Source organism: Numida meleagris, chromosome 21, assembly GCF_002078875.1.
Source record: "Numida meleagris isolate 19003 breed g44 Domestic line chromosome 21, NumMel1.0, whole genome shotgun sequence".
NCBI classification, from domain to species: Eukaryota; Metazoa; Chordata; class Aves; order Galliformes; family Numididae; genus Numida; species Numida meleagris.
The window spans coordinates 2,772,012-2,910,393 of NC_034429.1; the positions used below are offsets into that span (position 1 = coordinate 2,772,012).

General features: G+C 47.7%; 9 protein-coding genes across 17 annotated transcripts in view; 5 read left to right on the forward strand and 4 right to left on the reverse strand.

Moving 5' to 3' along the window:
• Window positions 2,679–6,457, forward strand: GOLGA7 (golgin A7). 2 transcript variants are annotated; one of them, XM_021374891.1, is made up of 5 exons: window positions 2,679–2,934; window positions 3,357–3,509; window positions 3,888–3,989; window positions 4,464–4,527; window positions 5,194–6,457. In XM_021374891.1, the coding sequence occupies exons 1-4, from the start codon at window positions 2,824–2,826 to the stop codon at window positions 4,509–4,511; spliced, it is 414 nt and encodes a 137-aa protein (XP_021230566.1). In that variant the 5' UTR covers window positions 2,679–2,823; the 3' UTR covers window positions 4,512–4,527; window positions 5,194–6,457. The 2 variants fall into 2 exon arrangements, with proteins under 2 accessions (XP_021230566.1, XP_021230565.1); XM_021374890.1 differs by having other exon boundaries at window positions 2,680–2,934; window positions 5,197–6,457.
• Window positions 6,520–14,669, forward strand: GINS4 (GINS complex subunit 4). 2 transcript variants are annotated; one of them, XM_021374889.1, is made up of 8 exons: window positions 6,520–6,791; window positions 7,004–7,090; window positions 7,306–7,419; window positions 7,854–7,951; window positions 8,281–8,369; window positions 8,629–8,719; window positions 8,804–8,907; window positions 14,530–14,669. In XM_021374889.1, exons 1-7 carry the CDS (start codon window positions 6,699–6,701, stop codon window positions 8,898–8,900), a joined length of 669 nt encoding a protein of 222 aa, XP_021230564.1. In that variant the 5' UTR covers window positions 6,520–6,698; the 3' UTR covers window positions 8,901–8,907; window positions 14,530–14,669. The 2 variants fall into 2 exon arrangements, with proteins under 2 accessions (XP_021230564.1, XP_021230562.1); XM_021374887.1 differs by having other exon boundaries at window positions 6,630–6,791; window positions 8,804–8,919; window positions 14,530–14,666.
• On the forward strand, window positions 14,543–15,943 carry LOC110387098 (protein phosphatase 1 regulatory subunit 3C-B-like). The gene has a single exon (XM_021374886.1). The coding sequence runs from the start codon at window positions 14,573–14,575 to the stop codon at window positions 15,437–15,439; it is 867 nt and encodes a 288-aa protein (XP_021230561.1). The 5' UTR covers window positions 14,543–14,572; the 3' UTR covers window positions 15,440–15,943.
• On the forward strand, window positions 16,044–25,115 carry GPAT4 (glycerol-3-phosphate acyltransferase 4). 2 transcript variants are annotated; one of them, XM_021374884.1, is made up of 13 exons: window positions 16,044–16,137; window positions 17,633–18,527; window positions 21,080–21,149; window positions 21,446–21,743; window positions 21,901–21,975; window positions 22,402–22,491; window positions 22,608–22,701; window positions 22,929–23,044; window positions 23,158–23,213; window positions 23,531–23,616; window positions 23,863–23,991; window positions 24,073–24,152; window positions 24,737–25,115. In XM_021374884.1, the coding sequence occupies exons 2-13, from the start codon at window positions 18,363–18,365 to the stop codon at window positions 24,843–24,845; spliced, it is 1,368 nt and encodes a 455-aa protein (XP_021230559.1). In that variant the 5' UTR covers window positions 16,044–16,137; window positions 17,633–18,362; the 3' UTR covers window positions 24,846–25,115. The 2 variants fall into 2 exon arrangements, with proteins under 2 accessions (XP_021230559.1, XP_021230560.1); XM_021374885.1 differs by lacking the exon at window positions 16,044–16,137 and adding an exon at window positions 16,408–16,638.
• On the reverse strand, window positions 27,614–29,900 carry NKX6-3 (NK6 homeobox 3). The gene is made up of 3 exons (XM_021375095.1): window positions 29,168–29,900; window positions 28,236–28,405; window positions 27,614–28,167 (listed from the first exon to the last, which is right to left on the reverse strand). The coding sequence occupies exons 1-3, from the start codon at window positions 29,544–29,546 to the stop codon at window positions 27,937–27,939; spliced, it is 780 nt and encodes a 259-aa protein (XP_021230770.1). The 5' UTR covers window positions 29,547–29,900; the 3' UTR covers window positions 27,614–27,936.
• LOC110387117 (ankyrin-1-like) lies at window positions 30,214–64,677 on the reverse strand. The gene is given in 48 exon segments (XM_021374931.1): window positions 30,214–32,419; window positions 33,131–33,254; window positions 33,551–33,715; window positions 34,007–34,090; window positions 35,179–35,437; window positions 36,025–36,453; window positions 36,455–36,488; window positions 36,491–36,535; window positions 37,929–38,075; window positions 38,266–38,397; window positions 38,546–38,620; window positions 38,851–38,935; window positions 39,050–39,169; window positions 39,251–39,376; window positions 39,460–39,688; window positions 39,841–39,937; window positions 40,093–40,297; window positions 40,412–40,623; window positions 40,810–40,964; window positions 41,192–41,416; window positions 41,496–41,593; window positions 41,800–41,947; window positions 42,208–42,310; window positions 42,599–42,658; window positions 43,112–43,135; window positions 43,468–43,540; window positions 43,766–43,858; window positions 43,948–44,046; window positions 44,341–44,439; window positions 44,605–44,703; window positions 44,892–45,089; window positions 46,074–46,172; window positions 46,257–46,355; window positions 46,509–46,706; window positions 46,866–46,964; window positions 47,111–47,209; window positions 47,504–47,602; window positions 47,715–47,912; window positions 48,126–48,224; window positions 48,572–48,670; window positions 48,876–48,974; window positions 49,112–49,297; window positions 49,410–49,508; window positions 51,317–51,415; window positions 52,059–52,157; window positions 55,902–56,003; window positions 64,434–64,526; window positions 64,636–64,677. Coding segments are annotated over 47 exon segments (5,910 nt in total). The 5' UTR covers window positions 64,663–64,677; the 3' UTR covers window positions 30,214–32,419; window positions 33,131–33,155.
• Window positions 86,609–118,156, reverse strand: KAT6A (lysine acetyltransferase 6A). The gene is made up of 18 exons (XM_021375056.1): window positions 118,025–118,156; window positions 116,181–116,228; window positions 115,297–116,067; window positions 104,315–104,423; window positions 103,729–103,844; window positions 103,404–103,485; window positions 102,505–102,640; window positions 101,569–101,882; window positions 100,489–100,607; window positions 100,185–100,300; window positions 98,715–98,856; window positions 98,135–98,296; window positions 97,881–97,974; window positions 96,920–97,151; window positions 95,693–95,897; window positions 94,806–95,495; window positions 93,973–94,291; window positions 86,609–91,769 (listed from the first exon to the last, which is right to left on the reverse strand). The coding sequence occupies exons 3-18, from the start codon at window positions 115,897–115,899 to the stop codon at window positions 89,182–89,184; spliced, it is 6,027 nt and encodes a 2,008-aa protein (XP_021230731.1). The 5' UTR covers window positions 115,900–116,067; window positions 116,181–116,228; window positions 118,025–118,156; the 3' UTR covers window positions 86,609–89,181.
• AP3M2 (adaptor related protein complex 3 mu 2 subunit) lies at window positions 118,476–128,837 on the forward strand. Of its 2 annotated transcripts, XM_021375064.1 has the most exons (9): window positions 120,623–120,750; window positions 121,585–121,643; window positions 122,275–122,446; window positions 122,767–122,904; window positions 123,437–123,522; window positions 124,186–124,319; window positions 125,187–125,394; window positions 126,583–126,727; window positions 127,169–128,837. In XM_021375064.1, the coding sequence occupies exons 2-9, from the start codon at window positions 121,620–121,622 to the stop codon at window positions 127,267–127,269; spliced, it is 1,008 nt and encodes a 335-aa protein (XP_021230739.1). In that variant the 5' UTR covers window positions 120,623–120,750; window positions 121,585–121,619; the 3' UTR covers window positions 127,270–128,837. The 2 variants fall into 2 exon arrangements, with proteins under 2 accessions (XP_021230738.1, XP_021230739.1); XM_021375063.1 differs by lacking the exon at window positions 121,585–121,643 and having other exon boundaries at window positions 118,476–120,750.
• Window positions 129,240–138,382, reverse strand: part of PLAT (plasminogen activator, tissue type) — a 14,203-nt gene continuing 5,060 nt past the window's right edge. For 4 of the 5 annotated variants that reach the window (XM_021375061.1, XM_021375059.1, XM_021375060.1 and 1 more), the window contains 12 exons: window positions 138,150–138,281; window positions 137,680–137,793; window positions 136,609–136,783; window positions 135,982–136,073; window positions 135,189–135,363; window positions 134,761–134,846; window positions 134,186–134,381; window positions 133,548–133,684; window positions 133,321–133,461; window positions 131,573–131,721; window positions 130,639–130,805; window positions 129,240–130,284 (listed from right to left, as the gene is read on the reverse strand). In XM_021375061.1, the coding sequence (XP_021230736.1) occupies window positions 130,647–130,805; window positions 131,573–131,721; window positions 133,321–133,461; window positions 133,548–133,684; window positions 134,186–134,381; window positions 134,761–134,846; window positions 135,189–135,363; window positions 135,982–136,073; window positions 136,609–136,783; window positions 137,680–137,793; window positions 138,150–138,281 (1,556 nt within the window). In that variant the 3' untranslated portion in view covers window positions 129,240–130,284; window positions 130,639–130,646. The remainder of the gene's footprint in view (window positions 130,285–130,638; window positions 130,806–131,572; window positions 131,722–133,320; window positions 133,462–133,547; window positions 133,685–134,185; window positions 134,382–134,760; window positions 134,847–135,188; window positions 135,364–135,981; window positions 136,074–136,608; window positions 136,784–137,679; window positions 137,794–138,149; window positions 138,282–138,382) is intronic. The other variant, XM_021375062.1, reaches the window with a different exon arrangement.

A 138,382-nucleotide genomic window follows, 5' to 3' on the forward strand; every position in this document is an offset into this window, starting at 1 on the left:
TGCAGGAACCACACCTTTATCCCCAACGGAAATCAAAAGACATCAGTGCAGAGATGTTACAGACTTGTTCTTGACTGACTCTGTGCTGTACGTCTTCAGGAGGTGACCAGGTATGGAACTGAAGCACATTTACCCAACCATAAAAATTCCACAGGCCATCTCCTCTGAGGTAGCAATTCCACTGCAAGGGCTTCAGAGTTTACTGCAAAGGCCAGCAGAACCTCAGACACCCTGAAAACATATATTTTATGTTTCTATAAACTCCAGTAAAATCATAGTTGGATCAAACTTTGCATCCAAAAGCACATTCTTCTAGAATATTTTATATGCGCATAAAACATCTGAGAAAATTTTAACATCACGATCTTAACTGTTTGCACATTGCAACCAGCTAAAGGTTAGGGAAACGCAGTCCATCTGGTGCAGCATTTTAAGCAGATAATTTCTGAGAGCACTTCAGGCAGGCGAGTCCTGCAGGAATGGGGCTCAGCCCATGCCACACTTGTCCCCACGCTGCTCCAACTGACCAGGCACTTCCTGCAGAAGACTCAGGGGTTGTTTGTTCAAACAAACCCATTAGGTGTTTATTAGTCTTCATTATGGAGTGCTAGAGGGTTAATTAGTTCAGGCTGTTCCTGTGGGGGGGAGAGATCACAGCAGCTGATACCCGGGTTCCTGGGACACTCACCACTCAGACAGATCTATCTTTTTATTTTTATTTTTTTTTTCCTTTTTATCTCCTCCCTGAGCAAATTAAGGGTGTCATTATCACATTTGCAAACTGCTTAGCACAAAGAAGAGCCATCTTCTGGGCCAGAGGGGTGCCTCTTCTCCGGCTGCCACCCCTGGGCTGTGTGCTGGGGACAGTGACAGTGCTGTTTACTGTCTTTCATCGTCGCAAAATTGTTGGTTTTGTCTGGAGCATGACATGGAGGTTCCTTATTATGCTCTGTTAAAACTAAACAAAATAAATCATTCTTGTGTTTGTTTCCTCCGTGTTGAATTGTGGTGTGGTTGGCAGGGGACAACAGATGTTCCATAAATCTCAGCAAGGCACTGAACCCTACAGATCAGAGCCCATGCAGCACTCCTGCACAGCCCAGTACTTGGGGCTTTGGAGACGAGGGGTGAGGAGAATGCTTCTGACCACCAGCACGCTGCCTCAGTCATTAATTGCCCTTCCATTAAGGCCTGAGTTAATCTAGCTTCAGCTTCCAGTTGACCTCAGTATATACACATTTTGCCTGCTTTGATCAGAACCCTGCACCCTTTGTAAATACTTCCAGACTGTGGGAGAGGGGTAACTTGTAGCCTCACAAGCCTCAGCCACCCATGCTACCTGACACCCACAAGCCCTTGTACCAAGCTCCAAGCCAGGCATAACAGCTACAACCCACCTCCCCACGGAGAGCTGAAGTCACCTTGCATCAGTCAAGAGAAATCCAAATCCAAAACTGCTTTGCTAGAAAAGCAAGGCTGTGTTTTCCCTGCTTATGAGGCAGGGTCCATCCAGTTCCAGCTGTAGCTGATGTGCAGTGCTGGCGTCCCACTGTGCACAAGGCATGGCAACGGGCAGTCCCAGTGTCCCGATGGGCTCCACTACTCCCAGCTGAGGACTAAGGGTTAATGTTGCTTGCTGCTTGGTGCTGAATACATCATGGTCATCAAGAGTCCTCTTGCAGAGAAAGGACAGCACTGCACCACATTCTGACGTGATGCGAAGGAAGCAGCCTGTTTAGGCCAACGTGCAAATGAAAAACTGCAAATGCTAAAAACAGGATTGGAGGAAGGCTTGAAGGTGCTGGGGTGGCCCCAGCTTCCTCTGGCCGTGCCCATCATGCAACTCAGGTTCATCCGTACCCGCAGCTCTCCCAGAGCCTCCTGAACAAAGGCAAAATGCAAGTACAAAAAAAATCTTTAAAATTGTGTGCTGTAGGATGCAGACAGTAGCTCAAGGCTATTTACAGCACAGTGGAATGCAGTAAGAAAGCTGGGCACACACTTTGAATTGCAACACCTTCTCTCATTGCTGTATTACTTTTTCAAACAATGAATGTAAGCACGGTGGCAGGATGCCACTGTCCTGCAGGCAAAACGTCACTGCATGCCCCATGGTGACACCCAGAGCCCAACCGGGCCACGTCCCTCAGCCGGGGGCATTGTCTGTCTCTGAAACCAGGAGCTGGAGCCCCATCCTATGACCCACACCTGGAATTACAAATGCCCTTGCCATAGATAACATTTGAATTGAATTTGCCTTCTATTTTTTTACAGGGCATTTTTATTTAGTAAAAAATAGTCGTTTATTACTGCAGAGTAAAATTCCATAAGCATTTCCTCCTGCCTCGCGCCCCTCAGCTCAGCGCGCACGTGCGAGTATGCGGGGCGGGGGGGGGCGGGGCGGGAAAAGGGGGCGGGGCCGGGGGTGGGCGGAGTCGGACTGTGCCATGTGTGTTCGAGGCAGGGGGAGCGGGGCTGTACCATGCCAACCTACGTTAGGGGGTGTGCGCCAGGGCGGCGCCATCCGTTCTGGGCCGTGGCAGCGGTCACGAGGGCTGTGCCTCAGCTGTGATTGGAGGGGGAATCGCCACGCAGCCAATAGGAAGCAGGCAGAGAGTGCTCATGCGTAGAGCCTGCCTCTCGGTTTCGTAGTGGCGCGAGCGCTTGCGCACTGCCGCTCCCTAGGCCTGATGAGGCGGCGGCGCATGCGCAGAGCGTCGCTTCCGCCTTTTCCCGGCCCGGAGCCCACCGGACGCCTTTGCGCCTGAAGTGAGTGGCGGCGCCCGCTGGAACGGAGCGAGGCGGCCGCAGTGCGGCGGTGCGATGAGGCCGCAGCAAGCGCCCGTTTCGGGCAAAGTGTTCATCCAGCGTGACTATAGTGGTGGGACACGCTGCCAGTTCCAGAGCAAGTTCCCGGCCGAACTGGAGAACCGGGTAAGGCGGATACTGTGCTTTATCTTTTATTCCCCTACCTTTGTTGTTTGAATTGTTTTATAGAGCTTGTCTGAGCATCGCTGCAGAAGCAGCAAGAAGTTACTGATCTCTGGAGTTACCTCAGTCTGCTTTTTCATGCACTTATTAATCTAGTAGCCCTTTGTGTATTAAGTAAGCTTCGTTTTTCTACTTGGTGGAGTTGCACCACTGATATTCAACAAAGAGTTACAGGCCTGTAACTCACAGTGTCCTCTAGACTCTTGTCCAAAAAACAGTGGCTGTTTAAAATGACAGTGGGTGATATTTCTGGGAGGAAAAAAGTCTGAAAGTGGAAACTGCAATAAGTGAAGGCTGTTATCAGAAGATATTGATGAGTTCTGAAATGTGAAGGATGTGATGGCTAAATCTGATTTGTCTTTCAGATTGATAGGCAGCAGTTTGAAGAGACTGTCCGAACACTGAATAACCTTTATGCTGAAGCTGAGAAACTTGGGGGCCAGTCGTACCTTGAAGGGTGTCTGGCCTGTCTGACTGCCTATACTATCTTCTTGTGCATGGAAACACATTATGAAAAGGTAGGTTTCTTTTGTATTCCTACTTTCTTAGAAGGCAGTAAATCCTACAAACTTCAGATCATTCATTTCCTGGTAGGTTTTCTGTGATTTGCACCATCATTGTACAAATTCCATATAGACTCAGGATCTTACTATGGGGTGACTTAACATATATATCAGACAAACTTGTCTGTACTGGTTGCCTGAGCTGTGTAATGTTTTCTCTGCATTGAGGAATAATGCAGTTTCTGTCTCTAGTGGATATTGGCGCTCTCATGCTGGGCTCTTCTAATATTGTTGTATTTGTGGTATTGCTGGACTATGGCTCTAAGGTATGGAAATTTTTAATTAAGAAACCTGATTTAATAAACTGTGACTTCTGTGCTGTTCTATTATCAGGTTCTAAAGAAAATCGCCAAGTTCATTCAGGAACAGAATGAGAAGATCTATGCTCCTCAGGGCCTCCTTTTGACCGACCCCATCGAAAGAGGACTAAGAGTTGTATCCTTGTGTGGTTTCTAAGATTATTTCCTAATTTGTCCATCTGCGATATGCTACCTGTTTCTCTGTTACTATGCCGTTCTCTAGTCGTGCTTGATCTGTGATACTGAATAATACAGGATCAGTCTTGTCGCTCTCAGTTGTGTGCTGTTTTTTGGTCAGATATTTGTACTTTTGTCTGGTGTATAGCTTTTCCCAAGATCTAGGAGAAGATGGCAATGTTCACAAGCTCATTGTATGCAGCATCTTGTGTTCTTGTTGTCAAAACAGTCCTGGGCTGCATAGGTGACTGGTCTGATCTGAAAAGGCATCTCTTAGGTGTGCTGTTCCATCTGCTTTGTAGCTCTGAAGTTAATCTTGAAACAGCAGCTATGAAGCAGAAAGATCAAAAGTTGTTCTAATATCGTAACGATTTTCTACTTCTGTTTTTGTAAACTTCTTATAGTATATTTTCCTAACAGCCTTTCTATGCAGATTGAAATTACCATTTATGAAGACAGAGGTATGAGCAGTGGAAGATAAAACTGTGGAGTCTCAGGTACATATGAATGTTACAGTAGATGCCAATCTCACCTTTCTTTTTTGTGCTCAGAGAGGTAGACTCTCTCCTACTGAAACACAATATTTGTCAAACTACTGCGTGTAATCAGTGGCTTTTTACTTAAGTCCTGTGTGGTGTAGGTTTTCTGAATGTGTAGCAATATATATGTTTAATTTTATGCCACTGAATGTTAAGCCAGTTCAAACAATAGCAATTTAACTTAAACAATCAAGACTTGAATTTGGTAAAATATGCATAAACTTAACTTGCACTGTATTAAACCCAAAATGGTTTTCTGTATTTAAAGAATCTTTTGAATTTCACAAGGTTTTTTGGGATAAATTTCTGAACTGATCTCTACTTTAAAACAGAGCGCTACTTAAATGCTTAGTTTGGCTTTCTAAACAATTTTCAGACAGATAGTGTAAGAGATGAGGAAACACTTAAGAAAAATTGTTGATGGTGCTGTACTAGCAACTGTTTTTCCTGTACTGCTGTGAAAGATACAACTTTTCCTTTTGAATGTTTTTAGAGGTACCTTGTAGCAGGCTCTATTTTAAAAGCTTTTGTGTTTCAAGCATCTGTGAAATCAAGGTCATAACCCTCAAGAATCCCCTTGTATTTTGCCTGGAAATCAGTTCTAATATGAAACTTCTTTTCTAGCAGACAGCTCAACAGTGGACTTGCTGTATCAGTTCCCCTACCTCCTACTTTAGAGCATCATTCCTCTTTCTGCTGCCAGATCCACAGTGCCATTTTCTACAGGGACCGACTTCCTAAAACTACTCCACATGGTGTGACCCAGCTGGTCAGCATCCATTTTGTGGCAAATTATTGAGCAGTGAGATCGCTTTTTAGTTATTCAAGAAAAAGCAGAAGTGATGAAGCTGTGTACTCTTCTGACAGAACCGCTTTAGCCCAACAGAAGTCTAGTCATGTAAATATGGTGCTGTTCCTCCCTACTTCTTAAACTTTTCTGTACATCGATTGGGCTTTGGAAACCTACAAGTCAGAGTGGAATTTTCCAGAAGAAAGGCTTTCCCTCGAGTTCAGTATTGCAGTGAGGGGATACGTGGTGCCTCTTCCTGGTGAGAAGTGACTCAAGGCAATGAGCATTTTAAGCATCCTGTACTGATTCTTACGGAAAACTAGAAGGCAGAGTGTTTCTTGTTTAAATGTTTTGGTTATTCCTAGAAGAGAGGGAGGAATAGCTGGACTTTATTCCTGGTGTTTTTTCTACTGCTGTGTATGTGCTGTTATTGCATCTGTCAATGCTCATCAGAAGAGAGAGCAAGTACAATAAAATGGATGCTGAACCAATAAAGATAACTCTTACCCTACTCTGATTAATATGTGAAGTGTAAAACTGTTTCTTTATGAATTTATTATAACTTATAGGAAAATGCTGATTTGACAAACTTAGTTGTTGTGTAAGATGGTTTCTTAACTCTTGTCTGCTGGCGCACTATTGAGAAGTAGATCTGTGCATTTTTTCGTATGTTTGTGCATTAACATTCCTCAGCAATACCTAAAAGCACGGTTCCTACAAGCCGGGTTGGTTTCATACTTTTCTCTTGTAACCTTTAACCCTAATCAAAGAAAGCATGTTCAGATTTGAGTTCTGAGCATCATTATCTGATTGTGGAAGGAATTCAAGAACTTAGAAACTGAAGAATTCTACAGAACTGATGAAGTGTTATGGCTTTTGGTGGTGCTGTAGGTGCTAATACTGGGTCTGAAATTCCAGGCTTGTTAATTAGTCACTGGTTTCTGTTTGTTTTTTTTTGTTGTTGTTTTTCTTTTTTTGAGATTTGTTTAATATTCTAACTGTATAAAACTTGTTTTTTCTAAACTGTAACAGTGGTTGCCTTTCATGTCTGTTGCAAAATTGGCAAAAGTATTAATGGATCAGTAAATTTTTTCTTAATCTGCGTCTGTGTCATATTTAGTAGCGCTGTTTTGCAGCGCTTTGTCTTTGTATCGCGTGAGAGGGTAAAAGCACATCCACAAGGCCGGCTGCTGCTGTCACGGACTACTCCGTGCGACGGCCATTTTGTCACAGTTCGCGCCTGCGCATTGGGGAACATCCGGGTCGCGCGGAGCGCCTGCGCATTGGGGAACATCCGGGTCGCGCGGAGCGCCTGCGCACTGGAGGTGCGAATGTTGGGATGGCGGCCGCGGGCGGTGAGGAGGCGGACTCGGACGACGGCAGCGAGGAGCTGGTACTCACCCCCCTACAGCTCATCCGCAGCCTGGAGCAGGTAGTTCGGCCCAGGACTGGGCCCCTAAGATTCCTGGGCACCTCTGGGGCGGTCCGCAGCTTGGGCTGTCTGAGGAAAGCGCGGGGAGGCTCACGGCTGGGCCTGTGGGCCCGCTGGGCGGGAAGGGGAGACTTAGGGCTGGGGTCCCGCCTCCCGGTGCTAGGTGCACGGTAGGAACTCCTCGCCTTTGCTTACTGCGTGCTTTCTCCTAGGCCTGGCTGAACGAGAAATTTGCCCCCGAGCTGCTGGAGAGCAAACCTGAGATCATTGAGTGCGTGGTGGAGCAGTTGGACCACATGGTGCGTGCTGCGGGTCGGATGGAGAGGGGGGGAGATGGTGTGAGGGGAGGAGCCTCTTCTGAGCCTTTGTAGAGCTCGTTCCTGAGGAGGACACTAGGAAATGTAGTCAGTTTTTATTTTCCCTATGTGCAAAACGATCTTCTTTCTCTCTCTTTTTTTTTTTTTAAATTGTTTGGTGCTTGAACGTTTTCGGTTTTCTTTGCCTTTATTTGCAGGAGGCAAACCTAAAACGAGCAAAGAAAGGAGACCTGAAGGTCAGCGTCCATCGCATGGAGATTGAAAGGATACGTTATGTGCTCAGTAGCTACTTGCGGTGTAGACTGGTGAAGGTAATACTGTAAAGAGAATAGAAAACGTTTACTTCAGGAGTGATTCCTAGCCATAAAATATCTCCTGCTTTAGGCACTTTGTTAAAGGTACCCTATCTCACTATCTACAGTGCAACCCAAGGGATTTCAATCCTTGGGCGCACTTTTCTGTTGTGGAGAATCATAGTATTGCTGTGATGTTCTGTTATAACATCTAAGCCAAGGGACATGATCCTCCTGGGTCCTGTCACGTGCACATATATATCTGTGCAGCTTTGAGACCCCAGCTGACTGTATTGTTACTAAGTCAGAAGTAGGTATTTGGGTAGGCCTGTGTTTACTGCGTATATCGGTTCAGGAGAGGATCAGTTGTTGTAAGGAAACTCTCTGGGGGATTTTAGGCACTGAACTACCGGAAAGTTAATTTTTAATCTTTTTTCTTTTTCCAATATCAGATAGAGAAGTTTTTCCCACATGTGCTGGAGAAGGAGAAATCTCGAGCCAAAGGGGAGCCTTCCATTCTATCACCGGAGGAGTTTGCCTTTGCTAAGGAGTGAGTGGGCTTTCAATGCATCTCCCTCCCTTTGCATGGAGTACAGAACTTGCCCTTGTGTTATACTGAACAGTTTTAAGATTGTTAGCCTTATATATGGTTGCAGTAAGATTCAGGTGTTTTGACAAGGAAAGAGCTAAAATGAAATAATTCTGAGTCTGCGGCATACTCAGCATCTGAGCCAGGTATGTCAGCCGGTTGCTTGTAACTGGGAGACCAGGAGGTGTCACCTGTTGGCACTTTTGAGCCAATGCTCTCCAGGCAAATTTGTATTTGACTTAATCAGTAGATGCTCCAGTGTTGTGGTTTTTTGTTATCTTTTTCTTCAGGTACATGGCAAACACCGAGACTTATCTGAAAAATGTGGCCCTAAAGCACATGCCACCCAACCTGCAGAAAGTGGCCCTCCTAAAATCAGGTGAGTACAGCCAGACTACAGGGTACTCTGGAAAATTACAGCAAATGACGTATGGAGAAAGCTCTGGGCTCATGCTGGCCACCTCCACCTGCTTTTTTCTTAAATTGGGGCAATGCAAACTACTTCTTAACAGAAATGTCTAGCATTCCTTTTGTTGGCGGTGCATTTGTTGCCCCTAACACTCCTTTCTTCACTGAGCATTCTGCACAGGAACATGAGTGAGTGCTGAGTCTGTGCTCTGAATCTGTTGTATCTGCAGTCCCAAAACCCAACCTGGACTCTTTTGTGTTCTTGAGAGTGCTGAAGAGGCAGGAGAACATCCTGGTTGAGCCAGAGACTGATGAGCAGAGGTAGGTGGTCCTTCCACATGCAGTGCATGTGAACAAGACTCGTTTCACAAAAGCAACTTAACACTCCGCACCTGCCTCTTTCAGAGAGTACACCATTGATCTGGAGGAGGGCTCACAGCACCTGATCCGCTACAAGACCATTGCCCCACTGGTGGCCTCAGGAGCAGTGCAGCTCATCTGAGCGGGTGGTGAGCACTGAGGTGGGGTGGTGCTGCCTTCTGGGCATGGCCCAGGCCCAGCCAGCAGGTGGCAGTGAGTGAGGGGGGCTGGGCTGGGCCGGGCTTTGTGCCCCGCAGGATGTGGCTTGGAGAGGGTTGGCTGAGGGTAGCAGCAGAGCTCGGAGGTATATCTTTGAAAGCGTTCAGGTAAACCAGCAAGACATCTTTCCCTCTGTGTTTGCAAGGGGCTCGTTGCCCCCCTCAGATAATCAAGCTCTTGATTGCTTATGACACACTTGGAATACAGCCAGGCTCCTTTCTTCCAGTGTTGCTGAGTGGGAGCAGTCTGTGTGATAGCACTCACTCTTAACAGAGCTTTGTCAGAGCCCTGCCATAGTCCTTCTTGGAGTCCCAAGGGATGGATGAGTGCTGACAGTGTTTCTCCAGATCTCAGACTGGTTTTACAGCAGATGTGTACAGAGCACATCTGTCTTCAGAGGTGAATAATGCCTTTGTAAATGAGAGGGTACACTTTTTTAAACCTTCCATGTATGCGTTCATTCTTGCTCCAGTTTAGTGCAGTTTGTTAAATTAGACTATCGCATGAAAATTGGCTGATTGGACGGTGTGGTAATTTGTTGTGGAAACTCCACCTTTCCCCATCAGCTTTGATCTCGTCACAGCCTGTGCAACCTTGGATGTTGTGCAAGTGCCCAATTGCTCTGAGGTGAATTGGGGGAATACTTCTGCACCACCTTTGCCTCATGATCCATTGAGCAAAAAAACACACATGAAGGTATTTGCTGGCAGAGCAAATTTTGATTATCACACAAGGAGCAGGAAGGAATGGGAGCAAATTAAAGATGTAAACTGCAGCTCAGAGAAGAAAGAGAATGTTGTGAGCAAGCCGGGGAGGGCTCTAGGATCATGTGAGAGATGCTTAGCTCCAGCTTGTTACCAGTGGTAGAAAGGGAGGTTGGAGAGTTTACCAAGTTTGTTATCTTCTGTCTTTCTCAAAGTGTTGCCTGGAAGATGGCCATGAGCTTAGGAATTTGGTTTGTCTGCTTTGAAGTTTAGTTAGGCAGGCCAAACAGCAAGTCTGTCCTTCCTTGGAAAGTCCCAAGGCAGAATTTACCTTGCAGATGGAACAAACTTTTTTCTGTCTGTGCAGCTTCTGTCCCAGTGTGGACACAGTTGTCCGCAACCCCTTCTGACATGACTAGAGAGAAGTTACACTGATTTTTTTATTTTCTGGCGTTCTGGCAATCATAGCACTGTTCTCAGAAAATATCCACCTTTGCTATTTCAAGTATCTCAGGTTTGCTTGTAGTGTAGACCTGGATTTGGAATTGCTTCCTGCCTTTGTGCTGATAGTGGCTTTTCTTGCTCTTGTCGAACGAATGAGTGCCTACAGGAGCCTTGGGCATCTGTGTTTTCTCTGATCAGACTGTGAATCGTACAATTGTGATGGAAACTTTGGAAATGTCTGACAACATTTGTAGGTTTGTCACAAACCTTCTTAACCAGAGCAACTGATTCACACTTAAGAGGTCTTGATAATGCTCATGTAAAATTTGTATTTTGTTCCACTGTTTTGTTACATGCACAAGCTTTGCATAAAACCAATATCAGAGCAGATTCTGCACTGAAGATTTAAATGCTGTCATTTCACCTTTTGAAATTCTGGATGTTGATCAACTCCAGCAAAGGGAACAAAAGGCCTTCCTGCTTTTCTGGCCTTTTCTGACCCCGTTCTTTGGGCTGACAGACTTCAGGGAGATTACAACACAGTTACAGCTAATCCTCAAGCTCAAGGCTGCCTTTGTCAGTAAACTCCAGGGCAAATGGGGCTCTTGATACAGGATGGTCTGCATGATCAGCAGCTGAGGACTAGAAGAGCTCTGAGGAATTCTGTAAGCTTGTGGTGCTTTCATGTTGCTCGGAATGGTAATAGAGTACAAGTTTGGCAGGGCTTTCCCAGAACAGTTTCTTGCTGCAGGATGAGAACAGAAGTCATCTTGATTTTGCCTCACCTTCTGTGCTTTGTATGCTATTCACATTACTTCCTCTAAGGCTAGCACACTGCCTTTGATTTCTACAGCAGAGCTTTCGGCTTTGTGTGCAGGGAGATTTGGACCAATAGCACCAAGTGCAAAGTGCCAAGGCAGAGGGCATATTCTGGAAAGCTTTAGTGTGTAGTTGGTAGGATGCCTTATTTAAGAGTTGTGGTGACCAGTTTCACTAAAATGAGGTAACTGTGATGATGGACTCAGGATGAAGCATCTTTCTGCTATGTGTGCTCTGAAGATCCTCCTTCCAGAGAGTGTGGGGTTCTATTGCAGTTTGTGCTTGTAGTTTTGAGGGTGGAAACTGTCCAGTTACTTTGTGCTGAAACAAATGCTGGAGTAAGGGAGATAAGCAGTTCCTTCATGCTGATTACACAGGGCAAAAGCTCCTCTTACCCTGCTGACCCTCATATGCCTCTCCTAGTCCCCTGCTATTACAGCCTGGTACCTGTCAGGTGTGTGGACGGACTGGCTCGTTTTCCTTCAGGACAGGGCCTTCATTGCACCATGCTCTGTGGGAAACAGGCTGGTGCTCCTCTGGTGCTCCCCTTTCACTGCCAGGCAGGGTGTGATGCAGTGCATTTTGCAGTGCGAGTGGCTTTGCATGTGTGGTTTATTGTGTTCCTAATGAATCCATTTAGGTAAAGTGGATTCTTCTTTAAGTATAGACGTTAAGAGGAAGTTGTGTTTAATCCTTAGGAATCAGTAGCACACACCTCTGCCTGGCCCTGAAGAAAGGGCTTTGGATTGTACCCTGCTCATGCCTATAGCTCAGGGAGCCTCTCAGAGGTGATTGAAGCTCCCAGTCAAAGTCATTCTTAATCTGCTGCTGCAAAAACGTGCTCTGGAAGAGCGGCTTGGAGAACGTCTGTCAGACTTTCTCCTTAGCCCTATTTAGTTTGTCTGAACAATTGTCCAGGCGGCTAGTACTTGCCCTACTACTGCATCTCACGTGGCTGCAGCAACGTGAGGATCAGGAGCCCATTCTCTCGTCTAGAAGCCAAATCTTCACCAGAGCTGATTTTTCCTAGACTGCCTTTAGCACAGCTCCTCTCTGGAGTCTGACAGCCAGCAAAATTATTGCAAGCTGTGCAGGATTTTTCAAAATGACTATTAGGGTGGAATCAGGCTAATAGTGAGATTCTGTTTAAGCCTATCTGAAAATGCTTTTTTGTCCTTCCATGACTGAATACCCGGATACTTCTGGGACTGGATAATGTTTCACTGCTAACTAACGCAGTGCTTCTGTGGCCTCATCTGTGTTGGAGGAAGGGGAAACATCTGCAACTTTGTCAAGGAAGAGATGCTTTTGGCTTGTACTTTCAAATGGAGGGGAAGACTCATTCATTCACCTTAGTCTGTGCCTGTGATGAGAATACAGTGGGAGCAGCTTCTCTAGGGGCTGCTGTAGAGATTGGACTGAAATATATCCCATGTTCTCTGTTACTTCCAAGGTGTTGATAACTTGGGTTTACTGTGTGATTAGCTCTAAATGCAAAGTGGATGGATGGTGAAAGAGGTCACAGGGAGGGCACTGGTTGTGAGCTGTGATTTCTCAGTTTAAGCCGGATCTGCTCTCCTGCAGGAGAAACGTGGAGTAAGTACTTAAATTAGTAGGATCCCTCTTCCATGTCTCTGACTCCCCCAAGTCACTGAAGGCGAATATATGCTGTCAGTGTGAGAGGATGTGATGAAAGAATGGTTCTTGGAAAGCAACTAGTGAGAACTAACAAATTGCCTGCACTATATGTGACTACGCATGCAAACCTCTGCAGTTCCCTAGTATGCAATCCATCACAACAGTGCATGGAGGCCCAGTCATATGAAAATCTGTCTCTGGCATTTTAATGTGGGCTTTCTTTTTCACTGCCCTGGCTCACCCTGGCTGCTGTACTGGTGGGTGACAGTCTTCCATGAGAACTGAGAAATATCTGTATTAGAGATGATATGGGGAACCAGTTGAAAATTCTGCTGGAAAGGTTTTGAGTAGTTGAAGGTCCAGAAGCAGACAAGTTATGAAACCCTGAGGAAGAGCCCTTAGTTCTGGCAAAAAAAAAAAAAGTCAGTTTGCTGTCGTGACTCTGGGAGATGCTGGGCAGGTGCAGCCACAGTTACCTGTTCTGTTGCAGGGGTGAATACGATGTGGTTTGTCCTCCAGCTGACCTCTGTGGAAAGATGTGATGCTGCCTGTGTCCAAAACTGGCTTCAGAAACAAGGAGTCCTGCTTCCAGCAGAGGCCCGAGCATGGTTGCCAGTCAGGGATGCAGTTCCAGGTTTCTGGCTCAGCGTGCCAGGTGCATGTTGGCAGCAGGAGGATTGGCCTAGGCACAGGCTCAGTAGGCACAGGCTCAGTAGGCCCAGCAGATGGATCTGTCATGATGGTGACTGGGTTGAGGAGCTGGTGCTGAGAGGTAATGGGCAAGAACAAACACCACCCCTTCTTGCAGGCCCTGCCATACAAGTGTGTCTGGCTCCTGGTTACCCACAAAGGGCTCTGTCGTGCTCCTCCCCATGCAGGAGTGTCTGACCAGCAGTGACCTGAGTGCCACACATCCACATACTCTCCTAGGGGAGAGTATAGCTTCGGCTCTCTGGCTTTTCTCTGATGTTTTTGCTGACTGAGGCCAGGGCTGAACTATAGACTTCTCCCAGCCATGCACAGAATTCAAGTTTGCTTGTAGCGATCCAGAGTGAGAAGCATCTTGCATTGTGTTGAAAAGATTCAGAGGCAGTGGCAGTGGAAAGCTGTGTATAAATATTGATGGGTTGTGTCGTGAGCTGATCAAGATCTGTGCTGTCAGCAGGAAAAATCAGGTCTGCTTAACCTAAATGGCTAGACAGCTCTGGACAGATTAGCAGGTAGTACAGGGCAGGGGTGATCTGACTTAGGTGACAGTCTCTTCTATCAAGGAGTCACATGTGAGCTGAACAGTGAAGGTGATTTTGAATGTGAATGTCAGGGACATCACAGTGCACTCTTTTTCAGTACAGAGGGACAGGGTTAACAAGCTTCCAAGTTGGGTTTGTTTTGTTGCAGAGTGAGTCTAGAGTCTAGGATTTTCTGTGCTCTTAGATACCCTGGAAATAGTTGTTTCAGAGCAAGCACTTGAAAAGGGATGTATGAAAACAGTTCAAACCTCCCAACGCTAAACGCAGCGTGAGAGGAGCACGCTTTTCTTCCTGTAGCTTCTCGCGGGCAGCGGGAGCGGCCGCGCGGTGTGAGGCGGGGGGACGGCTCGGTTGCAGGACGCCCAGAGTGCGGGGCTGCTGCGGACAGGGGGAGCTGGCGGCGGCGCCGCTGTGCGGGGCGGTGGGGAGGGCAGCCCAGGCCCTTATTGGCCGCTCAGGAGCGCGTTCCTGGCGCCTATTGGCTGCCGCGGCAGCCGTGGAGTGTCCCGTCCGCGGGCGCTTCCACGGCTCCATTGAACCCGCGGCGCCGCCGGTGGAGGAAGCAGACGGGACGGGATGAGCTGCGGCGAGTGAGCACGGGTGGGGCGGGTGGAGGGAAGGGTGCGGGCTGGGGCCGGGGCTGCAGCCCCAGCTGCCCGGCAGCCGGGGCTCACTGCCTGACCCCTCTCTCCTCCAGGCTTTTCCAGGTCTATAGCACGCGAGCTGTCACTCCCCCAGCCATGCCTGTGGACCTGGCCATGCGGCTCTGCCTGGGCCACTCACCCCCGATTCGCAAGCTGCTGAATTCCTATGAGGAGCTCCGGGGCAGCTGGGGACGTAAACCCCTCCGCTCCTGTCTGAACCTGAAGCAGAGCGCAGATCATGAGCCCGAGCGGAGAGAGAGCACCAAGAGCTCCAAGAGTCAGAAGAAGAAGAGGGTGGTATTTGCTGACATGAAGGGACTCTCGCTGACAGCTGTCCGATTCTTCTCAAAGATCGAGGAGGACCTCTCTGATTTGCAGCACGCCCTGTCAGACCTCGCCTGCTTCCGGCCCAGGCTCCGGGACTCTCACCCTGAATTGGGCAGGTATGTGCTGGACTTCCCACAACCCTCTGCAGACTATGCAACCTTCCGCAGCCGCCTGCTCAGCAACCTGGTCTGCCTGGAGAGCTGCCTGATCCAGGACCGTGCCCTGTCTGGTACAGTGAAGGTGAGAAACATTGAGTATGAGAAGAAAGTCCTGGTCCGCATCACCTTTGATGGCTGGAAGAGCTTCCGAGACATTTCTTGCCAGTACATGCATAGCACGTATGGCTCAGCAGACATGGACACCTTCTCCTTTGAGCTCTCCCTGCCCAAGCCCTCCAGCTCCTGCAGGGCCACAGAGTTCTGCATCTCCTTCCGCTGTGGGCAGAAGACCCACTGGGACAACAACCAGGGGAAGAACTACAGGATCTACCACATGGGTGTGATCCGCTCACCCTCCCATGCTGTGAAGAGTGCCAAGGGGGCCCGGGAGCACCTCGGCACCTCCCGGGCTGCTGCCCTCGTCCTTTCTCACCTGCAGAGCTGGCGGCATTCAGAGCCCCAAGCCCCGTACTGGTAGGGAGGCTCTTGGGGGGGTGGGCTGTAGGTCCCTTATGTCTCTGCTTTGGTACAAAGGCCCCTGGTGGGAGATGGGGGGTGGTGGCAGCAGCAGCAAGTGCTGCTCCCAGCTCTGTTAGCTCCTCCACGAATCTGGCTGGCAGTGGTACAAGCAGCTGCTGGGCTTCAAAGCTGGGCCCTGCTGCGTCGTCGGCTGGAAGCCGTTTCAGTGAAATTCGTGCTGGTGCATCCTCAAGGCAGCGCTAGTCTGAGAGTACAGGAGTGACAGCGGGACGAAGCGGGCGGCCCCTGTAGGCCGCTTCCCGTATGAGGCTGCGGCGCGATCAGCAGGGCAAGTGCCTGGCCGACAGGCAGAGGGGGAGTGCTCAGGGCTGTTGCTGTGGAGCTGAGTGGACGTGCAGGCCGCAGGCGGGCGTGGTGGGCGGGACAAGGCCGCTCCGTGCCGCGGTGGGGCGTCTCGGGCCGGCCGCGCTGTCACGAGAGGAAATAAAGTGACGGCACTGTCTGAGTTCGCCTCTGCTTTCGGCGCCGAGGGCGGGGTGGGCGGAGTGCGGCGCCCCCTACCGCCAGGGAGGTGTGCGGCGGTGCTGCGTGCGCGGCCCCGCTGGCGGCGTGCTGACGTCAGCATACGCAGGGCGGAGACGCGGCGTGCACGGCTCGTGGCGGGGGCGGAGCCGGGCCTGGCGGCAGTGGTGGCAGGTGAGTGCGTGAGCGGCGAGGCCCAGCCCGGCGCTCCTCCTCCCCCGCCCTCCTGCTCCGGTCCCGGCCGCGGTCTCCGTCCCTCTGCGGCCGGCGGAGGAGTTGGAGAGGCGGGGCCGGGCCCGAGCCGCCCGCGGACCGTTAACCGGAGCCCGCGTCAGGCAGCGCGGCCTCCTCCGTGGTGCGGGCCGCGCCGTAGCGCCCCCGCGCGTGGTGTAAGCGACCCGGCTCCGGCTCCGGCCCCCGCCGGCAGCCGCTGCCAGCGCGCACAAAGGTCGCCGCCGGCCCCGGCCTTCCCCGGATTCGCTGCTGCCGTGGGCGGTGTCCCGTAGGCCGTAACAAAGCCGCGGGGAGCGCTCCCGGCCACGCCGCACTCGGGTGACCGCGTTGGGTGGAAGGGCACAGCTTCAGTCCCCGAGCGCGGAGCCCGACACGAGGTCGGGGGCTGCCGGACCGTGCCTGCTGCAGTCGGACTGAATTGGGCACCGCACGTGGCTGCCGGTGCGTGGGGCCAGGGCACAGCAGCGACGCAGTACAGGAACGTGGTACTGAGCCCCTCGCGGGGCAGCGTGCAGCCGGGGCCGGTCTAACAGTGACAGCTCTGGCTGATGGACAGTCACACGTGTGGCTGCAGAACTGCTGCTCTCAGGAAATAGTTTGTAAAGGCGTCTGCAATGCCAGCAGCTGCAACATGCTGTACATACGGGGGAGCAAAAGGGTATTCCCACCCTCCCCTGCTCCTCTGAGTTCAAGCACTGTTCCATCCCACCCTTAGGCTGACACCGTGCCCTCTGGCAGCAGGCAGAGATAGTATCCGGAGGGAGTTCTCCCCTGAGCAGACGCTCCAACCAGTGTTGGCCTCGTGCAGACCTGTTCTGCCGGGTCATCCCCTGCGAGGGCTGCAGTGCTGTGCGTTGACCTTTGACTGCTCCCCTTGTCCCTGTGAGTTCCACTGTGGCTAATCATCAGCAGTAATTCTCCCCTTGGGCTAACTTCCTGTCATGCATTGTTTGTAAAGCTGCCCTGTGTAAGTGCAGTAGGTGAGCCACGCCCAAGGAACCTGTGTACAGGGGTAGAGGAAATGATTCCTTCCCAGGAATCTGGCACATAGCTGGCTCCCTGAGCTTGGATTCCTGTGAAATGAGAGGTGGTGAGGGCTCTGTCATTCAGAAGGGCTTTCTGCTACTTCATTGGCTCTCTTCCTGTACTTAGGACCTTTAGAGACACTCTCAGCATCCTGTGCTCCAGAGTGGCTCTGGTTGCAGCCAGTCTGAGGTTTGCCTGGGAGGAAGGTGCAGGACATGTGTCTAATGGTATGAGATGGAAGCTGGAGTACCAGTCTGAGTCTGAAGTGTCTCAGGAGCTGCTCAGAGTGATGTGACCTCAGCCTGAGCATTGCCTTCATGGTTTCAGCGCACACTGTCCTTGGCCTCCTGCCACTGACGTCTCTGAGTTGCGTGACTTGCCTGACTTCAGTTTCTCTTTTCTCCTCTAGTGCTGGTGGCATGTGAGTGCCTGGTCTACCAAGAAGCCAGCGCACTGTTTGGAGAGCTTTCCAGGGACACGGGTTTCATTTGAGTCAGTTATGACCCTTCAGCAGGAGTGGATGCTAGGGATCTCTGGAATTAATTTTGTTATAGGTGTCATGTGAGGATCTGAGCCACTACCTGTGTCCTGGAAGGTACAATAACATCTCCGCATACAGTAGGCTCCTCCAAGTGCCAACTTCCTCAGTTTCCTCCAATGCAGGATCAGAGATGGACTCCATCTTGGCCCCATGAGGAGACACTGCATACCCGCAGCAGCCTGAGAGGAATTCTACTGCCATTGTCTTCAGAAGCTGCTCCACATCAGGATTTGCTCATCAGCGCTTTGGGAGAGCCTGTATTCACACAGTTGTTCCAGGACAGTACCCACTGCAAACCCATGGAGGAACCTGCCTGCGTGCTTCATCTTCTTTGAGCTCCTTAACGTGCACTGTTTGAACTCGCCAGGACTCCTGGCAGTATTTGCTTGTTTTCCCAACCTCTCTCCCAGATACTGTTCGTTCCCTCTCTCACAGAGCCCAAAAAGGATGTGAACTTTGGAATGGGGTCTGTGAGCAACAGTGGACTCAGTGCATGTGTGAGACTATCACTGAATAATAGGACTGTTTAACTGCTGCGGGCAGCCTTCCTGTTTGGCTGCAGGATCGCAGGGCACCAGCCTTGCTTGGGCCCTTCATCATGTTCCTCCTGCTCCCCTTTGACAGCCTGGTTGTTAATCTCTTGGGAATCTCCATAACCGTCCTCTTCACTCTACTCCTGGTTTTCATCATTGTGCCAGCAATTTTTGGAGTCTCCTTTGGCATCCGCAAAGTTTACATGAAAACATTATTGAAGATTTTTCAGGTAAGTCATGTTTTCAGAACTTTCTGTGCTGGGGAGTGTTTACAGGGATCTCATCGAGCATGTTAACGGTAGGAGGAGAAGTTTTTTCCCTTCTGTGGAGCACAGCAGACAACAGGGGAGGGGAGTGTGGTTTGCTGGTAACGTGCTGGTGCCAGAAGACCTGCTGGAGTCATCTCAGCCAAATGCAATTTATTCGACATCTGTTCACAGGTTGTTTTTTTTTTCTCTGTGGTTAAGCCACTAAGTCTTCAAACAAAGTCGTAGGACAGCATGGCCCATAAGCATGCAAATCGTACAGCAGTAACTGGGGATGTGCTGGGAGGAGGTGTGTGCTTGGCCGCGTTAATGTCCCAGGCAAGGCTGAGTGCTGTCACAGTTCGATATGGAGGGAAGCCTAAAGGGGTGTAGAATGTGACAGAGAGGAACTACAGGCAGTGGGCTGCTCATCTCCAGTATGTTTGGATGAAGCAAAAACAGGCAGCAAGGTGGAACTTTATGTGCTGTGAGCCCTGGGCAGTCTGTGGCCAGAATGCAGAGGTCCCAAGTCCCAAAGTGCCGCCTGCTTATCTGCTGAGCCCAGCAGCCACTGCTAGACCTGCAGCCTCTGAGGACAGCAGCAGCGCTTGCTGCCCCTCTTGGCACAAAAAAGCCAAGTGGAATTTTCCAACTTGGGGTCATGCTGTTGCCCTGCTGCCTTCAGCAGACTTATTTCTGGGCCATCTTAGCCAGCGCCTCTCCTTGAATCAAGTCCCTGGTGAGACCAGAATTCTTGCAAAGTTCCCAATAGATAAAACCCAAACCAAGCCAGACCTGGCTGCTCCGGGAAAAGGAAGAAGATGGCACTGTGCTTAGCAGGGAAGTTTCAGGCTATTAAATGTGGTGTCCGAACTGCTACGGTATTCAGTACAGAGCTGATCTCTGGGAGCATCTCTGTCTGGCTGGAGAGGGCAGCCCTGCAGCTTGCGATGTTCAGCGCTTTAAACTCTGAGTCCTCCCAAAAGTCTGTGGTGTGAGTGGGAAGACCCAGTGCTTTGCGACGTGCTTCATTAACACTGGTGTCTGAAGACCTTGCTTTCAATTTAGTGACTGAACTGAGAGAAAAAATTAGTAAGAATTTTGGCTTATCCGAAATTGAACATTTTATTTTACTGTAATTATTTTTCCTTTCTTTCATTCAATGAAGGAACATTTAATCTCAGTACATTTTGGTGTTCAATTTCGCAACTATTTTTCCGAGAAGACTTTGAAATCTATTTCAGCTTTTATCAAAGAATCTTTGTGGTGGGAGAGAGGAGCATTCTGGCAGATTGGCTCATAGATTGATGTAAAGCTCAGTGGCTGGGTCTGGTCATTCAGAATTGTATGGGGAGTATTATTCACAAGAAATATTTTTCAAGTTCTTGAGGCTGGTGTTGCAAACCTAGCCTGGGAGGCAGCACCTGAGTCTGGCAAGCGGGGGGGCTGTGGGGCTCGGAGTGGTAGCCACGCGCCTGTGTTGGTTGAGAGGGAGACCTGCTCACTGCTTCCCATGTGGCAGGCTGAGTTCTCTGCCACTATGGTCTCTATTGTGGGACTGGCGAAGAATGTGCTTTCTGTGCAGGCTGCTCCACTCCTGTTGGGTCAGAGCTTCTCTTTTACCTTCTCCTGGGATGGCAGTGTCTGGACAATCTTCTGCAATCCTGCAGTTCCTTCTACTGGCAGAGGAGGCTGCCAGATGAGCTAAACGCTCCACCCACAATTAGCATTCCCACATCACTTCTTTCTCATCTAATAGTGTCACGGGCTGAGCCTGGGAATCCTGGAGTTCCCAGCAGTTTCTGCTTCTTCACAGATGACTGATGGAGCAGCTGAGGGTGTTTGTCTGAGGGTGCTTGCTGCTGCTGTTTTGGACTGTCTATGAACTGAGAAGCAGTAGCAGCTGTTAGGTGAATTGAATAGGGAGGGATCTCATCTCCTCATGAGACTGGCCTGATGTACTTAGCACCAGCCTGAAAACACAGTCTCTGCTTTGAGTTTGGAGGAATCCAATAGTGGAAAATAGTGCTGGTCCATTATCTACTTGCTGAGCTACATCACGTTCCAGCCCAGCAGGAGGGCATGCAGGATGCAAGGTCCATCTGGAGGCTGTGCAGTGGCATCCACATGCAGTTCTACAGGAGGCTGTAGAAAGTCTTGCTGTACCATCTCACCACTGAATACCATTTCACGTTCTGGCACTCATTCTTCCACTGAGGCTCTGCTGTGCAGAATGGCACACAAGTGTGTGCACGTTATGGCTTTCCTAAGTGCTGGTCACCTTCCCATCACTCCTTTCATTCCATTATAGACAAATCTCTGCTGAGAAAACTTTCTTCCCAGCCTAGTGTCTGCTTCCACTTCAGTACAGCTGCATGTTCACCACTCACACTCAGTTCTGTATGGAAGCATCCTGCTTTCATCTCATTTGATCCCCTTAAGCATGGTCTTCCCTGGAAACCAGCTGTAAATCGGGAATAGTATCAAGTGGAGCTACAGGCTTTGACAGTCTCATTTGCTATGTGTTTCTCTTGCAGTGGGCAACACTGAGAATAGAGCGTGGTGCCAAAGAGAAGAACCATCCATTATACAAGCCCTATGTCAATGGTAAGATCCTGCCCTGCTTGGGTACATTTGAAGTTCAAATTTTTGTATGGTAAATGTAGTGTCTCTGAGAGCTGAAGTGTGATGGGATGCCCTCTCCACATAGGTGGATTGGCAATAGCAATGGGAAGGTCCAGTGCATGAGGCACCCAGGGCATGTTTCATGTCTAGGTAGTTGGGAGGGTGGAGGAAGGAAGGGAGCCTTGTGGAGGGCAGGTCAGTAGGGGCCCCCTGGCCCTCGGCTGCCTTTTCAGCAGGCAAGTCATACTTTGCTCAGAGCTGCCTGTGGCTTGTTGCAGGTATCATTGCAAAGGAGCCAACATCACTGGAAGAGGAGATCAAAGAGATCCGTCGGAGTGGCAGTGGCAAAGCCCTGGACACCCCCGAGTTTGAGCTCTCAGATATCTTCTATTTCTGCCGCAAAGGCATCGAGACCATCATGGACGATGAAGTGACCAAGAGGTTCTCAGCTGAAGAGCTGGAGTCCTGGAACCTGCTCAGCAGGACCAACTACAACTTCCACTACATCAGTCTGCGCCTCACTGTACTCTGGGGACTGGGTGTTCTCATCCGCTACTGCTTCCTTCTGCCCCTCAGGTGGGTGCTGCTGCAGAAACCTGCCCGTAGCCTGTTCCTGGTGCAGCTGGTCCCCCAGTCCACAGACCCCACTTGACATGGTGGGGAGAGACAGGTTATGTGATGAGCAGGGCCTCTGGCCTGGATTTGTTAGCATGCAGCTTCCCTCTTTCTGCAGGATAGCCCTGGCGTTCACTGGCATCAGCTTGTTGGTGACTGGTACTACAGTGGTGGGGTATTTGCCAAATGGAAGGTGAGTTGGCCTTTGAAAGAAGTGATGGGGCGGCACCCTGTGCTGTTTGAGACCTGATAATTAGGAAGTTGTCCTGCAAGGCCTGTCTCATCTGCATGCGGCAGATGAGGCAGGTGGTCCTGTCATCTGTAGCCTGTCAGGAGTGTATTTCCTACTACTTTAAATAAGAGGCCTAGACGTGAACATTAAGCCTGTGGCATTGCTCTCAGCCCAGATCTCTGAAAGGAGTAAAAACAGAAAAGAGCAAAGGCAAAAGTTTGATTCTCAGGAGATAAAGTATCAATAAGCAACCAGCAAAACCCAGAAGGAGATGTGTTTATGTGGGCATGATTTGAAGTCTCAGTGGGATCTCATGACCCTAGACAGCTGGGCTGAGTGGCCCCTTTATGGGCAGCTGGGGCTGATGGTCTCTGTTCTGGGTGGCAGGTGTAAAGAGTTCCTCAGCAAGCACGTTCACCTGATGTGTTACCGGATCTGCGTGCGTGCCCTCACAGCCATCATCACCTACCATGACCGGTAAGGCAGCACTGTCTGCTGCAGTGTCCATCCCCATTGGCTGCATCGTGCTGTGCCTCTTGCAGGCCTCACTCTTCATTCTTCTGCCCTCATCTGTGCCTTTGTTTTGCATTTAGAGAAAACAGACCCCGAAATGGAGGCATTTGCGTGGCCAATCACACATCCCCTATTGATGTGATCATCCTGGCCAGTGATGGCTACTATGCAATGGTAAGGTCTGTGCCCCAGCTCTGCCTGCTGTTGTGTTGCTTTCCAGCAAGCTTGACCTCCCTTGGGGCTTGCTGCATCCTTACATTCAGAGCCTGGAACTTTTCCTCTCAGCCTTACAAGCACAAGGGTAGAAAGATGAACCTCAGCTTAGCAGCGAAGCTGTAGGAGTTGCCTTGTCCTTCATATGTCCCCAGGTCTTGTAACTTATGTTTTCTCACCCTGTTCAGGTGGGTCAAATCCACGGAGGGCTCATGGGTGTGATACAGAGAGCCATGGTGAAAGCTTGCCCCCACGTCTGGTTTGAGCGTTCTGAGGTCAAAGACCGTCACCTCGTTGCCAAAAGGTGTGACAGTTGCTAGCTGCTGGGGGAGGTTTGGAGGCTGGGAAAGGGTTGGGGGCGGCTGTGTCAATTGTCAGGACAGCTCTCTTGATAACTGGTGACTCTCTTCTGTTTAGGCTCACAGAGCATGTCCAGGACAAGAGCAAATTGCCTATTCTTATCTTTCCGGAAGGTGAGTTGTGGAGTTAGACCAGACAAGCACCTGGTGGAGGAGGGCACAACAGAGGGCACAGCACCTTGTCTGTGTTATTTCTTCACACAGCCAAGGGCCTTGAGAGCTTTCAGTGAGGCAAAATGGACATGGCATCTTTAGAGTTAAATGAACCCAGAATGTGGATGTCAGATATATGATGTCTCAGTGATGCTACAAATCTTGTACACAACCAGAGCAGGGTTTGGAGTGAGTGTCAGGGGCAGTTGTCAGATGCGTATAGGTGTATAGCTTAGACTTCTGGACTGACTTACAAAGATTGTGCTTGTCTCTTACAGGAACCTGCATCAACAACACATCTGTGATGATGTTCAAAAAGGGGAGCTTTGAAATTGGAGCCACGGTTTACCCTGTAGCCATCAAGGTATGAGAAAGCAGATATTTTTACAGCAGTTTACATTTATCTGCTTACAAGGTCAGTCTTGATAGCCCAGTCTTGGCACTGCTGGGTTGCAACAGCCTGGTCCTCAGATTGTGGTGTGTGGGGACACTGACGTTAATCCACGTGCACTGGGGAGGGCAAGTCTGTACTTGGATTTGATGTAGAACTTGGAGTCTCAGGGAAGGTGCATCCATTACCTGACTTTCATAAGCTCTCCTGCCTCCACAGTATGATCCACAGTTTGGAGATGCCTTTTGGAACAGCAGCAAGTATGGCATGGTAACCTACCTCCTTAGGATGATGACAAGCTGGGCCATTGTCTGCAGTGTGTGGTACTTGCCCCCAATGACCAGACAGGTAAGTAAGGTGAACCTACTCCGTCTGATCTGCTGCCTCTTTAGCCTTTTGCTCTGTCTGAACAGTGTCATTTTCCCACAGTGCGATGAGGATGCTGTCCAGTTTGCCAATCGAGTGAAGTCAGCTATTGCCAGGCAGGGAGGCCTTGTGGATCTGCTCTGGTGAGTCTTGCCAGACATTTCTCCTCCCAGTTCTAGTGTTCTGTGTTCTTGGATCCTGATAATGTGTTTGTAGGCTGCAGAGCTAAGTTTGTGTCTTGCACTGCCTGGTGTAGACCTCTGTAGAAATGGAGGTGCATGTCCAAAACAGCTCTTCTATAGTCAAGACCAAAGTCTTGGCTTCTGCTCTGTGTGTTGGGCACCAGAATTTCATTCTGTGAATGCAGCTTGCTCAGGAGTTCCCCAGTTCTTACTTGATGTTGCTCAGCAAAGCATGTGAAGCTTGAGAACCTCCCTTGTCAGGCATTGAGATCTTTGGAGCCTGAGAGGTAGAGGGCCTCTGCAAGCAGTGTGCTGCAGTGGTGTTGGACATGCTGAGCACTGTGCAGGGCTATGTGTGCCATTCTTGGCAGAGCGTGGGGTGAAAGGAGCTCCCCCTGTGGACAATCAGCCTGCAGTATGCTGTGTCAACCGAAGGGACAAATGCACTCATCAGGCTGATGTGGGAGCTCCAGCCTGCTCAGAGCAGCCCCAGCTGCAGTGTCAGTGCATTCCTTTAGCTCCAATGTGAATGATTCTTTTTCTAGGGATGGAGGTCTAAAGAGGGAGAAGGTGAAAGATACATTCAAGGAGGAGCAACAGAAACTTTACAGCAAAATGATTGTAGGCAACCATGAAGACCGGAGCCGCTCCTGAGCCCTCTGCCTCCAGCACTGTTACCTGGCCAGAGCCCTCTGCCTCCAGTATGAGCCAGGTCTTGTCTGAAGCAGCAACATTTCTTTGGACTTTGACTGCTCCAGAGCTGTTTGGACTTACTCCTTCATCTCCTGGCTCTTCTTTCCTGGAGGCACTATTACTGCCTAGAGTCTTCAGGCCGTTGGCAACTCTTGGCACAGATGCCTTCTTGTTACTGTTACAGTGAACCCCCTTGCAGGGGCAATATTAAATGAAACACTTCTGGTGTCATTTGCTTCCATATGGTGTTTACAGGCCCAGGTGGAGGGCTGGTGTGTTGATGTGCATGTGTGTCAGTCACAAGTCTCCCACGGCACAGAAACTGGTGAGCTGCGCTCAGATGAGCTGCCTTGACAACCAAGGGAATCTTATGAGCCTGTGCCTCTCATGGCTGCAGCACAGAATGCGTAGGGCTACTCCTGCCTCCGGGCTCACAAAGCTTTTCCCTGCCTCAGGTCCTTCGCACTGAGCCCCCCAGCTGTGCTCTGCTGAGTGGCTCTGGAGAGCCACAGGGTGCCCATGTTGGGCCGTGCCCCCTTGGTGCCCCTGTGCTGAGCTGCAGTCAGACACACTGCACTGGGCTGGGGACATGAGCATTGCTGCTCAGATGGCGCAGGGTCTCTAGGCTCCCTTCGCCTTTCCCCAGCCACTTTGCCTGAGCACGCATCACACCCAGCGCTCTACTTTTCCAGGTCAGAGGGCCAGGGCATTGCGTTTGGCTGTGCAAATAGTTGCACGCAGAGGCAGGGGCTGTGCCATGCTGGGTGCCCATAGCGCCCCTGCACCCAGCACTTAGACCTGGCTGCAGGTGCCTGCCAGTCTGCCTGCAGTGGTCACAGGTGCTGTGGTGACAGCAGTAGTCTGTGGCTCCTGGGTACCTCCATCCTCCTCGCTGTGCTTGGGGCCATCCTCACGGTCCTGCTGCCACTGGGATGCTGCGCAGCAGGCTAGGCAGGTGAGCAGGCACGCATCCGTCTTTCCTCAGCTCCCCCTCCCTGTGCTCCCAGTCAATATGTCTCTCTCCGATGGGAAAGTTAATAAATTTAGCTCTAGATTAAAAGTATTGATCATTTCATTTGTAAGCGATAAATAACCGGGGGGAGTGTGGGGCAGCCCGTGGGGTAGGGGCTGCTGGCCCCGGCAGCAGCAGCCGTGCAGCCCACTGGGGCCAGGGGCCCTCATATGCATTCTGCCCAGATGCTGGCATTGATTTGCTATTAGTCTCTCCGCACCACCCAGTAGCACATCATTCCCGGAGCCGCTATTAATGGCCTTTTGATAAATAATCACTTGTAAGTCAATAAATTTTTATTAAACAGTGTGGCGCTTTGATTTATGAAAATCCGACGGGGTTTGTCTGGGAGAAAAGGGATGTGGAATTGAAGCGGAGCTGCTATCCATCTGCCTGCCAGCCCACCCTGCTCGCACTCGCGCTCCAGAGTAGTGCCTGGTGAGGAGCATGAGGAGGGCCAGGGATGCAGTGCTGGCACTCACCATGGGCCAGACTCTGAGAGCCCCATGAGCTCCAGTGCTGGCTGGGACTGTGCCATGGCAGCCGTCAGCCATGGCACATGGTTGGCACCATCCATCGGAGCTGGCTGCAGGGCAGCAGGACGAGAGGAGCTGGAGGTGGGATTAATCCTGCACTGCAGCCCCATGAGCAGCTCCACAGCTCCGGTACAGCCGTGGGATGCTTAGGGCAGCCGGGCTGCGCCTGCGATTTGTCACTCCTGGGCTGCAGCCGGCCCTTTGCCACCTGCTTTATTTGTCTCCCAGCCCTGACGTGGCATCAGACAGGTGTTAAACTACTTAATCACTTTAAAATTGTTTTAATTTTCTGTTTTCTATTGATCTCCACAGCACCAATTAATCAGCTCACTGGACCAGGCAGTTAGTACATTAAAAATTGTCAGCCACGTCAAGCAGCTTAGAAAATGTCAAAAAAATATCCCAGCAGCAGCCTCACACTCTGGCCAGGAGGAGAACACTCCTGCACTGCAATGCCTAGGGATGGTGCATGGCTCCATGGCCCTGCAGCGGAGCAGCATCAGCTCGGGAAAACCGGGAGCTGCGCGGTCAGGGGTAGCATTACACCTCCCATGCTTGCTGGGTAAGTTCAGGCTTCCCCAAGTCCCCAGGATGTGCTGCAAAGCTGTCAGGGCTCCCTGCAGAGCTCAAAGTACGGCAGAAAGTAAGGATTTGGAGCTGAGTGTGTGCCTTGGGGCTGGGCAGGTAGGGGCCCAGTGTCAGCCCACAGCATCCCAATGCCATTAGGGAGCATTGGAGGCTGCTGTGATGTAAGACCAGCACTGCGCAGGTAGGGACGTATACACCAGTGCTGCCTGAAGCTGGCAGGGGGCCCCCCAACAGCACCTCCACTCTTGTGCCACGCTGCCAGCCACTGCACAATGGCCCAGCAGCACCTTATCATTGCCTATTGATTTCTCCCCAGGACACCGTAGCACTGTTTGCTTGCACTTTGTCAGCTCTCGGTGGCCCCAGCAGCAGTCCCTTGGCACCTCAGGCAGCAGGGACAGGTGGTGGCCCTGTGCCTCCAACAAGCAGAGGCTGAGCCGGCAGGAACCAGGGGGGCATGGCCCCAGGAGTGCATGCAGTCTGCACCGAGCTGGGCGCAGCATTGGGGGGGGCCCCGCAGGTTGGCAGCAAACAAGCCACGGCTATTGCTGCCACATCAATCCTGCAGCTCCGACAGGTGAATGGGCTCTCACTCACACAGTTAAGATAAATGATATTTATTTGCTGCTAATAGGTTCCAACAAGAGGCCCTAATGAGTGACTTTTGGACAGCACTTCTTGCTGCCAGCGCACACCCATTCTGGGGAAACTCTGAGGGTTTTGGGGGACCTTCCTGCCCGGTGCATGGCCCCCCCAGCCTCAGCCCCTTCCCAGCCCAGCCTCTGGGGCACCAGGCATTGCAGACCCATGTAGTAAGTACTGGGGCAGGGGCCTTTATTTCACCGCTGCTGTTCCCAGACCCCGAGCCCAGGGCAGGAGCTGCAGTGGGGGCACAGCAGTGCCCATTCCCAGGTGCTCAGCCGCTGTGCGTGCCCAGCCCCAGCACTGAGAAGGCCGCACGGTGCTTCCTCAGCAGCAGTCGGATCTTCTCATCATCTGAGTCAGGGTCCAGGGGCTTGTTGTACTCATCATCCTCGGTCTCAGAGGCCGCCCGCTCTCCACTGGAGCCCCCCGCCCGCTGCGAGGAGGAGGAGGGCTCCAGGGCACTCTTCTTCCTCCACTTGGTGCGTCGGTTCTGGAACCAAACCTGCAGCCCCACAAGGCTGTTAACAGCCACCTGCCATATGCCCCACACACCGCACACCCCCCACTCACCTTCACCTGGGACTCAGTCATGCCGAGGGAATATGCCAACCGTGCCCGTTCTGGCCCCGCCAGGTATTTGGTCTGCTCAAACGTCTTCTCCAGAGCAAAGATCTGATGCCCTGTGAAGGTCGGACGCGTGTGCTTCTTCTTGTGCAGGCTGTCAGTCAGGTGCGCAGGGGCTTTGGGACAAGGGCAGTGGGTGAGCACCAGGCTCATGGCTCTGGGCAGCCCAATCCCCACGTCCCTTTATGCTGCCACTCCCCACCAAAGTAAAACAATATCCTGTCTCCCCAGCTTTGACCCTGGAGCTGTGTTGCCTCCAAGGCTGGGCTCTGCACCTCCTGCTTGGGAGCAGAAACTATTTGCTGGGCTGAGAAGGGAACGGGCATTAGGAGCAGCATGTGACTGTGGAGCTACTCTGCACTGGGAGAACCATGACCATGCCCCCCACCTCTCTGAGTGCACAATGGGAAGGAAGTAAGATCTGCCTTACCCGTCTGCTCTATGAGAATCACCGGGGAGGGGAACAGGGCTGCAGGCACTGAACCACAGCCCCCAGCCCTGGGTACTCTGTGGGCTCCCTGTGAGGTAGTGGCTGTGCTCACCCAGCACAGCCCCATCATGGCAGCAGTATGCTCCGCAGTGCCCCTGCCAGATGCATGCCAGCCCAGGACCGTCCTTGTCCCTGGCACTGACCAAGGGAGGCTGCCAGGGGTAGGGAGTCTGCCTGGGCTCTCTGCCTGGGCTCTGCCTGAGCTCCCAAGTTGTGCCTCCCCCTGGGGCTAAGCCAAGAGTTACCCTCCACTGTTGCACTGCCCCTGCTCTTGAGCTGACCCCTCCACATCCCAGCACATCCCCAGGTGTCAAGCTGTGACTTGCATAAAGCACCAGAGCAGATGGGGTCCCACCAGCTGCCCACCCACTCCCAGCCCCGTACTTACGGCCACCGCACTGCCGGCTGCCCTGCCAGTCAGGCGCCTCTGCCCAGCAGCTCCGGCCCCGCGGCACATAATCGTTGCTGGCCTTTGGGAGGGCTCCCACCTGTGGCCCATAATAGACGCCTGGGGAGCTCAGTCCATTAAATCCACCTGCGTGGGGGTAGCTGGGCAGGAGGCTGCTGTTTGGCGTCGCTGTGGGCCGGCCAAGGATGTCGGAGATGCCGTGTGGGGTGCCAGCGGCCAGCTGGGCACCCAGCCCGGGGGGACCCAGCTTGTAGAAGGAGCTCTGCACCGAGTACTGGCAGACAGGTGCCTTGGCCTCAGGGAAGGGGCCCAGTGAAGGGCCGCTGAGCAGGAAGGTGCCTGGCAGGTTGGCGTCCATGGCTCCAGGACAGCCCTCAGAGGCTGGCACTCCGAGGGCATGATGGGCAGCCCATCCCCGTCGGCCTTGGGGCTACTGGCCCGTAGTGTCCACACCAGCTGGCACGCTGCCAGCGGGCACCTGGAGTGCTGGGCGAGCTGCCCCAGAGGGCCAGGGCCACGGCAGCAAGTGGCCACTGCCTCGGTGGCAGCTGCCCCCGGCTGACCCCGCACCCGACGTGGCACCAGCACCGGGCACTCAACTTGGGCTTGGGAAGAGGCAACATTTCTCTGATAAAGATGAGGTCTATTAGAATACGGCGCACCCATTGGCCGGGCAGCTGCAAGGGCTGGCTCCCATTGGCCGGATCTCCGCGGCCTCGATTCCCATTGGCTATGCTCACGGGCAGCCCGGGATTGGCTCTGCCCAGACAAATCGTGCTTTGAGAGCCGACGGCGAAGGAGCCGCCGCGGAGCCCGGGCTACGGGGCGCCGCGCTCCAGCACCACGGCCGCTGGACAGCGCCGGGCGGACCGCGGCGCACTCATCGGGCTTGCGGGGGGGGCGCGGTGGGGAGACGGGGCACCAGCCCTGCGTCCTGCGAGGATCGGCTGCTCGCCGGGCTTAACTGCGGCGCCCGGGAGCCTCTGTCTTCCCCTTGCCCTTGGAAAAGCAGAGACGAGACGCGGTCTGTGTTAGTTTCTTTATTAATTCATAGTCTGATAGCTGGTGTACAGGGATATGATCTATACATCAGGGGCTAAGACAGGGAGATCCAAAAGGCTTGTTTCCATAACAATTAAAAAAAGGAAATAAAAGTAATTTTTAAAACTTCTAAAAAGCTTCTAGTGTGCAGACTGCAGCATTCTCTAGGCTCAGTGTTGGGTGCAGCCTCCCCCTACCAGCCCTACGAGCAATCTGAGCGCAAAGCAATGTCACTGCAGGTGCTGGGCACAGCTGCAGCACAGCACATTCCCTAAGGCGTATACTAGGCCAAAGCACAGGACCCACAAACAACTCTACGGTGATGCTACAGGGTCAGCTGTTGCAGTGGGTCTAGGTAGGTAATTGTACACAGCAAGGGTGATGGATGGAGTCTGTGCCTACTTTGAGTTGGGGTGAGAAAGGGGATGCTTTGCTCTCCATGGCTAAGCTGGGCCAGTGGCTTAGCTGCATCTGGGCTTCTTACCCAGGCTGCAGCAGAGCCAGGGACTTTCCTGGCATATGTGCACCCACTGCGACACAGGGCTGCTCTGCCTGAAGCTGGAGGTGGGCTTGTTCTTCACATGGCTACCAAGAGCATCAGGCCCTGCTAAACAAGTCCACAGCCACCTCCAGGGAGAGGGCAAGGGAGTCTCCACACCACCCTGCTACAAAGGCCAGGCCCCCAAATTGGTTAGGTAAAGGACAGAGCTAGGGACACGGATTTACCACTGTCTGCATCCTGTCCTTCTAGGGTCAAGTTTTGTAGCAGATTCAACCTTCTGCACACCTCAGTGCTGCCTGGGCAGCCCTGACCACCGTGATTCTCCTGCCAGAGCAGCTGCCCCAGCACTGCCCTCGCTTTCAGGGTGACTGCTTAGCCCGGTGGCTGCAGAAGGGCTTTCACTTGGCCAAAGTGCAGCCACTCAGGGGAGTAGCTCCCCTCATTTCTGGGGTTGGTCCTGGGTGGGCCAGCATTCACAGGGTCAAGGGTCTGTGCTCATTTGTGCCCTCACAGGGAGGCCAGGAGGCCTTGCAAAGCAGTGCAGGGCCTCTGGTTCCTGCCAGCTCCTGGCTCATCTCCTGAGCAAATATTGTGCTGAGTAGAGCTAGGCACAACCCAGTGTGTGGCACAAGCACATTCCCTGCCCTTTCTCACTACCTATCCTCCCTAGGCCCCAAGCACCTCAGTGCAGGCTGCCAGCCTCACCCCAGCTGAAGCCAGCACAAACTGGGGCTTGCACCATGGACCACCCCATGGGGCTGCCCCCATGGACCTCTCTCTTCAGGCCAAGAAGGGGCCAGGCTCAGATGGAAGGGCATAAGACAAGATAATCCGCTGCCCTTTCACGCCTGTAGGCTCCCAGCTCCATTCACCAGAGCTGCTCACACAGTCCAAAGGCTTTGCCCATCCTGCAGCCTGAAGAGGTATTTGGGGGTGGAGCTGTTAGTGCTTTGTACATACTGCTAGAGTGTCCCTAGGTGTTTGCATAGTATTTACTGGTTCATATACACAAGGCTGATTGCTGTACAGTTTACACTTTCAACATAAGCAACGAGCTCAGTGCTCGGCCCAGAGCTCTGACCTGGCGGGAGACGCTGAACATGCTGGGGAGAGGAAGGGCAGCCCTGCATCCAGCCAAGCGCCCACGGCAGCGTTGCATCCACAGCCCTCCTCCCTCACATCCTCAGCTGCTGCCCTCCCCCTGCCCCTGCACTCACTGAGAAGGATGAGAAGCGAGTCCAGCAGAGGCAGAATGGTGACGGGGGTAGAGCCCCTCTCCTCCTACAGTGAGCAGCCCCAGCCTCCCCCCTGCCGCTGGAGCACGGCACAGGGACGTAGTGACACAGGCGGATGTGCGAAGGTGGATTCTCCTCCCCTCGCGTTTGCTGCCAGTCCAGTTCTGGCTTCCCAGAGGAGCCAAAGGATGCCCTTTGTGCGTGCTGCTGTCTTCAGGCTCCTGGTGGCAGCAAGGCAGGGACAGGGTCCCTCTGTCTGTTGGAAGTACTGTAGCTCATGCGTCTTGCAGTCAGTCAGTCATGCGGATAGGACGGTAAGTATCTCGTACAGAAATCATGCCATTAGCCTATAGAAACACATACAGCCAGCCCTGCTTCCTTCCAATCTCTATTTTCCTCTCCTCTCTTCTCAGGTTGGTGTGGAGATCAGTGGTTTGGTGTTGAGGTGAGATCCTGGAGAGACACAGAATGAGACAGAGATGGGGTCACCCCAGAGATGAGGTGGCATGTAGTCCCAGCCTACACTTGTTCCACATGCACCCATTCTGCCCACCCACAAGACGAGTTTTGCAGGAAGCAGTAGAGAGGCAGCATCATAGTACTGATGAGTGCCCTGGCTGGAACCAGCAGCAACGGCACAGGTGGTACCGGTGGTGTCACCTCAGATGCAGAGAGCAGCAACAAGTAGGAGCGGAGCTGCACCAAAGCCAGTGCAGCACTGGAAGGAGCTGGGAGGGTTGCTGTAGGGCCTGGGACAGATACATTGCACTAAAGGCCAGCCCTCAGTCCCTGCTTCAACAAGAGTGACTGACTGCACCTTGTTCTCACAGCAGCACAGAAGAACCCACAAGTTCTTAATGCACTCCCTTTTCTGCATGCTGCAGAAAATAGCAAGAGCAAAGCAGCAGGAAGACTGCCTCGACTGACGCTAGAGGGACTCTCTAAGGACAGGTGCAGACAACAGACAAGGGGACACTGTCTGCATGAACATATGTCCACAAACACAAGGGTCTTGACTATCATGTACCACAGATATCCCACTAACAAAAAGAAGAAATTGGAGGGAGAGAGGAGACAGACACCATCTTGCACACACATCTCTGCTACCTTTATCCCAGCAGCAAAAGGGAGCTGGCACAAAAGGAAAAGCAAAGGTGGGGTTACCTCCAAAGAGGCCATTTGAGGGGGGTCAATGCTTCCCCCTTTTCAGACTGGCTCGTTTCACTATCTGAGCCCCCATCCTGCTCCTGGAGACCTCCAGTTTTGGGACACGCACTTGCACCTCCTCCTGAGGGAGCCACAGGGACAGAAGGCAGGACATCACCCAGGTGAACGGACAGACACAGAGAGAAGGACAGGAGAGGGAAAGGCTGAGTCAGTCAGCAAAAGACATCAACAAGCAAGAAGACTGGTGCAGGGGCAAGAGAAGCCCCTTGCAGCCTTAGGAAGGAAACAGGTGAGAGAGGTGAGCAGGACAGAAGGAAAGACAGAGGACAGAGGAGCCCTGGAGCTCACAAGTCCTGCAGAGACAGTGCTGGCCCCGAGCAGGGCACTTACAAGGCACAGCCAAGAAGCACACTGTACCTTGGCCCCCAGACCGTCCCGCTGCAGGATGGAGTACATGAAGTGATCAGCCTCTGCCTCCAGGTCTTGGGGCTCCTGCAGGGAGCCTTCCAGGATCAGGTCCTCATGCTCCTGCCTGTCATCTGTGTCATCAGGGCCCAGATGACGCACCACCTTCCGGATGACCTGCGGAGACCCATGCAGCCTTCATCACTGCCAGTCCCGGCACCAGCCCACACAGGGGGACACAGCCAGCCCCGACACCGTGCCTTCCTTTTTGCTGCTCTGGCCCTGAGCCCCGTGCACACCATCCCCTGGCAGAATCTAGCTGGAGAAGTGTCACGAATGTAATTGGAGACAGCAGAATGCAAGCACCCTCTGCAGGGTCCTGGGCTGCAGAGAAGAGTGGGATCACATGGAAAGAGAGGAGGAAGGCTGTGGAGAGCACCCTGCAAACACTCCTCCCCGGTCACTCACCTTCTTGGTGATTATATTGCCTTGTTCATCTGTGAACTGCTCCTCCGTCACATGCTCCCCAGGGAGGTGGAGGACTTCGTTGCCCTGCAGGGACAGGAGGAACAGCATTTCAGGGGGCAGCAGAGCTCTCCAGCACACAGCCCAAGGCTCTGACTCCTGCACAGCCCCAGCCCTGTCTCTGCTCTCTGCTGTGCACACCCAGGCACCGCTCCCTGCCCTTTACCTTCACAAGGACACGCCGGCGGACGACTCTGGTAGAGAGAGACTCCTCGTCGTCCGCCAGCCCCTGGCTCTCCCCGAGCTCCTTGTCCAGCTCACGGTGCGCATGATTGAGCAGGAAGCGCACAGAGCCCCTGACGATGTACAGGACATTCTGGCAGCTGACCAGGAAGAAGGCCAGCAGCACCACGACAATCAGCAGCTGGACCAGGAAAGACCACATCCTGCTTCTGCAGGGTCGTGCGTGTACCCCGCACCCCTGCTCAGAGCCCAGCCATGCTTTCGGCTGTGGCAGGCAGAGCCCTGGGCACAGGAGCTGCCCGCGGGTCCGCACGCGCCCAGTCTCCGCAAGCACTGCTGTAACCCTAGCTGCTGCAGATCAGCTGCCCGGGGCGGGAGAAGGGAGAAGGCAGGTGGGGTGTCCTTTGCACTCACAGCTTCTGTCAAAGTCATGGGATTGGGACTGCAACAGCACCACCCATCCCCTGTCAGGCAGTGACAGGGACAGCCATGACCCCCTTCCCCATCAGCCTGTCAGGGCAGAGAGCAGTCCTCCGTCACAGGACAGATGGACCCGCATGTGGCACAGAGCCAAGCCCTGCCATGGTGCAGCTGCAGCCGTGCTGTGCCTGCTTGGGGGCACACGCCTGCTCTCATCCCATCCCTGTCAGCTCCACGTGGCCGTGGCGGGATGCCCACCGCCCCTCCTGGCCCCCAGACCAGCTCTATTTCTGGCCCAGCAGGCTGTCAGGCCAGCGGCCAGGGCAGATACTCAATAAGGAAGCAAGCAGGGAGCCTGCCTGGGTTATAAATGGAGAGCAAGAGCTCATATATTGGGTGTGCATTCTATTCTGGGCCAAGAGGCCCCCCAGGGGCCAGGGCAGCAGTTCTGCTGGGACTTCTTGACCTGGTGGTGGGCAAAGGGCTGCACCTGCTGCTGCTCTCAACCTCACCTGCCCAAAGCAGTGGCTGTCGGGCTCCTCTGGCCAGCCGCCCATGGGGTGTTGGGGCTGCCAGTCGCTGTCCTCCGTGGAGCTGACCCGCATCAGCTCCACATCCGGCGCCAGGACCTGCTCTTGCTCCTGGCCCTGTGCCCCAGCAGCCGTGGTGTGTGCTGGGCCCAGTCGTCGGGTGACCCCCTCCTGCCAGGAGCCCGCTGTCAGGTCCTGTAGGCAGGAGATAAAGGAGCCTTCTGCATTCCAGTCCCTCAGCCTGGGCACCGGAGAGGGACAGGGAGAGAGAGACAGAGAGAGAGAGGCAGTCAGCTTTGCTGGAGTGCTGCACCCAGAGCACCAGCTGACAGCTGGGCACAGCTGCACCCCGCCAGGCACAGGGCTCCCGGCTCCTTGTGCTACCGCTGCCTGGCACAAGCGGCATACAATGCAGATGCACAAAGGTCACAGGCCTTCTCCCATGCCACCCTCTCTGCCCATCCCACACCCCAGTCTTCAGGCTCTCAGGCCATGCCTCAGAGCATCATCGGGCTCTCATGGGACCAGTGTTGCTGGGAAGGTGGCAGGACACAGGCCTGAGATGGTGCTGGGAGGCACAACCCACATGCAAGGCCTGGCTGTCTGCAGGCATTTCCCCCAGGTGCTTTTTAAGGAGCCCCAGAGCATCTCCAGAGGGTTTACAGGCACATTGCCCAAGCCACATCTGTGCGTGGGGTGTTGGGCTCCAGTGCTGGAGGTTAGCAGGGAAGCAAGCAAGGCTGGGAAGTTGTTGCAGATGGCCCAGCACAAGGCAGTAGCTGGCAAAGCTCCCCTCCCACTGCCCCCTGTCACCTGGGGCCACCATACCTGTCTGCACTCCTCTCCACTGTGTGGCTCACAGTTGGCGATGCCATGCTCCTGGCTTGTACCTTCTGTTGAACTGAAACAAAAGAGACTTCACTCTCTGGGTTCTGCTCTCCAGTCCCCAGCTGGTGGTCCCTGGCCAGCATCTTCCCCTCTGGCCTCTGCCCCTCCTCCTGCTCTAGCAGTTCAATCAGCCCGTTCATGGCATCTGAGTCCACTGTGTCATCCTCAACTAGGTCCATAGAGCCCATGTGGTCTGGGCCATGTGCGTCTGTCAGAAGTTGCCCTGGGAAACGACCTTCGCTTGTGGCATCCGAGTCCTCAGCCTTGCTGCACTCCAGAGAGGAGTCCTCAGCCGTCACCAGTGAAGGGGTGAGCCCTGAGGACCACACCTGCATGTCAGACATCTCCATCAGGGCGTCCTGCTCGGTGGTACTGGTCAGCACGCAGAGGGGATGGCAGCATATATGCAGGGAGGCAGGGGAGAGCAGCTCATCCTGCAGCGAAGCGTAACCTACATGGGCAGACAGAGGCAACGTCTCCAGCAGCCATCTCACGCACACATAAGCACAGCAGGGCAAGAAGGGAAGCAGCCTCTGGGAGGTGCGTGCTCACAGCGGCTGCTGTCTTCGCGTAGTCCCGCCTGTCCCTGCAAGTGCCCCTGTGCCTCACTCTGAGTTGCTGGGGCTGGGCAGCCCCTGTGGCTATCCATTCCCCGGATGAGGACAAGCCTGGGGCCTAGTGATGCCGCATCCCCACTGCAGGACATGGTGTCCTCTCTAGCACCCTGCTCCACCAACTCCCAGTCCCTGTCCACAGCCCCCAAACAGCATCTGAAGGTCAGCCTGGAGCTCAGGTAGCCAGGTGCTGCAGGCACCAACTCCCAAAGCTGACTCATGAGCAAGGAAGGATGTCCCTGGCAAATGTCATGCAGCCATGAGGCCCCGCAGGATGCAGCCAGGGCCCTATAATCCCACTGATGTCTTCAGGTCTATAAGAGATCATCATGTCCTCATCACTGAGGGCCTCATGCACAGCCTGGGCACACCAATAGAGACTACAGCCAAGCCAAGCGGTCTCAGGCATGCAGGCAGCTTTGCTCCTTCTGTACTGAGCCATGGGCCCCTTGTTCAGCTCTGGAGAAAGAAAGAGAAATCCTGCTACCCAGCAGCCAGGGATCGCCAGCAGCAGCTGGAGCACAGTGTATGGCCAGGAGCCCCCAGCCTCCACAGTGTAGTGGGAAAGCAGCGCAAGGCCAGCAAGGGAAGGAGAAAGGGAAGAACATGACACAGCCAAGAGAGGGGCAGTCCTGGGTGACATGCAGCTGCTGGAACAGGACGGTGCTCCCGGAGGGCTCATCTGAGGTGGAAACAGTGGAGACAGGCAGAGGAAGATGAGAGGAGAGGCCAGGATGAACTTCGAGGTGACAAGAAGTGGCCCCCAGGAGTGCCCACATCTGGTGGCAGTAGGTGGTGTGTTTGAGAGAACACAACAAGGGAAGATACGAAGGGGGAAAGCGATGAGCCAGAGCTGCATGAGTGGTGCAGGGCAGCAACAGCCCCATCCCTGCCTGTGGCACTGGCTCTCCTGTGAAACACATAGCAGTGGCCCTGCACCCAGGCACAGCCATGGCCGGGCAGGTGGCTCTGGGAACTACAAGCCAGGGGCATCCCGCACTGGCACCTCTGGAGGAGGAAGCCCCACGTGTCTGTTCTCCATGGAAAGCAGGACTAAGGTTCCCATAGCACCAGCCTCCATGGAGAGGCTGCAGCTGCCTGTGGCACCTGACACCCACCAAGCTCCTAGGGGCAGTGCACCTGACTTGAGACAGACATCAGCCCCACTATGTCTACAGCAACTCTGCTCCTAGTCCCTCTGGGATCCCCTGCACAGGACGTGGGGCTCACCATTCATCTGGGAGGGCGATAGCGAGCAGTCTCTGTCCGTGTAGCGCCAGTTGCCCTTCAGGCTGCGGCTCTGCCGGCCGGAGCCCTCCAGCGTGCTGACGATCTCGCTGCGGTCAATGTTCCTCAGCGCCGTGTACAGGTTCTCGACTGCAGGGGAAGCCGGTGTCAGCAGCAGGCAGGGCAGGCTGGGGGCTGCGGCCATGCCCCAGCTGCCCTCCAGGCAGGCGTGCAGGAACTGGTGGCCTAAACCCAGCCTGGGAGCCCTGAGCACACATATACAGGCTGCATGCCCCGCCCAGCAACTCTCACCCTTGTAGCCCGAACTGTAGATACTCACTCTTGACACCCTTGCCCTCACGGCTGACCCAGAGATTGAGTAACGCTATGCTCTGCTCCAGCAAGGAATTAGGGTTCTCCACACGAATCCTGTTGATGTCATCCACCCCAAACTGCAGCTCACGTGCCAGCTCTGGGAGAGACACGGCATCTCAGCATCACACCCACGGGCAGCTCCCCAGACAGCATAAAGCACATTCATGCAACCCTGCAGCATGTTTCCAGTCTTCTTAAGTGCAGAGCTTCAAGGTGCAATGAGCATCCTTCAGGTGTGCACTCACCTGCCCAGCTGAGGCCCAGCTGCTCTGCAATGTCAATCATCTTCTGGTCTGTCCTGTCAGTGCTGCCCAGAGAGCCTGGAGGAGAAGGAGGAGTCACAGCTCCAGCTGTGGGTTGGGTAGGAGTGAGGTGCAGGCTGCGGGGGCTCAGCACAGCCCCACAGGCAGGATCAAAAAACCCCTTAGGAACAGGAGGATGCCATGCATGCAAGTGCAGCAGGGTCAGCCCAGTCCTTCCTCCTGGCCTGGGCACCCCTACTCTAAGCAAAGGAGGTGGGAGGCTTGAACAGACCCAGGAGGCTGCGTACCGAAACTGCTCTCACTCAGGACACTGTATCGCTCCCGCAGAGACAAAGGTGTCAGTGTCCTCCTCCGCTCCTCAGTGCCGCTTCCCTGCAAAGTGGGGACAAACCAAGGGGTCACCAGCCAGAGGAGAGAGCAGCGGCTCTGTCCCGGTACCTGCACAGCCCCAGCACAGCACAGCCACTTTGAGAAAGGAGAGCTGACCTTGGTACAGGGTGGAATGCTGATGTTGAGGTGGCAGAGCACATGCTGCAAGTCCTCATACTTCATGGCCTTGCGCAAGAAGGACAGGGAGCCACTGGCTTCCCGACTGCTGTCCCGGACCTGCGCAGCAAGCACCCAGGTAGAGGGGGCTGGAACAGGGCACAGGGCCCCACCACAGCCCAACTCTGCACCCACCGTTACCTTGATGGGGATGGCAAGGCGGTTCTCCCGGAAGGACTGGAAGAGGAACGTGCGCGACTGTGTGGCCTTCTTGACTGGCACCAGGTTCCCTGAGAGCTCGACATGCAGAGGCATTCCCTCCACCACCTGCGTGGAGAGGAACTCAAGCTAGGACCCTGCACAGAGCAGCTTCTTCCTTCTGCCCTCCAGGAACACTGCAGGAGACAAACCTCAATGTCTCTGCTGCGGGCCACCTCAGTGAAGTTCTCGTGCTGCTCCAAAGTCTTGTCCACTTTGTCATCAGTCATGCAGTAGCAGCGCAGCCGGCCTTCCCGTCCATCATTCATCTTGGCAAACACCACAAATTTGGCCATGTAGGGCACAGCCGTCAGTTCCTTGTACAGCATGGTGGCAAAGTGCACAGCCTCAGCAGTGCGTGGACAGTCAGCCAGCCAGAACCTGCAGGAGGGGTTGGTCAGGGCACTGCACCAGAGGGGGAAACAGCACCACAAAGGGTGCGCAGGAGCTCCATGTGTGGGAGCCCCATCCAGGGCAGGGAACTTCCCCAGGAACAAGAATCCCATCCAACTACATGCTCTCCCATGGCTCACCTGGCAGACACATTGGTGGTAAAGTTAGCGCACTCCTTTTCATATACCAGCTTCGTGGTGCCTGTGATGTCTTCCCACTGAGCTTGTGCTGTCCCTCCTGCAGCAGAAAGCAGGGGTAAGCACACTGCTTTACCGCTGCAGTGGGTCTGCTCTCCCTGCTGGACTGTGCAACCTGTCCTTGGCTCCAAGGGATGCATCCCACCTCAGCTCATCTCATTACCAGTCAGAATGCACTCACGCACGTGGCCTCACCTATCACAGAGCAGAGCAGGCGCAGGCTGGTGGTGTCACCCTCGCCACTGTCTCGGGGATTGTCCTTCCAGGATGGGGGCAGAGGAATGCGGAGGCCAATGGGGCGGTGGAACTTCCTCCGGCGTGGCTCCACCGTGACGATGGGGCTGAAGGTCGCCTGGTTCCCCAGCAGCTTGGTCACCAGCTCATCAGGCACAGGCTGCGCCTGTGGGCAGCACAGGTGGAGTGATCAGGGCCATCTCCCAGCAGTGCTGGGGCACAGCTGGATAAGCTGCCTGTTCCTGCCTGCTGGTCTCCAGACCAGGCTCTTCAGACTCACCTGCAGAGCCAGCCTCACTTTCTTGGTGACAGCGGTGTCTGGGAAGGTGGCCTGCACCATGGGCACCAGTGTGCTTTTCAAGCACCCTCCTTCAGGGCCAATCATGTCACAGTCCTGGCAAATCCGGGACATGACCACGAAGTAGAGAGGAAAGTCAGTGGTGATGATGCGGCAGACCCTCTTCTTCTCCAGCTCCTCTTGGCTCTCCAGCTCTGCAAGGGCAGCACAGTCATCAGTGCTCCTCCACAAACCGAGCCCATGGCTCTCATCCACCACCTCCTCTGGCTCCTCCAACCATGCCACGCTTGGTCACATCCCACCACCTCCTAGTGCTGGCCACTCCCAGGACAGCTGCAGCTTTTAGCTGGGGTGTCAAGCCCCCAACCCGGCATGCTCACCCTCATCCATGCCATTGAGCAGCTGGTCCATGTAGCTCTCCTCATAGCGGTTGCGGTGCTCCTTCCAGACAGAGCCATTCTCACTGCGCAACACCACCAGCTCACGGTCCCCACGTCCGTAGGAGGCAAAGTGGGGAATCTCCACTATGACGGGGCTGCAGATAAAGGAAGAGACATGCTCACACCAGGTTGCAAAAGCTTACCCCAGCATTGTTCTGCGCTTGGCCAGAATTGGGACAGCTCCTGAAGCAGAATCCCCACAGGCAGCCAGCAACAGCCTAGTCCCCAGCCCCTAGAGGAGCCCAGATCTGTCCCCAGCCTCCAGAGGAGCCCAGATCCATCCCCAGTACCAAGGGATGGCTCCATTCCCTGTCATGCCCACCTGAGGAACTGGGCGCCAGCGGGCCCCAGTGCAATGATGCGGCTGGCCAGGCCCTCCTCCTCAGCCAGTGGTGGGGGTGCAGGCAGCTTCTGAGGCTTCACTAGGCGGCAAGTGATGCGGGTGGGCGCAGCACAGGCACGGGGCGGGATGACCACGCGCAGCCCGTGGTGCCGGCTGCCCCGCATGGAGCCACCACGCGCATCCACCATGAAGCTCACCAGGAACCTGCAGTGGGCAGAGGCATAGGCAAGCAGTGCCCTGCAGCCAGCTCGCACGCACAGTGCTGCCTTGGGCAGCCACTCACCCTGTGTGCACGGGGCTGGCCACCGGGCTGATGTTGTCCGAGGTCTCGGTGGCCGGACTGCTGGGAATCAAGGAGTCCTCATCGAACTCCTTGCAGGGCTGTGCAAAGGCAGGGAAGAGCCCCCATGGGCACAGGGTCCTGTCCGGTGCTGCTGAGCCAGCTCAACCCTCTGCACTCCCGCATCCTGCCTGGGCCGCCCTGTACCATCGACCCATCCCCTCCACCCCCCATGTTTTGGCTCTGGGCTGACAGAGGAGGGGTGTTCCCCCTGGCAGGAAACATACCGGACCTCTGCCACACTCACCTCCTGTGGGGACACTGAGGGTGCAAGCAGTAGACTGCCTTGCTCAGCTTCAGTCTCCACAGGTCCCACCTGCTCAGGCTCCTCTGCTCTGGTCACCACAGTCTCAGGGGGCATGCAGGGGACCTGTGGGACAGCTGGAGACTCCTCCCTGGCAGGAGAGAACTGTGACAGCCACTGCAGCAATGGGCCAGGGCCCCCCAGGCTCCAGCCATCCCCCCAGGGCCACCAGGCACAGCCTAGTGAAGAACCCTGTCAGGGAGCCCAAGGATACACTCCTTGCCCACAGCCATCCTTGACCTGCTGGCACCCAGCGCCTGCAGCTGTCCCTGCCCTGCTGGCATCCCACCCCAGCACCAGGCTGGCCCACGCCCTGTGCCCACTCCCTCCCCACCACCCAGTGCCTCATACGTTTGCTCCAGTGCTGTCACGGTCACAAACTCCAGCATCTCCCTCTTGCCCTCCTGCTCCCTGGGTTCAGGTGTTCTGGGTTTCGGTGCGATCAGCTCCTCCTCTGAAACCGAGAGCTGACTCAGCACGCATAGGCAGCAGGACAAGGGAGCACAGCTGCTCAGCTTTATTCCCATCCCTGCTCCCACCACTGGCCACACACATTCATCCCCGGGGTCTCAGCTGTGGGGAGGCTCCTCCCTCTGCCAGAGGCCTGGGCTGTTAGTGTGGCAGGAGCTGCGACAGCTGTTAGAAGCCAGCCAACCCCAACCTCACAGCACTCAAGCACAGAGCCAAGCCTGCTGGGCCCCCCCCACCACCAGGTGGGGCTGGGGCTACAGGAAGGACTCACCAAGGCCACCAAGATCACCCACACACCTCTCGCTGGGGGCACGAGCCGAGCCATCCCCACCTGCCACCCAATTAACATCTGATAAGGAGTCCACGGAGGCTGAGCTCATGCTAGAGCCCTGCTGGAAGGAGCCCACCACCTCCCAAAGCAGGGAGAGCCACAGTGGCGAGCAGCACAGGGACCCTCCAGTGCTCCGATTCATACCACCAAGGCCAGAGCAGCATGGGCTGGCTGTGGGTGGGCACCGGAGCTTACAGCAAGAGCAGGCTCTTCCTGCTGCTGGGAGCAAGGCTGATGACAGCCTGGGCTCCCTCTGCTTGGGGATAGTCCCCTTCATGCAGTCACACCACAGCAAGCAGCTTGGACACAGATGGGCAGGGCAGGATGGCAGGGCCTGCGCCGGGTAGCACCAGCCCAGCAGCGAGGCTCAGCAGATGGAGGTGGCGTGCGGATGGTTAGTGGCCATGGGGTGAAATGGGCCATCGAGCTGGGGCACAGGGACACATTTCATACCCATTACTGTGACATGAGCAGTGCCTGCAAAGTAAGAAGAGGCAAAAGTGAGGTCTTGGTGAGAAGGAGTAGGAGCAAATCAGCTGCAGCTGCGCTGGGGGCTGGTGCCGCCTGGGGAGCAAGGCATGGTGTGATGCTCAGAGTCCCCAGGGTCCCTCTGCACACCATCCTCAGGTCTGGGCACCACCCTCCTGCACAGCGCAGAAGACCAAGCCAGGAGGTGCCATCTCTGGGGCTGCTGGGCTCCCGCTTCTTTGTTCCAAGACCCTGGTGGGACCAGGCAGCTCCCCACCCTGTGCCCATCCCTGGGGCTGCTTGCAGACCTCTAAGGGTGCGACCCAGCTCCAGCCCCTCACCTTCATCCTCCGACACATCCAGAATCTCATCCACAGTCTCTGGGAAGCTCATGCGGTACTTGTCGTTGACTGGCTGTGGAGCAGAGGGCAGTCAGGGCAGGACAGCACACAACCCACAGCTGCCCACAGCCCCTCTCCACATGCCTGGGTACTCAAGCTGCTCTTTGGCAGCCCCTACCCTGAGCTGCCTAGGGCTCACTGCCTAGCCAAGGCTGGCAGACCCTCACTTGGCTGCTCCCAGCCCCAACCCTTCTCCACAGGATCCTGCACCCAGCCAGTCCCGTGCCCAGGAGCTTACTGGGATGTTGGTCTCCTCTGTGACTATCTTGAGCACATCTGTGACGGAAATGTAACCGAGGCGTTTCGCGATGGCCAGGGGAGTGGTGCCATTCTGTGCAAGGGGAAAGGGTATAAGGGAACCCAGGCATGTGCCCAACCATGTCACACAATGAGGAAGCGCAGGTGGTTTGCCCTACTCACTGTGCTGATCTCGTTGGGAGAGGCCCCATGCTTCAGCAGTAGGGTCACCACGTCCGTGTGGCCCTGCTGTGCCGCCTGGTGTAGGGGCGTGTAGCCCAGCTGTAGGGAAAGCAGAGAGTGCTGCATCAGCTTTGGGGTATGCTGCCCCACAAATGCCCCCCAAGGCTTCACATGGTGCTTCACATTGGCTGCCTCCTACTTTCTGGAGTAAAGGGCTCTGTAGGATCCACAATGTGCAAAGGGGCTGTAACTGGACTACAGCAGCTTCTAGCCATGAAAACAGGAGGGCTTGAAGCAAGGTGTAGGGGTTGTGGTGGGGCAAAGCCTTTCCCGTCAACCTGCACACTGTTCCTCAGGGCAGAAAGGTCCTTTTAGCACACAGCATCATTGTACCTTAGTCTTGGCATTGACATCAGCCTGATGCTGCAGCAGAAACTTCACCAACTTGATGTTCCCATAGTGGCTGGCTACATGCAGTGAGGTGTAGCCCATCTGAAAGACAAGACCAAGTCTCAGACTGCTGTCGGTGCTTCTTCTGGGCCTTCTGGCTTGGGTACGTTGAACTGTATGGGCCAGCCCCTACAGCTGTAGGATGGGGCATGTAGAAGTAGTTCCCATGTGTTTTTCACCCCAATCATGGCCAATGCACTACTTTACCCTCGTTGTTGCATCCACTGTGACTCCGTGTTTCACCAAAACATCGGCAACTGGTACATGTCCCTCTTGGGCCACAAGATGGAGGGGAGTCAGGCCACTCTGCAAGAAGAGCAGGTCACATGCACAAGGGAAGCTCTGCAGCTCGACCAGCAGAGACCAAGTTGGGTTGTAAATATGACAAACTGGCCAACATTACACGATTGGCCAGGAAACCGCTATTTGAATGCAGGGAGGCACTGGGTCTGGTACTGCCTGCCAGCCTGGCAGGAAGCACCAGCACAACATACCTTGTTGCCTAAGTTTCCATTGGCTTTCTTGGAGAAAAGCAGTGCTACCATGTCCGTATGCCCCTCCTGAGAAGCCAGGTGCAGTGGGGTGACTCCCTGAACAGACTCCGCGTTTGCAGAAGCACCGTATTGCAGCAAGCTGCTGGCCACCTCCATCTGGTTCTGCTTGGCAGCAATGTGCAGAGGGGTGTATCCGTTCTGTAGGAGAGGACCATGGCAGCTCTCAGCACCCACCGAGCAGATCTGCCTTGACAGGAGGTGCCACCCCACCTCTCCAGGCCAAGCCTGCCCTCCCAGGCTACTTCCAGGGCTCAGGGACACAAGCTCACACACAAACCATCTCCCTGACAGCAACTAACCCTACCGCTGAAGCCAATCCTGCTTCTCTAGTCAAGACAGTGAGGGGGCTCCAAGACCACCTGCTTTGGTATCAGCTGTCCTGGGGTTTTCTTCACATGAGTTTCTAGCATGCAGCCACTTGGGGCTGCCTGGCAGAGGTGTGGGGCAGAACCCGCAACACACAGGATTAGTATTCAGGCAGAGGCTGCATGGCCCTGAGCACTGCTTGTGCTGACATGTGCCGGCAGAGAAGCAGACGCCCTGTGCCTGTGATGACGCAGGCTGCCGTGACGCAGACCAAGGGGAGATCGGCACCAGCACCAGCTGCTCTGATGCCAGCCCAGCAAGACTGCCAGCAGCTGCATGGGGGAAGAGAGGAGGGCCACATGGTAGCACCAGCAGCCGCTTGTCTGCTGAGAGGATGCAGCTTCTGCGAACAGCGTGAAAACCAATTCTGCTGAGCTGCTCCACGGGGAAAGGCTCCTCGTGCTCAGGCAGAGCCCAGGACGCTCACAAGCTGCTGGATTTTCTGCCTTCACAGCTTCCCAGCTGCATGCAAACATTCATGTGTGGTTTCCCAAACTGCCAGACCGCAGCACTGCTCAGCAGGGCTTGCCATGGAAACACATCCCCAGGCAACAGCCACTAGACTGCCAACAGGGAATATCCCTGAAAGCCACTCTGCTGGAACTGGGTGACTGCTCAAGCACCTCCATGGGCGCAAGGACAGGCCAGCAAAGCAGCAGGTGTTGGAGCTACGGTGGGAATGGCAGGTGTCAGGATTGAGGGGTGATGAAGCATGGGGCACTGTCCCCCCACCCTAGGGATCCCATCCAGCCTTACCCAGGCTGAGCTGTGAGGAGAGCTCCCCTTGGGAAGCAGAAGCTTGACGATCTCCAGGTTGTTGTGGTGCACAGCTACGTGCAGTGGGGTCAGGCCGTTCTAGGGAGGGGAAGAGGGCATGCAGATGTGAGACAGAGTCTCAGCCCATACTCACCTCTCCCACAGCCCCAGAGCAACCCTCACCTTCCCTGCTGCGTTGGGGTGAGCATCATGCACCAGCAGCAGCTCTGCCACATCCACCTTCCCATACTTGGCTGCAACGTGGAGAGGGGTAAATCCTTTCTGAGGAGAAAGGCAGCCCATCACTGGGTGTAAGGGGATGATGTGGAGAGTGCAGATGCACACTACAGCACAGGAGGAGGCTGCCTCTTCTGTGACAGGGACACTGTCCTGCAGCCCTGCCAGCCATCTTCCGCAGCAGCCACAGCAGCCTACCTTGGTCATGCAGGTCTGAGAGGCTCCCTTCTCTAGCAGGGCCAGGGCTGTGTCTACATGCCCCTCTCTGGCAGTGATGTGCAGAGGCATGTGCCCTGCTGTGGTGGCCAGGTTGGGGTTGGCGTTGTTCTCCAGTAGGAGTTGGACCATGCCGGTGTGGCCAATGCGTGCAGCACAGTGCAGAGGAGTCTGGTCATCCTGTGAGGGAGGCAGAGAAGCTGTTGCTGGTGGGCTTGGACTTGCTGCTTCCTTGCAGCAGCAGGAGTCTGCTGCTCCACAATCCCCCCACAGCAGGGGCCTGGACAGGTGAGAGCAAAGGACTCAGCACTGGGCTAGCACATGGGAGCTCCTGCCTACCTTGGCCTTGGCGTTGACTTTGGCTTTGTTCTGCAGCAGATACTTGGCCACATCCATGTGCCCAGCTCTGGCTGCCATGTGCAGGGGAGTCTCCACTTTCTGCACCAAGGTCAGAATAAAGTGGTGAGGCCACAGGAGGGGACACATCACCAAGGGGTTGCCCAGGAACGCAGAAAGCAGGGTGCAGCCCCCCACTACACCACACCACAGTGAGCCCCCACGGCTCCAGCCAGGCCAGGACTCACCACGTTGGACACATTGGGAGATGCTCCACGCTGCAGCAGGGTCTTGACGATAGGCAAGTGCCCCATGAAGGCAGCCACATGCAGGGGAGTCAGGCCAGACTGTGGAGAGAAAGCGGCAAAGAGGCATGCTGAGGGCTGAAGGCCCAACACAGAGGTAATCCCCCCATCCTCTGAGCCCCTGGAGCCCCTAGCTGAGCCAATAGCAATGCAAAGAGCTTCTGCCCTGCAGGAAACAGGCTGCAGGAGATGGTACCCGCACAGTGGGTCCTAAGCTGCACAGTTCTCCCAAGCCACAAGGAAGATGATGCTGGGGGGCAGCAGGGCAGCAGTCACCCAGCCCCGCTGTGTATGGGCAGTAACAGAAGGGCTGAGGCTGGGCTGCAGCCCACCCACCTCCGTGACAGCATCAATGGAGGCTCCTGTCTTCAGAAGCAGCTCCATCACCCGAATGTGGTTCTTCTTGCAGGCAATGTGGAGAGGCGTGAAGCCATTCTGCAGACAGAATGACCGACAGTTAATTGCAAGTACATTCCCTCTTCCTCCACCTTTTTCTTCCTCCACCCCCAGATCATCTATCCTTTTCTTGCCCACCCCCCCGGCTCACCAGGGCTCTAGAGTTGGGCTTGGCTCCCTTCTCCACCAGCAGCTTGGCCACACGGTGGTGGCCACAGTGTGCGGCCACATGCAGTGGTGTCAAGTGGTCCAGGGTGATGTCATCAATCTCGGCACTGTACTGCAGGAGCAGGCGCACACAGTCCAGGTGGTCACCCTGTGCTGCCATGTGGATTGGCGACAGGCCGTTCTGCAAGCAGGGAGCAGGGCCTTAGGGACGAGCAGGGGGCACGGGGCATCCCACCCAGCCCTGCTCCCTGCCACAGCTCTGAGAAGAAGGATCAGGAAGCTCCTTGCCTCTCAGTGGCCACAAGTTCAACCCTAGCCCAGCCATGGAGAGCATCCAGCAAATGCATGCAGTTTGTGACCCCTGCACTGACACTGAGCACAGTCCCATAGGCACCTTGGTTTTGGCTTGAATGGGAGCACCATGGTCCAGCAGGATCTCTGCAATTCGCACATGTCCATTGCGAGCTGCACAGTGGAGAGGTGTCAACTCATCCTGGGGAGAGAGAAGGGTTCAGAGGCTCAGCATGGGCAGGGAAAGGCAAGGCACCCTACAGGCCAGAAAGGAACAGGAACTTCGGACTTGTTTGCAGAATAAGACCAAAACTGAGCCTGCCCTCAGCCCCCAGGGCCCACCAGCCATGCGGCTTCCTGTCAACCTGTGTATGTACCACTGAAAAACCTTGTCCATCCCCTTAGGACACCAGGAACTGTGCTCATGCCCCAGCATGACATTTCCAGGGTATGGACTGAGGAGGACACTGCGTCAGTGCTCCCCAGGCACAGGGAGTATGGAGACAGAGATGGCCCATGCACTTGTCTGTGGTTCAGAAGGGGTCTCACCTTGGTCCTTGTCTCTATCTGGGCCCCACGGTCCAGCAGCAGCCGCACCATGATGATGTTGCCTCGACGGGAGGCTATGTGTAGGGGAGTGATCCCATTCTGGCAGAAGGAAGGACAGCTTATTACAGGAAGCAAACACTCCTCTTTTCCCTGCAGGGCTGCCAGGAAGCATGGGGCAAACAAGGGACAGAGGGCAGTGGATGGCTAAATTCCTGCACAAGGATGGACAGGTGAGAGACGAGCACATGCCCATTCATGGCTGAAACCTGTGGATGTCCTAGCAGCCGCCCCACATAGCACTCACCTGGGGTGTGAAGTTGACGCTGGCTCCACGATTCAGCAATAGTTGGGCCACACTGAGATTCTCATAGTGAGCTGCAATGTGCAAGGGCGTAAATCCAGTCTAGGGGAAAGAAGGAGGGATCAGCCCAGCCAGATATATGTTCCCTGCTGAAAGGATGGATAAATACAGCATACCAAGCTGCTGTTCTCCCTGGGAGGTGGGAAAGCTTGCAGGGACAGGGTGGGAGAGCCACACACCTTGGAGAGGACGTCAGCATTGGGGTCATTCTGCAGCAGCACGGCAGCTGTGCGGGTGTCATCATTGCGAGCTGCAATGTGCAAGGCGGGCAGGCGGACCTTACCCTTTGTCCCATAGTTGATAAGGTGAGCAACCACATTCTCATGACCCTGCTGCAGAGCCACAGCTAGTGGTGTGAAGCCATCCTGCCAAGGAGAGTCAGGTGAGTGGGGAGAGCCAAGAAGCCATGGCAGCATCTGCCATGTCTGACAGCAGCCTCAACAAGTAGAGCTGCAGAGTTCTCTCCAAGGATCTTACCTCTGTGGCTACATTCTGGTTGGCTCCATTTTCCAGCAGGAACTTGACAACTTCCAGGTGGTTTTCCTGTGCTGCCATGTAGAGTGGTGTGAAGCCTTTCTGCAAACAGAGCCATACGCATCAGCACAACCCTTCCTCCAGCTCCTTGAAGAGCTTCACCCCACCAACACACACTCCCATATCAAGAAACATCACTCTCGTATTCAAGAAAGGGAGAAAGGAAGACCCAGGGAACTAGAGGCTGGTGAGCTTCATGTCTGTGCCTGGGAAGATCATGGAGCAGAACCTCCTGGAAGAGACGTTAAGGCACATGCGAGTTGTGAAGGTGATCCAAGACAGCCAGCATGGCTTCACCAAGGGCAGATCATGCCTCACCAATCTGGTGGCCTTCTCTGATGGAGTGAAGATATCAGTGGACAAAGGAAGGGCAACAGCTGTCATCTACCTGGACTTGTGCAATGCCTTTTACATTGTCCTGCACCATATCCTTATCTCTAAATGGGAGAGAGACGAATTTGAAGGCTGCACTGGTAGGTGGATAAAGAACTGGTTGGGTGGTTGTAGCCAGAGGGTTGTTGTCAATGGCTCTATGTCCAGGCAGAGGCCGGTCACGAGTGGTGTCCCCCAGGGGTCCATCTTGGGACCAGTGCTCTTCAACATCTTTATCAATAAGATAGAGGGAATTGAGTGTACCCGCAGCAAGTATGCTGATGACACCGAGCTGAGTGGTGCAGCTGACACAACATAAGGGAGGGATACCATCCAGAGGGATCTGGATATGTTTGAAAAGAGAGAACATAAGAATCGAATGAGGTTTAACAAAGCTAAACGCAAGGTGTTACACTTGGGTCGGGGCACTCCCAGATATGAGTACAGACTGGAAAAAGAACTCATTGAGAGCAGCCCTGTGGAGAAGGAATTAGGGATCCTGATGGACGAAAAACTGGACATGAGGCAGCAGTGTGCTCTTGCACCCTGGAAGGCCAACAGTATTCTAGGCTGCACCAAAAGAGGGTTGGCCAGCAGGGAGAGGGAGGTGATTGTCCCCCTCTACTCTGCCCTTGTGAGGCCCTATCTGGAATTCTGTGTCCAGGTCTGGGGCCCCCAGCACAAGAGGGAGGTGGAGCTGTTGGAGTGAGTCCAGAGGAGGAGCACAAAGATTATCAAAGAGCTGGAGCACCTCCCCTATGAAAAAAGGTTGAGGGAGTTGGGATTGTTTAACTTGTAAAAGAGAAGGCTCTGAGGAGACTTCACTGTGGCCTTCCAGTACTTGAAGGGATCTTACAAGTATGAGGCGGATTGACTTTTTACACAGTCTGATAGTGATAGGACTGGAGGAATGTCTTTAAACTAAAAGAGGGGAAATTTAGGTTAGCTGTTTGGAAGAAATTTTTTGCTCAGAGGATGGTGACGCAATGGAACAGGTTGCCCAGAGACATCATGGATGCCTCATCTCTGGAGGCATTCAAGGTCAGGTTGGATAGGATTCTGAATAATCTGATCTAGTGGTCCACAACCCTGCCCATGGCAGTGGGGGTGGAACTAGGTGAACTTCAAGGTCCCCTGCAACCTAAGCCATTCTATGATTCTCTGAACACCCACACCCCCAGTTCATTGTCAGGGAGCATCTTCCATGAGTTCTGCCAGGAAGAGTTCAGTGTGCTTGCATGTGCTGCCATGGACTCCCACCAGAGACGGTCTACCTCCTCACCTCCCCCAAGCTTCCCTCCCCACTGCTCACACACCTGTGGTCCTTCAGAGATCTGGCAAAGCTGTCCCTGCCCCTGAACAGGACCAAAGAAACACTAAAGGGCTGCTGCAGTGCCCTCGCTGGGCACAGCTCTCGCCACATGGACACCACCACACACATGCTGGGGCTTTGCCCACCCCAGCCCGGATCACTGTACCTGTGACTGAGCATTGACGTTGGCCCCATAGTTCACCAGTTCCCGGACCACGTCCTGCTGTCCAGCTAAGGCAGCGATGTGCAGGGCTGTGTTTCCCTTCTGAAAGACATCATCAGAGGGCAGCACTCAGGGGGAAAGACAGGCCTCCTGTGCGTACTAACATAGGTGTGAAAAGGGCTGCTGCCATCCTGGCCAGGGCAAGCTAGTGGGGCCATGCTCTGCGCTCCATTCCTGCTACAGACTCAGATTCACTGGTCAGGGAAGACAGTGACTTCATATTTCTTATAAGGTCACTGGCAGCCAAAGCTGTGCGTGTTGTCAGGCTCTGCATATCTCCAGCACCAGGAGATGAGTGGGGAAGGGAGAAGGGAGAGCTGAGGTGGCAGGCCGCATAGCCAAGGCCTCCCAGCAGAGCTCAGGGAGAAGGGGACTGGAAAATGCAGACACAGACTCCAGTGTATGCCCTGGGTGGTGGAGGCAGGACATCAGGCTTTGCTCTGCATCCCAAGCCTTGCTAATGCACAGAAGTGGCATGCCAGCCATTGCTGCTTCCACAGCCCTCCAGACAGTGCCAGAGGCTGCTCATTCTCCAGTCCTGCTGGCTCGTGCCTTTGTCACAGAGAGAGAGCCACACCTCTCTGTGGTGATGCAGGGAGACAACTATGCATTATTTATGGAGCACCAGCAATGGCAGGCTGTAGAGCAGTGACTAAGGAACGTGACCAGACTCCTTTATTCTCACCTTGGTCGTGGTCTCCAAAACAATCTCCTTGTGCAGCAGCTCCACCACCATTTTTGCATGGCCCTCCTTGGAGGCCAGGTGCAAGGCGTTCAGCCCATTCTGCAGGGTGCAAAGAGGGGCATTAGTCACAGGATGAGACTGATGATCTCTGGGAACCACCGGCATTGAGCTCCTGTACAGACCTGACTGTGGGTGCTTGGTGCATGCTTGGTGCATGCTTGGTGCGTGCTGGAGGAGGTGCTGGCTGGCAGGAGCAGGAGACACTGCTCTGCCTTTGAGCCCTGCGCAGTTGGCTTCATGCTGCCAGGGCAGCTGCACACAGCTCTGCGCAATGAGCTGCTGACTGTTAGATGTTTCCCCATGACATGCAGCCCCCGCAGACTGGTTCCTATTGATGGGTGTCACCACGGCTCAGTGGGTGCATATGGCTCCACAAGCACTGTTCCAGCCCTCCTTGCTCATGACACATTCCTGATGTCAGCTCCCCTCTCCGCTTCAGTGACTTCCCAGGGGTGCCCATCCCTGAGATCTCCTGCCCACAGCTACGCTTCCCACAGCCAAAGCTCTCTGTACAGCCCAGAGTGAGGATGCACACGCTGTGTAAGCGTGGCTTTGCAGGCTGACACTACCAACTCCATCCCACAGCCCATGCTCAGCACTGGGGCTGCTTTGCTCCTCCAGTACTGAGCTGCAGCAGGGACTCTGGGGAAGTACTGGTTGTGCAGCTGCTCAGGTCTGCCAGCTCCAGGAAGCTCATGAACAGTGCAGATGACTGCTTGGGAACACCGCTACAGGTGCCCCAGTTCAGGACTCCTTTTCTATGCTACACATGAAACCACAGCCCCAGGAGCAAAGGGCTGAAGAGCACCCTTGGAATATCCCTGTGCTGTCAAAAGTGGGGTTTAGGCCTGCCAGCACCCCAGGGGCAGCTGAGAGCTGAGCTGAGCCTGGCAGCTGAGCTTATGTTCCATTATTTCCAACTTCCTAGATGTGAAGAAAAGGGCTGAGATATTTTCTGGCAAAGAGGTTAAATATTTGCAGGCGATTTCAAATGGCACTCTTTTTCCCCATAAGGGAAAGTGCCTCACTTCTCCCAGATGGATGCACTGTGCTTACTCACCCCTGTGCAACTCTCATGTGGCAAAGAGCTGCCAGCTCCCCAGAAGCACACAGCGCTGCCCAAGCACTCCACCTCCCAGCCATCTGCTTTGGTTTCTGGAGGGTGCTGGAAGGTCACTTTGCAGGATTGCTTCATCCCCATCTGAATACAGGTAGGGGAGCAGAACATGCCAGGACAAGCTCCCAGTTCCAGCCTTCAACATTCCAGTTAAACTCACAACAACTTCCAGAGGGGGTTATCATAGCACAAAAAGGTTTTCCACCTCTCTCGTGCTCAATCCACCAGCCCTCCAAGATCGCAAACTCTTTTCTACCTCTCTGGTATGCACAGATAGCAAAAGTCTACAAATCAACAGGCTTCCTCAGCACACCAGCTCCAGCGTCCCCTGGGGCTCCAAGCACAAGGGGATAGCTGCCAAGGGAAAAAGAAGCAGGAATGCTGCAGGTCCTTGACTAGGGCACAGCTGCACAGCTCTGCACCCACATCTTGAGACTTCACCAGCTGGGTAAGAACCACTGACAAAACACACGCTTTTTCCCTGTTATACCCATGCAACAACACATGGCGGACAAGATCACGAACACTCAGCTGCTCTCCTTGCACATATGTCCTCTTACGCAAAGGATTCATAAATAACCTTTTGAAAGCTGAAAGCCAGTGAGGAATCGTTATTCTCCATCCTTACAGCGATAAGCACAATGTTTACTGAAGGCTGTTTCCCAGAGGCCCATCGATATTTCTGCCTCAGGAACAATGCAGGTTGTTTTGCAGGTTTGCTTTGGTTTGACAGCTCGTCTGACCCAAAACCGCCATGGGATGCGCTTGATCTGAGGAGTGCCACACACCCTCACCAACTGCAAACGTTTCCCAGAAGCCTTGGGTGCTGCTGCCAATACAACAAGCTCAGCTCTGCAGAAAAATGCTCCTTGACGTTGCTGTACCCTGAATGAGGACCCTGCCCTGGGCTGTGACCCAGAAGAGATTCCCACCCACACCACCATGATTGCTGGGTTCTGGCAGCCAGCTCTGCTCCGCTCAACTCCAGCTCCTCATGGGTGAGGACAGCATGCATGGATTTGGAACACGATGAGGATACTGATGCAGATGGCAACGATGAAGAAGATGGAATTGGTAGGATGAAGATCAGATGGCATGTCAAGGTCTCTGTACTTGTGTAAGAATACAGGGCCTGTGGGATAGGTCTGACCACATATATCCCTCCTTATTCTATACAGGACATGTGAGGTTGGACCTTTCCCACAGGTCTGATATTCCTCAGAAGGAAACCCCAAAGTGCCATCTAACCTCGGGGAGATGGCAAGAACCAGTGCAAAGGCACCACTGAAAGGAGCACCTCATCCTGCTGCAGCCACATGTTCCCCAGAACGGTGTTAAACCCCCTCATCGGCTGCAGGAATCTGGCTGGAAACAGGACTCCTCCCAACGAACGGGGACTGTCCCCCGTGGGGAAGAAATTGAAAGCTATTCCATCTTCAGAGGACTGAAACACAATGTTTTCTATTTCTTCTCCCTGCAACACCCCTGTGATTTCAATCCTGTCCATGCCCACACGATTCCCCTTGACAAGGGGGAATGGCCTCAAGTTGCGCCAGGGGAGATTTAGGCTGGACATTAGAAGTACTACTTTTCTGAAAGAGTGGTCAGGCACTGGAATGGGCTGCCCAGGGAGGTGGTTGAGTCACCGTCCCTGGAGGTTTTCAAGAAACATTTAGATAATAGTGTTGAGAGACATGGTTTAGTGGGGTTATAGATGGTAGGTGGATGGTTGGACTGGATGATCTTGTAGGTCTTTTCCAACCTAGCTAATTCTATGATTCTATGATCCCAGGACAGGAACACCTGGATGCTGATTATGCATTGATAATAATTGGGAATGAGGAACAAAATGGGCACCTCATGAGCTTTCCCCAAGCCTCCTCTGGTGTCCTAGGTAGGAGAAAGCAAGCTGCAACATGCCCCAGGGGCCAGCAGAAGTCCACCATATCTGCACAGCACTGTCAGTCAGAAAAGAAAAGGAGACAGGAACATGTCCTGGGGGAAGCTGTCTGCAGCAATGCACTGGCCACTGCAGTGCATAGATTGATGGGTCTGAACCACGCTTGGTTTGGGAACTTGATACTGAACCAGAGGAACATCCGCTTGTGCTACCTGCCAAGTCAGCCTCCCCAGCATCACTGATGCTCCGGAAAGCAGCTGACAGTGCCGTCTGCCTGTCTGTCCCCCAGCTCACCCCAAGTCCCCTGTGTCCCTCCCTGCAGCACCTACTCAGGCTGAGTCGATGCATTTGGCAGCTGCACAGGTAACAAAATGTTCTGTCAATTATGTGCAAAGCATTCCTCTGTGCCTGCAGCTCTCCTTTCCTGGGGCAGAGCTGTCCCTGCTCTGTGCTAGAGGGTGCTCTACCTGCACATCACCTCCTGAGTCCCCCACAATGGTGTTCTGCAAACATCTCCTGTTTTTACACGCTCCCCACAGTTTTTAAACTTGCTCTGCTATCCATCGGCATCCACTGCCGACTTACGGTCTGCTCCGTAGCAGGATCAGGGCCAAGCAAGCTCCCTGGGGCACTTCCCAGTCCCTCTCCCATGGAGTACAGTAAGGAAGAGACACAATGACTGTCACCTCAGCCTTGGGGAGCCACAGCACAGCATATTTTCACATGAGCTAGAGGTGATACTAGAAACCCCGTGGGTTTTACCTACCTGGTTACAGGTGTTAATATCTACCCCATTCCTGAGGTGATCCAAGGCTTTGTCCAGATTCCCAGATCTTGCAGCTCTCAGGAAGCTGGTCGCAGCATCAGCCTTGGGGAAAAAAATGAACAGCATGAGGCTTGGCATCATACTTGTACTCTCCCATCAGCAACATGGGACCATCCCAGTGCTCGGCTACAGAGACCTGGGGGGACAGGTAAAGGCCAGGCAGGCAGAGGTGGGCACTGCTGTGGCAGGCAGAGGTGCTCCTCATCAAACAGGACGAGACAGGACTAGGAGTGAGCCTCAGGGGAAGAACAGCCTTTGGCCAGGGCAGGGAGGAGAGATATATGGGCTTGAGCAGTGCTGGTGGGGCAGGAAAGGTGCTCTGAGAGGATTGCTCCAGCCTCCCTAGGCACAGGAAATGCTTTCTGTCCGGGCTGAGAGTATAGCAATGGACAATATTCTGCAGCTTTGGTAAGCCTGCCTCTGCTGTCCTCCAGAAACCAGACAAGAAGCCACAGTGGCACTGGGGACAGCAACCCCGACTGTGCATGCTACAGCCAGTAAAATCATAGCAAGGCAGTGCCGCAACCCCAGGGAAGGCACAGCAATATTTTGTGTAACACTGTTAAGGCAGCATATGAAGACAATGGGATGGCTCACCATAGGCTGGAGATCAAGGTGGAAATGCAGTGAGAGCTCTGTGTGGCTGGGCCCATGAACTGGTGTCTGCCTGGTACATCTGGCCTAAAGGGCTGTCCACAGCACAGAGCCATGAGATATCCACGGCAAAGCAGCAGGACACACTCTTCTGTCCTTGGCTCCACTAGAAAATCAGAGCCCCTTACCACTCATGCTGGGACTGTCCAAAGGACCTCCTGTGCTATGTGAGCATACATCCTGCCAGCCTCAGCCCTCCAGTGCCCACAGCCCCAGGGTCATCAAGCTTGTGGGGCCGGCGCTGGAAGCAGCATAGCCTTGGCAGCAGACCTGGGCCGAACGGTGCAAGAGAAAGGTTCAGAGCACCTCCCTTATCAGCCTCAGTCATTCCAGCTCAGAGAAGGAAGCAGCACTGCCTCCTGCTTTCCTCCATCCTTTCCTCACCCTCCTACCCACAGAAACATAGCCCAGCACAGGACCCACTGCCCTGCTGCCCCTGCAGAAAGAAGTCCTGCAGAAAGAAGGCCCGCAGATGAGTGCCCAGCCCTCAGCAGTGCAATCGCTACGGCCCTACCCAGGTCAGAGGAATGAGTGGTGGAGGGCAGCATTGCTATGCCCCGTGCTGGTGCAGGCTTTGTGCGCAGGGGAACACGTGCTGCTGGCATGCCCTGCTCTGCCAGCTGGCACCACAAGCTGCTGCTTCGCAGCACAACCTGGTCTGTCTGGGAGGAGCCCCCAGATTCGAAGCTATACTGCCAGCTTCACGGAGGGCTGCAGGTGCCGAGGAGAGTCAATGTGATGCCTGCGTGCACTCTGCTCATTCAGGCTGATCTGCTGGGAAAGGCAGAGGGCAGTGCTGGTGCTGCCCTTAGAAGTGCACATTTGCACTCAGAGCCCTGCACGCTGTCTAGGGTCAGCAGGAAACACTGACAGCTCCAAGCAACAGGTTAAGTGCAAAGGGCTTTTCTAACTCCAGTCCCTGCTGGAAGCCTCTGCATCTCAGGTCAGGCCCTCAGCCATGCTGCAGGCACGGCAGCCTCAGCACAGACCTTCGACAGCAACCCCCTTGCAAGTTCAAAGCATAGCTCAGCCAGACCTGAGATTCCACCCATAGGACATGCGCGGAGCTGTGAAGATTAAAATGGTAAAACTCAACACATGCCAGCAGCAAAGCACTTCCAAAGCCGTGGCACACCCAGCAGCAGAGACCACAGGCAGGAAGCAAGCGGAGAAGCAAAGCAGAGGTCTCTTTGGGCATGAAGGAGAAGCACACTGTATACTCACAGCCACGTCTGGACCAGACTTGCCCTTTCGTGCTGCCATAGTCCAGCACTTCAGCTGAAACCTGAGCCCGGTGTCCCCTCTCCCCCTCCTTGGTTATCTACTCCCCAGCTTTGAGAGAGCCAGTAAGTTGCATTGCATTCTCTCTAAAAATACCAACTCCCTCCTCGCTCCAACGCAGACCCTGCAGGGATCGCCAGCCACTAATGGAATTTGTTCATTTTCTCTCCATTACTGTGTCAGACAGGATATTTAATAGCAAGCTGCCTGTGGAAAGCAGATGCTTGCTGCCAAGCACAGGGAGCGGTCAGAGCTGCAGGGAGTACCTCAGGAAGAGCAGCGAGGAGCAGCCCCACAGACATGCCCAGGAGCATCTTGCAGGTAACACCGCCCTGGAGGAGAGGGGTGGAGGGCCCCTCCACATGGCTGAGGCGTGGGTGCTGCAGAGCAACTGCCGTTCTGCTTCCCAGAACCAGAGAACTGACGGGTGCCAGGCACCAGCAGCCATGGGATGGAGACGCAGCTCAGACAGCAAAAACAGACGACAGATATCTGCAGTCATATTGTCCTCCTGAGGTCCCTGTGCACACTGGGACTGCCTACCTGTCACTCAGGGGTACTCTTTCACAACAGCTGATTACTCTGGGGTGTCACAGGCAGCCTGACAGCTTGAGATTAGTCAAGGAACTAAAGCATAGATTGGGTCAATGCCATCTCCTTTTTCAACAAAAGGGAACAGCGACAGCAAGAAATGCAGAGACTCCATGGACATAAGTATGTATGCATATCAAAAAGATGCACACACATTCCAGGCAGCACAATGCAATTGCACCTAAATGCAGACACACAATGCACACTCACCATCCACAGCTAAGTACAAAAGTGCAGCACAGGAACACTGCGTGCACTCACTTGGCATTTGTGCACATACTGCTGCCTGCACCTGCAGTTGCTTGCTGTCCATGTGCCCCAGGATATACAGCACTTGCTTCCAGATGAAAAGAATGCCCCTAGTGGTTTTTTTTTTTTTTTTTTTTTTTTTTGCAGTTTGCAGTTTCTTTCCATTCTCCTTTGCTTTCCCAGCAATTTTTGAGGAAGGAGTTATTCCAAGGGGAGAAGGTAAACATGCTTACTTGTCACTGTGTACCTCTTGCACTCTTACACAACTGCTAAGCCCCTCATACAGGTGTTGTGTTCCATATACTTCTGAATGTTCAAGCTGTGAAGCCGCAGGATGCAGCTTCCAGCATTTCCCAGATCTGGACATTGCAAAATGCTCCAAGACCTTCTAAAGTAAAAAAAAAACAAAACAAAACAAAAAAAAACAGCTCAGTGCAGCTGTGCTTCTCTTCTTCACTTTCTCTTCTTTCAGGCAACAGCTCACCTTGTCACCTGACAATCAAATTATTTTCCCTTTACCAGCCCTGATGGAAGACTCTCAGTCCTTATTCACAGGCGCCTTCCCTGCCCACACAGGGTATCACTACTGCCTGATGATGGTCCCAGCCTCTTCACCCAACAGAAGCCTGGGTCTGACCAAGCTCCTTGCACTGTAGTTGTGGCTAAGGCAATATGCAAAGGGGATGTTTTGCCAAGCCAGAGGTTCAGGCTGGATTTTGGTAATCTTGCTCTATTTGTCTTCTGGCCACAGTCAGAGTCTTCTCTAATCTTTTCTGGCAGTGCCATTGCTCTCACTCCCATCTAGGGAGGAGCTCCTTCTGCACATTATTGATAAAAGGAAGGAAGGGTCTCGACATTGCCTCCTTCTGCGAAAGTGGCCGTGTTTGTCAGGAACACACTCTGTACAGGCTGTTAGATGTTGCATTTTGATGATTCCCAAGTGCAAATGAGCTCAGAGGCTCATGCTGCTCTCATGGCTTCTGGGCCACGAGGAAGCAAGCAAATTGCCCTGCTGTTCCAGATGGGCAAAAGGCACGTGTGCATATTGCTACACTGCTCATGTGCACCATGCCTGGGGCCCTGTCAGTCCTGACACTTTGCTTGGTCAGTTTGCTTTCTTCCAGGCCTTGCTACTGGAAATCATTGCCACAGGCTCAGACAGGAGGCTTTGCTGCAAGAAAAGCTTCCTACATCTGCTCTGTGGCAGAGGGCTTAAAAGCAACTACACCACTGCATAAGTTTCTATCTCATGAGTTTATCACTAAAGATAATTCCGCATTTTCAAACTTTTGCCTCTGTGGTATTCTTTGGAAGCCATGTGCTCCTGCCAGCAACTCCTGCTCTGCACAATCAGTGGCATTTGCAGCTCTACTGCTCTAATGCTCTGTTGAAACCCCACATCTGGAGCAATATGTGCCACTCTTTCCCTGGTATGCATTAGGAGTGAAGCCAGTGGAGGCATCTTGAAAACTGGGATGGGCAAGCAGTTTGTGAACAGCAGAGAAACAATAACAGAAGAGCCAGATGCTGCTGCTAAGAGAAAGGCCATACCTCGGGATCCCCCATGGGGACTTCTGACCCTGCCAAGCAGACATGCTCGCCCCTGCATGGTCAGTCTGCCACCTGCTCATGGAGGTCCAGCAAGGAAACACAAGGCAGGTGGGGCAGCACACAATGCCTCAGCAATGCACAGAGCCCCAGGACCAACAGGGAGTTGCAAGCCTGACTCCTGCACTGAGGCCATGTGTTGCAAAGGGTATCCTATCTAGACAGTATACAAAAGGTCCAGACCACATCCCAGGAGGTCACCCAGTCAGTGTCAGCTGCTAGTGCCAGGGCACTGTCAGCAGTGCCAGCTGGGGAGGTAGTACAACAACCCCTGCAATAGCCTTTAGTTTGCTTTGACATTTCTTTGCTCTTGTGGGCATGTGTCCAGCAGCAGGCATGGTCCTCACCTTTGAGGCATTGTTTCCAGAAGAGAGAACAATGTAGTGCCTTACTTTAAGCAGTTCTCAGCTTAGGGACTTCTTTCAGGCCAGAGCTCCCCATGATCTCCCTGCCCTGCAGACATCAAATGCCCATGTCAGCAGGTGCTAACCGTGATCCTTTCTCCTCAGATGAGACGAATATGTCAGTTCTGGAAATAAACTAAAGCAGTTGCTAAGATTAAGTGCAGCTAGAGGTGGCCCTTAGGGTCTCTCTAAGAAGAGCAGGAAAACTGAATTGGATTCAGCTTGGAATGCCCAGAAACAGAAACCACACTGTCTGCTTGAACTTTCTCTGCACAAACTTTCTCCCCTATCTGCATTCCCAGAAGCTTGACATGGGTGGTCCCTGCAGTGGAAACAAAACCTACCAGCAGGTTTCTGCCTTCTTGGTGGAAGAAAGCATTCAGTAGTGCACAGCATCTCCAGAGAGGCCACAGGAGCAAAGCCTCAGGCAGGCATCCAGAGCAGCACAGAGAAGTGGCTACCAGGCACATACTGCAAACTCAGATGAAAGAGAAAAGCAAGAACACTGGGAAAAGCTCATCAGATGAAAGGATAAATCCATATACCCAAATTCTACCCTCTCACCATCTTCACCCCTGCCCACATGATTTAGGACAGGTCTGCAGATCTTAACAGAACTTACGAGAATGAAGGCATCAAGAGTTCATCTCTGGAAAGCATCTCATTTCTTGCATTACCCTGAGCAAAACCTTTGTCCATGCTCCTTATTGCTGAGTGGAGATTTCACAATACCCCAGGCCTTCCTAAGGCACAGATCACCAGAGGCCAGTGGCTGATAGGTGCAGCAGAGATCCCTAGTCATGAGAATGCAGGGGTGGAAGTGGCACTATGATCTGGCAGCAGGAGAACAGGACAATACAGAAATGAAAGATCTGCTCACGTTCCTGCATCAAGGGGCTGTTAATGCTGGAATAGAATTTGGCTCAAGAGGCACAGCAGAAATCCCAAAGTAAAGGAGAAGGGTCCCTGTCATGTTTCTGAGAAGGGAGGCAACTCGTCAATTAGTTTTTAGCTTTGAAGTTAGTAAAGAGGGGGTACATTTTCCGGTGCAGTCGTCTGGCCCCTCTGTCAGGCACAGTCCTCCATCCTTACAGAATCACAGCTAACTAGCTTTTGGAAAGCCTATTTTTACGCACTCTGAAAAGGAGAGATTGTTCTGGACTGTCACTAGTGGTGTAGTTCGCGGCCAGATTAGCTCTGTCCCTGCTGAGCACATTCAGATGTAGACAGCTGTGCTGGCCTCTTCCCTCCCACCTCACAGATCCCCTTTGCTAGCTGCTGAGGCTGGACGGGGTTCAGGACTGTGAGGAGATGGATATCTCCTTAATCTGCAATGAGCAAGTACTAGGGAGCTGCCCCTACACAGCAAACCGATCCTTCCTGATAAGGATTCCCTAGTGCTATGGTCTCCAGTTCTATGAATTTCTGTCTGCCTGTTGTTCCCCAGATAGTACTAACGGAGTTTCTAAGCAGTAACATCAAGATCTTTTTCTGACATTTGCAAACCACCACTTGTCAATGAAGTACAGTGCTGAGTCCAGCAGCAGGGACTGGACAGAGGAATAGGGAGCTGAAGACCAGAACATTGTTCCTCTTGCACAGAGCCAAAGCAAAGCAAGAATTAGCACAGCAACTGCTCCTGCCAGCTGAGGCAAGGCTCATCCAGGGGAAAGCTGTCACACTCCTTTGATGTTAGCAGGAGCCTCTGCTCTCTGCACATCCTGAAAAAGAAAAGCTATTTTTACCTCATCAGAAAATACATAGACTGTGACTGAAGACAATACACCAGTGCTTGTCACTCAGGAGCTACACCTCTTCTTACAACATAATAGGGTTTACAGCTGTGAGGGAGATGCAGCAGCAATGTGACTGCTTTTTATCTCCTTCTTTCCTAATGCACTGCCTTCCCCAGCCATGCCATGGCTCGGGCAATACGTGCAATGGACAATGTCAGTGCAAGGGGGAAGACAGGGACATGGTTTGAGGGACTAAGGCGCATCCTGGAAACCAGATTCCAGCCTTCCCAGGTTCCTGCAGCACCCTTGCACTCGGCAGAGGCCAGAGCATGCCATCAAGGTCCGACTCAGTGCCTTGTGGAAAAAATTCTCTCTTTGCTAGTGTTGTGTACAAACTGCTCCTAATGTCTGCAGTCTCTTCTGGATCATTCTCTACCTCTGCTTCAGCAGGGCCAGTCCACAGCTGCTTCCATGAGCAAAAGTGCTGAGGATGAGGCTTTCTGCTAGGATGAACAGGCTGTGAAGGACCGCAGCACAGACTCAGCACATGGTTGCAGATTCACTGCTAGCAGTGTGCAGCCAGGCTGGCTGGGCTCAGTGTAGCCTCCGGAAGCCATGCAGGGAAGAAAGCATTGACGGGAAAGTACCCAAAGCACAGCCTGGCAATAGATTGCTGCCAGCTGATCCCCGGTGAGGACATGCAAGCAAAAGCCGTGGCAGCACAGCCACCTGCTCCTCAGCAGAGCTAATACAGCACTATGCCTAGAGAGAAACGTCATCCTGTCCACCTGTCCCAGAGCTTCGTGTGGGTGAAAAAAAGAAAGATGATAGCACAAAAATCAACATGTACCATTAAAATTGAGAAGAAAACAAACAAACAACAAAACCTAACAACCACAACACTCGAGGGCACCCCATTCTCCCAACAAAGCAGCAGTGAGAAGGACAAGGTGAGCAGAGCACCAGGGGGACCTAGGAATTCTGGATTTAATGCGAGGCTCCCCTGCTGAATCCCAGCATGACCTTAGGCAAGCTTCCAGCAACCTAAGAAGGGCAGCAAACCCCTTCTGCCATTCCAGAGCGCATTCAGGCTGCCATACTTTGGAGACAAGGGCCATTTTCTCTGGACCAGACTTAAAACTATTTAACTGGCCTCGATACATCTAAATTCCTGAATGCAAAAAAAAAAAAACAACCAAAAAAAACCCCAACCAACCAAAAAACCAAAACAAATAAAAACACCACTCTTTGAGCTGACCTGATTCCTCTCCCCCTAGTGTGGCTCAGCAAGCCCCCGACCATGGCAAGGACTGCCCAAGTACTCACGCTCAAGTAATACAAGCATGGCATCGCTGCAGGAGAGTCAGCTCACCCTGGGCAGCCAGGGTCTGCAGGTCTGATCAGCTCACCGATGCTGAATGCTGCAGCCAAACAGTGTCAGCAGCCAGACTGGAAGTGTTATCAGAGGAGGCCCAAACCCTATATCCACTTGCACATCTGCTGGAGTGGCAGGAGGCTCCTGCCTGCAGCTGGGAGATTACGGCTGCTCTGCTCCGTGCTGGGCAGAGCTGCAGGGCTGCACGCAAGCACTCAGCCCGTGTTGCACCTGAGGCATGCTTCATAAACATGCCCCTGAACTGTAAACAGGGAGGAGCCCACTTGTGTGAACCCTGTTCTTCAAACAGCACAAGGGAAGATGGAACTTCAGAAATGCAAGGCAAAATGAAATAATCCCGTGGCCTGAACCACGCTGTTCTCTTGGTTTGTGCTGAGCAGAGCCCAGACAGCTCACTGGTTGCTGCAGACCTTGGCTAGGGCACGGTCCCAAAATGGGGGACACTGAGATGGAACTGAAGTGACAGATGAAGTCTGGTGACAGCAGCTCCAGGCCCTTTGTACGGCCTGGGGCTCACTGCAACACAATGAACGCGCCCCTTCCCCCCTTCTACCTGCACAGCAGACTCCTGCTCCAGCATCCCTTCAGGAGATCCTTGTTTGCAACAAGAAGGCAAGGGGTCCACAGTGGTTGGTGCATGCCCTCTCTGAAAGACACGCAAGGGAGTCACACCAGTTGTCCAAGGAACAGCCCTCTTGGAGACCACTCCCATCCCACCCTCTCCTCGTGCTCACACACCACAGAGCTGTGCTCACCAGGCACTCCTGGCTGGCAGGGTGCATTCTTCTGCTAGTGCTTTGCTACCCTATTTGGGGTCCAGAAGCCAAACAGAGCAGCCTTGACAAAGCCCTGGGGCAGTGCAGGAGAGACACACAGCTTGGTTCCTGTTTCTAGCTACCGATCAGCAGGTCCTCGAAGCCAATTACAGGTTCAAGAACTTTCTCCACTGGGGCAAACTAGCATGGCTGTGAGCTGATCACACCTGGAAGGGCCTGGGCATCACGCAGATAAATACAGCTTGTGGCACTTGCAGCTGCAGAGGGAACAAAATCAGCTCTGTCAGCTGCATTCCCCTAGGGAGTTCCTATAAAACAAACAAGCCCACACCACTGGCAAAGCTTATTCCAGTTGAGGCAGAAAATCAAGAGAACCTGTTAGGACAGAAAAATGCTTTGCATTATGTAGAAATTGAGATTTTTATACTGAGCAAAGGCCAGGTTGAAGCATTAGAGCAGGAATAGTCCTTACCTCAGTCTAAGGAAATATCTTCCCCTTGTCCAGTGCAATTCAGTACTTCCCTGAAAGTGTGGGATCCCTCGAGTGTTTGACCTATAATAAACTCCTCCTCCCATTCAGGCAGAGCTCAAATGTTAATTATCAGAAGGATGGGCAATGTAACTGCTGCCTGGCACACTGCATTTGCTCTAAAAAGTACTGCTGCTCTGAACCTCCAGGCAACATCGGCCATGTCTCAGATCCTGCTGCTATTCTCCCCACGTAACTGCATGCCATGAATGCAAATACAAGTCCTCTGAAGACAGAACCTTACCAGCCAGGGCTATGAGTTTATCCAGAGCTACTGGCTCAGCACAATGCAAACTTTATCCAGGTTCTGCTGCCAAGAGCTCCTTTCATTTCCATGAAAACCTTTTCAAAAGTCTCAGGCAGTGCCTGAACACTTACCTGTTTTCAGACCGTGAACTGAGATTGGCTGGATCGCTCACTCTGTGGGGTTTTACACAGTACCACACAGTATACCTATGTGAACATCTCCTTAAAGGCCTCTGAGACTGTACAAGTCAGCATCATGTTGCATGCACAGGGGCCAACACAGAGCTAAATCAGAGCTCTGAAAAGGGAAAAGATTTGCAATGGACACAACAGAAACACACTGTAGGAAAGTGCAAACCAGTGTTGAGAAAAAGCATCCAGGAGCAACAGTGAATAATCGCTGTCAGCTCACTTGTGTCCTATGTGCATCTCCATGGACTTCATGGAGATTTTTGCCAGCCAGGGCTCCAATATTGTGTTAGTGCTGTTCCCCAGATGCTATAATATCTATCATACATGGGAAAAATAATTTCTCCTTCTACCATCCTAGGATGGCTCCTGTGACAGCACACCGCAGCCGTAGTGCCTCAGTGCCATGGCATTACAGGTTTACACCTGAGACTGAATTCCAGCACCAGCTGCAGACAGAGGTGGGGCAGAGGGAAGTGGTCTGTAAGCAATTAGGAGGAAGAGGAGATCTCTGAAGAAAACTGCTCCTACAGCTACAAAGAGGTGGTTTTTTTTGTTTGTTTGTTTTTTGAAGTCCTGCCTCTGACCTTTCCTGAGAGCCTTTGGAGAAGATCTTCAGCTGCACTATGATGTAGCTGTGAAGGAATGCAAGGCTCCTTTCTCTGCCTTGTTATCTTCCATGTAATTAGAGAAGGGATCTCCGGGCACTAGAGGCTGCTGCCAGTCCGTTCTCAGCTGTTATTTTCCTTTCATTTAAGGGAATGGAGAGTGCATGAAGCAGAGTGCCTCAAACACATTGCCTTGGGAAAGAGTAAATACCTCTCTTTAACAGTGGGCTTCAATGCTTTGAGGAAACTGCACCGTGCTTTTGCTCAGAGAATGAGGTGCAGCCTTTCCTGCATTCAGCAGCTTGAGAAATGATGCTAGGACAGGCCCAGGGCAGACGTCACTGAAGGAAAGCTGCTCTTCCAAGTCCTCCCTGCAGCCACTTGGAGCAAGGACAAAGGTGCAGCAGGGTTTGTTTTATCCAGCACATCCCCTTTGTGCTTACTGAGGACAGCAGTCCCTATGCTCCAGTCACCTGCTGAGGCTCCGAAGAGCAGCCAGCTCCCTGGCTCTTCTGGTCAACAAGCTGTTATCTTAGGAAATATGAATGCGATTTTAAGGCTGAGTCAGGCACAAAAGATGAATAATTTAAATCCTTAGCAATTCTGTTGCTGCTGCCCAGCTGTGGGTAATGGAAGGTACTGAGCTTCATGCAAGGAGAGAGTTGCAATGAAAACTAGTGCTGCTGTCAGGCTGCTTCCTCCTGCTAGGAGAGAATAGCCATGATGCAGGCATAAATAAGCAGATAACAGCACTCTGCAGTGCTGAGCCAGGCACTCTGATGCTAGGAGCAGGCAGTTCTCTGAGCATAGCAAGCTTGCTTTCTTGTGGCATTTGTTGTTTCTGGCATCCATCATTTCACAGAAAGTCAGTGGGAGCTGCTAGTGCCTCACCTCTCTGATGGCAGTTTCTCAGCTTACAAAGTGCTGGAATCATCAGCCATGGGCCAGAAGAAGGGCATGGAGAGGCCGCACTGACACTTGCTCTTCAGCTTTCTGTCAGAGCAGGAGCTATGCAGTATTATGTGGTGGAAGGGGAACAAAGATTTGCTTTGTGCACATCTACCAGGCCATGCTGTCATGCTGGTTGCCTCCCCATCCTCTTGTGCGTGTGTGAGAGAGAAGGGGGGAGATCCTTGTCCTAAAATCAATCTAAAAACATGCACCTAGAAGCATGATACAGATTAAAACTTGCAAGAAAACCACCGGACTTCATTTGCAAAGCTCAGCAGCGGATAAGTATAGGTAATCTCTTCCCATCGTACCCCTGGATCAAAGAAATCTTTCAAGGCTTTCCATAAGTTTGGAACTGTTTGAGCTGTGGAATTCACAAAGGAAATCCAGAAATGCAAATTGAAAAGAGCAGCCTGCTCTTTTATTCCAAGAGACTAATGCCTACTACCAGCATCACCACTGCTTAGTTCTTAGAGGAAACAATCTGAACATGAAATCAGGAAGTTCGGGCAGACCTTTCCCCTCACTACACTGACACTGATCAAACAGAAGGCTTCATTGTGTGTGCCCCTTTGACATTTTATGATATGAGCCATAAGATGTTCTTTTTGCTCCTCATTTGGATGTGCCAGGCAGTGCAGCTGAGAATGTTATCACACCAATTCATCTTACACTCATTCATGCACAAAAATCTCAGGGGCTCAGATTCACGGAGTGCAGACATGAAAGAAGTGCAGAGTTCTCACAGAAAAGTAATATTCATGGACTATTGCCTATGCTACAGCTTAGCTCTGTGATGTCCTGGCTGCACAGACAGATAGAAAATGTTTGGCAACCTCTGCATTAGCTCCCCCATCCAGTGTATCAGAAGACATCTTGCCCACATGATTAACAACCACTTCTTTTTTTTTCTTTTTTTTCCCCTCCGCTAGAGGCCAAGCAGTTCTGATAGCAAAGAGTATCACCTAACTCAGCCTGAATTGGAAAAAAACAGCTCTGGGAAATCAGTTTGGCATTATGCCCATACTGCGGGCCAAGGGCAAATCACTTCTTAATTCCTGCTTTTGGTACAAGTTTCCACTTTCACTCGGGCAGGTACCAATCTGAAAGACGTAAGGAGACCCTTATCAAGCTGCTAATTCAGCTCAGCTATTGATCCTATTGAATCCACCGATCCTGCTGTAACTGCAAGATTACAGATCTACTGAGATTCCCAAATGTCATTATGCCTATTTGGGGATCTCAAGATGGAGAAATATCCAGCATTTAGCTGTCATGCGTGCCTGGAGGCAGCGCAGACTGACATCCTGTGAGAGCAGATGAATGCACAGTCCCCACCTGGCAAGATGCACTCTGCTCCTTTTGGCAAGAAATTTCTGACTGCTGCTAAGCATCAAGGGGAAAGAAAAACCTTTCGCTATACCTTTACTCTCAACAGCCACCTGGTCTTTGAGGTCTGCAATGTACCTAATTACCATGGTCCCACCAAGATCCTCCTGCTCAGTCAGGTCAGTTCAAGCAATTGAACAGAACTTAGAAACCATTTCTGTAAACCTTTTCTATTTCTCAAATTATTTTCTTCCGAGTTTGTACCAGCAAGAAAAGCCTTCAATCACCACTTTGTGATGCCACTTTGTGATGTACGCAATCCTGTCACCAGCTTTGCAGCGGTCAGACAGGTGTCAGGAGTTCTGCACAGAGCTCACATGGAGTTATTTTGATATTCAGAGCAAGAAACAAAACAAGCTGTACACCTGTGATTTGACACAGAAATTCTCTAGAGTTTGATGAAGGGCTCAAATATCAATAGGAAGGCAGGAAGGTTTGCACCAAAAATTAAAATAATTCCAATCAATATTCATGCCACAGTCAGCTAGCTGCAATTTGTACAGCTTTTTCCTCTGGATAGTCATGGAGTGCAGCTGGGCAAAAATAATAAAATGAGGATTGGCAAGAGACTTGGTGGCACTGCAAGTGCAGCACAGCCATTTACAGGAACATCTGTGAAGATGACAATGCTGTGCTGCGGGTTACCATAAGTGGTGGTTACAGAATCTAGGCACAATCACAGAAAAATAAGTCATGGGAAACCTCCATTCTCTTCGTATCTCCAATTGATTGAGGTTGTTAGACACTCTCCTCCTGGGAGGTGGATGAGCAATATTGACTGAGTTATGCCATCATCAACAAAATCCATAAAAAGGCATTTCCAAGTATATTTGTGAAAACTATAAAGCACTATCAAAATTTGTTTGTTGGTAATATTTAGTCCTGGGGATTGTTCATGGAAAGCCATTGAGATTATGGTGAGTATTCATATTGCAGCAGCTCACAGAGTAGGATTTGTCCCTGCACTTCTGGTTCCCATGCAGAAAGATACAAGATAATCAACAGTAACTCTTCTCCTTGGTGCTCAGAGCTTTGTGTACCGTCAAAAGCAAACTCCACACTCACAAGGTCACTCCTCTCTTTTTTTCTACAGGTACTGTCCAGAGGGACTGTGACAACATTAGCATGCTCATCTTGGCACAGATCTGCCCTATATAGCTGGTCCCCACCGCAGTAGACAGCTTGCAATGCCTACAAAGATGCTCCCCTGCAGAGGGGACCCCAGAACAAAACCTACTTGAGAAGAGGCTTCCTACTCCTTACCAGAATCCCATAGAGACACCCAAGAACTTAGAAACACGTGCCTTTGCTGATCACCTTGCTGAGCAAGCAAAGAAGCCAAATGCTTCCTTGGATTTTTATCCACCCATGATCTGATGACTGTGCCTCTTGTGGGCATAACTAGCTATTCCAGATACCATTGATTCATCTATTTCCTGAGCATCCTTGGCATGCCTGGACAACATGATATGAACATTACAGTGAGAACAATGGCTCACACCAGTGTGCCCTGCTCACAGTACAACAGCCAGTTGTTCTCCAGTACAGCACTCTGAAGAACAGTTTGGCAGACCTGCAGAAAATCCACTTGAAATCTTGAACCTCATGGGTTCCATTTAAGCATAATGAATGATGCAGAAGAAACGTGCACATTTCTGTTGTATGCCCACAGCCCTGTTCTCACTGATCGGCATTTAGAATGATTTAATCTCACGGTATCTTTTCGTATGGTCTAATTCAATTACATAAGATGCTTCTGGATGAGAGAAGAAGAGTCCCAGAAATAGTCACTCGTATACAACTTTACGAAGAGAGCAATTCACCAAACACCTGCAGTATCAGCACTTTTCCTTGGCCTCAGCAGTAAAACTTTGCCCCTGAAAGCTCTGTCAGCTACCACACAGGAGATGTGGGGGTATTCACTGTTGGAAGGGAACCTTCCTTGCCACCTGCAGAACACCATTGCCCCTGTTCACAAGCTAGAAGAGCCTTCCTCAAGAGCATGGGATCCGAACAAATCACACTCTCTCCAGCTCTGCTCTTAAATGAGCTCATAACACATCTGCAATTTGAAATCTCCCTATAATAATGGTTTCTGGATCAGCTCGCTCTGCCTTAAACTTTGGAAAACCTGTGCATGTCAGCACTGAATGACAGTCCTTAGTCTCCGTCCAGCATCCAGCTCTGCATTGCAGAACAGGAACAGGCAGAGTTTACGGAGGATTAGTAAGCCCCTACCCCAGTGGTGATGGACAACACCAAAGTGCTCCCGTGATTCCATGCTGCAGAACAAATCAGGTTTTGCTCTCCCACAGGTCTCCTGCAGCCAGGCAGCAGACTCAGCACAGAGATGCTTCAGGGTAAGTGCACAAAGAGAAAAAGGAATTAATGATAATGACTTGCATGGTCTTTTCTCCAACCCGCCAACAGCATCCTTTTGCCTGCCTTCCACCTCCTCTGATGTGCACCCCAGTGCCTCAGTTCTGCTCCTCTGTCAGAACGGTGAGACTGCAAAAACAGTTTGGGAAAATACTACAATATATTACAATATGGAGCTACTGCGTGTGGATCCTGCACACACAGACCAGACATACCCCAGTTGGATCTTATGCAGGAAATTGCTCTTGAAAATGTCCCTTTATGCCCTAAGGCAAGCCTCCTTGGGGAGCTGGACTAAAGGTCCCTTTCAACAGTAAGGATTCTACGATTCTATGATTCCATGATTCTATGATTCTATGTTTGACAGCTCTGTGTGAAGCCCTCTGGAGACAGGAATGTCACCTCCTTCTCAGAGACGGGCAATGGAAGTGCTTTTGCACTCAAAGAGCATTATTTTGGAGATATTATAGAGAAAATACATAACATCAGTTGGAATGCCCATCTAGGAACACAGTGCCCTCAGCCGCATTAGGGTGCCTAGCCTAGCCTAGGAGAAGCTGGGAATGCTGTCACCTGGGGGCAATGAAAACAGAATGCATTTTTGATGCACATGAGTTTGAAATTAATTCAGCTGATTGCAGAGAAACTTGCAATGATGCCATACCAACCACAAACCATGTGACAGCATATCTCTACCACCTCATCATCTCCCAAAGGATGCAGCAGCACAAGGAGCGGGAATGGCAGCTGAAATGACCTGCTTTCCTTCATCACACCAACCAGCAAGCACTTATAAGGCTATAACTCAGCTGACCTACTTGCTGTGCAGCACTGCATCCTTCTCTCACAGACTAGAGGAAGCTGAGGTGGGCAGTCCAGAGGCAGCAGTCTGCATCGCAGCACCCCAAAATGGGGAGGTGGCAGCTTGCACTGCGCAGATCTATGAGGATGCCGGCTGTGGTCAGCAGTCGCCTCTGCCCCAATGCACCCAACAGCACCATCCCACCCCAAAAACATCCAAATCCTCTCAGCTGCTGCTGCCATGGAAACGCCAGAGAGAGGCTCTGCCAGCCTTTGATGTGCTGATCTGTTTAAAGCATGCAAAATGCAATTCAGAAGCTGGGGAGCTGTGTGGGGTGCACCTGGCTGCCCTAAAGATGGAGGCTCTCTGAGGAGCAGGGATTGTTGCATGGTGGCATGCACCGTGGCCATCCACTGTTGGAGCACTGTCACACCGTGCTGCTCTCTACCCCTGCTCACACACTTAGCAGAGTTTAATATTTAACATCAGACAAGCTGCTGTTTCACAGGGTAATTTGAGTTATTAATAAAAAATCCGCCCTAAATAATTCAAAAATAAGATGCTGTTACTCCAGGTTATCAGCACTGGCAGCAAGTGCTGGGAGCTGAGCACCAGCAGAGCACTGGCCACAGAGCAGTTAATGGGGAGCCTGGAAGGGCTGCTGCAGTGTCAGAACATCAGTGGAGCCAAGCAACATGCAGCTTAATACTGTCCCCATCTCCTGTCACATCATAGGCAGAGAAGCAGGAAGCAATTCACAATGACAAACAAGCAAAGCACAGGACAAGCAGGCTGCTTGATCCCCTCTCCAGGAGCTCACAGAGATCCCCTGCACTGAAAGGGCACCTCCAAGCTCAAAAAGCACTGCACAACTGCGTACCTTCAAAGATGCACACTCCAGCAGCATTTAGCATTACGGTTCCCTGAGGCTTTGCTGTCAGTAACAGACAATGTGAGATACCATCCTCTGTGTACCCTTGGTGGGCTCCAAGATTGTGGTGGTCCAGTGCAAGCCAAGGAGCCCTGAAGTGTGAGGGCACAGAGGGAGGTTTCATTTATTTGAGGGGGTTTTATGCCAGACTTCTAACAGAATATGCTTTGTATCATGAAAAACAGAAATCCAAAGTGGTCTCCTACAGAAATAACGTCTATGTCCTGCACTCTGCCATTCCCACGATTTTCATTTTAATGACAGCCTACTCCACAACTGCAGCTGAAAGCCCCCGGCTCTGTAGTCTCTTCTCTTACCATTTTGCAATCTATAGTACCTCTTCAGAAGCATCTTCCAAACAGCGTGTTTGTATGCACGTTTGCTCGTGGTGATCTTCAGAACCAGAGCCAAAATTAGGTCCTTGTTTTCATGGTTCAGCACCCAAAAAGTTCCCTTGAATCTCTACTGTTTCCTGGCAGCTCGCAATCACATCATTGTCATGCCATACATCTCTCTTAATGTAAACATAAACATGATGAATGCATATGTTTGAGGTACTTTCATACCTTTCATCTTACAGCCTCACGTTCTCCCCGTTACCTGCTGGCAGAGCTCAGCAGGTGGCAGTACAGAGCAGACAGCTAGCGGAGTGGGATCTAACTGTAGTGGTTGCAGCTCCAGAAAGAGTACAAAAAGCACATTATTTTCTTTCTTATTTTTTTTGAAGTCTCACAAGAACTACAAAGGCAATCCTGAGCCTTCTCATCTGCTGAGCATCTTTCTTTATCCCAATAGGTTGCAATAGATTCTTTCTGTCAAGAACAAACTAAAGGGTCATGTAATATTACTGGGCACCTTCCTTTGTTTTCTGTGTATAACGTTGCATTTATTCGCAGCAAAATGAGTAAAAACACACCATTTCTTTAGGGAGGAAGTCTGCAGACTACAACACCCAACATGCAATGCCCTTTTCCAATGCAGACTTGATCTCCCAGCTCTGTAAAGGAAATGCTTCACTACTGCAGTTGTGGACAGAGCCTCTGAGTCAGTTTGCTCTGTGTGTCCTCCCAGTACTTGCTGGCTGGTCTGAGATGCATTTCTCCCTGTTGACGGGGATGATTTCAACACGTTATGAGAAGGAGTTGTGCTGATACAGTACTGATGGCTAGCAGATATTTTATACTTTTGTCTTGTGATACTGTAGCTCCTTTTACTGCAATCTTAGCACTTCAGCAGGCTTGACAGGAAGCATTTTTCCTACTATATGCATATAGCAGTCAGCCTGCTGGCCATCACATTGTTTTTTAACAGGAACACGTTATTGTGCATCAATGCATGGCCAAACTGTGTGTGAAGAGAGCTGCCACACCATGCTTCAGTGAGCAATTTTTGTTTCAACCAAATCATGTGAGCTGAGCTAATCCTGCCAGGAAAAGAGCTGAAGAAGGGAAGAGATTAGAAAATCATAGCCTGCAGGCCACATATAGACCCCATGAAGGCATCTCTTGCCCAAGAGCTGAAATATAGCCATGTGAAAGACACTGGCCCGCAGATTTATTTTCTATTTCAGCATTTAAGATGAGAAGCAGAACCATAACTGTCCCCACTAAAGGGAAAGCAAGTACAGCATCACAAGCCAATTAGGTAAGCTTTCCCTTACTGAGAGCTCTCCAGCACATTTCCCATCCCCACACCACCACTCCTCAAGCTCATCACCAGCCTGAGTTCTTTCATCCTCCACGAGGCAAATTAGGAGTGGAGAGAAGCAGCTGAAAAGGAGATCCATGCAGAGACTTGCAAGGTAAGGGAATGGAATTACTGAAGTTCAGCACCTTATTTAAGAACATGCTTTTTACTCCTATAACCAAAGCCATGGAAATAATGTACAGCAAAACATTGATTCAAATATCAGAGTAAGAATCTAGAAATGGAAGAGGCATGCATATAATTACAGCACCCAGTAAAAGTCACACCAGTTGTCTACAAAGTAGAGCTGATTCCCAGGCAGACCAAATGAGGACACATTTCACACTCTCCCCTCCCCATTCAGAAGACTGGAAGAGCAAGCTTAGTTGGCATATGATCTCTGCCTAAAGCTCTGACAGTGAGAGAAAGGTACAGCCCAAAACAGCCCTGTTCTTCTTGCATAAGAGATTCTGAAGTTTCCGAGTACCATTCAGAGCAACTACACTTTAACTAACAATGCAGAGCTGGGCTGTGGAATAGCACCTACTGCTCAGCAGAGCAGTTCTCTCCAAGCAGAGCAATGTGAGCATGTTAGGGCTTGGCATGAGAGGCAGTGCCTGAAGCTGGGGACAGAAGACATTGAATTTAATCGCAGTGTGTTTGAAGATGGAAGGGTCAAATGCTTGGAAAACCCAGTACAGCACTTCCCACCACACTCACCCAAGGCTCAGAGACCCTGTGTGGGGACCATCCACAAACAGGGGCAGTTCCCGTCCAGTTTCTGTCCAGAGATGCTCAGTGCAAGTAGGAAATGCACTGTCAAAGCTGAAACTGTCCTCAGCTCACCCCACACCTGTCTGTCTCATCCACCAAGCAGCACTCCTCATAGGATTTATCTTATTCTTTGCTTTGTGCTGTAATGAGCAAGTCCTGGGAAAGACACAGTGCTCCCCTTCCAGGCATGGCACCAGGACAGAACTAAATGGACTCTGAACACACAAAGGTTTTCCTGTAGATTACTTAGAACCTTTTGTTTTCAGAACAAACATCACTGTAAAAAGGTAGAAATGTGTTTATTATTCCCTTGCAGTGGCCATCGGATGAGCTGAAGATCTAACATAGTTTATACTCTGCAAAGACTTTAAGCACTCTGTTCTCTGCATTTCTCATAGCAGAGGTCCAACATACTCACATGAGCACACCCTGCAGTACCTGAAAAGTCCTGTTACCACACTACTGTAAAGGACTGTAGTCATCACTTCTACTTGGTGCCTTTCTGCAGTATGTTTTTACTTAAGAGGCTTCTCAGTGACCTGAACAGACAGACATACAGACAGACAGACAGACACACATACACACACTCTCTCCCTCTTCCCGCATCACTGTATAAATATAGAGGCCTCATCTGTTTTCTGAACGCTCTCCTGCTGCTGCATTCTCTCCTCCTGCCTCCCCAAGACACTTTGGTGAGTACCTGCTACTTTGTTTCTACTGTAGATTTTTCACTGCAACATTCTGAAGTCCTAGATTGAACACAGTCCCCTATATTTGCAGCCCCACGCAGAATTGTAAAACTCCAGCTTAATGTTTCAGCCACTCAGCAAAATTTGGTTTGCAAATAGGAAGGGAGCTTGGATTTTGCTGCTGTTTGCAGCATTGTGGCTCAAAACATGACACAGTTCATCTGTGAAAGGAAATGTGAATTTTCAGATACTTCTGCTGTGAAGAACTGTCCCTTTATAGAGAGATGTCAGAAACCTCCCCGTGACCAGGAGGATGCCCTCTGCATACCTCAGATTTGAACGAGACTATCCAGTCCAGGGCTAATGTTTTCTGAACCCACCCTCGTGGCATTCTGAGAGCTGGAGGTGACGGTTGCTACAGAGATATAAGTAGGGCAGAGAACTCAGAAATCTCTGCAATCCTTGACCCATCCTTTCATCACGCCTCCAGTGATGCTGCATCTTCCCAGACCAGCAAAGAGACTGTACGTTTCTGAAGAACATTGACATACTTAGACAATTAAAATGAATTAGCATAATTCAGACCAAACTTCTAATTTTAGCTCTCTGTAAAGCTGCTTTCCTTTGAGCTCAAATCTAGCCTGCTGTACCTCAGCTGCAGCACAATAGAAGCAGCTTCTTATCACGAACAAAGCGAGCTGCACGTGCTGCCAAGCTCAGGTCTGTCACAGAGGGCACTGCCCTTGGCCTCACTCCCTGCAGATAGGAATTGCTCTGCTTGGGCAGACAGTTGGGGTGCTCCACACTGCACAGGGGACCAGGTATGGAGGACAGGGCACAGCTAAAAGACTTTTTTCCAGAAATCGATTTTGGAATGCTGCAAGGTTTAAAATGTTGCTTGCGTTGTCCCAATATCTTGATATCTGGAGGGTTTGCCAAGCATATATGGATACCATTATCACCTGAATAATTTAAGAACCTGCAGAGCAGCAGTGTGGAATGGCACCAGCTTTATCTGTGTGTCTCCTCCCCCCGCTGATGCGTGCCTGCAGCAGCAGGGGCTGCTCCTACCTCCCATCATTTCCTTCCAGATGCCTATATTCAGCTCATGTTTTACGCGCCAGCCACTCCCCCTCCCATCACTGGCGCTGCAGTTCCTTGTCTGGAAATGTCAGGAAAGGACAGATGCTCAGGCTCTGAAATGCCTTGCTAGCTCAGCAGTGTACACGGTGTTCTTCACTTACAACTGACTTGAGTTTTTGTGCACAATTGCTCACTGGGAAAGCAATCAATCATGGTCCATTATACATTAGCTCCCTTTACCTGAGAGACCAGGCTATCCGGGCAACACATCTACCACAGGCCAAGGTGGACAGCGAGAGAAGTAAAAGGTAAACACCAGAGAGGAACTGCTGCTGAATAGGTGTTCTGATTTTTCTAACTGGGCCATCTGAAAGATCTCTTGGGCTGTGCCCATTGCAACATCACGTGCTCAGCCACAAGCTCCTGTAATCTCTCTGCTGTGAAGGAGCATGGAGAGAAGTCTAATTTCTGCATTGCCATTTTGCTTTCTGCACATAAATATGCCACGCCCTGTCCTCTGCCATCCCTCCCCCATACTTAATGTCATCACTGGAAAGAAATCCAAATGCTAGGAGGACAGATGCTCCCATTATAACAAGGGTACACTGAATTACCACCTAATGGAAGAAATGCTAGGGGGTGATTGTGAGTAGCAGCAAGTGAAATTGGACACAGTTTAGTCAAAAGTAAGTTTGAAATGGTCTCCTCTTCCTGCTGACTCCATACCAGAAAGAAACAGAGACACAGAGAGAGTCGGAGGGGAAACCTCAGTGGCTGCGCTCACAGATCCACTGGCAGAGAAGCCCAGTACAGCACTGATGCTTTCTCTAATCCTAACAGCTTTTCCGTCTGCACAGCACTCCAGTGGCAGGTCAGATAAACAGCATCAGAGGAAGCTGTCATCACGCAGCCCCCATACTTCCCAACCCAGCCTAAAACACAAACTAAATATTTATTAAGCTTCTACAAAGTCTGAATCTCCTCACAGTGCAGGTAACACCTGACGTAATCCTCCCCAGATCCTGACAGGACTTACTTCCCCAACAACCTTGACAGAGCTCAGAGGGTCACGGTTACCTTCTTGTCACACAAATCAATTCCTTGTTGGCACACTGGGCAGACAGAGGAGAGGATGTAAATCCTCCACCACTGTGCCATCCGTCAGTGCACTGGATCACCTTAAAGGAGCTCAGTTTTGCCCCAGTCTACCCATGGCTGTGTATACAAAACAGTTTCCCAGCTTTACACCCTGGACATTTATAGCAGAAAAGATTCGTCCTTGCACTGCAGTCTTGAACCTAGCACATACACAACACACAGAAAGATTCAAGATGGCGCTGTGATTTTCAAAGTACTTTTCTAAGCCTAGAAAATAGCTAGTTGGCTAATGAGTGAGCCCATTCCTAGAAACACACTCTGATTCTTTGTCTACACGCTACCCCAGTTACATTCAGAGTGGTAAAAGCTCTGGCTTCCTTGGCTCTCAAAGGCTATTGTTGCCCTGATACTCCAAGCCCCTCCTCTCTTCCACCACACAGCAGCCTCAAGTTTCAGGCAGAAGATACCAGTGGAGTTTCTTCTGACTCCTTCTGTGATGTATTTGAGTATAAGATAATGAGCACTGAGGTATTTCCTGCTGCAGCATGTAGCAGAAACACTGCAACAAGCACAAGTGCTATCTGATAAGTGGAGAGACATGTGCCTTCAAACTAGTCTGTTTTGTTTTCCAGAAATGGGCAAATAGAAAAACAGCCAGAAGTTTTATGCAGAAAGTTTCTTATTCGGAAAAATTTTCCTCTAGCATTCAGCATTGTATTGTGTGAGATGCTGTACAAATTCATACTGAGAGACTGTCTTAGACTTGCACAATTGTAAGCCAAAGGAAATAGACAGCAGTGAAAAGAGAAAATGAGTGGTTTGTTTCTCCTTGTTCAAAACAAAAAAAGTAGCAAGTAGAGGCAGAAGTACAGGCACCCGCCTCTGTTCTCTAGAGCTCAAGCAAAACTTACTCTGAACGTACTGAGAGGATGTATCACAGAACACAAAACGTACATAAAAACACAAAAATGGCTGGAGCTCCTGCAGAATGCAATCCACTTATGCCCCAAGACACAGTTAGCATCAGCTTGCATGGGATTAGAAGAAACTTGTTCTGTGACTATCATCTCCTTCCTCTGGCTATCTCCACTGCTTTTTTAGCACCTCTTTGGATGACAGGTTGCCCCTCTGCTATTGACACCAATAAAGTGAATTGCAGCAGTGCATGGTGGACTCAGACATAGATCAAGACACAGGCATGCTGCACTATGCAAACACAGAGCAAACAGTTTCTGCCCACAGGAGCCTGTGTTTGCATATAAAGCAAGAGACAACCAACTGGCACATGTGGAGAAAAAGAAGGATCCAGTGACACAACAATGTTTTCAGTTCACACTGATGGACAGTGTGAGAGTATTTTGATAGAGAGGCCTTGTGTATGGACATATAGTAAGCTGCCTGCATGCAGACTCTCAAGGCACCAGCCAGGCACCCGAGCTAACTCAGAGACCCCCACAGCTGCTGCTGCAAAACAGAATGAGGAACTCCAACATGTTCTAGTAGCCCTTGTTGTGGTGCCAACAGAGACTTGTACAATAAACTGCCACCACTGCAGACACTCAGGCGGTGGGAAGCAAGGGATAGGAGTAGAGGACTTTTCCTATAAAAAGGAAAAAAAAATCTCCTGGTTCACAACAGAACTCCTTTACTGCTTTCTGATAGCGTAAGAGACAAGCTGCTCTGTAGAAGAGTAAAAGGCCCCGCAAGGAAAAGCTGTGAGCCTGCACGCAGTAAGCAGTTATCACTGAAGAAAGCAATGTTTGACTTGCCAGTGTGGTAGCTGAAAGGCCCCATACCCAGCTCCAAGCTGCTGTCTACAGACTTTATATCTGTGATGAATGTGTCTGCTGCTCTCTCCAAATTCACTGCTCTCTGCAAACACAGAACCCTCCTGGGCTGCCCTGGTCAGACAGCCCAGTGCTCGGACCCATGTGGAAGCATCCCTCACCCCAGCTTTTGTCCCAGAAGAAACGGAGGGCAAGCAGGGGCTCTGCCTGCCCTGGCTATAGGCTGAGCTGTGAGGCAGCCCAGCCTCCATTCCCAAAGGCTGTTCCCTGGGCATAATGCTTGGGAAGGGAAAGCTGAACCTCAGGTGCTCTGCAGTGTGCCAGAATCCTGAATTCTCCAAGAAGACCTTGTACCTTGCCCCCCATGCTGTCACAATCCTGAATAGTGCACTGCAGTGCTTACGACTGCAAGATCTGTTTCATCTCAGGGAATCAGAGCCCCTGGGTTTATTTAGGGGAGTTTCTCCATCTCTGTTGCTTATGTCACTCTCTTGGCAGCAAGTGTATCTCAAGTCTCTCAGAAGGAGCTGGCAAGAAGGTGCCCCTCTGGTCCTTTCCACCTGAGGAAGCCCAGACACTTTACTGAGATCTTTGGATTTCCTAGTCCATCACTGAGAGACACTGACGCTGTGATTTATGGTGAGGGGCAGAAGGGAATAGGATGGTTTTCTCAAAGCCGCAAGGGGTGAGCCTTCACCCCAAACAGGAATGAATGAAAGTGGGATTCCAGTGACCAGGACTAGCCCAGACTGCCTAAATGGGCAGCTGTCTGGCAGTAGGGCAGCAAAAATAAAGCTCTGAGGGCTGCTCAGCAGTGCCTGCCCTGCTCCGTCAGCAGGACATCTCTCAGGGCTCTGTGGAAGCAGCCACTGACACATTCTGAGCAACAGAGGTCTGCTGTAAGCCTCTTGCTCACAGGGGACACACAGAAGTCTCCAACTCTTTTGCTAAATACTGAGGAGAAGCCCCCTAAGACATCTCTGTATTGCAACCTCCTCTCACACATACCCTGGATTACCCTTGGTGTCACCTCATTCCTCATTGCTTCTCCGCATTGGTGTATAGTACAGACATCAGGCCCTGTTGTGAGTAGAACAAGAGATCTTCAAGGGGTGGCAAAGCAATCTTAGCCACACACCTGCTCCTGCGGAAGCAAGGAGCAAGAAAAAATGGACAGTGACTTTCCAGAGAGGAGCTACAGCTCAGTACAGCTGGCAAAGCCAAGGCTCCAGCGTCTTGGTGTCGGCAGAGGGGAAAGGCACCTCTTCTTGCTCCTGGTCCCCTGTGTGCCTGTTGCCAGTGAGTGCAATGCCTTTGCTGGGAGTGATGATCGACATCCCCCCCACCAACACCGCCTGTCCTATGCAGCAGCAGAGCTCTTGCCCCCTGCACAAAACTGCTCCTTCTCCCCTGGTGGCCTGCTGTCACTGTACCCTGGGTGCAGTGTTCTGGCAGAAGCAGGGCACAGAGAGAATATAAGAAACAATCTTCACTGGGAAAAAGGGTACATGTCGCCTGCTCCTTTGCAACTCTGGGAGACTGAATGAAGCTGAAAGTCAGAAAATTTATCCCAGAGATCAAATCCATTACTGGCATATGATGAAAGGACTTGGAAATGGGCTGAGTGAGACTTTGATGCCTAGACAAACCCTTTGCTTCCTCTCTCCCTTCACCCTCCTTTTTTCCTACCCCCATCCCTACACTGTTTATGTAGGTACGCCTACATAAACAACAGTCTCCGGGCCCCAAAAGTTGTCTTCTGTTTGGTAGAGACTGTTCCTTGTGCAGAGAGCACATGGATTTGTACTGGGAACAGAGTGCCCCTCGTCATCTCCCCCCTCCAAAAGCAAACAGCACCCACTGCCACAAGCACCGGCATCTGAATGTAGGGCTGCTCACCCCAGCATCACTGACCTTTTTCTTCCGGTCCCGAGAGCGGTTCCTGCGCTTACGATCGGATTCTTCCTTCTCTTTCTGCTCCTGTAGAGCCTGAGCCTCAATATCTTTGATTTTCTTCAGCTGCTTTGCTGCTTGAGCCATGGCTGGTCAGATTGCAGCTGCTCCAGAGCTCACAGAGGCACTTTCCTCACAGCTCACTCCTGTTCCTGGCCAGGAAGGTCCCTTTCCAGCTCAAATGCTGTCGACCCAGATGGATGTGAAACCAGTAATGAGAGGAAGATAGAAAGCAGACAACAAGCCCCAAAGGACAGACGGCGTCTCCAGCTAATTGCTAGATGGAGTCCAGAACACCTTTATAAAGCATTAATAATCCCAAATCCAGCTGTTCCAGAGGTTCTGTGCACCATTGCAGCAGCCCCTGACTGCACTGGCACATCATGCAGAACCCTCCTGATGGGACAGGGCACCAGGCTGTTCTGCGCTCGCTCCCTCACTGCCTCTCCTGCAGTATGAAAAGAGATGCAGGCAGCTAGCCACAGGAAGGAGAATAACTCTCAGCAATTAATGCATGATGACAGCAGAGAAGCGGAGAAAAAGGAGGCCAGTGCATTTCATCTCGACTTCTGTTCTCCCTGTAGCAGTGCATTGAAAGCAGTAACCTGCATGTCAGTCGGTGGCTCTACCACTGCAGTGCTGCTGAGGCAGGCACATATTCCCGTCTCTCCGATTTCCCCAGTCACTCTCTGTGCAGCGGGTGATGCGGCTGGTTGTGATTCCAGCTCCTTTCAGGGGGAGCAGTAGGCGATCGCTGTGTTGCTTAGAAGGCAGGCAGCATCCCTGCTCAGAAAACAGTGAATACTGCAAAGGCTGTGCCAAATGTTGGAGCGAAGTGCAGCTTAACAGCATCCTTTTCTGCTCACATCTCTTCACTGAGTGAACAGTGATGGGAGGGGAGGGATCTTGGCTGTGAATGAGAGACAGAAACCAGGGGCTCATTTTGCTCCTTAACTACACAGCCGTAGAAGATAAAACAAGAGACCCCAGCTCCTGCCCCACACAGGCATCACCAGAGAATCCCTGGTCATGGAACCTGGGGACAGTCACCCCTTCTCCATCCATGTCTGTCCATTTCACCTGCAGCTGCCCTCCCAAAGCACAATCAACCACAGGCTGAAAGTCAGGGGTCTAGCCCAGAGATGTAATTTTGGTTCCTGCAGATTGCAGCAGTGCAGGAGGGGACTGGGATCAAACTGGGGTCGGCACCTTTATCAGCTCAATTCTTGTGCTACTCTTCCTCTGCCCCAAAATATCACCCATCTGCAAACTTATGGGCAGAGCACTGAGAGCATTTTTTGCCCAGGCTGCAGCCCAACACATGCTGCAGGTTTCTGGCATAGCTCATCCTATTTTAGGCAGAAAGGTCCCTTTTGTGTCAAAAGATGGGGAAGTAGGATTTAATGTCAATTCCTTAGCAACTACTTGACAGTCACTTACAGGTTATTTAGAGTGATGGGACACTGAGAAATGCAGAATTAACGGTAGACAATGTAGGTTACTTTTCCAGCTAAGTTTTCCTGCATTTCTTTTCCATTTGAAGTCCTTCCAATTCTCTTGCTTCACCCACAGACCAAGAAGGGTCCAAACAACAGAAAACGGGTCTATGTATCTTAGTTTTTTTCAGAATGTGATGGGTGAGAATACGGAAAAGGTTTATGGGGTCCTAATAAAATCTGAGAACAGGAAATCATCAAATTTTACAAGTCTTTTCCAAGAGCAGCTTTAGTTCTTTAACCTGTACTCATCTGGAGAAACACAACTCTCAGGTTCCAATACAGCTACACATCTTTATACGTCTTGTGAATAAGCATACAAAAAAAATTACAAAATTAAATAGAAACCACACAGCGCAAGGCTCCATAGACAGGAGATGCCATGTGCACAGCTACAATGATCAGAGGCACCATATTTAAATTAACTAAAAATCTATACATACTCAATCTATATATACTCTTTCCACTCAGTGTCGGAGCCTCCGAACAGTGCTTTCTCACAACATCATCTCTCCCTTTCTGCCTCCTTGCACTATCATTTGCTGCTTGGACTCATCCAGCCCTGCACAGGATTTGTGACAAAGGTTCCTGAGGACAGTAGTCATGTTTCCTAACACACTGAAGTGTCTGTCTTACAGTTGGAAGCACAGAGAGGTCACCAAGGGCATCTGTGATGGCCTCTAAAGTTTTCAGTTTTCCTTTGTCCCCAGAGCTTCTACCATCACCTGCTGACCTCTTGCTGTATGTGCCTGGGCAGGTCTGAGTGCTTGCTGAGGACCAAGTTCTGCTTGATTTCAACAGCATGGTCTCTCATACAAACCAACAGGAGACAATGACAGTCTTAAAGTAACCACAGTCTTGCCTACACCAGGATGCAAAAAATGATCATGGACAGTTGATTTTGGGTTAGGGTTAGGCACCATATTTAACGCTTTTTCCTCGAAAATGGAGCATCTATACAATATCTCCGGTACTTTGGTAACAGATTGGGTTTCTACCATGCCAGACAAATGGCAATCATCAACAACAGAGTCCCTGTTCCAAAGACCTCACAGAATAAAGGGCTTGGCAAGGGAAAGCAAGGAGAACCCTTAGGAAAATGATTGCACAAATGAACAAGGCCACTATGTGCCAATTCAACACACAGAGATGTCCTGCAGAACAGAACCTCATGTGAAGGAAGAACAGAAACAAAGTCCTGTTGGCGTGCGAGGTGTTTCCAGGAATGAAGCGTAGCTGGAGTCCTGCTCTGCTCTGAGTGAAGAAGAGTTTGTGGAAATTGCTGAGGTTCTTTGTATTAGGGGCAACAGGATTTTGCATTCAAATTCCAATTTCAGGTAGCTATTTTTAGCCAAACTCTTCTGGTTGACAAGCTGTGAAGATGAAGGATGCTGCGGGCCACACCTCAGCTGCTGTAAACCAAGCCTTCTTCAGTCCATCTGCATTCCCTATCGCTGCAGAGAGAGGATCTCAGCACAGCTCTCTCTCACTCAGTTGGGAACTTATTTTAAATGGTTGTTCTTTTTAGCTTTTTTTTAGCTATCTCACTGATGAGCTCTCAAAGCCTTTCATTTCACCTTTTTGAAATCCTTGAAATCTTCAAGGCTGAAGCTTGTATGTTGCTGTGTGTTGCACTCAACATATGCAGCCCTGCATGCTGTGTGTTGGTAACAGACATTTTGGTCCACGTAACAGCTAATTTGGAGCAAATCTGTCACTGCTGAATGGAACTGTTCTATGTTCACAGCACGATACCTGGCAGTGGCAGTGCAGAGCATGCAGCAGCAGCTGCTCACACCATGGTGTAAGACGCTGATGGTTCTTGTACTGCCTGATTTAAATCCTATTTTAGCATGGCAACTCTCCAAAACCAAACCAAAACACTCACTCACTTCTTTAGTCCTTCACTGACAGTAGGATTTCGACAAGATATTGAAAGAGAGATCTCTTTGTTTATGACTCCCAAATGTGGCTATCATCAAATCAACCCACACAGTGTTTCACTTTTTCTTTTTCTTAAAAAAATAAAAAAATAAGAAAATCTCACACCAACAAACAGGGGTTATTTACAATGAGGCCCATTTGAGCAAGTAATGTTTTTTATAAACCATTCTTCAGCAGCTCATCAATGCTGGGAAATCACATTTCTGTCATTTCTGTGATCTTGTTTATGGATTTCCATGAGCACTTATTTTTGCTCCTTGGCCTAAAAGCTAGAGACAAAGTTATGAACATCACATTCCTGTTTAGATTTTTTTTTTTTTTTTAGAACAGTTTCAATTCCCTTAAGAGCTGAGAAGCACGCCAATTTTAATTATCATTAGTGCTGACCCTACCCACGCTAAGCTTGGCAACTTAAGCGTTGTCAAAGTGTTGCAAAGATCTCCAACAAAGATTTGAAGTGCATTTCAAAACAGCATGTGTAACCATAATTTTGTACCGGGGCATTAGATGAAGGCTTAGATTTGTCCTACTCACCAGTTTATCGTTGAAGGACCTCACTAGAGGAGAAATGCACAATTTCCTTTCACAGCAGTGATTTGCCATGACCATTCTGAATTCTGGATTTATCTAAGGCAACAGAATGATGTTTTCATCTAATCACTCAGCACATAAATTGCAGAAATCAAAGCTGTTCTGAAGTACTGGAGAACATACAACTGTTCTCGATTAGTATTTTATTTTCAAAACTTGCATTGCATAAAAAAAAGGAGAGATGTTTCTGAAAATTGGAGGTAAATGAAAGTGGACTCGTTGTGTGCATAGAACTAACTGAGCAGAGCGCCCTGAGCATCACGTGCAATGACTTCTGTCTGTCCTCACACAGCCAGACCTGCAAACTTGGGTGTGTGGCCGAGGAGAGATGTGTCAGCCTGAAGGACAATGTAGCATTGCTAGCAGAAAGACACGTTTCGCCTCCGTGAGGCCTGGGGACAGCAAAGCGTGTGCCCGAATGTTCATTCAAAAGGAATTTACTGGTTCTCAGGGTGCTTTTCGCTTTTTACCAGGACGCAGCGGCCCGTCTGGAGGCAGACGTGTGACAGCGCGGCTGCAGGAAGGCCGCGGGCTGGAACGGCGCGGAGCTCTGCTGCCGCCTGGCGCTGGCACGGGGCTGCGCGCGAAGAGCCCAGCGGTGCCGGGGCTGAAGTCGCGCACCGCAGCTCTCGGCACGCATGAGGCAAAGCTCTCACGGCCACGGTACGAACAATTGACAAAACACAGCTACTGCACGTAGCTTAAGCTTCAGGCAGCCCTCGCAGAGAGGAACAAAGGATAAACAAGGAACCACGTTCCCAGGACAAAGATCAGTAACAGAGCTCAGCGCTGAAATGGAAGAAAAAAATCCACGTGCACAACAGACATCCAAAATGGCTCAACATAATTTATTTTTTATGTTAAAATGTACAGAGTTCTTTTGAAAGTACTTGCTAGAAAGGGGAAAAAAAAGTGATATTACATACAAGTAGAGGAAGGGAGACCATCCAGCCAGGAGCATATGACATGGAGAAATACAAAGGCATCTAGGCACCCCTTCCCCTTAGCTTACAAGTCACCATGAACGAAGTACAAAGAGATTACAAAACAGGAAAAGCAAATATAAACAGACAGGAATAAACTCAGCTTCATTTGTACATGCGGCTTTTAGAGGCATCTGGAGCTCCTATTCACACACTCTAGAGATCTCTTTAAAGAGAATTTTTTTCTTTCTTAAAATAGTTTTTAATATTCTACAACAAAGATAAAAAATTTTGAAGATGGAATGAAATGAAAAAGCTCTTATTTTAAAAGGCATCAAAGTCACTAACAGTGAGATTTTTTTTAATTTCTTTTAGAAGATTACCCAAGTTATCTTGCTAAAAATACATTTATTTATTTTCTTTTTAAACAGAAGTGAAAAAATGGTAGGTACCAATATTACTGCGTTGGATAATTTCTTTTTATATATAGAAAAGAACTTCTTTTTCTACAATAGTTCTACAGTCACAAAGGCTTGTGGAAAAGGGAGCTGCCCAATTGATTAAAAAAAAATACAAAACCAAACCAAACATAACAGCAAACAAACTAAATTCATGGCCCTCATCTCAACAGCTTCTCCTCCTGTCTCAGACCCCTTCCACCCCACCACCCACCCCAGCAACCAGGAAGCAGTGACACAGCTGAAGATCTAGGAAGGAGAGGGCAGCACAGTGTGCTTCCTACGTGGGTTATTTGGAACTGGAATAGTATATACAGAGAAATGGAGTCCTACATAGCCTTGTACATGCTCAAAACTAAACAGGAAAAAAAAAAGGAAGTCCTTTGAATTCTGCCTTTTATGGTTAGCAGTTATTGGAAGAAAGTCCATTTTAGTGCATATGAAAAACCCAACTTGTAGATTCTTTTGGTTTTTTTTTTTAAAGAAAAAAAAGAAATTAGTCTTATTAATGTGTCTGTATTTCTACTTCATATACAATAAAAAAAGAGCTCTACATTAAGGGGTGTCCCTTTTTTGAACTGGGTGACATGCCAGCAGGTGCTGTGTCTATCACAGAGCGGTATAGCCAAAAAAGAACACAAACTGGATTATGCAGTAATAAACAGCAAAATCCCGCCACCTGCATCCTACTGTGGTGTTTGGACTGTTTCACTCCTGTAAAACAGGCTGACTCCCTTCGCTTCCCACACTAGATCAAAAGTGTGGCTATTCTGACAAAATAGTCTCGAACAGTGGAAGAATCAGGGAAACGTTCAACATAACTGATGCCCCCCTAACAGCGGCACATTCAGCAACTGCCTACGCCGTACCAGGAATGGAAGAGTGACAAGGACACCACAAGGTTCTCACCGAGTCACTTAAAATATACACTTTATCTTGCAAGATAATGGAAGTATAGACACTAAGAGGCAGATCACTGGAAACAGATGCTTTTGAGCTCAGCCTGCTCAAAGGCTCAGAACAAGACCCTCAGCATTTCCAAGTACACACTAAAGCAGAGTTTGGGATCTCAGAGTTGTGGTTGACTTGCAGTTCACCAGAAGAGCCTGCAACCATTTTTTCTGTCCAATAATCATCCTATCCTCCTCATGACTGCATGATGGCTACAAACAGCTCATAGATGCTTCCAGTAGTTCAGAGTGACAACATGTGCACGTGCAGACGTGCATGCCTGGGTTGTAAATGGGATCATTTTAAAAGTACATTATACTTTCAGAATGAAACATACAATTTCAATTAACTCATCTACAAAAACACCAATGTGAATAGTTTGTTTACATGTGTCTCCAAATTTTACTGAAGGTGAGAGTCAGGAAAAGTTAAAAGATAAATGGTTCTTCCCGACTTGCAGAAATAAAGAGCTTCATTTATCCTCTGTGTCCCCTTCCACTTCTCCCAGTAAGTGCCTCCTGCTAGAAGTAGAAAATTCTAAGTGGGGTTTGGAGGGACGGGTTGTTACTCCTTGAGATGTCAGACATTTTACATTACTGCAGCGCTAAAAAATGCATACGGAGGGACACAGGGGAGGGAGAAGGACATACATTTGAAAAAAAAAATTTAAAGATGATTTCACCATTACACATATTCTGTCCACATGGTCAGCAAAGTAAGGCTCTTCTTAAATTATGAAAACATTTTGTGCATGTTTTCCCTCTAAAAAACATCTGTAAATGATTTCAGCTGTAAAATGTTTCAGGATTGTGAAGAAAACAACCCCTCTTTCCCTCTCCCACCCCACCCCCCCCAGAAAACCACAAAAAAAAAAACAAAAAAAAAACAGAAAACCAACAACAACAACAAAAACCACCAAGCTTTCTAAAAAATAAAATAAACCAAAGAAAATCCCTCTAAATCTACAGCAATATTTTAACTGGAAAAAGGTCCGTTTTCTCTGGTTCGTCAGTATAAAAGGTTCCTTTATTTATATATTTAAGTTTTTTGGATGCAAGCTCATCTTGCTCATCTTCTCATGTACGGTCCATTGAGAGACTGCTTGGGCACCCCAGCAGCATTCATGTAGCTGTGATGGGAGGGGCCAGTGTACATCATATTTCCATGAGGATTTGGCTGCATAGGCTGCTGGGTATAGGCCTGGCTCCCCATCATTCCCATCTGCATCTGCATAGGATACTGTGCTGTCTGGTTCATGTAGGCAGGGTTACTATGGTAACTGCTGTTCATCATGGGTTGTGTCATTCTGTAGCTGTTCATGGCATTAAGGGTGTTCATATTCATGGAATTAACATTGTATGGGGTGGTTGGCATTAGGTTGACCCCCATGTTCATACCTCGTTGAACAGCCAACGTACGAGGGCCAGCCTGCATGGCAACGGCAGGTGGGCTGCGGCCATACAGTTGCTGCTGGTGTGCAGTTGCAGAGGGCAGGGGTGCTGATTTAGAGCGAATGGAAATATGCCCCTTGACTGGCATTTGCCCCTGCAACCTCTGTGTATGTGGAATGCCAATATTGGTAGCAGACATATTACACTGAAGCAGAGGTGACGTGAGGTTCATGGTGGTGGATGCCAAGTTTGGTGGGGGTGTCATGGTGGCTTGTGCTTGTGGTGTGCCTGCTAACGGATGAGAGGGAGCTAGCTGAGCCAATCCTGTGTTGGACAGAGAAACACTGGTTGCATAGGAAGTCACAGCAGGAGAATGGCTATAAGGCATGGCATGAGGGTCCATAATGGTGTTTGTCAGCTGCTGCAACTTGGCTAAACTGAATGTGGCTGATGGTTGTGAATAGCTCCCAGCCCCAAAATCCCCTGGAATCCTCTCATAGATACTTATGTTACCAGTGGTTCCTGATTCAGGTATTTCCATGATCATAGGTGCTGGGGTGAAGCTGTTGTTCATACTACACTGGGACAGTGGAGGTTGCTGCTGGGGCGGAGGTGGGGGCTGTGGCTGCTGTGACTGAGGCTGCTGCTGTTGTGGCTGCGCTGCTGGTTGCTGGTTACTTGGAGGTCTTTCTATGACACAGCTCTGAGGTGACTTGATATTACAGTTTGCTGCAGGCTGGACAGTGCTTTGCTGCATCATGCTGCAACTGCTGCCAATATTTGCCATTTGCTGAGTGACAACACAACTGTTCTGCGTGAGGCTGCTGGAAGATGACAGTCCCCCATAGGAACAGCTGCTCTGAGAAGAGTTATTTCCACAAATGCTGCCTCCCATAGTGGAGTCATAGCTGCTAGGGTTTTCATAATTCTCTGTAGTGCTCTCAATGCTGCCAAGGTCACTGAAACCACTATCCACCACCTGCTGAGAGTGGTCCGATACTGAAGGCACATCCATCATGGGGCTGGTCTCCATGTTCTGCATAGAGGGTGCGGACAGGGATCCTTGTTCAGGGCTTATCTGGGTGTAACTGCTCTCCAGAGCAGGCACAGTTGGGCTGCTGACAGAACGAACAGACTGGCTGGGGTGGGACTGAACAGAGGATATTGGACTGTTGTGTTCTGAGGCCTGGCAATCTTCAACCATTGATATCTGAGGATCCTCCTCAGTCTGGGTGTAACTCTGCAGAGTTTGACAAGCTGCAAGAGTCTCTTCACAGTCCTGGTAAGCTACGTCATGTTCATTGCTTTCCTCCTGTGTCAAGGACTGCACTGCTTGAACAGTTTCAAGATCTAGTTCACTGTGAGGAATCTCTTCCTCTTCTTTTAATTCAATTAAACCTTCTTTATTACTTGGATCTTCTTCATGATCATCTTCAGACCCGGGGACGTGCTCTGAGCCCACCGATGTTTCATTGGAAGCCTGCTCTTCCTCAGAATCTGCCTCTGTTTCGTCTTTTCCTTTTGTATCTTCTCTACTGCTTGGCATATTTGTTTCTAAAAAACATTCCTGAACATCAGGTTCCTCCTTCACCACTTCTCTTACAGGCTGTTCCTCCAATTCTGTTTTCTTCACAGACTCCAGATGACCATCATCTTCATCATCAGCATCATGGTCTTCGTTCTGATTTGTCACTACTGCAATTTCATCATCGTCTTCATGGTCTTGCTCAGGTTCATCTAGCTCTTGCTGCTCTTCTTCTGATTGCCTTTGCTCTTCTAATACTTGTGGTTTCTCCTCTACTTCCTCTTCTATTTCAGGCTCTTTAACTTCTGGCACTGGACTACTGCTGCTGTCCACTGGAGAAACTGCTCTTACCTCACTGCTGGCTGCATCTTCCTCTTCTCCCTCTCCTACCTCTTCTGCTTCCATATTCACATCTTCCTCTTTCCTTTCCTCACTAAGAGGCAGCTCTTCTTTTTGTTCAACACTTTCCTCTTTATCTGAAATTTTGGACTTACGCCCTGTTTTTGAATTAGCTACCACTGGATCAAGTCCCTCTCCCTGAACTGATGGTGGCACTTTATCCCGGTTCAGTTTATAACCTGGTTTTCGACCAGGTCTTTTCTTCCAATGGACTGGTTTTCGGCTTTTGCCTTTTGGCCATCCCTTCTTCTTTTTCATGGGTGTAGAAGTATCTGGATCAAGTGAAGAATCATTTGCTTCACATTTTCTCAGCATAGATAACGGTTTCAAAGTTGGAGTATCTAAAAACACAAATAGAAAAACGCTGTTTACTCTGAGTATTCATGGAAGCTTTCCCAAGCATTCTATCATATTTAGCAACTTTACATATCTAACTTAGCAATTTATTGTGAAGGGTAGCAAAAAAGATCAAGGTCTGCTCATCAGCGGTTGCAAAGCACATTGCATTTTCAAAGAAGAGCAACGCTTTCAAGATTTTGCATGGTCAAAGCTCTGAGCCTTTAATAAGCAAGTCAAATTTAACACTAGGCAATGTTCAGTAAAAGTTATGTTTCCATTTAGATCTGAATTTTGTGCATCTGCTGCAGAAATGAAGTATTTTTACTTTGTCATGGCTTACATTTTTGAATGCCTACAGAAATACACAGATGAACTTGGCTGTTTTTATCCTAAGAAAACACTTAAAGGAATCTAAATTCCTCTCTCATCTGACTTTTATGTGATGAAATATAATTTTGCATTTCAGTAGCTTTTCAAATACTATAATAGTTTCATAGCCTATACTACCAGAAATTAATGTTTAATGAATTTACCAAACACTGTAAGGCCTCCCCCGAAGTAATTCTGTTTTGAACCTGTCAATTACAATAGTCAGTGGCATTTCATACAACTGCTGATAAACTCTTGCACTGACACTAGTCAATATTCACACTTTATCATCTGAATTTTGGTCTTCAGACACTCGATTTTCTTAATCTGCTTTTGTGTTAGTTTTTATTTTATCCGCTGGACAGAGAATCATTCTTACCAATTAACAGTTCTCACATAGGTAAACAAAAGTAGTAAGTTGCTCTTGCCTCTGCTTATAATCCAAGGTGACTGAATTCTTTGAATCTATCGTAATAGAAAATTTGTTTCAGTGCCTTTATCAACCCATGACTGTTCTTTGACATATTTCAATTTATTGATACTCTTATCAAGTGTGAATAACAGTAAAGACAGCAGCGGTAGATTCACCAAAGATGACAAGATGTCTCTGCTCTGCTTGAGATTCTTCCCCATTCATATACTTAAGGATCATCCAAATCTTTGAGCTAGAAAACCATACTCACTTGATTACTAGACATGACCTTCAAATAGTCTCTGAGAAAGTATGTATGCCACTGAGATATCCTTCACTTCATTTACCAAATCCTTTCTTTTCTTGTCAGCTGCAACACCGTTTCTTTAATATTTACCCTTAAAATAGCAAACAAAGGGGACCCGAAAGTCCAGATCATTTCAGATCCAGGCATTTTCCAAAGAGCTGCTGGAAATCCACAGTTATGCAAAGAATTCAAAGGTAACACTAAATGCGCTCCTAGTAATCAAAAAATGCATCTGAAGAACCAATGTTCTATGTTTCCAGAAGTTACTCAATCTGCTTACAAACAAGTTCATCCACGGTAAGTCACAAAGGGTTTTTTTTTTTTTTTTAAAGCTTCAAAGGACTGACTCACTTTATATTGAAATGCTATTTATTCAAAGTTAGATATCCACTAAAAACTACATACAAGAAATTCTGACAGGTATTTATCTTCAATACCTCTGACCAGAAGCATACTGGAAAAAATTCTGGAGTATGAAAAATGAGCTTGAACATAAGAGTTCAAAATTTAACAACCTCTTGAAGTCATCCATCAAAAAATATTTAGAATGTGAGTAAAGGAAAGAAAGGATCTGCCAGATGAGATGAGATAGGAAGAGGAAAACACTACTGTCATAGTATTTGTTAAAGCACTAACATTCAAAACTTTCCGAATAAATAAAATCCATGTCTTTGAAAAACCATAGAATCTATTTCTCTTCCTCTTCTTTTACACTTCCTATCTACTACAGGAGATTAGCTTTTACTAGTTCTTTTGCAAAGAACCTGTACTTTTATCTGTACTGTCCTTGATTTAACGATTTTAAGAAGAAAAAAAAGTAAAAGATTTTACGATGGTGGGCTTTCTTTAGAGAAAAGTAATATTAAATGTGTCCAGTTCTGGTCTCCCCCATACAAGACAGATAAGGACATACCGGAGAGAGTCCAGCAAATAGCTACAAAAATGACAAAGATGGGAGCCTCTGTCCTGTAAGGAAAGTTTGAGAGAACAGGGAATACAGAAGGCTCAAGAGGATCTTAATATGCACAGACACCTGAAGAGGGGCAATAGAGAACATGGAACAAGGCTCTTTTCAGTGGTGCCTAACCAAACTTCTGAAGCTTACCACCAAACATACCATTATTGTCATCAGACTCCTCCTCATCTTTGGACTTCCTCTTAGAAGAGGGTCTGTTCCTGAGGGTGTCTTGTGGGGCTAAATGCTGAAAGTATCCACTGGACAAAAGTTCATTCTCCTCATCCTCCTCGTCCTCTTCTTCCTCTTCCTCCTCCTCAATTTCAAACGTAGGCTCTAATCGGGGCATTGGTCGTTCAGAGTCTGAGTCCTCAAATGGTTCATCCAGCACTTCTGTGGTCTCTGAGATTGTTTCAGTGACGACACTGCTATTGTGGTGCTTACGCTTGCGTACTCTCCTCTTCCGATGAAGAATTGGTTTCTGAGAGAAGATGGTGGGAGAAGACATTCTATTGAGTGTAGAAATAACACACTTAAAACAAAAAACATCAACAGCTGAGTTTAACTTCTCAGTGCAGCATCCCATGAGTATTTTCTTATTCATGTTGACAGGATTGACTTCTCTATGGTTAATCATTTCAAAGACTTTATGCTGTGATTTCAGTTGTTTAGATAGTATTTGTATTTTGAAAGCCTCTTTTACAAGTAGGAGCATATCTATTTTTATTTTGACTGAATAAAACTTCAATAACCAAGCCGGAAAACGTTCAAAGCACAAGGCAGAAATTGGGAAAAAAATTACCTCTGATCCAACAAAGAAGACCGCTAACTCTACGATAACGGCACTCTCCAGAGTTCTAGAATACTGAGCAGATGCTACCTGTACATTTAATACCTATCTTGTGAATTGCATCGACCCTCAACACAACACCAGCACTGACAAAACAGGCTGCATTAATATAGTCAGAGACAACATGAAGAAATAAAGCACGCACCTTTCGTTTTAATGTTGGTTTGGTAAGAACAGGTGGAGAGCTTGATCGGGGACTCACAGGGTCATCATCTTCCTCTTCGCTGCTCTCACTAAAACACCTCAGAAGTGCCCTATCACTATCGCTGTAGCAGTGGGGTAATCTCTCACAGTCCTCTGGGAACCTATTCTTCAGTGGCTCCATGTTCTTTTTCAACTGTCCTCTCCACCTTTCCATACCTTCACTATAATGCTGGTGGGGAACTGCAGATTTTTCATTTTTGCCATACTGCACTTGCGAAGCCACAGATTTTTCCTCATCTTCAGCATAATGGCCTCTTGGGGTTGGAGACTTCTCCTCACATTCACACCTTTCCTGCAAGGCTGATGACTTTTCCTCACATTCACTGCACTGGCCTCGTGAAGCTACTGATTTCTCCTCACATTCGCTGCATTGTTCACTGGGAATGGCTGTTTTGTCCTCAGTGGGCAATACTGGCTCCTTCTCACAAAAGGGTTCTCGAAGTTTTTTGCCCTTGCGGTTCCATCGACCTCTTCGTGATGTTTGACTGTTTGCTGGAAGACTGTCCAGTGAAAAAACATGCTTGTTTGGCCGTGTAGAATTGACTGGAGCAATGACATCAGGCTTTTTTTCATTCTTTGTTGGTGAATAGGGTTCTTGTTCTTTCTTCTCCCATGACACAGATTTTACCATCTAATGTAAATAAAAACAAGTAGATTTCACTCTTCCTATTTGACTCAGTGGAAGCTTTTGAGCAAGAAATAACTGAACTGTAACAAGGACAACCTTTCAGAATCTGACAACAACTGAATTGACCCGTATGAGGTTGTCACAGCACCCACTGCCACTCCTTTCCCCCCACTAAACAGAAGTAACAGATTCACTCTTACACTGGACTCTGAATCTTTATGATGTTGTTGCTCTTCATTTTCCCCATCCTCTGTCTCTTCCTCCTCATCCTCAGAGACAACAGAGTTGGAAACTATAACGGGTGTCCAACGCAGGCACTCTGCATCCACATCTATCGGTCGCACATTATTTCTAAGCTTTGCCATATGTTCTTGGATAAGCTTCTCTCGACGAATGATGACAAATCTAAACAGTAATAACACTGATTAACAACAGGCTACACAATATACATGTTGTCATGTGGCACAGATATAAAATAAGGTACTTTCAATCAATGTAATCTCAATGTGAGTAATTTCAGAGAGGTCAGAAGGTCCACAAAAATTCTACAGTCCGCAAATGTGCAATGGCCTTAGATTAGGGAAAGTATCTTAAAACTGAGAAAATGCTGTTGAATTCTTTCCACTTCTTGCTAATGGTGAAGCCATGATCCTTACGTGGGTAACATTCAGCTGGAGAGTATCACTTTTATTATGTGTTAAATTGGCAGAAGGTAAGCTATTTGGCTAAAAGGCAAAATGAAACAACAAAAAAAAGGCTGCTTTAAAAAGTTACATTCCATTCTACCTGTATCAAAGTAGAAAGTGTCATAAAAGTGCTCTAAAGCAAGTTTAATATGAACTATTTAACACAAGCTAAGACAGAATACTATCCCTCCTCCAAAACAGCAACTGTCTGAATTAAGAGTAATTCCCTGAATTTCACTTCACTGGTTCACTCCGCTGGCCAAGTTAACTACCTTTATTCTATATCCAAACACCTAATTTATCCCAGTGATCTAGCCCATCATCTAAACAGGTTAATGACACCTTGGATGAATGCTGAAAAGGAGGAAACAACTACTCAGTGTCAGGAAAAAGGAACATACTTCCCCCAGAGATCCTCTTGCTCCTTTCTAGAGGTTACTGATTACTCAGAAGGACTCCAAGAGAACGTGGCCAAGATACCAGCTTGCTTTCTTTCAAAGATGCAGATTACTTGGAAGTTTCACAGCTGCAGAGCTCCACATCTAGTAATCTGGTATAGCTTTAGCACTGAACAATTCTTCCATCACAAGAAAGCATCATAGATCTCAACAGACAACATATGGACAACTGACTTTTAAATAAAATCAAGCTTATTAGATGTAACTTGCCTCCAGACACAATTCAACTTCCTTCTAATACATACGAGTCTACCTGGAAATGCAGCAGAACTACTGTACTCACTGGTCACTACGGAAGTCAAGCATTCGCAGGTGATGCAGAGTAGAAGTGATATCTTGAGGGCAGATTCCAGTCAGCTTACTCAATTTCTTGATGCTTAACTGCTTGTCATGTTGATGATAAAGGCACTCCAATATTACGCTTTTCCAATAAGCCATATATGAGAGCCGCCCCAGGTCTGACAGGGGCTTCTCTGGTGATCCTGCTTGACCCTCACGCTTTGAAAGCAGATAGCCTAAAGAAGCGCAAGAAAAAAGCGCTGATTTCTCAAGACACTCCACTGAGTTCCTCTGTTTCAGCAACACTTTCAGGATAACAACAGATTTTAAAAAATCCTTGTGTATATATTCTAAAACTATTCTACTAGAATTAGATAAGGGCATTTTTCCTCAGGACATTAACAGCAGCATTAGCACATTCACACAGAGGGCTATGTCAGCAGAATGAGAGGTATAGTTAGAGTGGCAAGTTTTCCAGTGAACATACGGATTTCTGCAAGAATGTGAGAACATTCACAGAACATCCACTGCTCAAAAACAGCCATTTCTGTTGCTCTTAAAGCTAAATTAAAACCTATGTCTACTTTTTGCTTAAGACACATTCAATTAATTAAGCTGCTCAAGTTTCAACAGACTGCGGTTTTACGGTCTGCTTTCTGTATAAATAACTACATACACAAGGCATGCTTCTGCAAAAACTCTATACTGACATGTGCCTGTAGTTTCCACCATAAATTGCTTACACAGGACACATGAGATACAAGAAAAAAAACAATTTTTCTTCAGAAATTTAAGCCTTCCAACTAAGAAAACAAGTTAAGTTCAGATGACTGTGAACTTCAGCATCCCTCTCCCGAGATTTTTTAAAATTGCAAATAGATATATATTCTCTTCCTGAGATAAGCGTCTCTTTAAGATATGGAAGGAAAAAAAAGTATAAAAGCAAAAAAATGGAAGTTCCTTACTGAAGTCAATGAGGAACCTGCCATAGCCCTTCCGCTGGTACTGTGGAAGAATCATTATACAGGAAACATTGTATTTCTGTTGGCAGTGTTTTTCCTGTTGGGCAAAAAAAAAAAAAAAAAAGGTAGCGCATTTTAAAAAACAAAAGAACAGACATAAATAGCAGACATTATTCCACACAACCCCATAATTACTTTTAATGAAAACTGAGATAGCTATGAAGCTTCTTCCAAGCCTGAAGTATTAAAATACTTGCCTTGGAAAAGTAACCAACAAGGTGACAACCCTTGACATCGTTCTGTGTCAGCACGTAGAAGAGAAATGGTTCCACATCATAATAAAGAGTCTTATGGTCCAGGAAGAGTTTGGCTAACAAGCACAAATTCTGGCAGTAGATAGTGCTGACGTTGCCATCAACCTTATAAAAATGAGGAAACGTTATGTCACTACATATGCTGGCATACAAGAAAGTGCTTCAACTGGGTACTCCCGTATATTTGAAACACCTAACACGAAATGAAAGCTTCAATGCCAGAGGTAGAATCTCATAAGATTTCAGATTTCACAGCATAAGGGCCCTGGCCAAGTCTGTTAGATTCATTACTTGAGAACTTAAAATTCATTTCCCTAAAATGAATAAGCCTTCTCTTATGTATATAGACTGTTCATCCATTAAAAAAAGGTCAGCAATTGCTGCTTGTTTGCACCTCTTCGCTCTTTGTATGTGAATGTTTGAAAAATGAAGGTTTTGAGGGCTACAGAACACTTATCACAGTACTGGATACTAAAAACTCTGCTTTAGAGATAACAGTGAGAGGCTTAGTTTCTTAACTTACCTCAAAGACTGAAATATTGTTTTTTCTATAAATTTCATTGGCTGGAGGATGGAACCAGCCACATTTTTTCATATGCTGTTGGAGAATAGTTCTGCTCTTCATATACTTCAGACAGAATTCACAAAGGTACAGCTTGGGTAGCCTGTAAACAAAGGTAAACAAAATCAAAGACTGAAGAAAAAAGCTTTCATACAAAATTCCTCACTCCTGAAGATAAAAAAAACTTGATGAAAACAAAATCAGTATATATAATCACAATTCTACAACTCTACGATACAGTGAACTTTTGTGCACTACTCGTGGAAAAAAACCAACCCTTACCATGCTTAAAGTCACAGCACTTACTTATTCTGTAGTAAACATATATTAAAAAAAGAAGTACTTAATATCCTAATTACTTTTACATTATTACGTCAGAATAAATAAATGCATCAATTAAAATACTAGAAAAGTAACAACAAATAACAGTTTTGCACTAGTGATGCTACGATGGATTAAGTAGCTCTTGTTTTCCCACTTCTGCCTGTGGAAAAAGCAGTGGTATACACTCCTGAGAAATGGGTTACAATGTCATCAATCTCTTTTAAAATCATTTTTCATATTATATTGACACAAACAATTTGAATGCAAGTATCCTGCTACTGTTGTGATTTAATTCCATTTATATACACTAGCTTGGGCAGATCTACTCTTCTCAGTTACTTTCAATGCCTGTAGAAAGCTAGAATATTTCCCGATAACAGACCACATGCTCCGTGGTAGAAATCGTATAATAATGAGTTTTATTTCATTTTCTCTAACTATGGACCTTGGAAGTTATTCTTTCTGAATCAACTTTATGCTGGGAGAACTTATTGTTAAGACAAGTTTCCAAAGTTATTTATCAAAAGAACATCAAAACATCACAGCAACAACCTTTCAGACACACAAAACGTGAAACACTTACAGTTTAGATGGGTTGAACACCAAACAGCATAAAAATAATACATCAAAAGTGATTCATATTAAATTTCCACTTATTTTTCTCTTTTAAGTCCTGAATAGCATACAGCCCTTTCCAATGAGCTCATTTAATAAGCAGTAAACACCTCATTACCTCAACAATTTTATTATTTTATATCATGATGATGCCATGAGTAAAAAACTAGTGTAGTCACAGTCAAGATACTCTACCGTGTAGCTGAGGCTGCTCTCTCTGCAGTGAATTAAGTCAGATCTTTGAGAATCCATGTAATCATACATTCCCATGGCTGTTTTAATGCTCACAGTATACACAGGCTGTTAGTTTATAGCCTTTCTGACTCTGCCTAAAAAAAGCATTAAGACATCTACCAACTAACATGAAAAGTATCTGTATTATGTGTAGTTTTCCTCTGTCCTACACAGAATCTTCTTAAGAGTTCCACATCTGCTGGAATACAGCTTTCCCATAAACACTGAAGCAGAACAAAGAAAAATGTTCAGTCATACCTCGAATATTCTTGTGGATATGGGGAAGAGTACCAGGTCTGAATTTCATACTTGCCAAATTCGATAACAGAGGGGCATCGAACTTGTGGATCAGGAGGTCCAGTCACCCCTACTTTCTATGCAAGAAGGAAAAAAAAAAGTTTTTGTGATTTTCAAAGTGAAAGATTTCTAAGCTGAAACAAATTTAAACACTTACATAGCTTCAGTGACAAACTGACTCATCTGAACTCCATATTCCTTGGTATGATTTTACCTCTTTTACAAGTAAGGTACTTTCTGCTGAATGCTGAAAAACTAGCTTTACCTGCAGTGCTTGCTCCTGAATATCTCTAAACAACTCCATATCTTTTTCAGTTAAGACATCCTGGCTTCCAAAAAAGCGCTCTTCATTTTCCTGTTTTCCATCCCAGCCATCCTGATTGTCTGTAAATAAAAGAAAAAAGAAAAAATTGTCATCACCTGTATTTACAAAGGAGCACATACTTTTTAGCACAGCATGAAGCAACCTCTGGCTGCTTTCAGTCACTTTGCTGAGCTTCATAATGAGATTTTCTACTCAGATTTGGGACCACAAAGGAAAAAACCATTTCTGGATTTGTGACCACATGAGAAGGAGTATCAGATATTTAACCCAAACTCATCACTTACGATTTCAAGTTACAAATGCCATCATGGTACTAATTAAACCATTGTGGATAAACAGCTTACCACTGCTCCCGTCTCTCACAAACAAGGATCACAATTATTTAAATGCTGTATTTGCCACAACTAAAATCAGGATGCTTATCACCCAAGCAACATCCTCCCACAAAAAACAAACAACAACAACAACAAAAAAAAACCCAACAAAAAGAACAAATTAAAAAAACCAAGCAAAGTAGAGCTATGTTCAAGGAAGGGATGCTCTCCAGCAGGAAGACAAACACCGCATGAAGCAAGCTCCTCTATGGGTAGGAAAAGTTAAGAAACATTTCCATGCAAGCCTGATCAGAAAAAGTCTTTCAGACTTGTTTTCATTATTTGTTTCCCATTTCATACTGCTACCATGCGTAGCAGTATGTATACTTAGTTACTTAGTTACTTCCTAAGTTATTTCTTTCAAACGTGACATTATTTAGCAAATTATTCAGGTTATCAGCCAGCTCCTCATTATCAAAAGGGCATTTTACCTCATAGTAATCATTTAGTCCCTAATCACATCTTGCCATCATAAAGTGGCAAAGGTCTCCTTTTCCTTTTTCCAGCTGCTACTGTGCACCAAAGACAGCTGCATTTGAGTAACTTTCCAGCCTCCAACAACTCCGATCTCCTCAGCATCCTAGCCTTTCTGAACATTTTCCTGGAGTACAAAATACCTATACTGGCAGAGCGAAAAAATCTTTACCTGTAGGCCACTCTGAAGTGCTAGATTTTCTGGTACCCTTTTTCCTGATCCTATACTGCTGAGAATAGTCTACCACTTCCCCTCGAGCTTTTCGTCCATCAGGGGAGGGAGTGAAGAATTTAGTAAGGCCATCTATAAGCCCTTTGGTTTTCTTGTTAAACTTCAAGGTAGCACTGCCGTCTCTGCAGTAGTCCAACATGTCTGCCTGCTCCAGGTATCCTCCTTCTGATGATGCTGACTGGCTGGACAGAGTTATCTTACGCTTCCGACCCCGGCCAGGGCCAGTTCGAACTTTGCTGAAGGGGCCTTTTGATCTAAAGAAACAGAAAGGGAAACATATGGTAAGATCTTGGAAAGCGGTTTGGTTTTACTTTCAGAGTGGATCAGTAACTTCCCTATTTATTTATGTATCACACAGAAGTTAAATGTGAACTAATTCTAAGCACCTCAGTTCTACACATTGAACAGTATGTGCAATTAGTTTGAGTATAAATAATAGATTTTCACTGAATGTAATAGATGAAATTATAAAAGACAGTGGACAGAATGAATACACAGGAAGTTTCAATTTACATTTTTCAATGTATGTTTCTCTAAGCATCAGAAATAAGGCAAAGCAAAGCTACTCTATTGGAAGAAGTAGTCATTCAGAATAACAGATCTGACACAAACAGCAAAATGAATGCATGACTATAAGGAACAGCTCGTAACAAAATGATAAGTCATTAAAAAGAATTTAAAAAAAATCAAGGCACAAATAAAATCTGTGAGATTACTTTACTCTTTTACAGAACTCTTCAGAAATTTTGTATTGAAGAATAATGAAAAACTCTTCATTGTAAAAAAAATCTCACAGAAAGTATAGACATGACACTTCAAAAATGCTCACTGTCCTACAGAATCACACACCTTATTCCTCTTTATAGAGAAACTTACGTTGCATTTTGATTCTTTAACCTGTTTTTGGGACGTCCTATTGGATTAGCATAGCGTCGTTTTATCTGTGCTGCCTTCTTGTGTAAAAGTTTTCTTCCTTTCTTACGTGGCCGACATATTTGACATATCCACATACCTATAAAACACAAGTCTCCACTACTGAATGCAGTGAGCATCTACATTGAAGAAAGGTAGAATTAAAGGCCCCAGGCCTTCTCACAGAAGGAGTAAGAACAGGCTCAAAGGTCCTCTCCACAGATATGCATGTCAGAAAAATTATGCATAAGCCAGTGAACTAAATTCATATTTGGTTAATTCCCACTCCCTCATACCCCATCATGATATTTAGGAAGCCTCTTTAGCTGTTAACATTTAGTAATCATACATTCTGCTCATGAATACACTAATTCCAACCACCTTCTATAGGAATTCTTTTTTTTCCAGTTATCAAGGGAGAATCTTCCACAGACAACCTGTTCTCTGATGGAAATAAGTTTGGTTGTACTCCACGATTCTCTACTGTCCAAACAAATATGATTTCAAAAATGTACAAGCCAATCTCTCTCTTATGTACAAAGGTATTCATTCAAATTGAAGCTAACCACTTTCATCTGCAAGGATCAATTTCATTCCCTCAGCTCTTAAAGACTTTTTTTTTTTTTTTTCCAAATTCTTCACAGAAAATAACATACAGGAAGCAGAAACAGATGGGAAAATCTGGATGTTCAGCTCTGCCCCTTCCCAAAGAAAACTTTAGTTTTTAATACCTGAAAAGCAATAATGTAAAGAGCAAGTTAAAAGTAACTAAATGAGAATAAAGTACGCTTTAGAAGCGCTTTCTAACCACTGATCTCTTCTTACACCACATTAAATTACGCTTTTCATCACGAACTCCTCACCTTTTGGCATCCTGGTAAGAGGGGGATCACAGCACTCCATGTGAAAGCCACGGTCACATGAGTCACAAAATAGCATGTTATCCTGTTGAAGACAGATAAACTTAATCTTTCTTTGATGTGCAACAATCCCTCCATTAATTTGTCACCATCTGGGAGAATACACATGTAGTTCTCAAACTACTGACACTGTATTTGGCAGGTCTCAGAAAGACTATAAAACAGAAGCTGCAAATATTTAACTCCAGAATTGTTTTACATGATATTTTAACAGAACATTCACAAGGCTGATGTCGTACTAAATCAGTCCATATTCCACTGTACTCACAGCATTTTTGCCCTGATCTCGACAGGAACTGCAGGTTTTGCACTCAATACATTGCCATCGCAAGGCTTTGACTCGAACTGTCAGCTCTGGTGAGAACTTCAAACAGGAAGGATGACCTGCAGGAAATGGAAAACATGATACCAGCAAAACCATCCCACTGCTGCTAATGATCACAGATAGCTCACAGAGAGTTAACTTTGTTAATCACATATTTCCATGAAGAAATTTGATTATCCAGATAATCCTGTTTTTAGATGCTTCTATTCTTATCCACTTACACACAGCACTCTAGAAAGTAAATGGCAAGTCCATGTTCAAAAGCACACTAAGATAATTTTCCATAACTTGAGTTATGCTAGTCATCATTACTAGATTTTTCAAGAAACTTCCAGGGGGTAACTGAACCACTTGTGTGTTAAGTGAACTTAAGCGTCTCCTCCTAGAACCAAGAGATTCAGTTCAACTAAACATATAATGTCACAAATGCATACTCCCAGTACCTATGGATCAGTATCAGTCACTACACTAAACTTTTCTGCCTCAGGTGACTGGGTTATTTCTAGCTGCATTGTAAGTGATCACCTACCACTGTTGCCACAGTCAGCACAAGAGATGAGCTCTTCAGGTTTCTTCTCCCGATTTTGCTCTTTTGTACCAAGGCAGAAGCTGCAGATTGGAATTGGTTCAGCAACCGGCTATGAGAGAAAAACAGACAACAAAATCACTCAGTGTATCAAAGCAGCAAATTATATAATACGTGAAATCATGCAGGCATTTATACCACATGTAAATAGAATGTACTGCACACTGCGTTGGTTCTCACCACACAGTAAATACTGCATTAACACTGTAACCCAAAGAAAAAGTTAGAACACCAAAGATGAGAGAAATAATCCCAGGCACAAAGGAAAAGAGAATGGAATTCCAGGACTAGAGGAAACATGGAAAAACAAGAGCAGCAAATTAACATGTAACAGAAAGAAAATTAGAGCTTGTTGATGTCTTAATTTGTCACCAAATAAACGAGCTATGAGGTGACACACACATGATCCCAGAACATAGTAATCTTAGAAATTCCCATCATGTATCCAGAAAGCCATCATCTCAGAAGCATTTGTGATATACTACCTGAAATAAAATATATCTTATGGAACAACAACAACTACAGTACTATTAACCTGTGTACGAAAAGTGAAGATAAAAGGAAATTCTTGTGTAAGAAATTAGGCAGGTGTCCTATTTAGCACTCAGAAGCAGTACATGAAAAGGTTTGCCCTCTCTGGAAAAGTTCAGGTCATTTAAGAGAAAAATGTATTTAAGATACGGAACAACACTTGCAAAATCATAGCTAGATATTAACTAATCAGCAATGATTTTAACCTGTAAAATTTTTACGCCATAGGACTGGCATTCTCTAACAGCTTCCTCAAAGAAGTAATGAGCATAGTAAACTGATTGGTTTAAGTTAAAGATACTTGATCAGCTAATGAGAGGGAAAGTATAGCCTTACCTCCAGTAAGGCTAAGTGCTGGATTAGGAAGCTCTTTCTAATCCATTTCTACATTTTCCAAGCAAAGTCTGAGAGTTACAGTTTTAAGAGCAAAGATACAAGTCGAATTTTGACTTGTGAGAGCATACAAAAATAAAAACATTTGTTAGAATCACATTTAAAATAATGGAAACATGAAAAAAGTTAGATTATGGCATGTTTCCAGGTACATAAATTGTACAGCTGTATCATGTTACAGATTATAGCAAAAGCTACATCCAGAATGGTTTCTTGCAGAAAATCAGCTTGTTCTATATTGCTTCCCATTTACAAAGAAATGAGAAGTTTCAAGCTGTATCCCCACACTGGTGTACAGATGCAGCATTCTTACAGGCTGAGACATGCACCTTAAAATAGCCACTAGGTGGAAGCAACCAGAATAACTTTGGAAATTCTCTCTCAGAATTCGGCCACGCAGCAAGGAACGACTACTTGGGAACGAAAGCCTAACACCCCGCATCCTGAATACAAGTATTTATCCTAGCCTTTGGTAAGTCACAGAAGATGTTAGCACATATATTATTATGAAATCACCTGACAAACACTTTCAATCTGAAACACATTCATAGGTTTAGTTAATGGAGAGATTACAGTTTCCACTCCTTTTGAGAAAGAGAGAAAACCAAACAACTGTAGATAGTTATGCAAAGCATACAGTCTTCAAGTGGGCGAGGAAAAAATAGCATCTTCACTTCCACAGGAAGTCAGGAAGGGATTCCCCAGCCATAGTTATCCCAGTAATGTTGGCTAAAATCACCTGTTTAGGGGGCTCTCATCATCTTTTAACACAGAAGTGTCTTGGTTACACTGCACTTGTATTTGCAAGTCACTTAATATCATTAATCAGTGCCTAATTTCGCTTCTACTCATACTGTGCAAGTTTCTATCCAGCACCATCTATACAAATCTCATATAGCTGGAGCAAAGGTTAACAATAGCCAGAAGAAAACCTAATTAGTAGGAAAAGATTATTTGCAAATAAAATTCATTCAAATGATCAAGTAACCAAACCTTAATGATACTTCCAGACTGCCACTCAACACTGCATCCAGGAGACTGCTAGAACACTTTCACTGGTTGTAATACAAAACATCTTGCTCTTGGATTAAAAAAAACAGCCCTACTATGGCCTACAGACTTGCATACAAGCTATGAAGAATTTGCTGTACTACCACTTCACATCTGAATTGTTTCAGTTTAGATAATGTTTTCAAATAACTACATATGCTTTCCAGCTACGTAAGTGAGGTTGTTAGGAAATGCCTACATGGCCTTAATAGCTGCGTACTCAGAGACATGAATAATCCTACCTGTTATGGTTCTCCCCATATCTTATTTTTCTATAGTTTATTGACTGGCAAAACCTTGGAGTGAATTTCATTAACTGTTCCATAAGTTGATTTTTTCCCTTTGAATATAAGTAGTTTTCTGCAGACCAGAAGAGGATAAAGTACCTAGTATTTCACACACACACAAAAAATTCCCCAAACACAGCTGGCCTCATTTAACAATGGCTATGTTAATCATTTGTGAAAGCAAATGATTTCAGCAAAGCTGAAACATTCATACAATTTTTCAGGAAAGAAGCAAAATATTTCACGTATCCTCTGCAGGAAGTTTGAGAATAATTTATTCAGTTAAAGAGAATTTCATAGGGCATCTGTAAAGACTACAGTCTAAGTTAATCTTTTTCATCTCTTCTAGCTGGTTTCTCTGCACACTCTGTGCCCATAGTCCTTCAAATCTGGATGCCCACACATAATCACTGCCTAGTCTTTGATCCAATTCTTCCAAAGCTAACCTTCACAATTTTGATGTTTCCTGCGTTTACCACCTAGGACAAACTGCACACATTTAACAAGACTTACAAATCAAAATGAGTTCAAGTTTGGGGGGAATTGGATACTATTAGAACTCAAAATGTTTTAGAATAATTAATTAAATTTAAATTATGTTGAATAGATATAAGACTGCTACTTCTCTGAAGCTCCTCAGTGAAGGGTGTCATGCTAAGGATAGAGCGGCCTCACCACTGCTGTTTGTTCAGCAAAGAACATCCTGGCAAGTGGAAAATGCAAGCACACAATAAGAATGAAAATAAGACTGGAAGCAGACAGCTCAGTTTCATACAGAACATTTTTGGCAGACTTTCAACTCCTTCTGCTGTTTTTCTCACAAGAGCATCCATTTGCATGATGTCACTAGACTCAGCGAGGAAGGAAGCCAGAATAAATGAGACTGACAGTGTCTTACAGGCTGCCAGCCTCTAAGCACATGTTGTTACTATACAAAGGATGTCTACAAACCAAACATGCTCTACACAAACCATATCCCCTCCCTTTAGGAGACTTCAAAAAAGTATCTAAGGGGGAGAAGAAAAGAACAAGCAAAAAATTCAGTTTTGACCAATCCATCTGCTTTTGTTGTCTTCTCAATTCAGGAGAATTGAGTTCGGAAGCTACTCAAAACTGACAGATAAGCCTTCAAAGCAAACTCTGCAGCCCACGTTGTCAGTGGTAATTGCCAATAGCCTGAACACACTCTACCTTCTGCAAACATTTTAGTACCATCAGAGACTTGCTAGATACCAGGACTATGTTTGCTCCATCATCACACATCTGCTAGTAGTTGTCTCTGTTGTTGGCATCACATAGGTGTAAAATCAAAGCTAGAGTAAAAAAAACACACACGCTCACCCCAACTTTTTTTTTGTTTGTTTGTTTGCTGTTTAAGACATCCTGAATGTTAGTTTGTCAGTTCTCCAGCGAGAAAATCTACCATAATCAGTACTTACGGAACCACTGCCACTACAGTATATTAGATTCCTAGCTCAAAGTTACTGTCTAGGAGCACTGACAGATGGCTTCTTAGAATTCACGGTAGGCCATGGGTTTTTGTTTGTCTCTGTCCTGGTTTTGGTTGGGATAAATTTTCTTCACAGTAACTGGTACACTGTTGTTTTGGTCTGGGTTTAAGATTACCAAAGTTCTTTTACAGACAATGCTTTGTTGTTGTTGTACATAGTGGGGAAAAAAAAAATAAAACAACACAATTTGGGAAACACTATTAAAATAATCTTTGCGCTGAAGAAAACAAATCTAAATAAACCGTAATAGCCTTCTGAGCATCTATTAAAACAACACACACGTATGTTTGCCTGTGGAGACATTCTGTCTCCAACTCACTTAGCTGAGACTTACTTAGGGAAGCATATTTAAATAGAATACACAGCCTAAAACATGAGATAACATCAAAATAAGTGTAGGAGAGAAAAAAATTAAATAGACAAGCAAAGTGTGAAGTACGTATCTCTTAATAAGAGAAACATAAGAAGGTCATTAGAAAAATCAAAGGACATTCAAATCAAATCTGTTCTTACTAGGGAAGCACCTGTTACAGAGGGAACATCTGAAATGCTGCTACAAGAGTAATGTGGAGGTTAGTAGCTTAGATAGTACAGTATATACAGATTGACTTCTATGCAGTGATTATGACATCTGTAAATCTATGGGAACAAAATCATTGTGGTTTTGAGGCTGGCACTCAAACTAAAGTAAAGGCCTTGCTGTGAGAAGAACTTTATAAAAATGTTAGCTTGAAATATTTAGACACTCCACTATTAAATAAAATTCCCAGAACGAACAATTCCTCTCATCAAAGGATTAAACCAATGCAAGATTTGTTTGCCAGTCAGAATCACATTACAAGACTTCCTGCCTGTAGGATTACTGGGTGAGGGAAATAGAACAACTTATGGAGAGACACTCAATTTCTTTATTTGCAGCCCAAAAGTAGTCACTTCAGTTGACCATCTGATTCAGGAACCTGGCAGTTCAAGTCACTGCATTTCTCTTTACTCAAAGCTTTACCGTATAAGCTCCCTTATACGCTTTGTCCCCGTTTCCTAATTTTTAATTTGCATTCCATGATACTTAGCTTTTCCACAGAAAATAAGGAATTTCAGCAATGATTTTGATTTCTAACTAACTATTTGGGGGAAGAGACCTCTGTAAACACCTAAGAAATTTCTATGCATAGAGTAAATAATTACATCTTTAGATACTATACACTGCTTTCCTTCAACATTAGCTGCATCCCTAAAGGCAGGGAAAACAGTTCAGTTAGAAAGCTAACATGAGCAAATAGAAACATCTAACACAATGCAGTAGCCCACATAAACGTGCAAGCAGAAAAGGTACAAAAAAGAACTATGAATGAGAACTCTAGGCATACTAAAAATACATGACAAAGGGTTGCTATTTGTAGTTTACTCAGGATAACCACACAAGTAGAACTACAGGACCGAATTCTACTCTTTTTTTTTTTTGTAGCTGTATGGCCTTGAACACTAGAGAGACAAACCAACAAAACAAAACCCAACACTCTGCATATAATTATTCACTACCAAAATCCACTGCTCGATGTCTTATCATATTCATCACAGTAAGATTTAACAAAGTTCCAGGCTCTTGACCCACAGAATTCAGTAGTTTCGGGTATTTCGCTGTGTGACAAGATAAATGACTTGTTCTATCCCATTTTTCAAGAACCCAGTCAACTGATAGAGGCATTGATAATAATTAGTAAGTTTGGGTGATTCATAGGTCTTCATAGAATCATATTTGGAAAATGCAGTATTTTAAACCTGTAATTCATCATTCACACGAGACCACAGAGTACTTCATTTGTCTTCAACAGTAACTCAGAGCAACCAAACAGATTATCAATGGGATTTCGGTTGCTATGCACAAACGCTGTTTTTGGACACCCTTCTTTGTCCTTTCTTTTTAATCTCACTAAAAATCCAGGTATACCACAATAGCAGCATCAATGGAAAGACTGTCAAATTCGTGAATAATGAAAAAAGCTACAATTCCTCATTCAATGCACAACGCAGTATTACTTGTTCCAAGAAAAGGCACTCCACAGTCAGAAAAACTGTTGAGTCTAAAGAAGTTAAGGCAGATACACCCAATAGTTAAAGGAAAAAAACAAAACAAACAAAAAAAAACCTAAATAGGTGGAATGAAGACTAGCATAACATATGCCTCAGTAAGTTTAGCTTGCAACTCTCTAAAGGAGCAGGCAGGAATAAAACATACTCACCCACCTACTCCACAGAGGACAGAGTTCAAAGGACTCAGCAGTCTGTCACACACAGGATTTACCTAGGAGATTTTCTGCTGATTGCATATTTGTACTTACTGTAAGAACATGGAACCCACCTTTTGACAGAAATGATGTTGCTTCATTTCATATTTTTGCTTTTTTCAACTGTTTTATTCTACCACCACTTTGGCATAAGATAAAACTGCTGGGAAACTAGGGAAAGAGTAGAATGACAGCAGATTATTTTCTTACTCCCTGTCGCTTCCTCTCTTGTTACATAATGCAGCTACCTCTGGACTCAAGCTGTCATTTATTTAGCAACGTTCTCCGTCATCCATCTACCCTGTCTGTCCATGCTTTATGACTCTGTAGTAAATAAGATTCCTTTAATAGCCAAACTTCAGAGATGCATCTTTCCATATCTGTTAATAATCACCAGGACAAAAAGAACTATCAACAGGGATTCAGCCAACACAGTGGTCCAGTCTCATCCTTTTTAGACAGATGCTCTGTATTAACCTACTGAAGGTGCGTCACCGCATGCCACTACAAACACTTTCTCCCCAGTAGTACCCTACTGACATCACTCCATCACATCTAATGTCTTCCCATAGTCACACGCCTTCGCTTAAGTTACTAATTCTCCAAATTCTGCCAGATCACCTCTTGGTATCACCATGCATCATTTTGTCCTAAAGGCATTTTCTCAGAGCATCCATTTATAGTTGTTCATAACAGTAACACTTCTGACATGCTTCCATTTGCTCTATTATTATGAGCTACTTCACCTGCTCACTAATCAAGCGAATCAAGTTCAAGGTAATTTTTTTAGCACTTGGGTTTCCAGAGTTACAGAGTACAGATGGAGACCATCTGTTATCAACCACAATTATTTAGACAGAACTACAACCGCTCTTCCAAGGAGCCAGCTGGAAGAGAGCGAATCCTAATCCTCCTCCAGCTGGTAACCAAAGCATGAAGAGCACCTGTGGAGAACAAGGGTGAGCTCTCAAAATGTAATTACAATGCTCCAATTGCAGATCCTTTGTGTACTCCACCCAGAACAGACCAATCCAAAAGTAACTTCCTTATCAGTACTGGGGCAGCTCTTTGCTTTAAGATATGGAATTAACAGGTATTAACTTAAAACAGGTACAATGTAACAGCAACTACTGCATGCTTAATGCATCCAAAACAACAATGACGTCCTTAAAGCATATAAACTTTTTGAAAATATGCAAAACGTTTGACTTCACTAGGTAAATACCATGATGGAAGAAAGGGATTTAGACCTACTATTTGGTATAGGGAAAGCCTACAGGATGCTGCATTTATAATAATCCCCCAATTAAAACGATCAGTAAGTATCGATAGGTACAGATAGCAACACACAACTGAGAAACAGGCATGCCATAAAAACATACGAAATACCAGCACAGGGAATCCACTCTACATATTTATTCTATTTCAGCTAGAGGCATTCTCCTCACTTTTTTGTTTTCTAGGGAACAGTTTCAGACTTTTTTTCACTCTTGGCTGCACTGCAAGACAATATTTAGATATTTACATCTACTACATCCCTATCCAGTTTTAAATGACACAAAAGGCAGTCTCACAGTGCAACTGGAAACTGCACTGTAAGTGTGGAATTGTGTTATTTAGAATCTAGCTTGTATTGTTCACTCCCTACAGATGTGGGAAGAAAAGCCACTGATGGATAATCATCTGTTTGGCTGACCTAATATGAGAGGCCTGCCATCTACACTTCCTCACATACAGATATTCCGAAGGGATGGTATTTGCCTGATACTTGGGCAAGCAGCAGCAACTTGACAGTCTTCCCTTTCCATTACAACTTCAGCACAGATTTCCTTTACATCTAGGTATTGCAACGACTTGCCATTCCCTCTATCTTCTTTCTTTCCTGTATGAGGGTAGGCATTGTGGATCTTACCAGTCTGTTACTTACCACACAATCAATGCCAAACTCAGTTACAGTCAGAAGAAATACTATGATACAATGAAGTGCAATTCTTATTCTACCTCATAAAGTACTGGAAACTGAAAGAAAAAAATGTTATTTCCTTAAAGTGAAGTTCACGCAAATACAACTTTTTTTTTTTTAAATCAGCCATTGTCACTAACAGATAAGCCAGTTTGGGCACTGAACTCATCACCAGGCTTTGTTCTATTTGCTTGTTTTCATCCAAGTTGCATCTTCAGGCTAGAGATATCAAAACTTTACTGCCAGCAGCACGCCACTGCTACCTGAAGAACCATGATAACTTGATAGTTATTTTTGCCCCGAATACTGGAATGTAGTATTCACATAAGCTGAGAAAGAAAGACTGAGGAAAAAAAGGAAATAATATTTACAAAACGAGCTTCCATGGTAGCACTTTATATTAATTTTATTTAAAAAGTTTAAGTGTCAACTTTCACAAAGGCAAATATCCATAATTGAATATTCACCTTTAGGCATCTAAACAAAGTGACACTGTCATCAAACACAGACAGGTAAGCACTTGCAGCCGAGTAGACACTGTATTTCTAAATGAAACAAAGAACTATTACATCCTAAAGGATCATAAATTTGGATACAAATACATAAATAATGCTCAAGAGAATGTTAAAGACCAAACAGTAAAAGGATAAAAGAAGGTAAGAATGAATATAAAAAAATGTCATTAGGATTTATCAGTTCTGGGAGATCAAGGGTTTGTTCATATTGTTGCCAAAACCGTTCTAAGAACCGAACTAAAGAAACATGGCAGTGATACTCCTGAAAAAGCTGTGCTGAATAATTCCCTTAAAGAAAACAAACAAAACAACCTCATGACTCTCAAGTACCCAGCAAGAAAACCACTACACCTCACGATGCATTTGTACACGCCTAACTGGTTGAGATGCAGTAAGACAGTAGAATGAAGGAAGATTATTACAATGTCTGCACAAGGAAAAAAAGCGTGTTAAAAATCCTGCAGAACAGGAATGATTTTTTGGCTTTCACTGACATGACAGTTAATGCGAACAGAATTTACAAAGATGTTTTCATGTAATATCTTCAAAATTACTCAAGAAACTAGTATGAAACTCAGCATGGGTTACACAGCATGGAGACAGCACAAGAAGAGTAGAAATGCAGGATCTTAATTTAAAAGATCAAAAAATAAGTCAGAATTTAGCGAAGAAAACCTCTGCAATATTTCTACTATAGCTAACGTTTAAAAGCTTACAGCAAGACCTTCTAAACATAATAACCATCCATGCTGCGTTCAAGCTCCTCAGACTTGAGCAGGTAGAGAAGAAATAAGTAGAATATATTACAGCCCAAACACAAACAAACCTCAAAACAAATTGAGCATTTTTGGTAGCCCATACTATCAATGACCAATCCGATATATACTGTTCTACGAAAAAAAACAAGGAACACTTCATCTGAGAGAATATCAAATTGGTCTTGGGTTTTGACAGGTGATTGATTAGGCTGTGAAACACACGCAGCTAATAGTAATATGCACAGATAGTATATCCCACTCTCAGTCCAGCTCCCACATGTACCCGGCTTGTTTATGATCAGTTTTTATTACTGATTTCATTACAGATAGAGTTGGAGAAGTACATAGGAAACACATCTAGTCGGAGCACTTGAGAAAGCTACTGGAATTTTCATCACATTATTATATTCCACCAGCCTACAACACAACACTATCAAGTACTTTGTCCACAACAGAACTCCCACAAAATTTCAGAGAATCTTTACTGGTATTAAAGCAGCTGTGCAGATTTCTTAGGAAGAAGATTCCTACAGTAGTTTTAAGTCTTCAAATCCTAAGAGATCATAAACACGCCCTCTCTCTGCAGATCAAAACTGATTAGGAAAACTATGAGCAGAATACTCAAAAACCTCATCACTGAAGAGGTCAACAAAAAAAAAATTCCATCCAAAAATATGTATTATGGATAGAAAAAAATGATTTTCAAGTTGTAGAACTCCTGGAGACTAGTAGTACAGAGATATGATTAGTGGCAAATTGATGTTCGATAAACAAAGACTTCAGTTTTACTCTGCTTCCACAGCAGCACAAAAATGACAGGAAAGATATTGACTGGGTATCAGTTTGAATCCAACAACTCAATCTTGAGGTTGGAGAGGAAGTTCAAAGACCTTAGGCACACAGAAGGATGGAAGAAAGGGGAAAAAGATAACATGAAAATAGGAGAAAACAACAGAAAAGAGCTACGTTCAAGGATGGATGTAAGGCACACAAAACAGTAGTAGCTCATGATTGCTCATTACAGCACTTCCTTTGCTCTCCACATCCTCTGATTTCACTCCTCCTTTCTACTGCTATAACCTATGAAGAGAAGGTACATATTTCACAACAAAGCTGTATGAGGACAGAAACAATTCTTCACTGTGAATGCTTAAAGCCGCTATGACAATATTTGGCAGCAACGTCTCGTCAGTACTTCACAGTGTTATCTATACTCAGATAAGCTTTGATAAGTGGCAGTCAAATTAAAACATGAAAATAAGATAATCTCAAGTTTGCTTTACAAATCTTTACAAACCCCACCTTAAAGCAACTTAAAGTGAGGATGCTTGCTTGCCTATATTTTGCTATTGTAGCCACGTGGTAAGCCTGTCATGTTTCTACACAGCGGAATTGAGCATAAGAGGTAGTTTCCCCACAGTGCTTCAATTGCAGTCTCCAGGTCCAATGTACAAATAATCACCTATTCAAGTTTCTCTGATCATGCGCAGAAATTCAAACAGAGGATCCTTGAAGTACATTTGCCATTTTTACCTTCCCAGATGCAAGTTACACAAACTGACATCAAACTGTGACCGTGTAATGACACATTTCATCAATTACACAAAAATGCCCACGTAAATTGTGTCTTACCTTATCCTTTTCATGGGGAAGGAGACACACTGGAGGCAGACAGGAAAGAGACTCAAAACTCTCCTTCCCATCAGCATTAGTGGTTGCTTTAGTGTTGAGTTGGTACAGAGGTCCATCTTTAAGGAGCCTGCCATGGCCAACTGCACGTTTGACAGCTAATCGTAGTTGCTGGTGAAAAATGGAGGCAGCACTACCTCCAAATAATGCAGACACATCTTTCTGACCTTTCAGAAAACGCTCGATGTTCTTCAAGGATGAGCCACTAGATTCACCCAAGCCCTCAATTGCCCGTTTGATAAGTTTATTCCAGTCCACATTTGGTTTACCATCCAACTTTCCATGGTTCCGAGGCTTCGGAAGTGCTATTCTCCCAGGATTATCAGGATCCTTGTAGGAGTTGAGACCTTTGTTGGAGACTTTTAAAATAGTTCCATCTTTAACACTCAACTCTAACTGTTCCAGAACAGTTTTGCGATCCAAGCCATGTGACGAAGACACTGCATTGCATATCCTTTCCTCTGAAGGACGCTGTTTTTGCTTCTTTACCTTTTTGATTGCCTCCAGAATCCACTCCGTATACAGGGGGTTGGCGAGTTTTACCATGGTGAAGAATTCTGTATATCCATAGAGTCGTTATCCTTTATCCTGATGCTGAACAAGTTTCACACAATGGGAAAACAGATTCTCGGATGATGGGAAACAGCTAACCATAGCATACACGTTTTCTGTTCTGAATTACTTCTCCTTTCTCAAACATTAAGTGTTTTCACACTGGGGAGAGGAAAACAAAACAATCAGAAATTTCCTAATTCTTTCCAATAAATCCAGTAACAGCTTCACAGAAAGTTTTTTCACAAAGATATAAAGACTTCAGCGTATCTCACCTCAGCTTCTGGTCTGCAGTCACAATTAGAAGAACTCTAACATTACACCTGGAAGAGAAAGAGAAATATTTGCAATTAACAATTAAAAAAAAATACACCAGCCAACATTAATTCATTACACACACACTGCAAAGTTTTAATCCGTTACTACAGTTTTACACAGAAGTAACAACTAAGGTTCTGTCTTCAATGCTAACAAAGGGTGGTTTAATACTGCAAAAACTAATTCCATACAATCCTGAGGATGGAAAAAAAAAAAGCGTGCTCTTCTTGTTTTGATCTATAAAGTTAGCATAAATTCTACACCAACTTTTATATCAATGCTGAGCAGAAGCTACACTAACATTAAAAATATACATATATCAAGGATCTTGAAACAAACAAAAAAACACAACCAAACAATAACAACCCAAACCAGCAGCCCTCTTCATTTTTGCATGCAGAAAACACTGTCTGAAATTTGAATAGAAAACAGTAGGAATAATCAAGAGCCTTAAGCAAACAGCGAGGAACTTTCAGAACTCTTCCAGGAGCGTAAATCATAGACCTGACTCCCTCCTGCTAAGAAAAGCTAAGACAGTTGTTCCATCAAGAAAAAAAGTGAAGAAACACAGCTTGAGATGGTAATTAAGTGTTTCACTTCTACAGACCATAGAGAAGAAGACTACAACGGTATAATCCTCCACAAATGAAGCACACTGGAAACACTTGCAGACAAAGTAACAAGTGATCATATACAAATGAAAAAGGAATGCTTATGTCACTGCTAATTAAAGATGCAGATGTAAGGGTAGGAGGTTCTACTTCACAGTCTTTAGTTCTCTTTAACAAAGACTTTTCCTTAGTGTGGTAACAGCGTGTGTGTAAAAGTACACAAACCCTGAAGTATTCATGAACTATTTATTAAAACGGATAACATTTTTCAGCAAGGTAGGTTTCATTCATAAGGCAGTCAACACAGTTCTCTTCCATTTTGCTTTCTAGCAAGTATTCAAGAAGTTATCAATGTACCGAACATATTTACATACAGACATCAAACTCCACAGCTCCAGGCAGCCAGTACTAGAAAGAGTCAGAACTACTGTTCAGTGCAAAAGGGCTAAGGTCCTTGCCTGGAGTTTTCTTTTTTTCACTCAGCCACCAGCAACCACGAAGGGCACGGCACAGGGCCGCGTCCCGCACTGCTTCGGCCGATGCGCGCGCTGCGGTTCCGGGCCCGGGAGGACACAGCCCTTCGCCCTCGGCACAGTTTCGGGCCCGAAACGTTACATAACCGCCCGGTCCGGCCGAGGCGACACCAGGACTGACCCGACGCCGCTCGCTCAGTGCGCGGCGCACGGCCCTGCACCTGCTACAGTTCAACCCCGTCCCTCTCCTGGACGGGCCCCACACACGGTGCCCCGCCTCAGCCGAGAAGAGTCACACCGGGTAATCAGGAGAAGCGTGCCCGGGCCGCAGCGCCGGAACCAGCCGGGCGCCGCGCCGCTCCCCACCCCCCGCGGCCGGGCAGCGCACCCAGCCGCCCGCACCGCTCCGGCCGGGCCCGCGCGCGCCTCATCCGCGCTCCTTCGCGCCAGAGCCGGAACGCAGCCCGCCCGCGAGCCCGCAGCCCGCAAGCTCGCCTCATCCGCGCCCGCCCGAAGTGAGCGCCCGGCAGGCCCCAGGGCGGAGAGCGGCCGGCTCCGGGCCTGGCGCAGAGCGGCGGCGGGGCCGGAACAGGCCGCGAGCCTGGGGAGCCCGGTGGGCCTTCCCCTTCCTCGGGCCGCGGGGCCTGCCGGCCGCCCGTCCCCATGTTACCCAGCACCGGGCGCCGGAGACGGGGCGGTCCCGCCAACGCTACTCACCGAAGACTGCGAGAGACGGAAACCAAGAAGCAAAGGCCGAACGGCGGCGAAGCCCGAAACTGACACGGCGGCCATCTTGGGTCCGGAGCTCTGCGACGGGGGGAGGGGGCGTAGCAGCGGAACAGCCCGCGGCGGGCGGGGGCGCCGCCCGGGAACAGCGCGGCGGGCAGGAGCGTTGGCCGCGGCCTGGAGGGGCCGCGGGAGCGGGACGCGCGGTCTGGGGGCCGGGAGGCGGCGCAGTCCTCGGGATCGGCCTGGAGCGCTGTGCGGACGGCGCGGAACGGGCTCGTTGGGAGCCGCGCTGGGGCGGGAGTGCTCTGCGCCCCGGAGCTGGGGGTTGTGAGCGCGGTACGGCTGCCGCCCGCCCGGAGTTCTGCGGGAACGGCACGGGCGGACCATGGTGCTGTGAAAAGGTGGTGACAGCCCCTAAGGTAGGACGAAAATCTGCCTCGTAGGCTGAATTAAGTGAGGTATTCTACAATAACGATATCCGCAGCTCGAAGGGCGCACACCGTGCCTGCCCCTCGTTTGGAGACTGGATGTCTTTGTCAGGCAGTTTCAGTAACTTTCTGACATCGTCGATGTATCTTCTGGTGTTAGAATAGGTTTTTCAGTGCAAAAGAAAATGTTCTCAGTGAAATACAAGTGTAATTTCCGGAGAATAATGTGAGTAAGTGTATCAAAACTTACTCGCCCATCACAGCAAGGATTCAGTACTGATTTAACAGTGGAAACCAGCTGTGTTCCCGGAACGGTGTGTGTCAGTCTCCGGAGTCCATTCTGTTTCAGAATTTGCAGTTGGTTGTTTCTGGCAACCTTTCAAAATTATTTGTTGTTGTTCAGTAATTTAGAAATAAAAACTAGCTCGTTTCCTTCTACTTTGTTTTATTGTCACGGCGCAGGCTAACAGTTAATTCATCAGAATTCTTATATGTGGCAAACTACAGAAGAAAGGGATCGTTTTATGAAGATAGTGCACTGTTTGGCAACTGCTTATTTTTAGCATTGATCTTTGCCCCTGAGGGTTCAAGTACCCTTAGCTGAGTTGTTTTCAGGCTGTCATGAAATTAACCAGCAACATGGAATTCTGTTCTTGCTGTACCTTCTGCTGTGTTCTCCTTTACATCCCAGTTTATATAAACTCCTGAGCCATTGTAGAGAAAAGCATTTACTGACTTTCAGAACAAAACACGATCCTTCTGCTAGCAGTTTGGAAGCAAATAGGAAACATTCCTGCAGCAGCAAACAGCAGTTAAATCCCGCAAGATATGGGAAAATTCTTGGAGAAGTTTAAGTTTCAGATGACCTGGTTGAAATATTAACAATTTTGATGAGAAGCACAAGCAGTCAGAGATTGAGGTTTTTAAACAATGTATGTATGGTGCAGGGAAAATGGATCGGTGTTATGTGAGACAAGAAATGAATGCTCGTATTGAAGAGAAGTATCTCATGACTATAGACTTTAATTTCTAGGTTAAAAAGAAAGGCTTGAGTTTCTCAGAGAACCTGGCAATTGTATAAAGGCTTTCTGTTGTTGTTCAACTTAACTGTGTGCTGCTGCTTTCTATCTATGATGCCTATATGACTTCTGATAATACAGCAAGAACCTCTTAGCAATGTTAAAACCCTAGACAATTGTTTTAAATTTAGAACAGAACACTGTAATTAAATGACATATACCTCTTTGTTGCTCTCAAACATGTAATTCATTGCAGTGTTTTGAATTAGACATTTTAAAAAATACCTTGCTGTTTAAAAACTCACTTGAAACAAATCATAAGTGTAAATGACAGTACGTAGGTCAGTTCTCTCTCATTTCTGCTTTTGTGAAAAAACTAATCTTTTGCACGCTGGATTAATAAAATGTGATGTCAGCATGAACAGCCTGACCACTGCCCCGTTTTGGGGAGAAATAGTGACAACAAAATAGGGAATCTGGGGGGAAAATTAGTTACAACAAGTAGAAAACAAGATCTAACATAGGCTTTAAACGGCCCCGTGAAGGTCAGGTGGCAGCAGCGCCTCAGACTCGAGTTCTCTGGTGCTTTTGCAGCAGTCCTGACCCGGAGGCCGCCACCTTCTTTCCCACGCAGTAAGAGCTGTACGCTCACGCAGCTCTTTCCGTGGTATAAAAGAGGCTGCTTTTCTGGTCCTGGATTGACATTTACCCTCACCGGAGCAGTTGATCACAACCGAGTAGAGGCGGCGGCGCGGCCCCCTGCTGGCGGAGCGTGCTCTGGAGCGGGGTAGGGCGCTCCCCCAATGGAAGCGCAGACGTGCCGTGCCGTGCCGTGCCGTGCCGTTCTGTGCGTCATCACCCGCGCGCCTCTCCTCGGCGTATCGGGCTCGGCTGGGAGCGGGTCGCTCCGTCCGAGTGCTCGCTGCGAAAGCTCGCCCCGAGAGGCTCTTTCTTGCCGTGGGACGGCGCTGCCGTTGGCCCGTCCGCCGTAGTCATGATCCACAGCCTGTTCCTCATTAACGCCTCGGGGGACATCTTCCTAGAGAAGCACTGGAAGAGTGTCGTCAGCCGCTCTGTCTGTGACTACTTCTTCGAGGCACAGGAGAGGGCCTCAGAGGCGGAGAACGTGCCGCCGGTGATCTCCACGCCGCATCACTACCTCCTCAGCGTCTACCGCCACAAGATCTTCTTTGTGGCTGTTATCCAGACGGAGGTGCCACCTCTCTTCGTCATTGAGTTTCTGCACCGTGTCGTCGACACCTTCCAGGTGTGGCTCACGTGGCCGGGGTCAGCGCAGAGCTGGCGTGGCAGAGCTCGTGCTGCATTGGCGGAAGGGCGGGTTGGTGTTGGCGAGTGCCGGGGAGGTTAGGAACGGAGGAGCCTGACATCACCACCGTGCTGCAAAGGAGAATAGTGATAGAGAGGAGGAAAAGGGAGTCTTCCAAGTTAGCGACAATTCGTTTTCTCTTTTTCCTCTCTTAACTCTCATCCTATACCAGCCAGGATTTAGAGTGTGTGCTGAGTGCTTGCAGTGTCTAGGAATTAACTTCTCAGGATGACGATGGATTCAAGATAAATGTTCGCTTGCAGGAAGGAGCTTTCAGTGATCAAGAACTATATGTCTGTTTTGCAATCCTGTATCTTCTAGGAGCTGCACTTGTGAGACCAAACTGGATTTGGTCTCACAAGTCTCAGAAATTCGCAAGAGAATTTCTGCAGTTTGTGTACCTTAGTCTGACAGTCTACCCACATGTTTACAGGTAGCAATGTTTCTTGGAAGTGTACCTTGCTTCCTAAAGAAGTGAGTTGTAGAAGTTGCCTCAGAGCAACTGCATTTCCTCTCTGCTGACATGACTGTGAGTCAGCTTGGGGATGTAGAATGCAGAACGTATCTCTCTTCTGCCTGCCAGCACCATGATTGTACAGTCTGGGTTTGAAATGTCTTGTGATCAACATCCTATCAAAATGCAGGAAATGTTAGTGCTTGGTCAAATGAGTATCACGTGAACTTTTTTTCCAAATGCTAGTTAGAATGTGACGGTAGGCTCTGAATTATGTTTCATCAAGTTCAGAGTGTGACTGACTCTTTGTTTATCCCCAGGGTTTGAATCCAAGCAGTGCGTTTGGTTTTTTTCCATGTGTGGATTTGACTTTCTTTTGGTGAGACCTGTTGTCTTTAGATTGCCTGATGCTGATTCTGATGTTGTGCTGAGCTATTTGGCTAGGTATGGCTCGAGTGGAAAAGTAATTTAATTAGAATTTCCAAATAATGTTGTCAGGTAGATTCCCAACCATCATTCTGTAATTGTTCTTTCTTTGAAAGCCATCAGAGTTGAAGTAACCAGGTACAAGCATTATTACAATCAGAATCTGAGTTACTTTGATTGATATGGAAGTCTGTTTTGTTTCATGTTCAAGCCAAAACGTACTTCAGGAAATTGTTTGGTTTTAGTTAATATTGCTACTTAATCAGTTGCATTAGAGCTGCTTTCAAATGCCAGTTGAAAACTCTCTTGGCTATTGGAGTGAATCCCATTGTATAGAAAGGAAATAGATGCACACAACAATGCAGTGATTTGCCAGCTTTCTGGGGCAAACGTGAAGGTATGCCTAGAGTTCTGCTTGCTTGTTGGAGTGTTCAGTCTCATGTGCTTCTGTTAATATGCGGAGTATCAAGTGCTGTTTCACCTGCTGCAAGGAGAAGCTTGATTTGTTTCTTCGTGGGAGAAAATGAACTGAATGGTCACTAATATTCTCCTCTAGAGATTAAGTAATTATTTCTTTTGCACAGGATTACTTTGGTGTCTGTTCAGAGGTGATGATCAAGGACAACGTTGTGGTGGTTTATGAGGTGCTGGAAGAGATGCTAGACAATGGCTTTCCGTTGGCAACAGAATCTAATATTCTCAAAGAACTGATAAAGCCTCCAACTATCCTGCGAACCGTAGTCAACACCATCACAGGTACAAGGAAACAAAAAGTAGATAAACTGGTGAGACTGCGTGGCAGTATTCCTACATAAGTCAATCTGGACACTGGTGAAGAAATACATGTTGTTCCATACCCTTCTAAACTGCAGCACAGATGTATTTTGGGAGTCTCATGTTAGTGCTTGTGGATGTGAAGACGCAAACTGTAGAATACAAACAATGAATAGTTGCTCTCCCGTAAAGAGACAGAGGTTTCTTGGAAATTAATTGCAATCTAGTTAGGTGAGGCCAGGAACTTGTTCTAGAACGTTGTCTGTCTTCTGTGGTTGTTGTGATTACTGTTCTTCTTCCAGGAAGCACTAATGTGGGTGACCAGCTTCCTACTGGACAGCTATCAGTGGTGCCTTGGAGACGTACTGGTGTGAAATACACCAACAATGAGGCATATTTTGATGTGATTGAGGAGATAGACGCAATAATTGACAAATCAGGTATGGGAGTTGCTTTTTGCTAAGACCAGGGTAACTTGTTCTAATAGTTTGTGTTTTCCAAAGAGGTGCTCCTTTGATTAAGTGTGGGAAGTTTTGTTCCTCTTCTTTGAAATGTTGCCAAGTCGTAGGTGCTATTCAGTCAGAAATTTTAGAGAAGTATCAACATTTTCACTTGTTGTTCTCCTCTGACTGCTTATGAGGTCTTGTAAACAATTTTGTACAGGGAAAATAGAAGGTGACTAGAAATTCCGCACAGCACTGTCTCCTTAGTTTTAATGTACCTTAGTCTTACCAGAGTTGGAAGCTACTGCTGTTGTGCATTGGGATGGGCATTATAGATGTCAGTGTTTCTTGTTTGTATACATCTTCTCTAGAAGTGGTTCGAAGTGAGAAATATGAACAGGCAATGTAATGTATGATGACACTTCATAAATATATTAAATTCCCTTCTTCCTCATCGATAATTTTTCCACGTTGTGATGAGTTTTGATAAGGTTAATATAGTCTCCTGTGTTTGCTTTTATTGTTGTAGGTTCTACAATTACTGCTGAAATCCAAGGAGTAATTGATGCTTGTGTCAAGCTGACTGGGATGCCAGACCTTACCCTTTCCTTTATGGTAAAGCTCAAGGATGTATCTCTACTTAAATATTTTGAAGAGTTTCCCAGCCATGCCACTAAGATCTCTGGTTTACTGTGATGGTTTCCAGTAGATCAGAACCTAGGTATACCAAACAAAAAGAGAAAGAATTGACAATGGAAACTCACAATGAACTTCAGCAACTTTGAGCCTAAGGGTTTTATTTTCAGGTTCTTTATTAAAACTACTGCTTGTGTGTTCTGTGGCTAAGTTTCTGGGATTTTTATGAGTGTGCATAAGTTTAATTATCTGACATAACTGAATTTGCTAAGATAGAATAGAATGGTGTAGTTGAGCCCAACCTCTTTCGGGCTAAGCAAATGTTAGAGCATGTTCTTGAGGGTGTTATCCAAGTGCGTCTTGGACACTGGCAGGCACAGGGCATCAACAGCATCTCTAAGAAGCCTGTTCCAGTGTTTGGCCACCCTCACAGTAAGGAGATTTTCCCTGATATCCAGTCTGAATAGGACTGAGAATATTGAATACCACTATGCACAGATGTAACAACATCGAATAGCTTAACATGCCTCAGTGTAGGTGTGTTCAAATGGGGACGGTCCTTCACAGAGAGAAGATTGAAAAGAAGAATTCAAGTAGTTACTTCAGGTAGTATTGCTTTCAGTAGCCTTTCTTTTATTTCAGAATCCTCGGTTATTGGATGATGTCAGTTTTCATCCATGTGTGCGTTTTAAGCGCTGGGAGTCAGAGAGGATACTCTCTTTCATTCCACCTGATGGAAATTTTCGCTTGCTGTCTTACCATGTCAGTGCTCAGAAGTAAGTGTTGAATTTAGTGCTGCAGATTATGGAATTTGGATCTTCCTGACTAGAAGGAAGGAAGGGCCAGGGTAACGATAAAAATAAATTGGATTTTAAAGATTAGATGGCTTGTTGTGCCAAATGAAGTGGGAGTGCATGGTAGCTTGTGCTTTTTTAAAACGTAGTGTCTTACTGCTGGGAGCAGTGATTTTTGTCTTTCGTTTCTAGTCAGTCTGCACTTCTCAAAAAACTAGTAGCAGGTGAACAAACGAAAGTGAGAATGAATTACGCAATATTGAGTAAACAGGCTGATAATTACCTGTATTTATAAAAAACTTTAAGATAAAATAGTCTGATAATCCTGTTGGTTTTTTTGTTTTGTTTGATGTCTTAATACAACTATGAATTCTGGAAGCAGAATTCTGGCTGACAATAGGCAGTTGAGGTTACAGATGGTAAAGCATTTTGTTAAACTTTATCAGACTTAAGTCAGTGAAAAGGAGCAGGGGAAAAAAAAAGTTTGAAGCAGGCAGCTCAATTGCTGCTGCACTGTCTGGAACTGCTTACTAGCTTGATTATGACACGTAAAAAGATTCTGCTGTCTATTGCTCATTTCTTCTATTACATTGGATGTCCTCACCCATGTTGGAGGAAGTAGAAAGCTAAGATACAGAAAGTTTGTTTTAAAAAAAAAAAAAAAGTAATTAAGGCTTCAAGACAGCATTCTGAATTTGCTCTCTGATTAAAAAGAATAGGACATCCTTCTCCTTTAAGAAGATCACATTTCCTGCTGTCTTTCCTTGTATTTTCCTTTTACTGGGAGCAGTGAAAACCAAAAATGAAGGCGAAAAATTAACAAGGACTCTGTTCTCCTCTTTGTTCTAGTCTTGTGGCAATTCCTGTATATGTTAAACACAACATCAGTTTTCGTGATAGCAGCTCGCTGGGACGCTTTGAAATCACGGTGGGACCAAAGCAGACTATGGGGAAGACTATAGAGGGAGTGATGGTTACTAGCCAGATGCCAAAAGGTGTCTTGAATATGAGCCTCACACCCTCTCAGGGTACACACATCTTTGATCCAGTTACAAAGGTGAGAGAAATTAGATTTTTTTGTTTGTTTAATTTTATCCTTTCAGCAAATGAAGTTGAACTGTTCATGCTTAAGAGAATATTTCTTTTAATATTGATGCTATCAAGGCAGTATCTTTTCCTGGGGTGTGAACTTGATATCCTCCTGTTTCTTGAACAGTTGCACGCAGGAAGTTGTCTAAAGCCACACTGCAGATAGCTGAGTGCCAGAATGGATTGTAGTTCTGGTTTCTCGGTGTGTGCAGGAAGTCAAGGATTGGTGTTGTACAATGAGGCATGAGTCTAGTGACAGGTTTACAAATTTCTGCTTATCTGATTATCATGCTTCATCCTGCCTACCAACGTTTAATCCTTTGCAAGCACTGAGGATTTGAGTTGGGTAGCGGGTTTTGATTTCCTTCCCCAACACATACACCAGGATTCTATTTTTTTGCTTGTTTCTGCAAGCTGTAATGTTTATCCTCAGTAGAGCATCAGGCAACACTGCTTCAGCCACGTGGAAGGGAGGTGATTCTGCATTACTTATGTGACTGTTGCCCATAGAAAGTGGAGCTCATAGCACAAATAGTGGAAATACTGTTCAAAATATGCTTTTGAGAAACATCACTGGAAAGGTAGGGAGAACAAAGACAGCTGCTCCTTAAGTCTTTGCTATATCTGAAGTGGAGGACCCCAGACTTGATCGAGGAGTTTGTATCCAATATAAAAAGGAAGATACTGAGTGTAGCAGAAATGCTAAGTCACAGCTTGAGGTAGTGACTGAGCACCTGGTGGGAAGGCAGGGCCAACCCAGAGGAGCTCAGGTGCATGCAATGCACCTGAGTGACCAGAAGGGTGAAGCCAGGATCCACCCCTTCCGAGACCTTATTTAAGGGTTGGCAGTGAAGGCAAGGGTATCTTGGTGGAGATCCCTGCCTACCTGAGCCCTTTCAAGGGTAAGCGAATTTTCTTCCTTTGTTTCTGTGTCCATGGCTGCTGGATTTGGGCTTGTCCTCATTTGCTGCACCCAAAGACTTTGCTACCCTGCTATTATCACTGTATTTTCTATCTCATTATAGTGTTACACTGAGACAAAGAACTTTTCCATAGAGAAACAATAGAAGTTGTCATTACAAGGAGTTCTTTAGGGGGTGTTACTGCTTAACTGGGTGTATTTCTGCTTAACTGCTGTATTTGCTGTTCCTTGAAGTTGCTCACGTGGGATGTGGGGAAGATAAACCCCCAGAAGCTGCCAAGCCTGAAGGGTAGCATGAATCTGCAAGCTGGGACATCGAAACCAGATGAAAACCCCACGATTAACCTGCAGTTTAAAATTCAGCAGCTGGCTATATCTGGTAAGTGATTGTCAGGTGAAGAATCTGAACGTTTTCTGCTTTGCCAGTACTCATTCTGCGCAGCTGATGTAGCTCCGCAGGCCTTCTGAAGTACATTCTGTCTGACATCTAATTGTGTGCTTAAGCAACGGTTAAATGGATTTTTTTGCATTTTTCTCCCTGCTCTGTGAAACAGCCTGTCTGCATCCTCTTGCATTTCTTGCTTATGACCCCATAAATAATTTCAGAGTATGGTTGTGTTTATAAGAATGATTCTGACAATTAATTGTCAGGATTTCTATATGTTCCTTTTTTTTTTTTCTTTTTATTCATTTTTCTCCTGCTTACCAAAACTTTCCCTATGCTGTCTGCCCTTTCAGTATGGTCTTGTGTTTCTTTACCCTGACGGTCTGTCTGCTATATTTGTGGCAATAGTCAGTCTTATTCTGTCTTTGTTTTTAGGACTGAAAGTGAATCGCTTGGACATGTATGGGGAGAAGTACAAGCCATTCAAGGGGATAAAATACATGACTAAAGCTGGCAAGTTCCAAGTCCGAACCTAGAGGATCATGATAGTGAGGAAAAACACTTTCTTGTTTCTCCTGTCCCTAGCTGTTGGATACAGCTTCGCCCTGGTCTGTCTATTTAGGGTTGCACCCTTTCCTTTGGTAGCATGAGCAGGATAGCCAGTGCTTAGAGTGCTGGGAGGGAGGGAAAAATAAAGTTGACCTGAAACTATCTCATCCTTAGCTGAGCCTGAAGCATTTGCAGCTCTGGCAGGTGGGAGAGGACTTCAGGTCCCTTGGGACTAGTAAGTCAGATGTCGAAGTTTGTATCACCTTCATCTTTCTGTCTTAAAGGAAATTCTAGGGATTGTTTTTCCAACTCCTTTTCCTTATATTCTGGCTGTTTTTTATCCCTTTGTAGATGATAAGAAGTTGAATTTCCACAGGGTTCAACTGCAGAGTGATGGTCTAACACTGAGTGTTAGGTTGGAGAGCTATAGTTTTTGGCAGTGGTGAAATCTGCTGGCCATTGCCCCTTGAAGGGGCTGAAACTGTAAAGGTAGATTGTCTCAACCAGGATGGGATTTTAAAAAGCCTGAGTTTGGGGAAGGTGCTGCAGAAGGAGGAAGTGGAAAAATTCAACTCTTTTCCTTAATATTTCATGATCCGTCTTGATCATTAAGCATCTTAAAGATTTGGGGATAGGCTGGAAACTCATCCAGATCTTAAAATGGAATCCTGTGAAGAGCTGACTGTAGCGCTTATCTTGTAACTGATGGGTGGTGATATCTGAATGTAGTTCTGTTTCTTTTCTTCTGTCCTCGGTATTTAGAGGTAACGTTTTTCCTAGTTTCTTTGGGTAGTCAGGGAGGAGGCAGGAGAAGAATTTGTGTGGAGATGTAGCACTCTGATGGAAGCCCTTTTAAATTCAAGCTGCAGCAAGTGAAGATGATCGCTATCCTCTAACTTGTTGAAATCTATTTTTCTTTCTGCCTGCCTATTACAAATGAAGGTGATACTGCTGTTTTCCTGCTCTCTGGTGTCTTTATCTCAAACAATTATGTCCTGGTACCATTGTCATGTTCCTGACCGTACTTCATTCCAGTTCCTGTCTCAATTAGCTGCTGTGCAGGTGGATTCAAGCCTGTGCAGGATTTCTCACTAAGACAATCTCTTCTGCAAGAGTTGATGCTACATATGCCCATCCCAATCTGTGCTGCATCTCTCTGTAAAGCTTAAATATGAAATGAGAGGCGCATGCACGGTTTTGTATTGTTTGTAGCGTGCTCTTCAGCCACTAGATGCCAGTGTGTTAATTTTCTTGGTAGCAGAACTGGTTCATAAAATGCTGTACATGTGATTACAGCATTTGTCAGGTGGCTGTGCAATCCAGCATGTGTGGTCCATGCTTGTGAACAGAATGATATGACCCTAAATGAAGAATAACATGCACTCTGTTTTGCCTGTGATGGAAACTAGCAGTGGATGAGTGGCATTTTGCTTTTGGAATTGCATTTTCCAGTGCAACTGATGAATGCCACAGCAGGTGACCTCATATTGGGAGCATGTTTATTGCAAACATAAGCTTCAACAAGAGCATGAATAAAATTAATTTTTTCCTGTCACCCGTGTCATTTCAGAGTGGTTTGTGTGGGCTTTACATGATACGCAGTTGAAGTTCTAGAAAGCATCTCTTAAAGAAGCTTAAATCTTAGGAAGTATACAGACACCACTTAGCATTGCATTGCCATGTATTGCATGGCAATTGGAGTTCAAGTAATGTTTGCTAGGTGTTAATCATCAAGATTCTCTTGTGTGATGTCACTGTTAAACTCATTCTGTTTTCTGTTAGAGGATAAATACAGCCTTTGTGTGATGTGATCTTTAGTTTTAGATAGATGCATGTCTAGCAAGTGCTTGAAGAGGCTATGGTTAGACTTATCCTTTTGCTTTTGTAACAGATAGTAATGCATGGACATTCAATAGTCAAAAAGTGAAGTGTTGATTCTATGGCAAGTAAGGCTGTGTTACGGTTTTTACCTATTATTTATTTTTATGTTTGGCTCCTGTAAGGAGGAAAAGCAACAGCAAGAACAGAACGTCCTAACAAGCATGCCGTTCTGTTTTTGATCAGATAGCTTAATCTTAGACTCTGTTAATAAATCCGTTCCAAACTGAAAAAGCAAGTGGTACAGCGATATGGAAGTAAACAGCCCATGCCTAGATGTTTGTTATTTCTATTGGAGTTGGAAACCAGTTTAAATAACCAGAGTAAAACATTGTAAGGACAGAGCTTAATCCTAACTAGAATTTATTCCAAATATACAGCCAAATAAGAAATAAAATTTTTATTTGCAAATCCATTGTTAATACTGTGTTACAAAGAGCGCAGCTGTAAATTCAGTGGAGGTAAGTGTGAATTATTATGTTTTGCTGGACAAGTTTAGACATGTCAGTTGTTTGTACAGTGGTGGAAATTTTACTGTTAAGCCAGACAAGTGCAGAATAACTTAAAATACCTGCATAGTACTTCAACAACAACAAAACCAAAAAAGCACACCTTTAAGAATTGTAAAGAAAAGTACATTAAAAGACTTATTCTCCCCTCCTCTCCTCACACACAGAAGTGTTACAGCAGTGTGTTTTTTGATGTGGACGTAGCACAGGGTGTTATTTTTGCTATGTGAGACCCAAATGGAGATAATCCAAGCTAGAAAAAGCCTGCGTAGAGTAAGGACTCAAGCTCAGCACTTCTTTGATTCACCTTGCTGCAGGCAGGTGAATTTTGGGTAAGAAAGTATGTGTCTTTCCATTGCACTTCTTCTTTTGATCATGTTTTTTCATATGAGATCATGAGACTTTCTCGTTTAGCCCGTTGTTCAAAGGGAGATACTTTTCTGTCTCATGGCTTGAAAGCTAGAAAAGAACATTCCTCCAAAGAGGAGGGGTGAGGAAGGGGTTTGTGGGAATAAATTTGAATTAATAAACAATGCCCTTTGTAATATGTTCAGGTATGCCCTAGGGCCATGTTATAGAAGACGTATGTCCACGTGTCTCTTGAGTCTTCATGATCTAAAAAAGGAGATGAAAGTTTCAGGAAGTGAAGGCAAATGAGACAGATTTAAGTTCACCCGTTCCCAAAACAACATAGCTCACATTTTGCAAGCCAAAATTTAGTTTTAATTGTACCCATGTGATTTGATGAAAGGAGAAAAAGATGCAAGGGGAAAAGAGCTCTTAGATTGTGACAACTTGTAGTGAGGAAAGTGGAGTAATTCGAGAAATTGCCTGTACCGCACACAGTAGTATGTCTTCCTTTTATACTGAAAGTCATAAGCATCTGGACAGATAGGATACCCCATCAATATCTTCAAAACACCTCAAAGCAAGTTGTAAAGGCACGGTCATGGGATTTTGGATAGTTACCTTCTTCCTCAGGATTTCATGTTGTTCTGAATCCAGTTAAGATAACGGTTCACATTTGTATAAACACCAGGTATGTCTTTGCGGCCACAGCCTATTCCCCAGCTGATGATTCCTATTAGATGCATGCGATCATCTTTCATGCAGACCAGAGGCCCTCCAGAGTCACCCTGCAGAAAAATACCAGGTTAGTAAGAATCTCTTTTCTTGCGTATGTATGTTCAGTACTGTTTTTTTTCCCTATTCAGTGGCTATAATGGTACACTAGATGCCATCTCTCACGTCTCCTTAAATACTCTGTAGCATACCAACAAGTCAAAGACACCATGCTTCCAGTGCTCTTAATAACAGCGCTTTCACGTAAGCACCCTCTGTGTTTCAGACAGAATCCGTTAGTGCTCTTCTCATATCAGAGGAGAGACTCCAGACAGTCTGAAACAAAGGTGTCTACCTTTGTTTAGCACTCATTTATGAAACGTGAGGCATTTTTGTTAAGAATGAGACAAGAAATACTATTCAAACTCTAAAGGTCCAGGCTGCTTTACGCTACTGTGAGTAAAGCGTGATTATTGAAGAGGTGGTGAAACTGAAATGGTGCAGATCTTTATTTTAGGTGTGCTTGCTCACATAATAGAAAAATAATAGGAAACTGAGGTGGAGTCTCCTGCTCAGTTTTGTGGTATTTCCTGTGTTTAAAATTTTTAGTCTTTATTCTAGTTTGCTTGATTGAATTTAGCCTGCATTCCTAGCTAGGAGTTAAAAAGGTGGGGGGGGGGGGGTTAAAAAAAGAGGACTCAGCAGTTAAGTTATTTTAAACGGAAGTTCACTGGAATTGCCGTGCAGGACTTTATTTTATGAAGATTTCTGTTTAGTTAATTTAGATTATCAAAAACAGACCTAGGAGGGGAAAAAAAAGGGGGAATAGAACTGGGTTTACCTTACAAGCATCATCGAGGTGCCTTGTGTCTCCTGCACATAACATATTGTCTGTAACTGTCCGGTTGTCTAGATGCTTTGTGGTGCACCGACTGGCTGGAAATAGTCTGACGTGGCCTTCCTTCAGGTGCTCTGAATAAAAGGGTGAAACTGAAAGGGGCATGAATATATATATATATGTGGAAAAAAAAATCTGTATATGGAAAACTTTGCAGTTCAGTTTCTGTAGTTTGGGAGAGAGCATGCTAACTAGTGGCAGGAGAGGAGGGTGGTAAAACTAGTATTTCCTTGCCAGGAGTCTTTGTTTAATTCATGGGGGTTCTGCTTTGCCAGCGAGAACAATCTAAATATAGTTGAAAGACAATTTTGCAGTTTCAGCAAGCTTAAATGTTAGAGAATTTTACAGGGTGCAGATTGCTAGGTTTCTTGGATGGTTAAGTTGTCCTTGCATGAATTACGTCAGTCTAAATGAAGTGCATCTAAAAATCACTACCTGTATGAAAAGGGATCCTGACTCTTAGTATTAGATTTGGGTTAGTTAAAAACAGATGTGTGGTTGTACAAAATACTGAATAACTAGATAGGAATGTTATCTCGGAATGGAATCAATTTATTTTTGCCTTGCATGCTGGTTTTATTCTTCTGCATAGTTGCAACTGCACAAAGCTGAAAGTTGGCAGGACTGTTTTTCAGTCTGGTTTTGAATTATAATTGCAGGGACCTTTTTCTGTGAAAGAGTTAACTCTCTACTCCCTGTGGAAAAAAGAAACACTAAGCTCTTTTAAAACATTTTATGATACAGTCTTCTGTTAAGGTTGTATGTTAAGTCTGTTCCAAAAGCCTTAATGGCTCAAATCGTGATTTGTCCTTGTTATGATGGATGCTTCACAGTCTCTGCCTTGGTGTTTACAATTTAAAGATAATAAAAATAAATGCCAGTAAGGTTAGAGCTGCTTTTTTTTTCTTTTTTTTTTTTTTTGAAATACAGGTTAGTCTACGTGTACTTCCAGACAGGTTTTATTCCTGGCATTTTCTTGCCTCTGATTTTTGAAGTAGCTCTGTTTTAAAACTGTTCCTGGTGAGGTGGTTGATACTGCGTGCCTGTCAGTGTTCAAGAAGTATTGAGGGCATAATCAAAAAACTGTACTTTAACTTTTGGATAGCCCTGAAGCAGCCAGGCAGTTGAACTTGATGACCTTTGTAGGTACTGTCCAATGGAACTATTCTGATTGATTTGGCTGGCCTTTTTAATATATATCCAGGACTGTTACCTCTTCAGGTTTGGTTTGTTTTTTTTTTTGCTAATTACTGCATAGCCAATGTATGTTATGGATTAATGCAACTACCCACAACTGCATAGTATATTCATAGTATATTCAGTCTTGACAGAAATGGGTTTCTGTCAGAGTGACAATATCTAAGTTAAGAATTAAATACAATAAATATCTCGGTACACCAGAAATGCGGGAGTCTTGACTGCCAAATTTTCTGTCTTATTCATCATGCCATTTTCTGTTTCTACTGTTTGAGAGTTTCAAGGAAAACTCTGCTTGCCCATGCAGCTGACAGACCTCAGGTGAATGAAATAAACCAAAACTTGTTTTTATGTATGTTCCACATATATCTATATTTTGGAGAGCTAATATAATTCCATGAAATAATTCAGGAGTCACACATTAGACAGTGCTAAAGGCTTGAATTCTCTGGGGCAGAGGACCTGACCTTGGCTACAATGCATCTTCTACTTACATTCTTCATTTCTACCATAACCAGAGATCTCACATTCAGTCCAGTCAGGCAGCTGCAGGTCTGGTGTTGGGAGGCAGGCTGCTCGAACAGTATCTGTTTCAATAGCACAGTCTTCTGTGTCAGATTGTAACTGCAGCAGAGCTGAACAATGAAAAATCACCACTTGATTAACATCAAGCTTTAGCAAACCACAACCCATCGAATTGTGAGGTCAGAGAAATTCTTACCAATATCGTTGTTGAAATTCTCTGAGTCAAATCTCTCATGTACAATGTAGTTCTTCACCTGAAACTTTTGTTCCCTCTCCTCTGGAGTTTCTCGAGAAGTCCTGCCCAGCACAATCTTCAGCTGATCAGTACTAAAACTTTAAAAACAAAAGCGTTTTTACTTTCTTCCTGTGTTAAATGGAGTAGAGCCTTTCCTTAAAGATGTGCTGTTGGAGCTTCTACTTCTCTTATTTTAGCATTATTACTACTTCATCAGTCAGGCAGTTTGACCTCAGATGTCCTATTTGCCTTAGTTTTTGCACTAATTGCTTACAGCCACCATGGCAAAGCTCCTCTGTAAGTCCCTTGCTGTTAGCAAGTTTCAGATGGCTCTGCATTCAGTGCTGACAGCTTTGTTCTTTAGCTATTTGATATTCTGCTGTGGTACCTCAATGCCATACAGCTAGTTTGCCCAGTAAATGCCTGTCTGTAATGTTGGTCACATTTAACTCAGTGATTCTTTACTGTAGAACGACCTAGTGGAGTAAATGTCTTTTTCAAGTCTTTCACTCCTCCAGTAAGGCTAATACTGGATTCTTCAATTCTCCAGACTGTTTTTTAATCATGCTTTCCCAAAGAGTACCGAATCCTCAACTTACCCTTCCTCAAAACAGTGAGCAGCTGACAAAACCCAGCAGGGACTGATTAGAATTCCTCCACAGAGGAAATGTTCTCCGGGTGCTCGGTGATACTTCACAAAGATGGCAGCTTGCCATGGGTGTGCTTCAATGTCTGCTTCGGAGCCAACTTTAATCCGGTACTGGCGTACTCTGCGCCGCCGTAAACCACAGGTGGCTGTAGGTGACAAATGCAGAAAGGGATTTTTTTTTTGTTCAGGAACTCTTGCTCTGAGTTAGGGTTAAGAGTCTGTTAGTTGTCAGTGCATACTGAGGCAACCTATCATGAACTGTTCAGTATCTGACTCATTCCTGTTTCCTAGGAAACTTGTATTGATTTGAAAAACACAGTAAAGAAACCCTGTCTTTTCTATTTCCTCGTTCTGTGATCTTCTCATCTGGCAGAGAAGGTACTTCTGTGACAGCTGAGCCACAGAATCCCTTTTTATCCTAAAGAGCTTTTTTCCCCATCTCTTACTTTACTGTAAGAGGCTTGCAACATACAGTAGAGTAATGCTGCAAAGAAAGAGAAGAATCAGGAGTGCTAGGATCCTTACAGCAAGTAGGCACATCGCAGTACTCCCATGTGAGCTGTTTTCCTTTCAGTACATGGCACCAGGGCTTGCTGTCATTGTCAGGATTCCTGCAGTACAGGAAGGAGAAGAAAAACTTGTATCACCAGATCTACAGAGAGCTTAGGGAGAAGGAAACACTTAAAGACAGCAGACCGGGATCTGAGTGTACTCTTTTTGATCTTTTTAGAGATACAGAGGGCAAAAGGGGCATGTTACATTTTCATTTATGGAGTCTGGTGTTAGAGAAGTATAGATAGAGCAAGTGGAATGAAAATTACTATTGGCAGAGAGTTTGATTCCCAGCCATGACATCCCTTCTCTGCTTTGATAACTCACATAAACAACTAGAGCCCTGCCTCAGCACTACCACAAGGAAACTTGTTAAGTTCATTGTATTACTGAATACATACCTGCAGAAATTGTGACTGCCAAGGCCTAGCTGGTAAGCGTCTTTTCTCCAAGCAGTATATAACTTGCTGACAATCACTTGAGAATTCCATCTCAAACAGGTAGCTCCAGAACTGGTAACGCTGTGACTGCCTCGGTAATCTGTGCCTCTTCCAGTTTTGCAATTGATATTTCCAACTTACATAAGAAAACTGCATGTTAAATCATAGAACCACCAAGGTGGGAAAAGACCTACAAGATCATCCAGTCCAACCATCCACCTACCACCAACATAACCCCACTAAACCATGTCCCTCAACACAACGTTCTAAACGTTCTTTGAACACCTCCCGGGTTGGTGACTCCACCACCTACCTCCCTGGGCAGCCTATTCCAGCACTTGACCACTTTTTCAGAAAAATAGTATTTCCTAATGTCCAGCCTGAATCTACCCTGGCACAACTTGAGTCCATTCCCTCTTGTCCTGTCACTAGTTACAAGAGAGAAGAGGCTGAGCCCCAGCTCACTACAGCCTCCCTTCAGGTAGTTACAGAGAGCGATAAAGTCACCTCTGAGCCTCCTCTTCTCCAGCAGCAATGCATGTAAACCATCAGCTGTTCCAATTGTGATTTCTGTCAAGGCATCTATATATTAGCTATACTTATCTCAGGCTCTCTGTAATAAATATTAAAATCTTGAACATGATTTAATGTGAGAACATCTTGACTGTTAATTGTTACAAGGCCCCAGAGAACTCTTAGATATACAGAGAGTCGTGGCAGCTCTAAAGCCCGTTCTCTGTCCTCCTGCACGTACCTTTTGAACAGGAGGGCACGCTGCAGTGTTCCCAGGTGTACTTTCCCCCTTTGTAGACATAGCACCAAGGTCTGGAGTCCTCATCTGGGTTTCTGAAAGAGTTATGACATTATGCATCATTATAAACCTATAATTCGTAGTCTCAAGTGTGCCATCTAATTCAGTAACTTGATTGTGCTCAGTAGTGAAGGGGTGGACTGAACCAGCAGAAGTCTTTTGTATTCTTATTTTAGTTATGAAAGCATGGAGGTGAGGATGAGACAGCCAGTAGCAAGAGTGGATAGCTTGTTTGTGCAGCTTAGAAATACTACATTGTAGAGTTTTGAGGAGTGTCTAGATCTGCAGGCAAAGGTGATAGGAAACTGGCTTGCAAAGGGAGTTTTTGGCACTAAGAAGTCAGCAATGGGCACAAGGGAAAGGCTATGGAGTGAGAGAGGCACGCATTTTGTAGTCTATCAAACACCCACTCTTAGATGGTTCAGAAATTGAAATCTATCAATTGCTGCTCTTGGTCTGCACCACATTTGCGCCTGTTCTATGGCTGGTATTAGGCTGTTGCAAATAGCCTTTTTTGCTCCAAGTTCTCAGAATAATCAGATCCTTACAGCTCTGATGTGAGACCCTCACCTGCAGTAGTTGTGATTGCCCAATCCCAGCTCAGCAGCATCCTTTCTTTGGCCGCTGTATTTACGGTCCATCAAGCCGTTGACATTCCAATTCAGGCATTCAGCCCCGCTCTCTGTTATGCTCCATGTACCCCTGTATGTTACTCCAGCATTTTTGTAGCACTTAACTTCAGTATCTGAGCAAAAGGGAACAAAAGACAGCATCAGAAATTCTGCTTCCTCTGACTCTGCTCCGTTCAAAGTTTGTTCCAGATGCTTTGTCTTGTAAGTCAGTGAAACATCTTTCCAAGCAAGTTCTATATATACACAAATGTCTTCACCTTCAAAACTTAGTATTTTATCAAGAGGCCGGAGAATCAGAGTGGCTTGAGTTGGAAGGGACCTTAAAGATCATCTAGTTCTAGCCTCCCCTAATGCAGGCAGGGTTGCCAACCACGAAATCAAGCGCTTGATGGGCTGTCCAAGGCCCCATCCAGCCTGGCCTTAAATACCTCAAGGGATGGGGCATCCACACCTTCTCTGGGCAACCTATACCAGCACCTCAACGCTTTCTGAGTGAAAAATATCCCCCCAACATCTAATCTAAACCTCTTCTCTTTTAGTTTAAAACCATTCTCCCTTGCCCTGTCGTTATTGGACAATATAAAAAGTCTGTCTCCCTCCTGATAACTAGGCTCCTATAAAGTATTGCAAGGCTGCAGTGAGGTGTCCCTGGAGCCTTCTCTGCTCCAGGCTGAACAAGCTCAATGCTCTCATCTTGTATTTGAAGGAGAGGTGGTGCTCCAGCCCTCTAATCATCATTGTGGCCCTCCTCTGGACTCCCTCCAACAGTTCTTTGTCTTTCTTATTCTGGAGGCCCCAGATCTGGATGCAGTATTCTACATGAGGCCTCAAGAGACACAGAGAAACCCGGGTGTCCTTTTTTAAAGTTGGTAGCAGTAGCTTTACCACAAAAAGAGGCAACTTAGCAGAGAGACCAGTACACAGTAGTGGTTTCTGAGTACCTAATCCTTCTGCACTGCATAGCTAAAACAAGCAGCACTGTTCACAGTAACTGGATCGGCATACTTACCTATTTCACACTGCTTCCCAGAGAAACCTTGGTGACACTGGCAGATGAAGAGCTGTGGGGAGTAATATGCCTGTGAACACTGGCCTCCATTGTAGCATTTCTTTCGAGTGCAGGCTGTGGTATAAACAAAAGCCGGGTAACAATCAGAATTCACAGAAGTAAGTAGCTGGCAACATGCCCATCTGTCCTCCTCCTGTCAGTCTTCTTTAGCCTGTTCTACTTTCCCCTAATATATGTATGTACTGTTAGACTCCTCCCTTGCTCTGTTCTCTCCACTGACAATATCATAAGCTTTTCTCAGCCTCTTGCCCATTCCTCCTTAGCTCTGTCCTGAGTCAGTGTATACTGATGCTTTAATTTCAAGCCAAATTTTGTGTGGCAACTCCTTCCCTGACAATGGAGTTTTTCTTTAGGATGATTAGATGGATAATCTGTCATCTCCCACCCTTTCCTTTCTTTTTCATACTCACCTCTGATGGGCACAGTGTGGCAGCGACTCCGACCGCTGTCACACCTACAATATTCTATTCTGCTCCCTGAGAGTCTCAGCCAGCTCCCCCTGTGCTGGTATATTTGTCCAGATGAATAGTCCGTGCAAATGGCTGTAATTGGAGAAAAGGAACCTTCTTTTCGGGAGTCATTTTTTTTTTTTAGGAAAAGACCTCACTGAGCAAAATAACTTTCTCTTGTCATGGTAAAAAGT

What these genes read in the sequence shown, in the direction of transcription:
- GPAT4 (XM_021374884.1), top strand. Translation starts at nt 18,363, where the DNA reads ATGTTCCTCCTGCTCCCCTTTGACAGCCTGGTTGTTAATCTCTTGGGA. An exon ending in ATCATCACCTACCATGACCG is followed by an intron (nt 22,492 to 22,607) that starts GTAAGGCAGCAC and finishes TTTTGCATTTAG; the next exon opens with AGAAAACAGACCCCGAAATG. An exon ending in GTGATGGCTACTATGCAATG is followed by an intron (nt 22,702 to 22,928) that starts GTAAGGTCTGTG and finishes CACCCTGTTCAG; the next exon opens with GTGGGTCAAATCCACGGAGG.
- GOLGA7 (XM_021374891.1), top strand. Translation starts at nt 2,824, where the DNA reads ATGAGGCCGCAGCAAGCGCCCGTTTCGGGCAAAGTGTTCATCCAGCGT. An exon ending in CGGCCGAACTGGAGAACCGG is followed by an intron (nt 2,935 to 3,356) that starts GTAAGGCGGATA and finishes TTTGTCTTTCAG; the next exon opens with ATTGATAGGCAGCAGTTTGA. An exon ending in TCGAAAGAGGACTAAGAGTT is followed by an intron (nt 3,990 to 4,463) that starts GTATCCTTGTGT and finishes CTTTCTATGCAG; the next exon opens with ATTGAAATTACCATTTATGA.
- NKX6-3 (XM_021375095.1), bottom strand. Translation starts at nt 29,546, where the DNA reads ATGGACGCCAACCTGCCAGGCACCTTCCTGCTCAGCGGCCCTTCACTG. An exon ending in CAGCCGGCAGTGCGGTGGCC is followed by an intron (nt 28,406 to 29,167) that starts GTAAGTACGGGG and finishes CTTGTCCCAAAG; the next exon opens with CCCCTGCGCACCTGACTGAC. An exon ending in TGACTGAGTCCCAGGTGAAG is followed by an intron (nt 28,168 to 28,235) that starts GTGAGTGGGGGG and finishes GTGGGGCTGCAG; the next exon opens with GTTTGGTTCCAGAACCGACG.
- LOC110387098 (XM_021374886.1), top strand. Translation starts at nt 14,573, where the DNA reads ATGCCTGTGGACCTGGCCATGCGGCTCTGCCTGGGCCACTCACCCCCG.
- KAT6A (XM_021375056.1), bottom strand. Translation starts at nt 115,899, where the DNA reads ATGGTAAAACTCGCCAACCCCCTGTATACGGAGTGGATTCTGGAGGCA. An exon ending in GAGATCAGGGCAAAAATGCT is followed by an intron (nt 103,486 to 103,728) that starts GTGAGTACAGTG and finishes TGTCTTCAACAG; the next exon opens with GATAACATGCTATTTTGTGA. An exon ending in TCTTACCAGGATGCCAAAAG is followed by an intron (nt 102,641 to 103,403) that starts GTGAGGAGTTCG and finishes TGTGTTTTATAG; the next exon opens with GTATGTGGATATGTCAAATA.
- GINS4 (XM_021374889.1), top strand. Translation starts at nt 6,699, where the DNA reads ATGGCGGCCGCGGGCGGTGAGGAGGCGGACTCGGACGACGGCAGCGAG. An exon ending in TGCGGTGTAGACTGGTGAAG is followed by an intron (nt 7,420 to 7,853) that starts GTAATACTGTAA and finishes TTCCAATATCAG; the next exon opens with ATAGAGAAGTTTTTCCCACA. An exon ending in AGTGGCCCTCCTAAAATCAG is followed by an intron (nt 8,370 to 8,628) that starts GTGAGTACAGCC and finishes TTGTATCTGCAG; the next exon opens with TCCCAAAACCCAACCTGGAC.
- AP3M2 (XM_021375063.1), top strand. Translation starts at nt 120,478, where the DNA reads ATGATCCACAGCCTGTTCCTCATTAACGCCTCGGGGGACATCTTCCTA. An exon ending in GTGTCGTCGACACCTTCCAG is followed by an intron (nt 120,751 to 122,274) that starts GTGTGGCTCACG and finishes TCTTTTGCACAG; the next exon opens with GATTACTTTGGTGTCTGTTC. An exon ending in TACCATGTCAGTGCTCAGAA is followed by an intron (nt 124,320 to 125,186) that starts GTAAGTGTTGAA and finishes TCTTTGTTCTAG; the next exon opens with TCTTGTGGCAATTCCTGTAT.